The sequence below is a fragment of the Crinia signifera genome, chromosome 2 (assembly GCF_055691185.1).
Source record: "Crinia signifera chromosome 2, ASM5569118v1, whole genome shotgun sequence".
Lineage (NCBI taxonomy): Eukaryota > Metazoa > Chordata > Amphibia > Anura > Myobatrachidae > Crinia > Crinia signifera.
This window is the reverse complement of record NC_139218.1, coordinates 88,842,629-88,986,807: the sequence shown is the minus strand read 5'-3', so window position 1 is coordinate 88,986,807 and position 144,179 is coordinate 88,842,629. Positions and strand designations below refer to the sequence as shown.

General features: G+C 42.0%; 2 protein-coding genes across 3 annotated transcripts; both read right to left on the bottom strand.

Moving 5' to 3' along the window:
- Positions 1-7,190: 7,190 nt before the first annotated feature.
- LOC146059897 (acetylserotonin O-methyltransferase-like) lies at positions 7,191-61,627 on the bottom strand. Of its 2 annotated transcripts, XM_083172540.1 has the most exons (8): positions 61,531-61,627; positions 53,487-53,661; positions 30,123-30,252; positions 28,670-28,738; positions 27,683-27,801; positions 24,629-24,769; positions 17,113-17,235; positions 7,191-7,676 (listed from the first exon to the last, which is right to left on the bottom strand). In XM_083172540.1, exons 1-8 carry the CDS (start codon positions 61,600-61,602, stop codon positions 7,459-7,461), a joined length of 1,047 nt encoding a protein of 348 aa, XP_083028666.1. In that variant the 5' UTR covers positions 61,603-61,627; the 3' UTR covers positions 7,191-7,458. The 2 variants fall into 2 exon arrangements, with proteins under 2 accessions (XP_083028666.1, XP_083028667.1); XM_083172541.1 differs by lacking the exons at positions 53,487-53,661; positions 61,531-61,627 and adding an exon at positions 32,434-32,669.
- An 8,056-nt stretch (positions 61,628-69,683) lies between these two features.
- Positions 69,684-133,610, bottom strand: LOC146058781 (acetylserotonin O-methyltransferase-like). Its single transcript, XM_083171009.1, has 7 exons — positions 133,439-133,610; positions 124,316-124,445; positions 123,660-123,728; positions 120,352-120,470; positions 114,025-114,165; positions 77,592-77,714; positions 69,684-69,961 (listed from the first exon to the last, which is right to left on the bottom strand). Exons 1-7 carry the CDS (start codon positions 133,608-133,610, stop codon positions 69,744-69,746), a joined length of 972 nt encoding a protein of 323 aa, XP_083027135.1. The 3' UTR covers positions 69,684-69,743.
- Positions 133,611-144,179: the final 10,569 nt, after the last annotated feature.

The following is a 144,179-nucleotide window of genomic DNA, read 5'->3' as shown; positions in this document are numbered from 1 at the left end:
TATGGGAGTAATCTACTCAGCGACCGCAGTGAACTGCTAAAATCATCTGGTCACACCAACTCCTTAGTATCAAGAGCCGGATCCCCACCTTTTGTGAAAGGAGAAAAACCCTCAAGAATCAGTGAGTTATTCCACTAACATGTGCACATGAGTGGGGGACAGTTACTCCTAACAATTGGAGGTTTTTTAAGTAATACTAACCGGTTTTCCACTAATATTATGGACTAACAAGTTGGACACAGCTTAGAATAATCCATTAACAGTCCAAACAGAGCATTGTTTTATGTGTGTTCGTCTTGTCTGTCACAGTGGCCACTAAACCTAAATGGTATTAAATTGATTGTGTTTTATTTTATTTTTTAATAAATTGTACTTGATTTTGCAAAGCGCAGCCCCACTGTCTCTTTTTCCTTCTATTATGAAGCCTGTGGTTTGGTCAACGTGCACACTAGGGCCACATATAGGATGTTTATGAACACAAAAGAATTGGGGGAATCAATTTTTAGTCACATTTTTCTAGTAAAATCTACTGTGTTCCTTAGAAAAATGTATTAAAATTGAAAATCTGCAAAAAAAATGAAATTTTGAAATTTCACCTACACTTTGTTTTAATTCCTGTGAAACACCTAAAGGGTTAACAAACTTCCAAAATGCTGTTTTGAATACTGTGAGGGGTGCAGTTTTTGAAATGGCATCATTTATGGGGGTGTCTCACATACAAGTCCCTCAAAGTCACATCAGAACTGAACTGGTCCCTAAAAAAATCAGTGTTTGAAATTTTCTTGAAAATTTGAGAATTTGCTATTCATATTTTAAGCCTCCTAGTGTCCAAAAAAATTAAAAGGAGGTTGAAATAATGATGGCAACATAAAGTAGACATATGGTCTTTGTTAGTTATTAACTATTTTGAGTGGTATGATTATTTGTCTCACAAGCAGAAAATTTAACATTTTGAAAATTGCTAAATTTAAAAAATTTTTACGACATTTTGGTATTTTTCACAAAAAAACACAGACTGTATCGACTAAAATTTACCACTAACTTGAAGTACAATGTGTCACGAGAAAACAATCTCAAAATCACTGGGATAAGTAAAAGCAAAAAAAAGTTATCCCCACATAAAGTGATACATGTCAGATTTTAAAAAAAGGGCTCTGTCAGGAAGGCAAAAACAGGCTGCACTGGATTTATGCTACAATATCACTGGACTGTACTTATGTAGCAGTGTCACTGGACTTTAATGGCAGTATTACTGGACTGATGCAGCAGCTCCAATGGACTTTAACGTCAGTGCCACTGGACTGGACTTATGTAGCAGTATCAATGGACTGGACTATACAGCACTCTCACTGGACTGGACTATACACACACAGTATCACTGGACTGGAATATACAACACTTAAACTGTACTGGGCTAATATATACAGCAGACAGCACTATCACTAGACAAGACAGCACTACTGGGCAAGACAGCACTATCACTGGACTGGATGGTATGATGGCCGAAGATAGACTGGAGTGAAGATGGTGTCCAGCAGCCCACCCTTTTAAAGGGTCTGGATCTCATGAGCTCTGACAGCAGGATCTCACGAGGTCCGGAAACCAGCAGTCCGAGTCTGGGCAGAAATTCACAAACAGGCTCGGAGTGCGAGTTCGGATTGGGGTTGTCCGGATTCCCCAATCCGAACTCGCACATCCCTAAATTTATGCTAACAATGGAAAACTGGGCATGCTCTCTATTCCGTATTTTGGTCTTTCTCCTGTTTAACCCCTTCCCGACATTTGACGTACATGTACGTCATGGTCGGGAAGTACTTCCCGACATTTGACGTACATGTACGTCATGGCTTCTAACTGTCACTGCGTCTATAGACGCGGTGACAGTTAGGAGATGTCTGCTGTCCCTGACAGCAGACATCCCCCTCGCCGCCCAGGGGGGGCAGGGGTGCCCCCCCCGGTCGGCGATCGCTGTGATTGTCTGTTCAAATCTGAACAGCCATTCACAGCGTTTCCTGTGTTACCGGCGGCTAAGCCGCTCGGTAACACAGGGATCGGTGGTGATCGGTGCTGTTAAGTACAGCACCGATCACCACCGATGAGCAGCACCCCCCTCCCACCCACCCGGCACTCACCCGGCAGCTCCCCCAGCTCCCCCGGCAGCAGCAGCAGTAGGCAGCCTCAGCGCACGCAGCGCTTCCCCCCTCCCACCCCCCCCGCAAGCCGCAGCAGCAGCAGCATGAAATGGGTTAAAAAAAAAAAAAAGTACTGAAATATATATATATATATATATATATGTATGTGTATATATGTATATATATACACATATATATATGTATATATATATATATACACATATATATATGTATATATATATACACACATATATATGTGTATATATATATATATATATATATATATATATATATATATATATATATATATAAAGATATTCCCGACATATGACGTATATATACGTCATGGTCGGGAGGTACTTCCCGACCGAAGACGTATATATACGTCATGGTTTTAAACTGTCACCGCGTCTATAGACGCGGTGACAGTTTGGAGATGTCTGCTGTCCCTGACAGCAGACATCCCCCCTCGCGGCGATCGCTGCGATTGGCTGTTCAAATGTGAACAGCCAATTGCAGCGTTTTCTGTGTTACCGGCGGCTAAGCCGCTCGGTAACACAGTGATCGGTGGTGATCGGTGCTGTTAAGTACAGCACCGATCACCACCGATCGCCAGCCCCCCCCCCTCCCACCCGGCAGCCCCCCTCCCTCCCACCCACCCGGCTGCCGCAGCGCCAGCACCCCTCCCACCCCCCCGCCAGCCGCAGCGCCAGCCCCCCTCCCAAAGCTGATGACCAAAATGGGGTCACTTGTGGGGGGGTTCCACTGTATTGGTGCTTCGGGGGTCTTGCTAATGCGACATAGCACCCACCATTCATTCCACCACCAAATATCACTCCTTCCCTTCTGAGTCCTGCCATGCACCCAACTGGTATTTTTTGGTCACATGTGAGGCATTGCCGTACTCGGGAGAAAATGGGGCACAGATTTTGTGGTGCTTTGTCTCCTTCATTCCTTGTAAAAATGAAAAATTTTGAGCGAGAACTGCATTTTTCTATAAAAAATTACATTTTTTTACACAAAAATGCAGTTCTGGCTCAAAATTTTTCATTTTCACAAGGAATGAAGGAGACAAAGCACCCCAAAATCTGTGCCCCAATTTCTCCCGAGTACGGCAATGCCTCACATGTGACCAAAAAATACCAGTTGGGTGCATGGCAGGACTCAGAAGGGAAGGAGTGATATTTGGATTTTGCAGCACAGATTCTGGTTGAATGACCCCCGAAACACCCATACAGTGGAACCCCCCCACAAGTGACCCCATTTTGCAAACTACACCCTTCAGGGAATTCATCAAGGGGTACAGTGTACATTTCAAACCCCCAGGGGTTTTACCAATTTTGATACAACTGAGCTGTGAAAATGAAAAATTATTTTTTTTTCATTTTCACTGCCCAGTTGTACCACAATTGGTGAAACCCCTGTGGGTTTGAAATGTACACTATACCCCTAGATGAATTCCCTGAGGGGTTTAGTTTGCAAAATGGGGTCACTTGTGGGGGGGTTCCTAACTTTTAGCATCTTATGGTGCCTAGAAACCTACATGGTGCCTAAAAAATAATCTCATAAAAAGGAGGCTCCAAAATCAAGTAGGTGCTCCTTCTATTATGAAGCCTGTGGTTTGGTCACCGTGCACACTAGGGCCACATATAGGATATTTATGAAAACCAAAGAATTGGGGGAATCAATTTTTATTCACATTTCTCTAGTAAAATCTGCTGTGTTCCTTAGAAAAATGTATTAAAATTGAAAATCTGCAAAAAAAATGAAATTTTGAAATTTCACCTACACTTTGTTTTAATTCCTGTGAAACACCTAAAGGGTTAACAAACTTCCAAAATGCTGTTTTGAATACTGTGAGGGGTGCAGTTTTTGAAATGGCATCATTTATGGGGGTGTCTCACATACAAGTCCCTCAAAGTCACATCAGAACTGAACTGGTCCCTAAAAAAATCAGTGTTTGAAATTTTCTTGAAAATTTGAGAATTTGCTATTCATATTGTAAGCCTCCTAGTGTCCAAAAAAATGAAAATGAGGTTGAAATAATGATGGCAACATAAAGTATACATATGGTCTATGTTAGTTATTAACTATTTTGAGTGGTAAGATTATTTGTCTCACAAGCAGAAAATTTAACATTTTGCAAATCGCAAAATTTTCCATTTTTTTACGACATTTTGGTATTTTTCACAAAAAAACACAGACTGTATCGACCAAAATTTACCACTAACTTGAACTACAATGTGTCACGAGAAAACAATCTCAAAATCACTGGGATAAGTAAAAGCAAAAAAAAGTTATACCCACTTAAGTGATACATGTCAGATTTGAAAAAAAGGGCTCTGTCAGGAACGCAAAAACTGGCTCTGTCAGGAAGGGGTTAATACTGCTGCCCATAGTAGTGCAATATTTGTGAGAGCTTTATCATGTCTCAAATTATATCAGCAAATAATGTGAAAATGCTCCACTGAACCACCCTTAGGCTATGGCCATATGTTTGTTATCTTACTAGTATTTTGTTCCAGTAGTCACATCTGAGCATGAAATATTGACAGAATCCTGGAACCTGACACTATAAAATGCTAATTGTTCTCTGTGGCTGTAAGTGGATTGTTGGAACTGTATGTTTTTATTAAACCCTGTCTATGTGAACAACGTAGCCTAGGAAATCATTTGAAATGTGGATTGAAATGTCTATAGTTTCTAAATAGACAGTCAATAGGTTGACACCAAAATGTCAACAAGCAAAAGGTCGACACACAAATGCAAAATGCACTAGGTCAATATGGTCAAAAGGTTGACAAGCAAGTTGTTGACATGCAAAAGGTCGACAAGAGTTTTTCGTGGTTTTTGTCAATGTCGATGCCTGTCAACACGGACCCCCTTTTAGCATAGCGCAAACCCTCGCATGGCTACATCCGCTCCCCATGCTTCGGGCCGGGTGCCTCACTCCACTGGTGCTTCCACCTACACACTTTACAGTTCCCAATTGTAGTTCACGTGGATGGTAAAGTACGAAAAAGTCCAATTTGTTTTTTAAACTCATGTTGACTTTTTAATGTGTCGCCGATTGTCATGTTCACAATTTACTTGTATAAACCCTTTTACAATGTTGACTTATTGCAAGTTGACCTTTTGTCAATACCGATCTAGTGAATATCAACCTTTTGTCGGTGTCGAACTATTGCATGTCGACATTTTGGTGTCACCCTATTGACTGTCTACCTAGACACTGTAGACTTTCAACCACTTCCTGAATCTCTTAGTATATTACAATAGCCGATACCTAAATATCGAAGATTTCAATATATTTCCTGAATGGAAGGAACGCATTGAGTATATTAACTCATTTCACCAAGTACATGATCCATGGTCATTTTGTAGGTTATCTAATCAGGTTTTTAGACCAGGCATTAAAATGGGCAAAATGATTGCTGGTAATAAACTGTAGAAAGTGACCTTTTCACTGAAGAAGAAATGTGCATTAACTAATGACATGTTTTATAATAATAATAGGACAAGTCCTATTATGTCATATTATGCAGTGAGTCATAAATCTTTAATGCCATTACTGTCAAATTACTTTGCCATAAAGAAACTTTTCAATTAGCTCGTACACTGACAACGGCATGTGAGATTACTATAATTTGTTAACCAAAATTATTGTAAACCTGACATGAAAGGAATAAGTACACACATAATGATTAAAAGTCATTAAGGCTTTATTGTATCATGTTCCAAATTATTTTTTTAATAGTGATATTCTTTTGATTATTTTATAAGTATTTGTGTTTAGAAGACAACATATGCAAGATATAAATAATGCTTTTTTTGCATAATAATAATAATAATGGGTTCCACAAAGTTAACTTGCGCTAGAAGAAATAGCACATGTAGACAGCATGATTAGCAGCTGCGTATGACAGTACAGTGTACTGTTTGCACCACATTTTAGATAAATCTTACAGGGAAACAAACTAAGAAAACAATCTTTGTAAAATATCTATGTGGGTGTCATTTTTATGAAAGCTATCTGATCCCCTTTCTCTCCTGTCTCAGTTATATGTTTGTGATGACAGAACTTAGGCCTTTATTCTGGTTCACTGGCAAACGTAAATTCCTTCTCAAATGGACAAATCCATGTGCACTGCGGGGAAGGGGGGGGGGGATTGTAACATGTGCAGAGAGATTTGGATGATGCTGTATCCGTATTTTATGTCCAGAGTGAGGATGGCAAAATGTCCCTGCAGGTCGTGCACTTCAGACATTTGAAACAACCTGTCTTCTTCTGGAGCCAACCACTAGCTGTTCAGGATGGGCACATGTTTGGACATAGAAGCATGTCCTTAAGATTTTGTCTGAGATTCCCTGAGCTGGCGCAGGCTGGTGAAGAGGCGTTCCATCTGACAGGGACTCGCAAGTGTCTCACATGCTCACGCGCCGCAGTCACACAGCGGCGTGGAGCTGATTCCCTGCCCATCTCCGCTTCAGGTAAATGTGCAAGGTTGAGGGGGGGGGGGGGGGATGCGGGCAGCTACGGGAGAGTACTGGGGAGCAGCGGGGAAGAAGCTGAGGGCGGCAGCAGGTGCTGTCAGAATGAGGCATGCGAGCAGCTCGTGCACGCGCGCCCCCTTCTGGCGGCTGGCGAACGGCAGCAGATGGCGATTCTATCACCACGAGCAGCTCTAATGAGAGCTGCTCCATCTGTAATGTGAATTTTAACTACAATAGTCTGGCCACCCTGATCTAGATTTCTTTGGTGCTGAAACTTATACTAACAGTTTAAGGAATGTAGTATAAGTTTCAGCACCAAAATAAAAACATGTTAATAATTACATTACAGATATTTGATTTTGTGGACCTTGATCAAAATAATTAGAAATATTCGGACTCCATTAAAAATGACTTGCCTACCCCTGACATAGAACATCCCATGTAAATGTGTCACTTGTATTATAGCATTGATCATAACTGGATCTAATTGCAAATCTGCTAAAGACTACATTTCCGTGTCTGATATATATTGTAGCAAGCATACGAACAAATGAGAGCACAGTATTATAATTCAAGTTTTATTATGTTTCATTTTAGCGCCTGCAACTATTTCTGTGTACAGTATAAAAACTAAAACTCTGGCGACATCTACTGGAGGAATGTTATATATGCCTGGAAATAATATGTTCACACAGTGTCTGCACTGATAGGACAATTCAAGCATGTCTTGGTGGAAAAATTCTACATGAAATAATATTTAAAATGCATGAAGCATTAATACAAGAAAGAACTAATTAGTAAGAAAGTATTATACTTTCTGTAAACAGGAAACCTATGCCAGTTTTCTTCCCAGGATTGCATCATACAGCTTTCCAGTTGATTTCACTTGTATGTCCCTGAAGCCAGAGTCTGTTAGGAGCTTGATATACTCAGATGGGGTCCTTTCTTTGCCTTCCGTCTGGACCAACATGTTTAATGAGTACAGCTGGGAAGTCACAGGGCCACTTCTGTCTTCATTTAAAAGAACTTCAACTAGAAGCACTGCACCTCCTGTACATATCAGGGATGAAACAAACACAGAACATTTCACAATTGAGGATTATTGGAAACAAGTTAACAAAATATATATTTATATTACAAATAATTAGAGACAATTTTAATAAATTATCCTCTGCGTATAAAGTATATACAGGTATTTACTCCCCACCTGCTGCCTTTGTCACTATTGGTCACTCTGGCAACATCTTTGACTTCTGTAAAACTTACCTGCTCTCCAACTACAACTGCATCTTGGTCACCATCTTATTGTCTACCAAATTCTCCCAAGTGTTTTCACATCAATAAAAATCTTAATGCCCTTGACCCCACTATCTTCTCTTGCCAACTCAAACATGCCGCCTTTCTGTCACCAACTGGGCTTGTTCCAGTCAAGCTGTCACTTTGTACTAGAGATGAGTGCTGGGGCCAAAGATTTGGATTTGGATTTGTGTCTGCTCCACGCCAACGTGGATAGTGGGGGTATGAAAAGGTCGGGTTGACGCGTTCCGCCGCCGCTCGCCACACTTCGGGGTGGCGTGGATAGTGGGGGGGTGCCTAACTCCCATTGCATCTCATACAAGTGTATAGTAAAGTAAATGGCATCGCACCATATAAAATTGCATGCAATCGCATGCGTTTTGCATGCAGTGTGATCGCATGCGATGCGATCGCATCGCACCGCCCGCAACCAGTGAATAAATTACATAGGAAAGTCGCATCGCATGCGGTCACACGCAAAAAAACACATGCGAAGCGATGCGATTTTCTTATACAGAATCGCCCACTAAGCAATTTGCTTAGTGGGGGCCGTGCTAATACACAAGTACCTTTTTTAGCTTTCAGCTTGTATAATGGTGCATGAAGGCCGAACAATGACACACTGACCTTCTGACAGTATACTATGGGTGCAGTACACAATGAATAAAGAAGAGGAAAATTGATTTGGATTTTAAAACTTTAATTATTTTTAATGCGCAGCTTGTATAATGCTGTGTGGATGCAGAACAAGCCATCATGGAACTTGTGGTGTATGCTATTGGGGTGCAGTATACACCAAAAAAATAAAGAAAAGCAAAATTTATTTTTATATTGTATTTTTTTATGTATGCTTGTATAACACTGTGTGGAGGCATAACAATCACACACAGAACTTGTCCTGCTTCTGACAGTAATATATGGTGTATTGGATTGCAATGCAGCCCACCACAGTGACCACACACCTTCTCTTGCCAACTCAAACATGCCGCCTTTCTGTCACCAACTGGGCTTGTTCCAGTCAAGCTGTCACTTTGTACTAGAGATGAGTGCTGGGGCCAAAGATTTGGATTTGGATTTGTGTCTGCTCCACGCCAACGTGGATAGTGGGGGTATGAAAAGGTCGGGTGGACGCGTTCCGCCGCCGCTTGCCACACTTCGGGGTGGCGTGGATAGTGGGGGGGTGCCTAACTCCCATTGCATCTCATACAAGTGTATAGTAAAGTAAATGGCATCGCACCATATAAAATTGCATGCAATCGCATGCGTTTTGCATGCGGTGTGATCGCATGCGATGCGATCACATCGCACCGCCCGCGACCAGTGAATAAATTACATAGGAAAGTCGCATCGCATGCGGTCACACGCAAAAAAACACATGCGAAGCGATGCGATTTTCTTACACAGAATCGCCCACTAAGCAATTTGCTTAGTGGGGGCCGTGCTAATACACAAGTACCTTTTTTAGCTTTCAGCTTGTATAATGGTGCATGAAGGCCGAACAATGACACACTGACCTTCTGACAGTATACTATGGGTGCAGTACACAATGAATAAAGAAGAGGAAAATTGATTTGGATTTTAAAACTTTAATTATTTTTAATGCGCAGCTTGTATAATGCTGTGTGGATGCAGAACAAGCCATCACGGAACTTGTGGTGTATGCTATTGGGGTGCAGTATACACCAAAAAAATAAAGAAAAGCAAAATTTATTTTTATATTGTATTTTTTTATGTATGCTTGTATAACACTGTGTGGAGGCATAACAATCACACACAGAACTTGTCCTGCTTCTGACAGTAATATATGGTGTATTGGATTGCAATGCAGCACACCACAGTGACCACACACCACAATGAAAAAAAAATTAACAATGAAAAGCTGACAAAGCCTGCCTATGTACTACTTTACCCCACTACACTGACTGACAGCATGCCTAACACAATTACTACAATATAATTAAGTAATATATATATATATATATATATATATATATATATATATATATATATATATATATATATATACATACTGTATGACCCAGCACACAAACCCCTCTGCATTCTGCACAGCACAAACTCCTCTGCTTTGAGTCTGCACTGCACTGCCACAAACCCCTCTGAACTGCACAAACTCCTCTGCACTGCACAACACCCCTCTGCACTGCACAAACCCCTCTAGTCTGCACTGCACAAACCCCTCTAGTCTGCACTGCACAGCACCCTTCTGCACTGCACAACACCCCTTTGAGTCTGCACAGCACAACACCCCTCCCGCTGCAATGCACACCACCCCTCTGCACTGACTGCACTGCACCCCTCTGCACAACATCCCTAGTCTGCACACTAATGATGAGTCTGACAAGTTCAACACCCCTCCTGCACAATGCCCAGACCCGCCAAAAGCAGAGCTGTGTGCAGCTGGAAGCATTAATGTTAAAGGGCGGTGAATTCTTGGGATCCCAAGCTTTTATTGACTCTTCATCTCGGAAGAATCTGACGCCAGATTCCCGTGTTCAGCCACGCTCGGTTTTCTGAACAAAACCGGAAACTCGCGATTGTGGCTCACGGACGTCGAGCCGGGCTGTGTTTGGAGCGGTTTGGATTCCGGTGAATCCGTACCGCTCATCTCTACTTTGTACTACCACACTTTGTCTCACCCTTGCATATCACCTTGGTCAGCCCCCAATATTCTAAATACCAACCCTTGCACTCCTCACATTTTCAGAAAATGTTCATCAACTGCCGAAAGTGAGTGGAGGTAATTTCACTCTTTTACTGCATTTCTTCACTTAAATGAATCATCTCTTCTATTGATTCTCTCCTCCCTCAAGCCAGTTTTTCTTTCTGTCTCTCATCTGATCCCAATCCTCTGCCACATCTCCAACTCCCTCCTTATCCCTTCACCTCAACTCAGCCACCAGACCCTTCCTGTCGTTAGCCCCAATTCCCTGCTTTTATGCTAGATACTGTATGCTTCTTTATCCTTGCAAGGCAGAATTATAAGCTCTTCCTTACTCACTTCAACTTGCCCCCTCTATCTAGTTCCACACTACCCCTTTACTCTTTATAAACTAATACTTGCATAAACTTTACCCACCTTTTCAACCTAGTCCTCTCTAATGTAATCTTCCACGTCTCCTTCTAATGTGTACTCCAGATACCCATTCTCCCAAAAAATAATTTATTGAGCCTAACTAGTTCCATCGTACAAAACCTCTCCTTCTTTTACCCCCAAATGATTTATCTACACCCCTTGACATCATATCACTTTCAAATCTGATATCGCTTTCACTGCAATATTACATCAGGCTTTCTCTTCTTTCAATCCACAGAAACTGCCATTAGCAAAAAACCCAATTACTTTTCTCTGACAAAGGCAAGTACCATCTCTCTGTTTACATTATTTTTTATCTCTTTACAGCCTTTGAAACCCTTACACCATTTACTTCTCCACACTCATTTGGTCTGTGTAACAAAGTACTCTGTTTACAGTATATCTCTAGCCAATACTTCTCTATCTTAACCTCCAAATTCTTGTAGGGATACTGTATCTCAAGGCTCTGTTCTTTATTCTATGTTTACTCTATACCTCCTCACTTACAGATGTGTCCACATACATCTCGGTTTTATTGTGCCAGGTATGGCACAGTTTGGCACACCTTGGACTCCGAAAAAGTCACGCTTAGTGATTTTTCAAAAAATTTGCTTCTCTAATCTATTACTTTATACAAATTCTACTGCTGCAACAATTGTAGTTATCTTATAAGCTTTTTCAGTTTGCATTTAAATCATTATGATTTGGTTTGCACCTACTTCTTATTAATGATGATGATATCCAACTCTACACTTCACTTGACTTCTCCCAATTTCTTCTCTCTCTAACTTTAAACTTTCTATTCTTTATCTCTTCTTGAATACCTGAATGCCTGTTCAAGCTTAGTTTGACCACAACAGAACAAAATGATAGCATTTGCTTGCTCCCTCTACCCTCAATCATTTGCAGAATTTATCAGGATGTACAATATTGCATAGGACATTTCAAATTTGGGCTTGAATATCTGGTGAGAGTTGCATTTTAAGAAATGTCCTAGTTTTAATCTCTTTTTTCTTGAATGTGGGTGAGATTTCCAGGTGGTTTTCCTAACCACTAGTAACAGTATAAGGGGGAAATTTACTAAAGGAAATTTGTAAAAAATAGGTGTATTTGTATCCAGAAATACACTTATTTTTGACATTTACTATCCCGAAAATACGGCAATTCGTATTCGTATTGATAGCACATCAATACGAATACGAATTGCCGTATTTTCGGGATAGTAAATGTCAAAAATAAGTGTATTTCTGGATACAAATACACCTATTTTTTTACAAATTTCCTTTAGTAAATTTCCCCCTATGCCTCCTATTGAAACTCTGAGTCTTCTGGGAAGGATGCCAAATAAAGCCAATTCAGGGTTTAGAGCCACATAATAAAGAAAATGTTCTTGAGAGTAGTTGAGTTCTTGTAACCAGAATCTGCAGATTAATTGGCATGACTATAGGCAGTGGAATAAGTTGTCTTGTGGCTGCCCACATTTAAAACATGAGTGGGATGTTGAAAGCCCAATTGTATATTGTATACTGCCTACTGAATACATGTTGAATGTGAGTAGGTGACAAGATCTAGTATGAGGTTTTATTACGTCTTCAATCTGCGGTTCGAAATTTGTAAAGTCCATGTTCGGGAACCCCCTTCAGAAACTGAGTAGTCTTAAATAAGTCATACAGTATGTAATGTTAGGCCATGGAGGTCACTCTCTTTCTGGTTGGTGTTTGTGGTGGAAAAGTGTTTAGAGCGTTTGACCAATCAGCTTGAGAGAAAAGGCAAATAGTGGTGCTAATGTAGTGTTGGGCCAAAAGAAAAGCATTTGCCTCCTGGAACGTGAGAGGCCATTTTTATGAGTTTTTCACCAGTGTTAACTATGTCTCCTACTCTCCAAACATTAAATGGATGCTTTGCTTGTCCCTCCAGGAAGTGAAGGCTAGATATAAGGAAAATAAATAGGGATTCATGTGCATTTAAATTATATTTGTGGTGCAAAGTATGCCATCATTTTCTAGTAGGTCATAGCAGCAGGTTCTCTCTCACTGCAAAAGAAATGGGGGAACACCCTAGGGGTGTCACTCTGCACTCACAGTCACTAAAGGGTATGGTAAGGAGTATATTGAAACTCAGACTCTGGAGATTGATTGCAAATAGAAAAACTTTAAGTGATCGGATCACCATGATAGGAAAACAACATCCATGGTAATAGGGTATGTGTCTCTACTACCCAAACAAATTGCAATAGATCTAGTCCAGTTAACTGTGAAATCTGAGGCCTCCCCAAACATATGTATTGGTGAATTATGTAAGTGAGTGATTCAGAGGGTTGGAAATATACAGGAGAATGTCATCTGCAAAAGCAGTGCATTTTATTTCCTTTGAGCCAATTGTGATTCCCTGAAAGTGCGTGTCATTTTGAAATATTTGCAACAGGTGATCGATGTCAATATTGAATAAAAGTGGTTAAAGTGGGCATCCCTTGTGAGTGCCGCAGGACATAGTCAAAGGCTTGCCAGAATAACCATTAAGCGTAGTTAAGGCCTCCAATTTAATAAAATCAATAAAATCAATCAATGAAAATTCTAAAAGTTCTGAAGTGAAAGAATTGAGAATAAATGTGGGCAAAGAACAGTGTCAAAGGCGTTGATTGTATCTAAGCTAAGTAAAATGTTATGAGTGTGAGTGTCTTGGGAGGAAATAACCACAGCAGCAAATGTTCTTAGTCCTTTGACAGAATGACAATTAGGCACAATGGCAAGCAGGTGGGTTGTGAGGATCTGGGGAAGAATACAAGTGAGTGTATCTGCCATAATTTCGGCTAGCAGTGTGTTGAGTAAGGTTAAGGGACGATAAGGTTCAGGTAACTGTTTGGGCTGCGGGAGTAAAGTGATGTAGGCCAATTTGAAGTATGGAAAAGGAGAATGATCCTGATATTGGGTGTTTAATCGCTGTAACAAAACAACATATCAGTATTTTAATAATTATCATTTACCCTTTGTTGGTGTAAACAACTGCTTGACTGATCTCCATTATGCTGAAATGTATTATTTATTTATTTATTATTTAATAACAGTTTCTTATATAGCGCAGCATATTCCCTTGCGCTTTACAATAGGAGACAGTGGTACAACAAACCGGGTATTTACAGACAGTCATAAGGTAGGAGGGCCCTGCTCGTAAGCTTACAATCTATAGGGAAATAGGCATTGATACACAAGGATAGATATTCTTTATTGCATAAGGTCCACCAGAATGCAAATTTACTTGGTGGGCTGTATGATACGGTGACCCAGCAGTTTGTCCAGAGGTCAGGAGGATGGAAAGTATGAAAAAGAAAGAGAGGGGATATGTGTGGCCTGTACAGTGGGGCTGTGAATAGGAAATGTATATGAAGGTTATGGGTGAAATGTAATATGGTGAGAGAATCAGAAAGTGAGAGATTTGGTAAGAAATCTCCAGGTTTTTTTTATTTTTTTTTATTTGCTGCTTTAAAAAACTGTAGATTTCTTACAAAATCTCTCACTTTTTGATTCTTTCCCCCCATTACCTTTCACCCAATGTGTTTGGTTCTGAAATCTGATAAGCTTGCCTGAACAGTTAAGTTTTTTGGAACGCTTGAATGTTTGGAGACTGGGGGCGAGATGTATCAAAAGGAAAATGCTGTAAAACCCCGTTTTTTTCCGCATTTTCCAATGTATCAAAAATGATACCGCATTGAAGGGTATCCTTTTGGGTGGCGATACCCTATAGAAGCCTATGGGCTTCTTTTCGCCGCCCGCCGCCTCCGACGCAAACCCGCCGCCTCGCCGACCCCCCCTCTGGCTTACCTTCCTGAAGGGTCCTGCTGGACCCTGGAAGGTAAACCCCTCCTCCCCCTAGTGAAGCAGCCGGACATCCTTCCGGCTGCAGGGGGGGAGGAGGAGGCGGCGGGGACAGCCTGCTAAGCTGTCCCCGGCGTGAGGGGACAGCCAGGTGGCAGGGAGGTGACGGAGTACAGGTATCGCGGGGGGGCTCCGTCTCCGCACCGCGATGCCAGCCGCATATGTTAGTACATATGCACTGGCATCGCGTCGGGGGGACGCGAAGGGCGGCAATGCATTTTAATACATCCCGCCCTGGATGAGAGTCTTATTTTGAGTGGAAGAGCATTCCACAGAGTGTGTGTAGCCCGAAGAAATTCCTGCAATTGGGAATGGGAGCGAGTGCTGCGTGTGGATGAGAGACATAGATCTTGTGAGGAGTGAAGAGGTAGGGTTGGGAGATTGAGAATAAGAGAAGAGTTGTAAGTTAGTGTAGTTTGGGTTATGGCCTTGTAAAAGTATTTTGTATTAAATATGGTAGAATACAGATAACCAAGGTAGTGAATGACAGAGTAGCTTTTCAGATGAGTCGCTAGGAAGATTAGTCTTGCAGAAATGATCCCCAAACAGAAAAAGCTTTTCGTTCATACACCATCATTAAGGTTATGTATGCAGAATTCTTATTATCTATTTAATATATCTTAATAGTACTGTATCTGGAAAAATATCCCCAAATTCTATTGGATAACCAACCCCCTAACCCCAAAATGTATATGGAAGCAGTTGCTTCACATAGACCCAACACCATTGTTGAAGTGCATACTGTAACTAGGTAACATACTGTAACTAGGTAAGTGCCAAGAACCCTAAATGCCGTGCACTCTCTGCTGCAGACAGAGTGTATGGTTGATCAGGCACTTCTCCCTCCTCTTGTCTCTCTGTAGCTTTTCCGTTATGTATATGCAGTCATTTTGAATTTACTTGTAATTTTGCATAGTTATGACCTCTATTCTGTAATCTAATTACTATGTCTATTTTGTTTTTAGCATTGCTCCCTTCACCCCACTGAACTTCTTGTAAGTACATGATAATTATTATAATCAATAATTAAAAATAATAAAAAATGTAAAAAATGTAAAAGTTAAAGCTGTGATTATCCCCAGTTCTCTGTGCTGTAAGTCCCTCAATACAAAATTAACTGCTTTTGAAGAAATTATTAACAATATATAATTTCCCATACATTTTAAATGCCTCAGACAAAGGTAGATACTAACAGATAGTAAATGGTTCATGCTGCTAGGGGTTCTTGCTAAATGTATATCACAAGAGACACCACAAAATGAACATTTTTATGTTTTAAAAATTTTCTAAGAATATTTTTTTTATTTTCTTTACTGTACTCTAGCAATGTAGATTCAGCACAGATAGTTATCTGATACCATTAAAAACTATACAATAATAAAAAAAAATATTATTATTATTATTATAATTATTATTATCTTCATCATCATCAATTTTTAAAAGGAAAAAAATTATATATATATATATATATAGTACACAATATCTCTAGAATTTGCGCTAGGTGAAGTCGGTCGCTTTATAACACTTGATCTCCTACTAGAGAGATCCACAACCAATAGCACAACCAATAGTGTTATGTAGCGCCCTATACAATTGATATAGATATTTCTAGTCTTTCCTTTATGATACAATTACCATCGACATTTTTCAATATAAAACATTTATTAAAACATTTAAAACAAAATGCAAATGCAAGTTTTTTGAGACAAATTTTCAATACAAACGTATTCTTTAAATTTACAGATCGTGATGGTTTTCAAAGGTTACCCCAAAGGGTAACCTTTGAAAACCATCACGATCTGTAAATTTAAAGAATACGTTTGTATTGAAAATTTGTCTCAAAAAACTTGCATTTGCATTTTGTTTTAAATGTTTTAATAAATGTTTTATATTGAAAAATGTCGATGGTAATTGTATCATAAAGGAAAGACTAGAAATATCTATATCAATTGTATAGGGCGATATATATATATATATATATATATATATAAATAACTTTGTTCCTAGTATTTAAATGGCTACAAAATTGACACCAATATTTCGATGGGCGAGTATTAAGTGATCAAATACTGTAAGCCACAATGTTGCAAAAACAATAGGCCGAATACCAATTCAACACCTGAAATGATTATATCCATAGTTTTAATTAAAAAAATTATTTGGAAGTTAAACTGGAAACATTTGCCATTGCCTCAGCTCATAGAAACAGATAATAAGAACTCACCAGGTCTACAGGATTGGTAAACCTTATTCAGCAGCTGGTGGCACTTATCTTCTGTCCAGTCGTGTATAATCCTGGCTATAATAAATAGGTCTGCTTCAGGAATTGGATCAATAAAGAAATCTCCTTTTGTAAAAAAAAGATTGCATATAATTATCATTTCAAAGAAACTAAAAAACTGAAATAATGTAATAGAATGTGAGGCAATATTATCTAATAGCTACACTTCACAAACTGCAAAATAACAATTCCTACTTCAATACCTTGTAGAATATGACGGACATGAAATTGGTCCCAGTTTCAGGTTTTAAAATATTACTTGATAAGTCTTAAGAGGTTTTCTCAACCACTGGGTTTGGAGGAGATTTTAACCATACCCTATTCCTTCAGACCAGTGGCAGCTCTTGTCCTTTTGGAGGAGTGGGGCTTCCGCTATGCGCCCCCCCCTCCTTCTGCCGCCACTGGGCTCCCCGCACTTTCCGGTCCCGGCTGCCAGTCCCCTGTACGAAGCCAGCGCATGCGCAGTAACTTCACACATACTGCACATGCGCTGTCCCAAGCCTCCATGGGCTGCCTTTGCGCAGTATGGTCCGCAGTACTGCGCATGCACAGAACCTGTTTTGGGGGCTGATGCGCATTTGCGCAGAGAGAGGCATCCCGGAGGGAGGGAACACCTCCCAATGGGACTGCCTTGAGTGACTGGCAGGTCGGACTTCCAATAGGTAGTCACTGCCAGTGACATTGAAGCCAGAGCAGTCTCACAGACTGCATCTGACTTCACTTTAGGCAGTGACAGTGGCGGATTTTACCTGGGGGGGCTGCAGCCCTGCATCCCATAGGTAAAAACCGCCACTGCTTCAGACACATATGCTAGTGTATAGGCATCCTCTGGGCCTTTCCCTAGTCATCTTTGTGACATACAGTAACAGCTGCATCATCTACAGTATACTTGTGAACAGTGGTGACTGCTGCTTGTATGCTGCCACACAAATCACACATTGAATAGGGGAAAGGGGGCTGTTAACACATATAAACATACCATTAATGTTGTATGTCATATGTGTCACGGGTGCCTTGGGGCTAGTTACACAGGAGTCTGGGGGCTGAATTATACAGGAAGATGAACTAAAGCTGAGTGCTGTGTCCCGTGTACAGCCATGGTATATACACAGCTGTTAGCACATGTTACATGCAATATTAAAGGCAGTGGTGTAACTAGAACTTTCTTGAAAGGGTTCCCGATTTGCCTCCACATTAAAAAAAGTGTGTGATGCTACAGGGCAGCGCCTGTGTGTGTGAGGGCTATGGGGCAGTGTGTGTGTGTGTGTGTGTGATGCTATGGGGCAGCATCTGTGTGTGTGTGTGTGAAGCTACTGTATGGCAAACTTGCCTACCCTCCCGGAATGGCCGGGAGGGTCCCGCAAATTGGGTCCCCCTCCCGGCCCCCCTGGAAGGTAGGCAAGTCTCCCGTATTGTGGCCACAGCCCCTGCTCCCCCCTTCCCCGCGGTATAAATTTTGCGGGTCTGCGGGGAGGGGGTGGAGCTAAATGATGCGGATCATGTCATTTTGTGTCATTTAGCCCCTCCCCCCATCCACGGACCCGCAAATTAATGTGGCTGCCGGTCGTGGGGGTGGGGCTTAGTGACATCAGCCTCGCCCCACCCCCAAAACGGAGCCTCACCCCCCTTTCACTCCTCTCCGGGCTTCTCCCGGAGAGGAGTTTTCAAAAGTAGGCAGATATGAGCTATGAGGCAGTGTTTGTGTGTGTGTGATGCTACGGGGCAGCGTCCGTGTGTGTGTGGTTACAGGGCAGTGTGTGTGTGTCTGTGTGTGTGTGTGTGTGTGTGTGTGTGTGATGTTACTGGGCAGCACCTGTGTGTGTGAAGCTATGTGGCAGTGTGTGTATGAGGCTATGAAGCAGCCTGTGTGTGTGTCTGTGGGTGAGTGATGCTAAGGGGCAGTGTCTGTGTGCGTGAGGTTACAAGGCAACATGCATGTGAGCAGGGCTGCCAACAAAATTGTGGGGCCTGGGACTGACAAAATATGCAGGGCCCCACTCCCCTTGCTGAACCGCTGGCATGCCTGATCAGACTTCCCATGTCCGCAGCACTGGCCATACTACTCTACCTCTACAGGTACTGGGTACTGGGGAGAAGTGTAATAATGACAAATTATACTTAATAGACTCCAATACTGGACCCTCTTTCTGTCTGGGCATGGGACTGGAGTCCCCGCAGTCCCCCTCTGATGGCTGCCTTGTGTGTGAGGCTAAAAGGCAGCATGAGTGTGAGGCTACAGGATGTGTCTGTGTGTGTGAGGCTACAGGGCAGCATGTTTGTATGTGTGTCTGTGTGTGTGTGAGAGGATATGAGGCAGCATGTGTGGTGTGTGAGAGGATATGAGGCAGCATGTCTGGTGTGTTTGTGTGTGTGTGTGTGTGTATTTATAATTTCAAATACATCTGATGTGATTAACACTGACAGTGTTTCTAATATGGCTTGTCAAACCACTAATGAGCATCGTAAATTCTCTGGTTTCCATAGTCTCTTTAATCCCCAACTGCCTTTAATTCTTCATATGCCAAGGGATATTCTATTGGTTCTTTTATATAGGATTACCTTGCAAGGTTTTAATACTCTCCATATATCACAATCTGCTGCTAGGGATAATCATACACAAAGATTAGTCCTGCAGCTATTAGGATGGAATTCAGAAACTGGAATGAAGGAGGCAGATAAGGAGGAATAGTCCATGGGATATAGTATGATTGACTAAAGCAGCATATCATGAATGCCTGAAAATGCACCCTACACGAATTATATATATAAAACTGTCACCTACTAGATAAACGGTTAAGTGCAAAAACTTATAGTTTTCAAAACATTATAACACCATCAATTTCTGTATTTTACCAGTTCCTAAAGATGCTAAAACACGTTTCACAGCCTGTGTTGGAGTTTCATATAAAAAGTTGTGTGCATGATCTATATAGCATGTTTCCGTTATGTATAATGCAAATCCAATTCATCTCAAATTGTGTGGGATATTAGAAATATCCTTGGAAATGCCAAACAGCATTGTATGTCAGAAGCCAATGTGAATTGTGTGTGTGTGTGTGTGTGTGTGTGTGTGTGTGTGTGTGTGTGGGCGTATCCAATTAACCGTGATGCATTTTCAGTTGGGAAAAATGGCCTGGTATTGCGATTAATCACCAGTGGTCATATTCATGGTATCCGGTTAAAGGTAATTTCTATTAATCTAGAATAAACCCACGATTGCACAAAAACACATGGGGTGAAATTTAATAGGATAAGAGATTCAGAAAGTCCGAGATTTGGTAAGAATTATCCAGCTTTTTAAAGGGGCAAATCTACACTTCAAAATCAAACTGGTTTTGCAGTGTAAATGATTGCCACTTTAAAAAACTTGACATTTCTTACCAAATCCCTTACTTTCTGAATCTCTCATCCTATTAAATTCCCCCCATGGGATCAGGCCAGGGCTTACAGTGTTCCTGGAGAGGTGGGGGAACTAATTTCCCTTTGCCACCAAATTACCCCAACCCCCCTCCCGCCAATAATCAGAAACAGCGCCAGTGTTAGGGTTTTTGGCACTCCCCCTGCAAACTAGAATGTGTTAGAATAGGTTGAAATGTTCCAACTCACCATTACAAGTGGTGGAACTCAATTCCACCCTCTCCCCCCTCACACACACTTTAACCATTTGATCATGCATAATTCCCAATCAATGCGACTATAAATTATGTAGAAAATTATAATAATGAATTTACAAAACACTAAAACACAGATTATTCTATCATTCTAAAATGAAATAGCAAATTGTTCATCTGTTTAACTGGAAGCAATGCTGGATTTGTGTGGTACATACAATTAATATACAGGTTGAGAATGCCTTATCCAAAATGCTCAGGACCAGAAGTATTTTGGATAATGGATTATTCCGTATTTTGGAATATTTTTATATTTCAATGAGATACCTTATTTAGTTATTTGTGCATGAAACAAGGTTTCAAAACATGAAACAAAATGGGCGGATTCACCCCTGTTCGTTTGGATGCGAGTTTGGCTCTTTCCCGGATGTTTGGGGTCTGCGCAAGCTCCGAATATGTCCAAGCACAAACCCTGGGAACTAACACCTTTTGCGAGTATCACACTCATTAAGGCATTCTTCTGTAAGGAGAGGGCTGAAAAAGGGAAGGGGACAGCAGCTGGGGAATGGCCAGCGTTTTATGGGAAAAAACAATGGGCATTCCTCTGCTAATGCAGACGTGGTGATGCCCGCTTGGAGCTGACGGTTGACACCACATGTCGTCAGTGCCTGTCCTTAATTCGCACTACAGCGACCATCTGAAAAGTAATTATTAACCTACTTTTCAGAGCGAAGACTACCATACACATCCCCTTGCATGTTACCAGGGATTCACGCAGCGGGAGGGGGGGGGGGGGGATTTGTCCAGGCAGCGTTCAACGTTTATCTGTTCACTAGTTTTCATATGCAGCCTCTGAATCAGGCCCTAAGTTTGTGTCTTATCTCAGGCACTATATTTGAATGCTAACAGCAATTATGTGCATTTTCTTGCACATATTTATTACCAGTTACATATTACTGTATGTCCCCAGTAGTGGCAGTTACAGATGTCTCCAGTAGTGGCAGTTACACATACCCCAGTAGTGGCAGTTACACATACCCCAGTAGTGGCAGTTACACATACCCCAGTAGTGGCAGTTACACATACCCCAGTAGTGGCACTTACACATACCCCAGTAGTGGCAGTTACACATACCCCAGTAGTGGCAGTTACAGATGTCTCCAGTAGTGGCATTTACAGATGTCCCAAAGTAGTGGTAGTTACAAATGTCCCCAGTAGTGGCAGTTACAGATGTCCCCAGTAGTGGCAGTTACAGATGTCCCCAGTAGTGGCAGTTACAGATGTCTCCAGTAGTGGCATTTACAGATGTCCCAAAGTAGTGGTAGTTACAAATGTCCCCAGTAGTGGCAGTTACAGATGTCCCCAGTAGTGGCAGTTACAGATGTCCCCAGTAGTGGCAGATGCAGATGTCTCCAGTAGTGGCAGATGCAGATGTCCCCAGTAGTGGCAGTTGCAAATGTCCCCAGTAGTGGCAATTACAGATGTCCACAGTAGTGGCAGTTACATATTATGTCCCCAGTGGTGGCAGTTACAGATGTCCCCAGTAGTGGCAGTTACAGATGTCCCCAGCAGTGGCAGTTGCAGATGTCCCCAGTAGTGGCAGTTAGAAATGTCCCGAGTAGTGGCAGTTGCAGATGTCCCCTGTAGTGGCAGTTACAGATGTCCCCAGTAGTGGCAGTTACAGATGTCCCCAGTAGTGGCAGTTGCAGATGTCCCCCGTAGTGGCAGTTACAGATGTCCCAAAGTAGTGGCAGTTACAGATATCCCCAGTAGCGGCAGTTACAGATATCCCCAGTAGTGGCAGTTACAGATATCCCCAGTAGTGGCAGTTACATATTATGTCCCCAGTAGTTGCAGTTACAGATGTCCCCAGTAGTGGCAGTTACATATTATGTCCCCAGTAGTGGCAGTTGCAGATGTCCCCAGTAGTGGCAGTTATAGATGTCCCCCCGTAGTGGCAGTTACAGATGTCCCAAAATAGTGGCAGTTACAGATATCCCCAGTAGTGGCAGTTACAGATGTCCCCAGTAGTGGCAGTTACAGATATCCCCAGTAGTGGCAGTTACATATGTAACCAGTAGTGCCAGTTACAGATATCCTCAGTAGTGGCAGTTACATATTATGTCCCCAGTGGTGGCAGTTACAGATATCCCCAGTAGTGGCAGTTACATATGTAACCAGTGGTGGCAGTTACATATGTCCTCAGTAGTGGCAGTTACATATTATGTCCCCAGTGGTGGCAGTTACAGATATCCCCAGTAGTGGCAGTTACAGATATCCCCAGTAGTGGCAGTTACAGATATCCCCAGTAGTGGCAGTTACATATTAAGTCCCCAGTAGTTGCAGTTACAGATGTCCCCAGTAGTGGCAGTTACATATTATGTCCCCAGTAGTGGCAGTTACAGATGTCCCAAAATAGTGGCAGTTACAGATATCCCCAATAGTGGCAGTTACAGATTTCCCCAGTAGTGGCAGTTACAGATATCCCCAGTAGTGGCAGTTACAGATATCCCCAGTAGTGGCAGTTACATATGTAACCAGTAGTGCCAGTTACAGATGTCCTCAGTAGTGGCAGTTACATATTATGTCCCCAGTGGTGGCAGTTACAGATATCCCCAGTAGTGGCAGTTACATATGTAACCAGTGGTGGCAGTTACAGATGTCCTCAGTAGTGGTAGTTATATATTATGTCCCCAGTGGTGGCAGTTACAGATGTCCCAAAGTAGTGGCAGTTACAGATATCCCCAGTAGCGGCAGTTACAGATATCCCCAGTAGTGGCAGTTACAGATATCCCCAGTAGTGGCAGTTACATATTATGTCCCCAGTAGTTGCAGTTACAGATGTCCCCAGTAGTGGCAGTTACATATTATGTCCCCAGTAGTGGCAGTTGCAGATGTCCCCAGTAGTGGCAGTTATAGATGTCCCCCCGTAGTGGCAGTTACAGATGTCCCAAAATAGTGGCAGTTACAGATATCCCCAGTAGTGGCAGTTACAGATGTCCCCAGTAGTGGCAGTTACAGATATCCCCAGTAGTGGCAGTTACATATGTAACCAGTAGTGCCAGTTACAGATATCCTCAGTAGTGGCAGTTACATATTATGTCCCCAGTGGTGGCAGTTACAGATATCCCCAGTAGTGGCAGTTACATATGTAACCAGTGGTGGCAGTTACATATGTCCTCAGTAGTGGCAGTTACATATTATGTCCCCAGTGGTGGCAGTTACAGATATCCCCAGTAGTGGCAGTTACAGATATCCCCAGTAGTGGCAGTTACAGATATCCCCAGTAGTGGCAGTTACATATTAAGTCCCCAGTAGTTGCAGTTACAGATGTCCCCAGTAGTGGCAGTTACATATTATGTCCCCAGTAGTGGCAGTTACAGATGTCCCAAAATAGTGGCAGTTACAGATATCCCCAATAGTGGCAGTTACAGATTTCCCCAGTAGTGGCAGTTACAGATATCCCCAGTAGTGGCAGTTACAGATATCCCCAGTAGTGGCAGTTACATATGTAACCAGTAGTGCCAGTTACAGATGTCCTCAGTAGTGGCAGTTACATATTATGTCCCCAGTGGTGGCAGTTACAGATATCCCCAGTAGTGGCAGTTACATATGTAACCAGTGGTGGCAGTTACAGATGTCCTCAGTAGTGGTAGTTATATATTATGTCCCCAGTGGTGGCAGTTACAGATATCCCCAGTAGTGGCAGTTACAGGTTTTCCCAGTATGGCTTTTAGAAAAAAAAATACAGTATGGTTTTCAGAATAATTTGGATAATGTATATCTGGATAAGGGATGCTTAACCTGTAATACCTCATTCATCATTAACATAATAATTGGTACAGTACCTTCAATAAAAGATATATGTTGATCCTTATCTGTCATGAAAAATTTCTTTGTCGTTTGTATCACCTGTTGCAGGTCCATAACAGTGACAGCAGATCCAGGATATGTAGATGCAAATTGTTTTGCGAGAGCTCCAGAACATCCTAGAACACAGAATTATTTTGTACAGTAAAATGCAAGTACCCAAATATAGTACCACAGTAGTTTCACATAGAAGGTAGGGTATATTCCTGCATTTGAACAATATCAAATACAATCTACCATAATTGTATGTACAGTATACTGCTATTTCAGCACAATAGGTGCTCAACAAAAAAATAAATATATGTATGGTACAATGGGGGAAATTTACTAAGATGGGAGTTCTATTTAAAATTGGATGTTGCTATGGGCAACCAATCAGATACTATTTCGTGTCTTGTAGAAGGTGCCCTTCGGATGTCAGCTGCCCACCTGTTTCCAGCACAGGGCGCCTGCAGACCACAGAGGTGTCTTAAGCAGCCCATACACGCTGCTATGCGTGCTGTCCCGATGTGTGCTTTGAGGTGTGCGCTCCCGCGGCACCTCATCGCACAGTACAAAAAGTATGTGCTTACAAAGCAGCGTGTATGGGCAGCTATAGATCTGCGAGCACTAAAGAAATAATTTTTGGTGCTGATTGTCGCCGACCATTGAATGATTTCTCCCCCCAAGGCTGAGAATGCTAAACATTAATTTGCAGCCATGTGGGGGATCGTGGCGTGCAGGGCGGGGGGCGGCCATGCGGGCAGCAGGCAGAGTCTAGTGGACTCACAAGGCTGGGAAATTCGACCTCCATTGTTGTCATCATCACATAGATTTATCCATACTAGAATAGGTTAGGTGAATGTAATGAGCATTAGACTGTATGGAGCATTGTCATTTTTTCTGTATTGAACATTAGCAGATCACACCCCCTTTAGCAGTTATTTCAGATTAATATCCTATATTCCACTTCACTCAAGATTTTATATTTAACAAATTTTTTTTTTAAACAAAATGTATTCTGCTAAATGTAAATGCATTTTTGTTATGTATGATTTCAAATTCTGCTCATAAGGCACTACATTTTTCCGGAATATGTTTATTATGGATAGGGCCGAAACTAGGTGTTTCGTCGCCCGGGGCAGCAGTCATTTGTTCGCCCCCCCCCCAAAACACCAAATTACTGCCTTGGGGACAGGCAGTGGAGGTCCAGGAACTGGAGCAGGTTAACTCCGGCTCCTAGCGCTGTCGGGTGTTGGGTAGGAAGCAGATTTTGAAAAGACTTGCCGGACGCTGGTTGGCTGAATTCAGCCAATCAGCGTCCGGCAAGTCTTTTCAAAATCATCAGCGCTTCCCGCCGCCAGGCAAATAGCGAGTGGCTGTGTATGTGAAAGCCGCCAGGCAAATAGCGAGCGGCTGTGTATGTGAAAGCTGCCGCTACACCAGTCCCTGGACCCCCGCTACCAACATACCTGTGTGCAGCCAGCGGGGGTAGGCAGCGTCCAGGGGTCCAGGGACTGGTGTAGCGGCAGCTTTCACTCACTCCGTCTCCTAGCGCTATCTGCCTGGCGGCGGGAAGCGCTGATGACTTTGAAAAGACTTGCCGGACGCTGATTGGCTGAATTCAGCCAATCAGCGTCCAGCAAGTCTTTTCAAAACATGCTTCCCACCCACCGCCCGGCAGCGCTAGGAGCCGGAGTTAACCCACCAGTCCCCGGACCCCCGCTGCCCATCCCCGGGACCACGCTGCCGGGACCTCACACTGGCGCCCCCCCCCTCCAGCGCCCGGTGCGCGTGACCCCCTAGCCCCCCCCCCTAGTTACGGCCCTGTTATGGAGAGATCTGGAGTCTAGTTTGGGTGTGAGGCTTGCATGTAGTAATGTGTCATAATTAATTTCTCCTAATAGAGTACTAGGGACCTCTGAGATCAGCTGGTTGATACTGGAACAGTAAAGGAACTGATGGGTGCATTCGCAGACAGATATTAGTAAACAGTGAGAATGTAGAACTGACACTACTTGAAAGATAAGTTTCTAGGGAACTGGATTGAAACAAGCAAGGCTGTAAATTTACCAGACTGGGAGCAGCTATAGCTTCGGTGTGCATGACTGGGGTTGAAACTGGCTATGGCTTCAGAAATGCAGAGCTGGGACCAGCTCTAGGTTTGTAGAATACAGGCTGGGATCAGCTATGGCTTCCGAGATGCCAAAATGGAACTAGCTATGACAATTCCAAGCTTCAGGGTTGGATTTGGCTATAGCTTTTAGATATGCCGGGCTGGTACCACCTATTAATAGACGGTGGGCTGGGAGTGGCTATAGCTTTAGAGGTGCTGGGCTGGGACCACCATAGCTGCAGAGATACCATGCTGGGAACAGCTATAGCTCCAGTGTACAGCATCTGGGCTGAAACCAGAATAGCTTATACAGTATATACAGAAGTCATGCTGGAACCAGAATAGCTTCTATGTGCAGAATCTGTGTGGAACCAGGATAGCGCCTATGTGCACAGTCCGTGTTCAAAAACCAGAGTAGATTCTGTGTGCAGAATCTGCTAGAGAGGCTGATGCAGTTAAAGGCAGACATATATGGAGAACCTGGAATCGAGAGCCACAGGATGCCTGATGACTCGGGTACCATCTGAATCCCAGAAGACCCCATTTATCCCCTTGCAGGATACTCATTGAAGGACAAGATCAGCTGCTCACAGACCGATTGGCCAATCCATGCTTAGCTGGTGGCATCCAGCAGAGTAGAAAAATTCACATGGGGACGCCATGAAGGCGGCTGCACATCAGTTCTGGTGGGATGACCATGAACTGTCACTTAACTATGGAGGAGATTGTGAGCAGTAGCCATGACATCTGAGAGGGACCCCAACAGCCATGACCAGCGTCATGGCAGTCACCACTGCTGGATCCTGATAGAAGTTTTAAGGTGCTCACAAATAAACAAAGATGATGATTTTTTTAAAACAACTTTGTTCAAGGATTTCAATGTTAAATAATATTTATCAAATATGATGTCAAAATACTATTGTCATTTTTGTATTACCTCCAAGGTCATAGACTGTGTGAAACATAGAGAGGTCAAAAGCTTCAATCACATATTTCCCACATACATTCCATATGGAGTCCATAAAACTAATAAAAGACACCATCTCCTCTTCTGACCTAAAATATAATCAAATCATTTATTTAAACACTAAAGCTGTTTTGTAAATACAACTGTGATACACAATATTAATGTCACTCATATTCAATTTAGTGGCCCATTATAGCTGCATGTTCATCTAGACAAGAAAATAGAACTCAGAACTCAGTTGACACACTACAATGGGTCAGAAAAATAGACATTTGAATCTGTCAGTGACATACAGATGTTGACATTTTAGAAATTCAAATTTGTACATTATTATGACTTTTTATTAAAATATTTTTTGCTAAAACTTCATATTGTAGATACAGGTTGAGTATCCCTTATCCATTAACCGTTATTCAAATTATTCCAAAACCGTTGTTTCCAGATTGTATTTTGAGGAAATCTGTAACTGGCACTTCTGGGGACAGGAGATGTAACTGGCACTAAATATGTGCAAGAAAATGTTTGCTTGGCATACAAATTCAGTGCCTGATATAGGATACTAACTTTGTTTCATGTTTTGAAACCTTGATTCATGCACATATAAAATATATTTGTGTGTATTTCATGTGTTTATGCAACATAAATGCAAGATACTGTACCTCATTGAAATATACAAGTATTCAGAAATACAAAATAATCCATTATCCAAATACTTCTGGTCCTGAGCATTTTGGATAAGGGATACTCAACCTGTGTTTACATTTTTATAATGCTATTCTGCTAATCTTACTGTACATTACAATACAATGTTCTTAGTCTTGTAGTGTTTTAGCACCTCGAAATATTTCAAAACAAATACATACAATAGCATTAATATGACAGTTTATACTGTATCTAAAATGACTTTGTGAATCAGAAGCAGAGATGGTTGAAGTAATATAATATGGAAAAAGTTACCTGTAAATGGCTGTAAAAATATCTTTTGATGATACCCCAAACGCTCTTTCATATTGGCTTTTTCCTTCTCTGAAAAATATTATTATTATTATTTATGGTTGGAAAAACATTCATCCAAAAGTTATGTTTTCTCTTCAAAATGTAAGTCATTTCATTGTCTTGTGTCATCAAGTCCTAAAAATGTATTATCAAAAGAAAATGTTATGTCATCCCAAATGTAAATGAAGCTAATGTTAAAGTAAAACTTTTTCAAAATCAAATTCTTAATTATAATTTTACAATTTCAAATTTAAAATGTAGAATTAAATATCAGTTTGTACTGCCAGGATGTTAGAGGGTGAAATATCAAAATTGCAAGAAGGGTTAGACTATGGGGGAGGACAGGGTTAGGTACTAGAATGATTGATAACGTTAGGATTAGAGTAATCTCTACCCCTAACCTTAGGGTTAGGGGTAGAGGAGAAATACTGTACTTACAGAAATAACTGAGAATCAGAGGTCTGATCCAGGAGTGACAATCACATAACTGCCATGACCTAGAAGACTCCGATGAAACTGACAATGCCAATATTGACATTATGGCCATGTTGACATTCTCATGTTGAAATGATTAATTCCACCATTCTGACTGTCAACATATCATACCACACCTTATCCAGCTCACACTGACTTTCTATTTAAGCTGCTTTTTAAAAAAACAATATTAAATTAAAATGGAATTGCCCCAGCACACACAAAATTTCTAAACCAGTGGTTCCCACACTTATTCCTTAAGGATAAGGACCCCCCAACAGCTCATGTTTTGTAGATCATCCAGCAGATACACAGGTGTACTCATCTCTCAAGGGCGTAACTACAGGGGTGCAGCTGCTATGGGGCCCAGACGTGAAGGGGGCCCATTTTTGCTGTTTAAATAATATGTTTTACATACATTTATCACCAGGGGCGGATTGGGTTGGAAAACCAGCCTGGGAAATTATTGGAAGCAGCCCTAATAGGGGGTGGAGTCTTCTGAGAGGCGGGGTCTGCTGAGAGTCGGGGTCTGTTGACAGGGAAGGATACTCTCTTCTCAGAGCTTTCTCAAAAGAGCACTACCAGAAGATGAGCGGCTTTGAGGCTGGCTTTGCATAGCGCTGCACTGAGTGGCTCTCCCACAGCGATGATAGCAATCATCCCTGTCCAGACATGCAGGGCATAATCACCTTTAGGGTCCTTTCTGAATCAGGCCTATTGCCTTCACATTTCAAAAAAATTAATAAAAAGCATACAGTAAACCCTGAGTCTACAGTACACTTTTATCCGAGCCACCCAAGTGACCCAAGGGACCCACTGAGTTATACATTTTCATTGCAGGTTCTCAGTATACATACATTCACAACAAATCTATGTAAATTAGCACAGTTGAACATTAATAAAAACATAAAATGGAAAATTTTATTTTTACAGACTGTACCTTATAGCTTGGGGTAAGAATTGCCAGCACGTATAGATGGTGTTTGAATGGTACATCATTATGTGATACAGTGACTTTGGACTTGACTTGACCAGATATGTGTTGGAAAGATCTGTGTTGGAAAAATAAGCTTAAAAAGCCAAAAACAGAAGAAATGAAAACCAGGTTTAAGTGCAGGATACAAAGTCACCAAACTCTATTTACATCTGTATTCCCAACTAAGTACCCAGTGTTGAATATTGTAGACTACCATTTTGATCAGGAATATTGAAATTAGGGATGAGCAGGTTTGGATCTCTGAGATCCGACCCCCCCCCCCCTTGACCCTCATGATCCGAGGCAGGATCTAGGCCCAGCTTGGGTTTTTCCACCAGACTCCGATCCCTGAATGAGGCGAAAGGCCATCATCACGTTGTCGGATTCTCACGGGTTTTGGATCTAAATCCCTACTGATTGGCACCATGTTTACTCCAGCATAGGAGAGTGTGCAGGTCAGACCTCTCTCCATGGGTGGTGGCATTGGGTGGGTCTGCTGTCATATTCCAGGGTGCCCTGTCTGCTCTGTTCTATTAGTCCAAGGGTGCCCGGTCTGCCATACACCTGGGTGCTGCCTGTCTGCCCTATTAGTCCCTTGCTACCGAGTCCAGTAGTGCTGCCTTGTACATTGGTATATTAGTCCAGTAGTGCTGCCCTGTGCAGCCATATATAAGTACGGTGGTGCTGTCCTGTGCAGCCATATATGAGTACAGTAGTGCTGCCCTATGCAGCCATATATAAGTACAGTAGTGCTGCCCTGTGCAGCCATATATAAGTACAGTAGTGCTGCCCTATGCAGCCATATATAAGTACAGTAGTGCTGCCCTATGCAGCCATGTAAAAGTACAGTAATGCTGTCCTGTGCTACTGGACATAATTCCAGTAGCACTGCCCTATGCAGCCATATATAAGAGCAGTAGTGCTGTCATGTGCTGCCTTATAAGTATATACCACACCTCTTTTCTTTGCTTGTTGGAGCATTTTCTGGCACAGTTTTCAAACTGCCATCCTTTCTGCTTACTCGTGTTAAGATTTAAAACTTAACTTGTAATTTAAATATGATAAGAGCTAAGTATAACTATTCCTTGTTCAACATACAGTAACATAAGACAACAATGTAATTATTGTGTGTTTTTACGGGAATATACAATATTATGTGGAAAGTGCTATGTAATATTTGTGCGGTATATACTATTACTTTTAGTAAATATTTATGTATTTATGTAGCAGTAACCATGGTAAAAAGTACAACATTTTGGGAAAGGACTTTTCAAGGCAAAAACTATGATGTAATTCTACAACGAGGAACTCAATTTAACAATGACATCTAAAATATAACTTTTATTGCATAACCTAAAAGAAAAAATGATAAAATGTGAAAATTAAATCTACATATATTTCTGAGGCTACATAACCACATTTAAATCACAAAATGATGCCATGGGGGATACAACCTAGGGTGTACTCCCTACTGTGATCTATTTTTAGGATTTAAGATTAGAATGGGTTGAAGCTTTAAAGAAATGCTCCCAGAGTCTAATGCTAATTTTGATAAAACAAGACAACTTAGTTATAGAAAAATGCTCTAAATAGATTGAGATACTGAAGGGAAAGCTTAAAGAATAAAAACTAGAATTAAGTTTTCAAAACATTTTCAGAGAGATACAGTATAAGAATAAGCAGATTACAAAGTGATAGCGGAATGCAAGACATTAAAGTTGACAAGATATATGAGAGACTATGCGACAGGCCAAGTGTTGAGATGGAACTGCAAATCTAGAAGGGTGCCAGATGACTCACCAGCAGTCGGAATTCTGATGGTTTTTCTCTCCTACATCGGAATCCCAACTGTCAGGAGCCGGCAGTCAGAATCTTGACTTATATGAATAGAATAGCTAGCAAGCGTAGCTTGAATATGCATGCACCCCTGTTGGGCTCCTGGAAGTCAGGATTCCGATGTCGGTAAGTTATACCATACCCATTTAGAAATTCCCCAAAAAGCTACTACAAACATAAGAGATTATAGTTCATCTGACCTACAATCATCAAGTACTGTATGTAGGATCATTTAGATAATGCATCCCATGAATTAGGGAAGGTACACACTCTTCCTTCATACTTGCAAGACACGCCACATGTACAGAGGCAACTCAGTGATACTACAGTGAGCAAAAAGACAGGAGGTGGCGATAAAGGCCACAAATTATTTCCTAAGATTGGAGTGTATTATGAAGCTTGAAGAACTTATAGTACAACTTTTGAATTTTATACTTACCTACAATTATTTTGTATTCAAGTCTGCAGAACTGTGATGGGTGCAGCTTGTGCCACAAAGTATGTGAATACATACCGTATTCAGGCTGGCGAGAGATAGAAATTGCCTTTAGTAAAGCCATTGAGGTCTATATATATGATAAATATCTGTGTGGCTTTGCTACTTGTTTGTAGACAATGTCTTTGGTAGTCTCACTAAATATATCAGTTAAGTCCATTGAACTCAATGACTTAAATTGTAAACTAAAATTTACAATCAGTAATCAAAAGTTTGAATTTCTTAAACTTAAAATTGTCCTTGATGAACATCAGTACATTTTGACATCTTTATATAGGAAGCACACTGCTACAAATAGTATGTTTCCTCATACACAAGTACTGAAAGGTATCCCCAAAGTGGAGTTTTTAGGACTAAGGTGAAAACATTCAAACAAAGCAGAGTATGATATCCAGTGATACTGTAAATATGAAGCCAGCACAAAAGATCCATAAGAATTGAGTTATCCTAGTATAATGGAACTTAAGCCCCATACACACTACCTGATCCCCAACAACACCGATATTGGCGGTGGGGGCAGCATCGACAATTGCATACTGTACATACTTGCTGATGCTGGGGATGTTAGGGAGCGATGGTGGGGTGAGCCATGGTCATGCTGTAGCTGTTAAATTATCTCATTGCACTTTTATCAAATTTATTGCTACATAAAAATGGCCATTTATAATTTGTTATATATTTTACATGTTCAGATTATACAGATTGTCTACATGCACGTGCAGCATGACTGTCGTTAATGAGTACTACCTTGTTCAAACATGTTCAGAAGAGAGAGGGGGTAGTTATTGATGCATTGGAGCACCCATTGTTAACAATATCGCTCAGGAAGTACATTCTGGGTGATATTGTTGACAATATTGCCTAGTGTGTATGGGGCTAAAATCAAGAAGCAAACTAAATGTGATTTGCAGAAAGTAGAAAGCAATAAAGAATTTCATTCAGGACAATTGGCATGCCCTATTAGTGGCTAAAGATCTTGGACCTCTCATTGGATGTAACGTAGAGATGAGTTGAAGGAGGTCAGCAAATCTGAGGGTAGGTTAGTCCATAGCCATTTTTCAACATATCACAAAAAAATACCAACAGTGAAAGGTACAAACAAATGCAGCTCATGTAAAGCCTGCCATTATATGGTAAACAAGATACAAATTGAGAATTTAATTAATTGGCTTTACATGATTAAGAATGTCTTTAATTGTAATACAAATGGAGTGATTTATGTATCGACTATCCTTTCTAAAAATATGGACTATCCTTTCTAAAAACAGTATTGTATTTGGGATTGACCATGAGACCTCTTAGAAACAGGTTTTATTCAAAATAAAAATATAAATATTATTTTATAACTATATTTTTAACATAATTATCCATAATATATATAATTAGATGTTTTGTAAATGTGGGGTAATAGGTCACTTAATAGAAACTTGTATACTGTATTAAGGTGATTTAATTTATTGTGGGGATATATAGTTTTGATGCAATAGAGAATTGTTACTATCATTATATGTTTGTTAAAATTGTTGTTTAAAATGGTTTTTCCTATTCAATTATTACTGTTTATTTTGGATTAAGTTTAGTGGGATGATCATTTGAGAAAGCCGCTGAGTCGGCGAAACGCGTCAGGTGTTTTTCACCCCCACTTTGGACTGTTCCAGACCAGCCTTGGACCTAATCGGATTGACCTAACCGTGGACATTACAACATCCTAAAAGGACCCCAACACCATCTCTGGGAGTGCCAGCTCTGGGTGTCTCCCCTACTCTGGACGGTGACTCGGCCCCAAAACCAACTTGGGCCTTGAGTCCCAGGGAGAGAAACTACACACCCCAGCTTGTCTACAGGTGGATGGTAATCCCTACACAATTGTTTTTGCATCTGCACTTTATATGGACCCAGGCCTAATAGGAATGGACAATTCCCCCCCCCCTTCCCCCCCATACCTTTCTCAATACCAGCATAATTTGGTCACTTTTTGAATAAAATGTATTATTGCTTTTAATTGTACAATCAGTCCAATCCTTTATTAATCATTTTTTATGGTATACCCCCCCCCCCCTTTTCCCTCCCCCTATATCCCTGTGTTAGAGCATATGAGGTTATTAAGAATGCGGTGCCCGGCGATACAGGGCAGCGGATGTTAGAACATCCCACCCTTAACCCCTTCCCGACATTTGACGTACATTTACGTCATGGCCGGGATGTACTTCCCGACACATGGCATAAATGTACGTCATGCCATTTAACTGTCACCGCGTCTATAGACGCGGTGACAGTTTAAACATGTCTGCTGTCCCTGACATGTCCCTGCATGCCCAGGGGGGGTGGCGATGCCTCCCCCCCGTCGGCGATCGCTGTGATTGGCTGTTCAAATGTGAACAGCCAATTACAGCGTTTTCTGTGTACCGGCGAATAACGTTCGCCGGTGACACAGGGATCGGTGGTGATTGGTGCTGTAAAGTACAGCACCAATCACCACGAGGTGTAAGGGTGACACTGGTGTCACCCCACCTCACCCCACCCGCCCCCAAAGGCCGTGATTGGTTCGCCGGACCGACGGACCAATCACAGCCATGGAGGGTGATTTAAACTAACGGTGACTGCACTGCAGACACCATTCCGGTCTGGAATTGCGTGCAGTGCGGTCACCGTACCTATCTGCCGTGATATACTGACCTGATCCTTGCAAAATACTTACCTGATCACCTGATCACCTGATCACTGCTTGTAGCGTGCTGGATGCTTCCTGGATCTGACTTCTTGTGACTTCCTGCTGCTGCTGCAGAGTTATAGATAGAGAGATAGAGAGAGATAGAGAGAGATAGAGAGAGATAGTGACAGAGTGTGCTATATTTTGTGTCTGCTACCCCCCCTTTTTGGGGGTGCAGGGTTTTTTTTTATATATATATAACTGTCAGTGCTGCTGCTGCAGTGTCATAGAGTGATAGATAGTGATAGATAGTGAGAGATAGAGAGATAGAGAGAGATAGTGATAGAGAGTGCTATATTTTGTGTCTGCTACCCCCCCCTTTTTGGGGGTGCAGGTTTTTTTTATATATATATAACTGTCAGTGCTGCTGCTGCAGTGTCATAGAGTGATAGATAGTGAGAGATAGAGAGATAGAGAGAGATAGTGACAGAGAGTGATAGAGAGTGCTATATTTTGTGTCTGCTACCCCCCCTTTTTGGGGGTGCAGGTTTTTTTTTTTATATATATAACTGTCAGTGCTGCTGCAGTATCATAGAGTGATAGATAGTGATAGAGAGTGAGAGATAGAGAGATAGCGAGAGATAGTGACAGAGAGTGATAGAGAGTGCTATATTTTGTGTCTGCTACCCCCCCTTTTGTGCTGATCAGTATATCTGTGCTGATCAGCAACTTTTTGGGGGTGCAGGGTTTTTTTTTTATATATACCTGTCAGTTGCTGCCAGTTGCACTGTCAGTTGCACCAAAGGTTGTGCACCTGCTGCCCCTCACTGGTAATCAGTGTCGCATCACTGATCACCTTTTTTTTTTTTTTTTGAGGGTGCTGTGGGGTCTTTTTTTAATTTTTTTTTTTACACACACTGTGATTTTGTGGGTGTCCTGTGGCGACTGTGCGCTGATCAGTGACGTACATCACTGATCAGCTTTTTCGGCACAGGGTTGATCTATTTTTTTTTTTTTTGATCAAATTCCTGTTGCCTTTGAGCGCTGTTCAGTGACGGACGTTACTGACCAACATCTGTGCTCAATTTTTGGCGCAGGACCTTTTTTTTTTTTCTGCACTACATACACACTACACACTACATACCCCCCGTGTTGAAATAAAGTTTGTACCCCCCCTACACTATACACGTGTTGAAACATTTCACTACCAGAAACACAAAAATAAAAATGGCATCCCAAATGTCATCCCAAATGTCATCCCAGTCATCCAGAAGAATGTATTCAGCGGAGGAGGCATATGCCATGCTTGCCTCTGACTCTGACACAGCCAGTGAGGCAAGCGGGGAATTTGAAGGATTCATCTTAAGCTCCTCTTCCTCCTCTAGTGATGAGGGACCCCCTCAAAGACGCCCCCGTAGAGCAGCTGAGACCCCCCCCCCCCAATAATTGATCTCGTATGGACCCCACCACCAGACAATTTTGAGCCCCAGGTTCCTGAGTTTTTGGCCATCCCAGGAATCCAATTTGATTCCACAGGTCTCAGAGAAATTGACTTTTTCAAATTATTTTTCTCTGATGATTTTATAAATTTAATGGTGGACCAAACTAATTTATATGCCCAGCAGTTTATTGCTCAAAACCCCACGTCATCATTTGCTAGGTGGACCCCTGTATATGCAGTAGAGATGATGACGTTTTGGGGTCTGGTGTTTCATATGGGCATAGTAAAAAAGCCAGAAATTAGGCAATATTGGAGTACAGATGTTCTGTACAGCACCCCACTTTACCGTATGGCCATGACCCGGACTCGTTTTGAGTTAATCCTTAAATTTTTGCATTACAACGATAATGCACAGTGCCCACCCAGAGATGATCCCACCTTTGACCGGCTATTCAAAGTCAGGCCGGTCATTGATCATTTCAGTGCCAAATTTCCAGAGATGTACATCCCAGATAAATTCATTTGCATAGACGAGTCCCTTATACATTTTAAAGGAAGGGTTAAATTCCGCCAGTACCTTCCCAGTAAGAGGGCAAGGTATGGCATAAAAATGTATAAGCTGTGTGAAAGCACCTCAGGGTACACTCACAGGTTTAGGGTATATGAAGGGAAGGATTCAAGAATTGAACCGCCAGAATGCCCCCCCTCCCTCGTAGGTGTTAGTGGAAAAATTGTCTGGGATTTAGTGCACCCCTTCCTGGATAAAGGTTATCACCTCTATGTGGATAACTTTTACACTAGCATCCCCCTGTTTAAGGCCCTTGGTTCAAGAGGTACAGCAGCTTGCGGTACTGTGCGCAAGAACCAAAGAGGCCTCCCAAAAACGCACATTGCCCAAGTACTGAGAAGGGGTGAAAGCAGGGCACAATCCACCGAAAATATGTTGTTGGTCAAATATAAGGACAAGAGGGATGTCCTTATGCTGACAACAATTCACGGAGACAGTACCACCTCCGTCCCTGTACGAGGTACCAGTACCCACACCTCCAAACCTAATTGTATCCTGGATTACAATAAGTACATGGGCGGAGTGGATCTTTCAGATCAGGTACTGAAGCCGTACAGTGCCCTGCGGAAAACAAAAATCTGGTACAAGAAGCTGGCCGTGTATATCATCCAGATGGCACTGTATAACGCTTACGTGCTATTCCGTTCTACCAGCCAGAGGGGGACATTTATACACTTTCAAGAGGAAGTCATAAAGAGCCTAATATTTGGGAACCAGCAGGCAGAGGGCCCCAGTACTTCTAGTACTGGCCCCCGTATTGTACCAGGGCAGCATTTTCCTGATGAAATCCCCTCCACTGGAAAAAGGGCAGGACACAAAAAAGGTGCAAAGTTTGCTATAAAAAGGGAATAAGAAAGCAAACTATTTTCCAGTGTGACACTTGCCCCGACAAACCCGGCCTATGTATAAAGGAGTGTTTTAAAATATACCACACATCTATGGATTATTAGGTTCATCATTTCACCGTGCTTCGGGGGTCTTGCTAATGCCACATAGCACCCACCATTCATTCCACCAGAATCTGAGCCGCAAAATCCAAAAATCACTCCTTCCCTTCTGAGTCCTGCCATGCACCCAACTGGTATTTTTTGGTCACATGTGAGGCATTGCCGTACTCGGGAGAAATTGGGGCACAGATTTTGGGGTGCTTTGTCTCCTTCATTCCTTGTGAAAATGAAAAATTTTGAGCCAGAACTGCATTTTTGTGTAAAAAAATGTAATTTTTCATTTGCACAGCCCAGTTGTATCAAAATTGGTGAAACCCCTGGGGGTTTGAAATGTACACTATACCCCTAGATGAATTCCCTGAGGGGTTTAGTTTGCAAAATGGGGTCACTTGTGGGGGGGTTCCACTGTATTGGTGCTTTGGGGGTCTTGCTAATGCCACATAGCACCCACCAACATTCCACCAGAATCTGTGCTGCAAAATCCAAATATCACTCCTTCCCTTCTGAGTCCTGCCGTTTTTTGCACACATGAGGCATTGCCGTACTCGGGAGAAATTGGGGCACAGATTTTGGGGTGCTTTGTCTCCTTCATTCCTTGTGAAAATGAAAAATTTTGAGCCAGAACTGCATTTTTGTGTAAAAAAATGTAATTTTTCATTTGCACAGCCCAGTTGTATCAAAATTGGTGAAACCCCTGGGGGTTTGAAATGTACACTATACCCCTAGATGAATTCCCTGAGGGGTGTAGTTTGCAAAATGGGGTCACTTGTGGGGGGCTTCCACTGTATTGGTGCTTTGGGGGTCTTGCTAATGCGACATAGCACCCACCAAAATTCCAACAGAATCTGAGCTGCAAAATACAAAAATCACTCCTTCCCTTCTGAGTCCTGCCATGCACCCAAATGGTATTTTTTGGTCACATGTGAGGCATTGCCGTACTCGGGAGAAATTGGGGCACAGATTTTGTGGTGCTTTGTCTCCTTCATTCCTTGTAAAAATGAAAAATTTTGAGCCAGAACTGCATTTTTGTGTAAAAAATTTAATTTTTCATTTTCACTGCCCAGTTGTACCACAATTGGTGAAACCCCGGGGGGTTTGAAATGTACATTATACCCCTAGATGAATTCCCTGAGGGGTGTAGTTTGCAAAATGGGGTCACTTGTGGGGGGCTTCCACTGTATTGGTGCTTTGGGGGTCTTGCTAATGCGACATAGCACCCACCAAAATTCCACCAGAATCTGAGCTGCAAAATACAAAAATCACTCCTTCCCTTCTGAGTCCTGCCATGCACCCAAATGGTATTTTTTGGTCACATGTGAGGCATTGCCGTACTCGGGAGAAATTGGGGCACAGATTTTGGGGTGCTTTGTCTCCTTCATTCCTTGTGAAAATGAAAAATTTTGAGCCAGAACTGCATTTTTGTGTAAAAAATTTAATTTTTCATTTTCACTGCCCAGTTGTACCACAATTGGTGAAACCCCTGGGGGTTTGAAATGTACATTATACCCCTAGATGAATTCCCTGAGGGGTGTAGTTTGCAAAATGGGGTCACTTGAGGGGGGGGTTCCTAACTTTTAGCATCTTATGGTGCCTAGAAACCTACATGGTGCCTAAAAAATAATCTCATAAAAAGGAGGCTCCAAAATCAAGTAGGTGCTCCTTCTATTATGAAGCCTGTGGTTTGGTCAACGTGCACACTAGGGCCACATATAGGATATTTATGAAAACAAAAGAATTGGGGGAATCAATTTTTAGTCACATTTCTCTAGTAAAATCTACTGTGTTCCTTAGAAAAATTTATTAAAATTGCAAATCTGCAAAGAAAATGAAATTTTGAAATTTCACCTACACTTTGTTTTAATTCCTGTGAAACACCTAAAGGGTTAACAAACTTCCAAAATGCTGTTTTGAATACTGTGATGGGTGCAGTTTTTGAAATGGCATCATTTATGGGGGTGTCTCACATACAAGTCCCTCAAAGTCACATCAGAACTGAACTGGTCCCTAAAAAAATCAGTGTTTGAAATTTTCTTGAAAATTTGAGAATTTGCTATTCATATTGTAAGCCTCCTAGTGTCCAAAAAAATTAAAAGGAAGTTGAAATAATGATGGAAACATAAAGTAGACATATGGTCTATGTTAGTTATTAACTATTTTGAGTGGTATGATTATTTGTGTCACAAGCAGAAAATTTAACATTTTGAAAATTGCTAAATTTTCCATTTTTTTACGACATTTTGGTATTTTTCACAAAAAAAACACAGACTGTATCGACCCAAATTTACCACTAATTTGAAGTACAATGTGTCACGAGAAAACAATCTCAAAATCACTGGGATAAGTAAAAGCAAAAAAAAGTTATCCCCACTTAAGTGATACATGTCAGATTTGAAAAAAAGGACTCTGTCAGGAAGGCAAAAACTGGCTGTGTCAGGAAGGGGTTAATCCTCTTTTGTGCCTACAGTGAAATTATTTCTTTAAAAGGATCAGCTGCTGATACATACATTCTTCTATATGAATGTTTGTGTTTCCCAACACACCAGCAATCAGAATTAATATCTAATTTTTTTTTTTAAATAACATTCTACTTGAAGAAATGGCCCAATATCATTCGGTCATTGGGCCCCGGAACCAAAAATCAGATTTATTCAGTTTAGCAGGGCAAGTTTTTGGCTTATTTAATAATATGTTTGGTGGTATAATCTGTGATACAATGAATCAAGTGTAGTGGCAGTTACTATAGTGGTAGGTGGCAGTGGTATGCACTGAAGGTTAGTCCAATGGCAGATGACTTAACGAGGTGAATGTTTGACTGTGTATTGCAGGACAGGCCAACCTGTGGCTCTCCAGATGTTGTGAAACTACAAATCCCAGCATGCCTTGCCACATTTTTAACACTCCCTTATAGCAAAACTGTGGCAAGGCATGATGGGATTTGTAGTTTGACAACATCTGGAGAGCCACAGGTTGGCCAGACCTGGTGTATTGGAAGCTTGGTTACATGGGAATGCATTATTCATTTGAGCAGTATATAGTTACGGTAATTACCCAACATATAGTTTATATTATAGTTGAAGTATTTGATAATAACATATAATAATCTACTTATGTACACACAAACAAGACTTTTACCAGTAATAATCATTAACTGTGTATTGTGCTTACATACATAATTACTGTATGGTGTTACATTTGTCTTACAAATATATTATGATATGAAAAACAACGAACAATGGGTTAGTGATAAGCACTAAACGTTTTAGCCCACTGCGCAGATGTTGCATATGAGGAATGGATAATCTGCTAAATGTTTGTCTACCCAGGGACATAAAAGTAGTTTGAAGTAATTTTATTTAAATTAATTATCAGAAGAGCAAAAGGTAAACAGTAACATGTTTTGTTTTTTTACAGCTACCTATACATATTCCTAACATTTGGGGACCTACATTACGATCTACATTACGCATACAGCACGAGGTCACTGGGTAGTAATGTCTAGGTCAATGTCTAGGTCAATGTCTACAGTCGCTAGGTCAACCACTAATGGTTGGCAGTGACTAGGTCGACATACTCAAGGTCGACATTGACAAAAGGTCAACACAAGTCTATGGTTGACATGAGTTTTCACTTAAAAAATTTTTTTTTCATACTTTACTATCTAATTGGGAATATAATAGGAATGCGGTGACCATGTCGGTATGTGTGGACATAGACACCAAAAAAAACTTTGGCCATGGCCTCATAGTGACGCAAAATGGGGGCATGTCATCCCCACATAGCCATGTCCACTTTTTGGTTAGGCAACACACCCTTGTTCGGAGCACCAAACTTCACAATGAACAGGAGTCCCGCTGCGCATCATTTTAAATTTGCTAGATATGATTACAGTAAGTCACTAGCACTAAAGCCTCCCATCCAAGGGGAAAAGTCGCATACAATTCCCTTGACCTGCCCGCCAACATCCTGGGCAGCATGATTGCATATACAGGTTGAGTATCCAGTATCCGAGTATCCGTTATCCGAATTATTCCGAAATACGGACATTCCAGAAAGTGAAAAAAAATATATTTTTTTGTTAAAAACTCACTGGGGACATTTGTAACAGCATCACTGGGGACATGATATGTAACTGGCACTATATATGTGCAAGACAATGATTGCTTGGCATTCAAATTCAGTGCTGAGATAGTACACACATTTTGTTTCACGTTTTGAAACCTTGTTTTTTGAACAATTAAAATATATTTGTGTGTATTTTATGTGGTAATAAAATATATATGTGTGTATATTATGTGTTTATACAGCATAAATGCAAGATACTTCAAAATACATAATTGAAATATTAAAATATTCCAAAATACGGAATAATCCGTTATCCAAAATCCTCCTGGTCCCGAGCATTTTGGATAAGGGATACTCAACCTGTAATACATCGTATGCAGTCCTTTTGCATACTACAGGTATGTATCAAATGCAAACCCAGCAAGGCGACAGGATCCGATAAATCTATAATGCAGGCATTGCGATCTTTGGCTCTGTTGTGGTGCGCATCGGATTAGTTTCGGATGTTAAACACATGTGATTTGAAAGTTTTAATCAGATTTATGTGAATGATCCATTAAAATCGGATGGAAAGTGCCCAAATCGCTCAAATGTATAGGCACCTTAACATTATGAATACAGAATTGTAGCAGAAGTATTAAAAAGTAACAACAGGTCAAGCAAAATAATATCTAGATGACACATTTCAGAAGATCATACACTTTCAGAAAAGTCCTATTCTAAATGTGGTGGAGGTGAAAATAGGTACCAGGAAACAATGGTCTAATATTTACTAAAATTGCATACTTTGGGTGACATTTATTAATGATCGTTGTTGGGTTTTTGGCGATTTATATCGCAAAAACTGCCTTTTTTTCCCCAAATCGACTACTTAATGGGTGGCGATTCGCGGCATAAATCGCACTTTTTGCCGCTAATTCGCACTTTCTGAAGTGGCTATTTACAACATCGCATCCAGATGTTTTCCCATTGAAAAAGATACAAATCGCTAATTTAATGTCTGCCGCATTTGGAAATCGACAGCAAAATGCGATTTTTCCCCAAAACCAAAACAGACCAAGTCCAGGGTGGCGGTTTGCAAAAAATTGCCAGCGTTTGAGCGTAGAAACGGTTAAATATCTCACAGGTGACCCACATACCACTTACTAACTCCCCTACATATACTCCCACATGATTATGGACACCTGTGAGGCTGTTTGAGATGGACATTTTGCACAATGGACTGGAGGTGCTAGTTTGTGAGCTGGGGCGTTTGGAGGAGCTGCGCAGGAGGGATGCTGCTGCTGCCCACCAGATCCAGGTACCCCGACCACTCCGTGCTTCTCGTCGGTACTGTGCTAGGGTGTACCTGGACTCCCTCTCTGATCAACATGTGGTCGACATGTTTAGGTTGAACCGACAGAACCTGTTGAACTTATATGAGCAGGTGAGAGATGATTTGGACCCTTGTGGGGGGGGCAACTATGCAGTGTCTGGGCTGCAGAAATTAATGTGCGCCCTCCACTTGTTTGCCACAGGCTCCACTCAGTCTGTGAGCTCATGGGCCTTGGGGGTGTCACAAGCCACTTTCTCTAAACATTTTTCTCAAGTGTTAAATGCATTGAAGAAGCTGTGGCGCACATATATCACATTCCCACGTTGTGAGTCCGAGTGGCAGGACCTGAAGGTGGCATTCTATCGGCTCTCAGCATTTCCAAATGTGCTGGGAGCCATAGACTGCACCCACATTGGGATTCGGGCCCCGCACGTGAGGGAGCATGTCTATGTCAATCGCAGGGGCAGACATTCCCTCAATGTGCAGGTGGTCTGCGATGCCAACCTCAGAATTCTCAGTGTGGTTGCAGGCTACCCCGGGAACTGCCATGATGCCTATATCCTGCGCCACTCAGCTCTCTGGGACCGTTTCCACAACAACACCATGCCAGAGGGCTGGCTACTTGGTAAGTTACTTACCACTCTTTACATGCTGTTTGCTTACCTTTGTCTTTACCTTTAACATTCATGTGTGTAACCTTCTAATCGAGAGTCATTTCTGTTGTAATTCTTTAGACCAGGCCAAACAATGTAGTATAGGCTGCTACTATTATGTACCAATTACCCACATGATATGTGACCACACAAATCCCTTTACATGTTAGGTGACTCAGGATATGGGTGTCATTCGTGGCTCATGACACCTCTGCGGAACCCACAAAGCCCTGCACAGCACCGCTACAATGCTGCACATATTGCTACCCGCAATGTAGTGGAACGCACCTTTGGGGTGCTGAAAAGCCGATTTCGGTGTTTGGACAGGTCAGCAGGTACACTGCTATACCACCCTGCCAAAGTGGTTTTGGTTGTCCAGGCTTGCTGCATGCTGCATAACATAGCTTTGGGTCAACCAAATTATGTTGATTTGGCCCCTGCAGCAGTCGTGCAGGAAGCTCAAACTACTGATGTTGGAGTGCGAGGTACACGGAGGGGGGATGTGGTTTGTACACGGATCATCCTGCAGCATTTCAGAGGTAATTTGTGTGTGTACAATGAATAGTAATGGGGAACCTGTAACACACATACATTGGTAACATGACATTTTTCCCTGTCCATGTTAAATGCCCAGAAGCAGACCAACACTAATGGCCAACACCTGAAAGCTACCCCACCACAGCATACTTTATGGCTGGCAACATGATAACACCTATAACAATGTCAAGTAAGTACTGTAGTTTTCAGTGTGTGCAAATGTTGGCAACTACTATTTAACATAGGCTTCATGGATGGAGGTGACATGGATCATTGATCTCAGGTGCTTGAAATGGTGCAAAAAAAGTGGTGCCTACATACAGTATGCATTCCCAATGCTTAACCCCTTCAAATGTGACTATTTCCTTAAAATACCATTACTAATAAGCACACCCAACCCAAAGTCCCATGGCTGGTAAAAAGTCACTAGTTGACAATACATAATAGAACAGTGTGGGTAATCATTTGGAAAAAATGACAACAAGTTTGCTGGATGCAAATAATTTTTACTTGCAGAAACATTTGGCCATAGGCCATAGCATATAAAACATTTGCAGGAAGAATCACTGCAACAGTGAATGCAAAAAAGAATAAACATGATACACATGTAAATGCAAAGAAGATTATTCATGTTTAAATACTGCCCCGGGAATTAGCACCCTTACCAGTAGTGGCACCACCACCCCTAGTACGGACACTACGCCGTGGGGGAGTAGTGGGGGACCCACTCATGGGAGTGGAGGATACACTACTGCTTTGGGTAGATGTGGTTTGGTGCTAACCTAACAAACTATTTGCACTGAGGCTGATTTGCGTTTGTAGGGACATCAACGCAGTTGTTTGCCCATTAATTGCTTGGGTCTGTTCAACCATGTTGGTATTTAGACCTCTAAAACTAGTAGTTTGACCCTGAATGGCTTGGCCAATTTCTGCTAAGCGTGTGTCTAATGTAGAGACAAGACAAATTTGTGTCCCTACATTAGCCCGCACACTTTGCGAAATTCTTCTCATTTGCAGAGCTATGTTCCGCACATACCCCTTCACCGTTTCTAGTTGGGTGGTCTGCACCTCCATAAAAGCAAGTTGTTTCCCCTTAAAAATATGGATGGATTGCGCCAACTCCTCCGCACTAGTGGGGGTGTTGGTGGGTGCAATGCTTGTGGGCTGCTGCCTATGTGACTGCGTATGGGGGGCTTCATTGACTGGGTGTGTTTGGTTTTGTGCAGGCTCCAACGATGTCATCGTCTCCAGTATGATTTCACTCATGTCGTCCATATTTTGCATGGGATCCGTTGGTTCAGGCATTGGTTGTGAAGGACCTACACATGAGAAAAGAGTGGTAAGTATGCTATGCAGATTGGTGTATGGTGGGTCATATTACCTTATTTGGAATGGTTAGGTATTGCTCATGCATTATGCATTGGCACAGGCTACTGTGGTGGGGACAGGCATGTGTGAATTGTGCAAAGTGTGTGTGTAACACTATGATATCTCACCTGCAGACTGGACAGTGTCACCAATCGGATGTGGCTGATGTTGGTCAACAGCAGGCTGGGACTCCAGAGCTGGAGCTGTTTGAAAGAAGAAGAAATTTTCTATTAATATCATTTGCACCTAACTGGCATTTTTCGCATTATGCAGATAAAAACTTTTCCTCATTCAAACTTTTGGACCCTGATATGATTACATAAGGAATTTGAAGACTTTCAACTGAAGTGGTTATTTGAGTATTATGGCTGTGAACAATATTTTGAATCCACTTGCAAATAACAGGAAAGACCAGCAGATTAGACCTGTAAAAGTGACTGTAAAGTGCTTTGCCAACTACCCAGAGGATTGATAAGGATTAACAATCAAGTACACTGCAGGCCTACAGTGTTTAGGACAGCACACATTAATAGGATCTGTGGAACTACATAACCCAGCAACATGCAGAGTCCATTATTTAGCAATGCAGATTTTGCCGGGATATGTAGTTCCACACACAGCAATCTTTTGGACACATAAAGCATAGCAGCATAATAGCATGCGCACATGACATAGCAAAATGTTACATTGACATGTGTGGACACTTACCAGATGGCGGTGGAGTGGGGTCCTGTCTGTGTCGGCAATGTGGATGCCGGGAAGCACCTCCAGTGGGATGATTCGGCGTAGCAACCTCTCATATGCCTTAAAGCGGACCTCCTGCCTAGGGCCACCTCCTGTGCGACAGGCCTCCTTCTTCTCCAGGGCAAGCTTTGCTTTGAGGAGGCGCTTGATGTCATTGTAACGCTTTTTGACGTTGCGCACACTCCTCTTGTGTGTGCTAACTGCATTTACCGCGGAGGTGATACTGTCCCACATCCCCTTCTTCCTTGCCACACTTGTGCGATGATGGTGAGGACCAAGTAGGCGGTCATACAGGGGCAGGAGTGCACGCACCAGGGCCATATTCTCCTCATATGAGAACCTGACTTTCCTCCCACTAGCTGTACGAGCTGCATCATCCTCCTCCACATTTCCAGCCTCACCCTCTTTCTCCTCCTCCTCCTCGTGTCCTGGTTCTTCACCCAGCACCTCCAATTCAGCTTCCTCTGCCTCCTGCACAGGCCAGTCCACCTCCGAGAAATCCCCCTCTTGCAGCTCCTCCTCTGTGTGCCTGGCACTCTGTTCCTCCTGTGAGGACACCTGGCTTGTGCCTGCTTCCTCCTCATCCTCCATAGCCATCTGCTCAGCTTCCACCATGTGGCCTCTCCCTGGCGCAGCTCTTGCTGGGAGCATGCTGGCTCTCCCTGTCCTGCCTCTGCCATTGCTGGCTCTCACTCCCTTACCTCTCCCAGTGGTTGGGGTGTTTGGGCCCAAGCTGGCTGTCCCTCTGCCTCCTCTGCACCTAACAAATCCTCCTTCTCTCCTCTCCATCTCAAACTCCTTACTCCCTTTCAAAGGGTAAAATGGTGTCTGCGCCCCTTTATATAGGGGGTGTGATGCGTATTGCAAGGGACTAAGGTGGGCCAATAGGTTAGCATGTTGTATGGGCTGTTCAGGTGTATTTGTGTAAATCGCACTCCGGTTGGCCGCAAATACGCACATGACCGAACCCGGAAATTGCACTTTTATGGCGTATTACATCGACTCAATTCGCACCTTATCGCCGTCTATCGCCATGTATCGCACTTTTCAGGTGGCTTTGCGCCAGCCATTCAATACGCGATTTCTGGGGAAAAATGCGATAAAAAAAAATGGCGATACACGGCGATTTCAGTTTAAATCGCATTTTGTCAAAAACGGTAAACACAATAAATCTCGCCCTTTATGTCAGTGATGTCAATCTAAAGCAGTGGCGGCTCTTACCAGTATAGCGGAGGTGCTGCCACAATGCACCCCCCTCTGCTGCCGTCCTCTTCCACCACCGTGCTCCCCGGATGTGCGCGCTCCTGAGTCCCCTGCACGGGGCCAGCCCATGCGCAGTAACTTCATACAAACTACGCATGCGCTGGCCCAAGCCTCCGGTGGCTGCCTTTTCAACAGTCCCCGGAGGCTTTATCGGGTCCCCGGGTTCTGGCGCATGCGCAGTATAGTCCGCGGTTCTGCGCATGTGCAGAACCCGTTTTGGGGGCTGCTGCGCATTTGTGCAGAGAGAGGCATCCCGGAGGGAGGGAACACCTCCTGGTGAGATTCCTTGAGTGACTGGCAGGTCGGACTTCCAATAGGAAGTCACTGCCAGTCACAGTGAAGCCAGTGCAGTCTCACAGACAGGCAGAGAGAGTGGCGGATTTTACCTGGGGGGCTGCAGCCCTGTAGCCCATAGGTAAAAACCGCCACTGATCTAAAGGTAAAATAACAATTTTTCTCCTTTAGGCCCTTATTCTAGTTCACTCTTAGAGGCAAATTCCTTCTCAGATGGACAAACCATGTGCACTGCAGGGGGGCAGATGTAACAGGCGCAGATAGAATTAGATTTGGGGGTTATTTTGTTTCGGTGCAGGGATACTAACTGACTGCTTTATTTCTACACTGCAATATAGATGTCACTTTGATGAAAAACCCCACCCAAATCTAACTCTCTCTGCAGATGTTACATCTGCCCCGATCTGCAGTGCACATGGTTTTGTCCATGTGAGAAGGAATTTGCCTCTAAGAGTGAACTAGAATAAGGCCCTTAGTGTACATCCTCAGCTCTCAATCTCAAAGGTCAGCTAGTGTATGTATACAGAGCTGTTAATATGTACGCCATTGGATAGTTTAATAGTAAAATGGAAAATGAACCCTACTGCCTCTCACAGAAATCAGTGGTTGTATATTGTGCACATAGCTAACAATGGCATTTTTCTACTTTTCTTTTTAAACACCAACATTTTTCACAATAATAATATAATGAACAGTTCTGTTCTTGTATAGGTACAGCAGGAAGCTGCAACTGTGCATCACAGAGATGAGGGAATGGGAAAGGATTATTACAGTATTAAGGAAATTGCCTGCATAGACTGTAGCTTCAAAGAACAGAAACCTTTATGCTTCATTATGTGTTTTTTGCTGGTGATGAAGTTTCTGTGTTTACATGGCATTGTGCACATTTCTTTGATGCATTTGGAAATAAAATATAAAGATTATTATTGAACAAGGAGAGATGCACACTACAGTACATTGCCTGATTCTGAGTCGGATGCAGGTACATCGTTTTGCTGGTCCCACCACTGTGACTTTATGCTATTGCTGCTGCAAAGTCCTCATCTAGGGCCTGATTCAGACCTGAGTTCTGCTGGGCGACCTTGCAAAGCCTGTGATCAGATAGTCGCGGCCCAGTCTACAAATGACTTGCGAAATTATACAAGATTTGCGACATACGCTGCTTACTCATTATGGAATGATTTTCCCAGTCTGTGCAAGTGTGAGTAAGTCTGATCCTTAGACAACTCTGTGACAGAAACAGGCTGATCAAGGCCGGCGGTGACGTCAGGTCATGCCAGCGTTTCTCCGGACCTAAAAAATGGGGTTTTACCACCCCCAAATGGTGGCTACCTGTGAGTGGTGTCGCTATGGGGGTGTGTAGAATGCGGCCATCTCCCGGGTGTTACCCCTCAGTAGGGTGGAATCAAACAGGGTTTCTCCCACACCCGCACCCCCGCATCTGTGCCACGGTCCGCACACATCCCTGCCGGAAAATCACAACATAGGAGGAGAGGCACTGGTGTAGTCAACCTAATTATATATTAATATAGCAATATTTTCCTATATTTCTTATTCTTTTCAATAGGACATGGCGGCCATTTTTAACAAGTTTTTGTCTCTAACTCTGAAAGGGGCCATTTTTTGATATACAGATTAAGTAAAAGTAGAAAAACAACCAGTTCCAAATATAGATTTTATTAAACATAGGCATGTGCACAGGGTGTGAATTGTTGTGGCCAGACAGAGCCTAATGTCTGGCACTCCCGTCACCAGGGCCAGCATTCTTCTTGCTGCTGTCCTGTTGCTGCTGGCCCTGCACCTGTCACAGTGTCTAAAGGGCAGCAGCGAAAGAGGGAGCAGAGCTACCAGAGGCAGAGAGGATGGAGCTTACTGCACAGAAGGAAATCCACAGAAGCAGAGGTGGTGAGTAATAACAAGGGCATTATGTATACAGCACTATTGGTGGAATTATGTATATGGCACTACGGGTGGGCACTATGTATCTGACACTATGGCCCCCATAGTGCATTATGTATATGGCACTATGGGGGGCATTATGTATATGGCACTATGGGGGCATTATGTATATGTCACTATAGGGGGCATTATGTATATGGCACTATGGGGGCATTATATATATATATATATATATGGCACTCTGGGGGGCATTTTGTGTGCGGGTTGTACCAAGCACGGTAACCCTGCCTCCCATTGCGCTGATACTAATTGCATATGTACTAACATATGCGATCAGTAACGTAAAGAGAAGCTATTCATAAGAGCTGCTATCTGCAATGTGCTGCGGTGACTGGTGACGAGAGGCCCCATTGGGGAGGGGGTGACTACATCTGGTGACACCAACCCTAGTGACGCCTTCTACTTCCTGTCTGTCAAGTTGCAAGGGGATTGCAAACAGAGTAATCATTGATTTTTGTCAGAAGCGCTACAAACAGAGATGTATAGAAACATAGAATTTGACGGCAGATAAGAATCACTTGGCCCATCTAGTCTGCCGCTTTTTAAACATGTTACCTCAAACCATATTTGATCCTTATTTCATTGTAAGGATATCAATATGCCTATCCCAAGCATGTTTAAATTGTTCTACTGTATTTGCCTCTACCACCTCTGATGGGAGGCTATTCCACTTATCTACTACTCTTTCTGTGAAGTAATTCTTCCTGAAATTTCCCATGAATCTACCTCCCTCTGGTTTCAGTGCATGTCCTCTTGTTCTGTTGCTCCTCATCCTGTGAAGAATGTCTCCCACCTGCACCTGTTTAAAACCCTTGATATATTTGAAAGTTTCTATCATGTCCCCCTTTCCCTTCTCTGCTCTAAGGTATACATATTATGATCTTTTAGTCTTTCCTGGTACATTTTGTGATGTAGGCCATGTACCATTTTAGTCGCCCTTCTTTGTTCAGTCTCTAGATGACCTACACAGTGGCATTATTACTTCTTTCTTTCTACTGCTGATACCTCTCCCTATAGAAACAAGCATCTTACTTGCCTTCTTCATTGCTTTGTTACATTGCCTGCCTGACTCTAAGTCACCTGAAATAATGACACCTAGATCCCTCTCTTTCTCAGTAGTTTCAGTTATAGTGCCATTTACTGTATACTATATTTAGTCTTTGGATTTTTGAGACCCAAGTGCATGATTTTCCATTTTTTTGGCATTAAATTGTAGTTGCCATGCTCTTGACCATTCCTCTAATCTACATCAATCATTTGTTTTACCCCTTCAGATGTGTCTACCCTGTTGCATACCTTTGTGTCATCTGCAAAAAGGCACATTTTACCCTCAATTCCATTTGCATCCATCACCTATAAAGATATTAAAAAGCACTGGTCCAAGTACAGATCCCTGGGGTACTCCACTGGTAACCTTTCCCTCCTTTGACTGTACTCCATTTACTACAACTCTCTGTTTTCTGTCCTGAAACCAAGATCTTATCCATTCAACCATTTTAGAATCCAATCCCAGACTTTCAAATTTAACAGTCTGCGATGTGGGACAGTGTCAAAAGCCTTACTAAAGTCTAGATAAACTACATCTACAGCCCCACCTTGATCTATTACTTTAGTCACCCAGTCAACAAAGTCAATAAGATTTGTATTACATGATCTTCCCCCAGTAAACTGCTGTTTTGGATCCTGTAAATTGCTGGTTTTAAGATATTCTACAACTCTTTGTTTTAAAAGTGTTTCCATCAGTTTCCCTACTAGTGATGTAAGGCTCACTGGTCGATAGTTGCTTACCTCTTTCTTGCTTCCACTTTTGTGCAGTGGGACTACATTTGCTGTTTTCCAGGCCGTTTGGATTTTTTTCAGTAGCTAGTGATTGGTTGAATAATTCTGTTAATAGTTTTACCAGCTCCTCTTTAAGCTCTTTTAGTATCCTTGGATATATCCCAACTGGCCGATTTCCTGCGATTTCCTGCCGATTTGCATGCTATCGCGTCTGCTCACCATGCTGACTTGGATAGTGGGGGTGTGCAAGGATGGAATAGCATGCAAATCTGCAGAAAATCATGGAAAATCATCTGAAAATCGGCCGCTAAATCGCATCCGATTTTTGCATGCGATTTTAGGCCGATTTTCAGCTGATTTCGCGGGCGCCGTGATAATACACAAGTACCAGACTTTCTCCTCTGTAAATGTACTTGTTTCTCCCTCACTTTTCTGACTATACTTGCAACTTAACTGTGGCCCATTTTCATCTCTTTTAGCAGTGAATACTGAGCAGAAATAATTATTATGATCTACTATTACATTGACCCCCAAGTAGACTTTCACTCTCTATCTTTAGCCTTATTACTCCACTTTTTGTTTTTCTCCTTTCACTTATATACCTAAAAATGTTTTCCCCCCTTTACCCACTGACTGGGCCATTTCTCCTCAGCCTGTGCTTTTGCACATCTGATTACCTTCTTAGCCTACTTCTGTCTAACAACATCCACCACCTTTGTCCTCATTCTTCTGTGTCGGCTTAAATTTCTTAAAGGTCAACTATATTGTATTTAGAAACTAATGCAATCACAGCGGACTTTAAAATAAAACTTATCTTATGGAATGTACATTTTGGACCAGAACAGGTTCGGAAACCCATTTTCTGATGATGTCATATTTAATAAGAGGTTCAGGAACTGAGTTTCTGCTGGTTCCTGCTGAAAAACAGTACTGGCTACAATGGAGCAGTTGCAGCTTTCTTCAATTTCAAGTTCTGATCTGCTTTATACAGACACACAATATACAAGAATCAAATATCAACTTAATCATCAAAGTCTCCTTGTGCATCTCAGTTGCAAAAAAATTGCCCATTGTTAACAGAACTGCACAGGAACTTGGTGTTAACACCAGGCTGCATGGCATATGACTGCTATGCTCTTACTGATGCCTGTCCTTGTGTTTCCCTCCTATATCCCTATAGATTGTACGCTTGCAGCAGGGCCCTCTAACCTCCAAGTCTGTCTGTTGTTACCCAGTTTGTTTTATCACTATCTACTATTGTAAAGCTCAACGGAATCTGCTGCACTATATAAGAAACTGTAAATAAATAAATATTGAGGCTAGATTTATGAGAACACATCTCCACCTGCTCTTTTTTCCTTTAGTCACACCTCAGAATCAGACCCTGAGATCCTGTCATTCCGAATAGTCTGTTACCTTCATCGTTTATCATTTCAACTTTGAGGAGCTTCAGTCCAACACAGGCAGTAAGCAACCGATCTGTTCCATCTAGGCTGGTACACAAGCGAGAAGCAATGGTTGCTGTTGTCAGTGGCTCCCCTGGTTCATTTAGCAGGTCAAACACTCCCAGCTCGCATGCTGTAAACATGGTCTGCAAGAGTAAAACTCATAATAAAACTAATACATTTACTTTATGGATACTTAATATAAAAAAAAACTTTTTTACAGTATGTAAAAATGTTCCATTTGAGTTTATATATGGCTTCCTAAAAATCAATCCAATTATGCATGATATGAGCTGCCACGAGGCACATCTCTGCAGCCGATACTGGTTGTTGCCAGCCAACCAGGATACCAGGTCATGCCAGGTGCACTTCCTGATGGTCACGGCAGTTGCCCTGCAATTGGGACAAGTTCAGATAGCTGCAATGGATGTTGGTCCCAGTTGTTGCTTAGCAGCTGGGATGCCTAGTTTAAACAAAAAACAAAGTGTAGAAAAGTCCCAAGGCGCTATAAGTCCTTGCTGCCGTAGACCCAAATGGAGGACCACTCGGTAATCCTCGCTGATAGACACTAGAGAAACAAAGGAAGGTCTTGCTGGCGCTGAACTCGTGTGTCCCACGAAAAAGGTGATTCTCGTGAAATGTGGAAATGAAAATATATGAAAAAACGTGTTAGAATTTCCAAAAATGTGTAGAATACAAAAGGTGTTTATTTGATAAACACTTGAAAAAAACCCGGGAGGGAATTCGTACCCCAACTCACAGGAAAAGGATGTGATAAAGGTGTGTAAAGGTATCTTTTTAAAGGTTCACCCGTGCAGATAATCTGAAGATAAAATACCAAAGATAAGGTAGGTCCAAATTAGGCGTACCGTACTCACTGTATAAACAGGAGCTAGACGCCTATAAAGGTTTCTTTATGTATGGACACCAGATACATATGGAATGTTCAATAATGAAGGTGCCTACCGTACTCACTGAGCATGTAGGTGAGATACACATATAGCGTTTTCTTTAGGGGAGGCCTGGTCCTTCAAATTTTCATTAACCTCATCCCAGAGGTGTATGTGGAAAAAAAAGGGGAGGAGGAGGACCGGTCTCAGTATAACAATTTATTGTATCGGTACAAATGCAATGTGGCCAATTGGCCAATAGCCACATACAAATGATCCAATAAAAACAGTAAAAACAAAGTAAAAGTAACTCACTTCTCTGCCAACATGTTTCGGCGGTCGCAGCCGCCTTTTTCAAGGTAGAGAGTGAGTGACCTGGCAGTGGTTATATAGCAGTCTGGAGGAAGCACTTCCGGGTTACAGTAATTGCAATATAAAAGTGCAAAAATGGTATGATAAAGGACATAAATATGATCCTTTACTGGCGCTTAAATAGCAATGACAAATTCAAAGATGCACTCGTTGGCGTATAGTGGAATAACAGCCTGTGGTGCCCAATGTGCCGCGTGGAACGCATGATCGCGGCGTCATTTCCGCGATATGAAACGCATGACCCGGAGGTGTCATCAACGGCACGTCCTCAATGCGGCGGGTCATAGGTTTAAGGCGCCGTACGTGTCTGCCGTGTTATGGAACGCATAGCCGGAAGGAGTATGCGCTTCCGGACTAATGTCATTTACGATGTCCGTGCTATGAAGCGCACAGCCATTAAGACTAAATGGCAAATAGGCTTCCGGGTTGTGGAACGCACAGACGGCAGCATAATATGAAAATATGGAACGCTTTACTGTTATATAAACAGCACGCTCATATCGATAATCAAATGCCACAAAGTTGATAAACTGAGTGGGGCAACTATAAATACATCAAAGGATAAAGATATGTATCAAAAAATTGGTATAAAAAATTGTGCTTCCTCCATTTGCAAAATACAGTAAATAAACAATTTCATCACAATATAAAAATAATATATAAAAACAGTATTGTTTATGTTAAAATTATTTTAAAAAACAGCAGCATGATGAAAAATTTATAAAAGGATTTTAAGATTATATACATATAAAAATAAAAGTATATATATACAAAAATTCACAGAAACCACTTTAATTCAAAATCATGGTTTAGGCCATCTGGGTGTAAGGTAGAGAGATTAAAAATCCATCGCATTTCCGTTTGGGCGAGGCGAACATCCCTATTATTATAACGCCAATTGGTCTTGACTGTTTCTAGACCCCAAAAACCTGTAATAAATTTAGTGGAGCTGTTATGTACTTCAAAAAAATGTAGTGAAAAGGGATGTTCCTTATAGCCTCTTTTGATGTTTCTAACATGCTCGGCAAGGCGAACTTTAAGGTTCCTTTTGGTCTTACCGATATAGAGTTTATCACATGCACATCTGATGGCGTAAACAACATAATTTGAATTACACGTAATAAATTGTTTAGGTTTAATAATTGAATGTTTCAAATCAATCTCTACAAATTTTCTAGTTGTTGATGGACACGATTTGCACATGGCACAATCACCACAACGATGAAACCCATTGTTACGGGTAGAAATGGTGTTCTGTTCCATAAATGCACTCTTCACCAGTTTGTCTTTAAGGCTTGCAGCCCGTCTATAGATAAATTTAGGTTTTTTTGGTAAAATATCTACTAGGACCGGATCTTCCAAAAGAAGCTTCCAGTTCCTTTTAAAAACCTGTTCAATGGATCTATGGTAGGCACTGTACTGTGTGCTAAAAGCTACAGTGTAATTTGGTGGTTGGGGGGAGTCAATAATGGGTTTTTCCTTTAGTAATTCTTCTCTTGAAAGGGACCTCGTTTCTTCTAAAGCGTTTTCCAATAGTGTGCCATCATACCCTTTATTTAAGAATTTATTCTTCATTTTTTTGGCACTCACTTCAAAGTTATTGGAGTTCGAACAGTTGCGTTTCAAACGCACAAACTGTCCTTTCGGGACATTTGATACCCATCTATTCAAATGATTACTGGATGGACAGATATATGAGTTTGAATCTGAGGGTTTATAGTACACTGTGGTTTCAAGTTGGTTATTTTCCACATAGATCCTCAGATCCAAAAAATTCACCTCTAACTTGCTGATATTGAAAGTTAAGTGAATGTTGAGGCCATTCGTATTGAGATACTCACAGAATTTATTGAGTTCTGTCTCCTGCCCCCTCCATATAAACAGCACATCGTCAATGTAGCGCCACCATTGGACCAGATTTGCACCCCAGCTGTGCCCCTGCCAGACCATAAGATTTTCCCATCCGGCCATAAAAATGTTCGCATAGCTGGGGGCAAATCTGGTCCCCATGGCTGTACCAACCTCCTGGATAAAGAAGCTACCATTAAAGTTAAAATAATTATTAAGTAAAATAAATTCTATACCCTGTATTAGTAAATTTTGTAAATCAGGGATAATTTACAAAATTTACTAATACAGGGTATAGAATTTATTTTACTTAATAATTATTTTAACTTTAATGGTAGCTTCTTTATCCAGGAGGTTGGTACAGCCATGGGGACCAGATTTGCCCCCAGCTATGCGAACATTTTTATGGCCGGATGGGAAAATCTTATGGTCTGGCAGGGGCACAGCTGGGGTGCAAATCTGGTCCAATGGTGGCGCTACATTGACGATGTGCTGTTTATATGGAGGGGGCAGGAGACAGAACTCAATAAATTCTGTGAGTATCTCAATACGAATGGCCTCAACATTCACTTAACTTTCAATATCAGCAAGTTAGAGGTGAATTTTTTGGATCTGAGGATCTATGTGGAAAATAACCAACTTGAAACCACAGTGTACTATAAACCCTCAGATTCAAACTCATATATCTGTCCATCCAGTAATCATTTGAATAGATGGGTATCAAATGTCCCGAAAGGACAGTTTGTGCGTTTGAAACGCAACTGTTCGAACTCCAATAACTTTGAAGTGAGTGCCAAAAAAATGAAGAATAAATTCTTAAATAAAGGGTATGATGGCACACTATTGGAAAACGCTTTAGAAGAAACGAGGTCCCTTTCAAGAGAAGAATTACTAAAGGAAAAACCCATTATTGACTCCCCCCAACCACCAAATTACACTGTAGCTTTTAGCACACAGTACAGTGCCTACCATAGATCCATTGAACAGGTTTTTAAAAGGAACTGGAAGCTTCTTTTGGAAGATCCGGTCCTAGTAGATATTTTACCAAAAAAACCTAAATTTATCTATAGACGGGCTGCAAGCCTTAAAGACAAACTGGTGAAGAGTGCATTTATGGAACAGAACACCATTTCTACCCGTAACAATGGGTTTCATCGTTGTGGTGATTGTGCCATGTGCAAATCGTGTCCATCAACAACTAGAAAATTTGTAGAGATTGATTTGAAACATTCAATTATTAAACCTAAACAATTTATTACGTGTAATTCAAATTATGTTGTTTACGCCATCAGATGTGCATGTGATAAACTCTATATCGGTAAGACCAAAAGGAACCTTAAAGTTCGCCTTGCCGAGCATGTTAGAAACATCAAAAGAGGCTATAAGGAACATCCCTTTTCACTACATTTTTTTGAAGTACATAACAGCTCCACTAAATTTATTACAGGTTTTTGGGGTCTAGAAACAGTCAAGACCAATTGGCGTTATAATAATAGGGATGTTCGCCTCGCCCAAACGGAAATGCGATGGATTTTTAATCTCTCTACCTTACACCCAGATGGCCTAAACCATGATTTTGAATTAAAGTGGTTTCTGTGAATTTTTGTATATATATACTTTTATTTTTATATGTATATAATCTTAAAATCCTTTTATAAATTTTTCATCATGCTGCTGTTTTTTAAAATAATTTTAACATAAACAATACTGTTTTTATATATTATTTTTATATTGTGATGAAATTGTTTATTTACTGTATTTTGCAAATGGAGGAAGCACAATTTTTTATACCAATTTTTTGATACATATCTTTATCCTTTGATGTATTTATAGTTGCCCCACTCAGTTTATCAACTTTGTGGCATTTGATTATCGATATGAGCGTGCTGTTTATATAACAGTAAAGCGTTCCATATTTTCATATTATGCTGCCGTCTGTGCGTTCCACAACCCGGAAGCCTATTTGCCATTTAGTCTTAATGGCTGTGCGCTTCATAGCACGGACATCGTAAATGACATTAGTCCGGAAGCGCATACTCCTTCCGGCTATGCGTTCCATAACACGGCAGACACGTACGGCGCCTTAAACCTATGACCCGCCGCATTGAGGACGTGCCGTTGATGACACCTCCGGGTCATGCGTTTCATATCGCGGAAATGACGCCGCGATCATGCGTTCCACGCGGCACATTGGGCACCACAGGCTGTTATTCCACTATACGCCAACGAGTGCATCTTTGAATTTGTCATTGCTATTTAAGCGCCAGTAAAGGATCATATTTATGTCCTTTATCATACCATTTTTGCACTTTTATATTGCAATTACTGTAACCCGGAAGTGCTTCCTCCAGACTGCTATATAACCACTGCCAGGTCACTCACTCTCTACCTTGAAAAAGGCGGCTGCGACCGCCGAAACATGTTGGCAGAGAAGTGAGTTACTTTTACTTTGTTTTTACTGTTTTTATTGGATCATTTGTATGTGGCTATTGGCCAATTGGCCACATTGCATTTGTACCGATACAATAAATTGTTATACTGAGACCGGTCCTCCTCCTCCCCTTTTTTTTCCACATACACCTCTGGGATGAGGTTAATGAAAATTTGAAGGACCAGGCCTCCCCTAAAGAAAACGCTATATGTGTATCTCACCTACATGCTCAGTGAGTACGGTAGGCACCTTCATTATTGAACATTCCATATGTATCTGGTGTCCATACATAAAGAAACCTTTATAGGCGTCTAGCTCCTGTTTATACAGTGAGTACGGTACGCCTAATTTGGACCTACCTTATCTTTGGTATTTTATCTTCAGATTATCTGCACGGGTGAACCTTTAAAAAGATACCTTTACACACCTTTATCACATCCTTTTCCTGTGAGTTGGGGTACGAATTCCCTCCCGGGTTTTTTTCAAGTGTTTATCAAATAAACACCTTTTGTATTCTACACATTTTTGGAAATTCTAACACGTTTTTTCATATATTTTCATTTCCACATTTCACGAGAATCACCTTTTTCGTGGGACACACGAGTTCAGCGCCAGCAAGACCTTCCTTTGTTTCTCTGGGATGCCTAGTTTGTCAGCTGCATCAAATTTTTACGAAATGGGCTGGTTTGCCTGGCGTCAGCCATATTTAGTAGGATTTTATGCTGCAATAGCAGCTCTGGCGCGGCACTTTGAAAAGGCAAGAAAACATGGGTGTAGTGTGGGCCCCTTGGACCCAGGATCCCACATACACCGCATACATTACACACATTGTAGAAAGGCCCATGGGTACAGTAAAAAAATAGGAAATGGTCAAAATTAATTCCAATTTGACAACAAAGGCAGAGGTACAGCTGACTAGATACTGGAGGCAAGCATCAGCAATTTTATATGATGGTTACTCTAGCTACTTAATCAATATCTATGCACTATACAGTATATCCTTTATCCCCCTGATATAAACACAGTCCAGGAGCATTGCTTCTTTTATTGTGCTAACAAAATACATCTTGTAGTGTGAGTTCAGTAAGGGAATAGACCTGTTAGTACAGTAGCTATTAGATTCAAAGCCACAAAGGATCAGCAAAATGTAATTATTTATCATTGCTTGTACAGTACCGTAGTAAGATGTGTCAAGGCCCATACACACTGGGCGACTATGAGCTGAAAGTCGTTCAAAACAGCAAGTTTGAGCATCTTTCAGTTTAAAGCCGCCCAGTGTGTATGGCCTGGCGATGAGTGGCGAGCGCTGCTGCGCACTTCCGCAACATCGCCGGGTAAGCCATTCATCTGCTGGTTATACCAGCAGATGAGCAGCTTTCAGGACGGCTTTGCATAGTGCTCCGCTATGCAACGCCGTCCTCACCCCCTTCGTCGGCACCGGCAGTGTGTATGCACTGAGCAGCTTTCCCCGCAGTGATGATTGTCATCATCGCTGGGCATAGTCGCCCAGTGTGTATGGACCTTAGTAGTAAGCTCTGAGAGGGATTAATAGACATTAATAGATACTAATATCAGTATGCTGCAGCATAATCTCAGTATGCATATTACATAAGAAACAGTAGAGGCAGATATTAATTACCAGGTAGAGAAATATGAGGTCACTATTACTAGAATCTACAGTAGTCCAGAGACTTTTTTCTAGAATTAACTTAACAGAAAACCAATCAAAGCAGTTAGGTTCCGCATCATACGTGAATGAACTGCGACAGTTGGCATGAGATAATACACTAGACCATACATTTTATGATTACAGAAGTTTGCATTTGTTAATAGAATTTTTCACATCATATATATACATATATATATATATATATATATATATATATATATATATATATATATATATATATATATATATATTTTTAACCTTCCTTTATATATAAATAGAACAAGATGGAATAAATTACATACATTTGAAGTCAAAGGAAAGAAATGCAATCACTGCGTTGCAATCCCAGTCATGACTTGTATAATTTGATTGTAATGTCATTTTTATGTAAATAGTGGGTACTTATGTATTATCTGGGCTCCCATGTTAAATGCACCCCATTTTTTCATACCCCTACTATCCAATTACGCATGGAGTTGATTTTATATAGTGTGGCGAGCGCAGCGAGCCACTGTGCCCGAAGCGTGGCGAGCGCAGCGAGCCCCGCGAGGGTACGCGGTGTTATAAGAAAAACGGGAGCCCAGATATTACATAAGTACCAAATAGTGTACTAATCATAATAAAATATAAATTCACACAGTCCACATGTAAAGAATGTATTGCCAGAATTTGATTATGCAGTTAGGTGAATTTAACTTTGATGTAATTGGAAAATAGAAACATATACAAGAATTACAAAAATTATTGCGGAAATGACATAGACAATTATCCACAAATATCTGCAGAGATAGCATTCCACTCTTACCTTTGAAACTAAAAAGCCATGTTTATAATCTATGAGTTGCTGTGGATAGTCAAGATCCTCCGTGGAGCTCATGTTGGTGTTTGAATAATATGCAATGGCTAACTGAAGCTTTGTAAGCCTTTTTCTAAGACGATATGTGTATTTTTAGAGGGCTTAAAGGCTCAGGCACCCACTACGTAATCTGATCTATCTTAGATTGTAGAAAAAGATTTTAAAAAAGTATATAATAACTAATGGGCAAACATCTGGTAAAGCAATTTATTAATTTATCTATATCCAGTATGTAAGCTTGCCACTTCTAACAGAGCTACATAATATTTCCCTTTAAAATCATCATAGCAAATGGCAAAAGCTACTAATGTTTTTGTTCTCAAACTTTTTACATTTTTTAAACTTACAAAAGCCACTGCTTCATAAATATTGCTTTGGGTTAAAAACACCTTAAAATAAAACAATAAAAGTATCTACAGTGCATCCTTTAGAAAAATAATAATCCTCCAAGATTTCTTAAATGAATTATAGAATCCAGTAATTCAATCCAAGCAGATATGGAGGTAATGATTTAGTGAATGAATTTTCAAAAATGGACCAATTATGTACATTTTTCAGTGAGTTTCAAGTTTTAATATGAAAATAATAATAATAATAATAATAATAATACTATTTTGATCTAACTAATGTGTAGTACAGGAGAAATGGATTATATTGATATAAATAAACACCTAAGTATGTAAACTCTGTATACTACATAGTACACCTCACAAGGAGGTATCCAATTATATGCAAAGAAACATCGAAAGCAAAATATTTTTTGCGATTTTTCCTGATGTTTTTCTGATATTTTTGGTCACCTAAAAAAAATATTCCTTAAAACACACAAATTCAGTGAAACCTATGTGTTTTTGTAGACCGAAGCTCCATTTTCACTTGAAAAAGGGGCTGCTTTCTGGATTTGGTTCAGCCTGCACGAGGCAGATGAAATAAAATCCTCAATAAGCCACGTTTCCCATCGGCTTAACAGGGCTAATTGGATAGCCTACAGTGAAACAATTAATTACACATGACCCAAAGAGAGATAAACTCAAGAATCATGTAAGTTTATATAGGCTAATATGAAAGCAACCACTTTCAGCCACCACAGATAAATTTCACACACGATACGCTGAACAATCTGTTGTTTTCACTCAGCTTCAGTCCCAGTGTCTTCAATTTGTAATAAAGCCATTTATTTACAGAGCAATTTGTATTTATTAAAGAAATGCTATAACGTAGGGCTAATACTAATACTGTTTCAGCTTCTACCAAATATCTCAACATGTACTTAGCCAAAGAAGTGGATAGATATAATACAGGTGTGACAATGCCCCTGTAATGGTGTGGTGTAAGATGGCACCTGGATTTAATGACGGCAGCAGCTTCTGGATTCTTCACGTCAGTGATATCTGTTTCACCTGCTGTTGTTTGCATAAACATTATATACTAAGAGAATGCTTGATTGCCCACACAGTAAGATATCTGCTACCAATATATATGTATATATAAATATATATAGAAGATATCGATCAGGCGGCACTCTCGGAGTTTGATGAATATCAAATGAGGTTTATTTCTCCAACATGTTTCGGGCTATTGCCCGTCCTCAGGGAACAACCAAATACACTCTGTGGTACAATATATATAGTGCAGTGCAAAACGAAAAAGTGACACCCCCTTCCGGTAAATTCCCGCCTCTTGGCACTTACCAGCAGCTTTCCAGCCTGTATCTCCCTTTCTGCCATTGATACGCCGTGCTGCGCTGCGGGGAATCGTTCTGGGGCACACCATCACTTCCGGCTCAGTCGGTTCAGCCCTCTGACGCACTTCCCCCGTCCTGCACTGCGCTCCAGGCTTCCGGGTTCCAAGCCTCGTTTTAGGTGCCGCTGCCAAGTGACAGCTGCGTGATTCTGTGAATATACATATATTGAATAAATTAATATCTGGGTAACACACAGTATTATATCGGATCTCTTGGGTATATAGTAGAAACTAAATGAAATATTTGACACCTTTAATATACTCATGATCATGACAACAAGATGATCTGTATTCTGTACTTTTTCATATTTTTGTAATAATTTTTCACGTTTTTTTTATGTATGTACGTCTTTAAGTAGTTTCACATTCTTAAATGGTCAGGTAGACCTGGCCTCTTATATGGCTCACGCTGAGCCTCTTAAAGTTTTTAGAACACTTTGTTGGTAATATTTTTATGATGTTTTAAGCTGATTTTTTGTATTGTTATGTATATTCACAGAATCACGCAGCTGTCACTTGGCAGCGGCACCAAAAACGAGGCTTGGAACCCGGAAGCCTGGAGCGCAGTGCAGGACGGGGGAAGTGCGTCAAAGGGCTGAACCGACTGAGCCGGAAGTGATGGTGTGCCCCAGAACGATTCCCCACAGCGCAGCACGGCATATCAATGGCGGAAAGGGAGATACAGGCTGGGAAGCCACTGGTAAGTGCCAAGAGGCGGGAATTTACCGGAAGGGGGTGTCACTTTTTCGTTTTGCACTGCACTATATATATTGTACCACAGAGTGTATTTGGTTGTTCCCTGAGGACGGGCAATAGCCCGAAACATGTTGGAGAAATAAACCTCATTTGATATTCACCAAACTCCGAGAGTGCCGCCTGATCGATATCTTCTACATACCGGGTCCTACGGGTCCAGAGAGGAAGGCACCGGGTAATTACTACAGGTTATACTCCGTGGAGTGCCGGGCGACATTGCAAATATATATATATATATATATATATATATATCAGCCTTGGTGTCATAAACTTTTCACACAACAGCAGATGTTTCTTTAATACTGCTACCTTTTTCACCTGCTGTTGTTTGCAGGGGATTGGATACTAAGAGATTGCTTGATTGCCCACACAGTAAGATATCTGCTACATATATATATATATATATATATATATATATATATATATATATATATATATCAGCCTTGGTCTCTTTTATTTTCTTCTCTTTTTTCCTCCTTTATTTAATTTCTCTCTTCTTCTTCTTCCTTTTTAAAATGTTTTTCTTTCTTTTACTACATACCACCAAACCCACTCCCCCCCATTTCTTTAGAATATACTGGACACTTAATACACCGCTCATCGCCCATCAATGCTACAAGCATATGGGAGAAAGCAGCGTGTATAGTAGTCCTAAGTAAATTTCCTTTGCACCGACAAGCCGGTGGGGACCCGGGGGAAGCCGTCGGAAGGGGACCCGCGTGCATCTCATGCGCGAGCGTCCCCTTTCGCAGATACAGATGGCGGGGGATGGCGGCTGGCGTCACCATCGCCATCCCCTGCAAAGAAGAGACCCGCTCCATCTGTATATACTTGTGTGTTCCGTGGATTAGCTATAAGCTCCTCTTTGATCAGACTGAGCCTCACTTATTGTGTGTAAGCTTTATTCATACAGGTTTATTTTACAATAATTTGCTATCCTAATCTAATGGTGCCCAAACACTAGGGCGATATTGCATACAATCCTTTGATTTCGACCACATCTGTGTTATAAATTGGAGGATTGTATGCATATCGAATTGATCACCTGATGAAATGCGCAGGCCCGCCGATCGAATGTTGCATGAATAGATATTATGTGCTGCACTTAATATTTATCAAATTGCATGAGTAATCGCATGTGGTTTTTAATCACATTTGATCGCTTGCAATGCTACCGGCAGCGGACGGCAGGATCGCTGGTGGTGGGGTCGGGGAGGTGGTGGCAGGAGCAATTGTGGTAGGCTGTGGTGTAGCACTGTGCAGGACGGCTGGCGGGTGGCAGCGGTCAGAGGGCTGCCCAGTGTTTTAAATAGTTTTTCAAATTCTGCCGCTGCCCCCCCATCGTCCACCACCCCTCCAGTGCTACACCAACGCTTGCCGCAAGCCATCTACCAGCACCCGATGTGTCATCTATATTATTGTGGAATTACGCAACAAAACAATTTATCTGTACACCTACTGTATAATACCTTACGATTGCTTCCTTATAATGCTGGCCCCTTGTAAGTAGTGATAAAGACTAGACTATAATTTCTGTGGAATCATATAGTTCATTTGTATTATTTAAGTATTTGAACTCTTTAATACCTTGTTACTGTTATTCTAGCATATGGGCCCTCATTCTGGTATACTTGGATGGGCTGAATTCGGCCCCTTTCCAATGTTTGGGGCTCTGTGCATGTGCATGGTATATTATGCGCATGTGCAGATCCCCTTTGCAAACAGATTTGGCGACTTGCATAGTCGGTAAAGCGCTTGCAAGGATCGGGTGGACAGAAGTGGGTACTGGAGTCGGCCATGGGAATGCCAAGCGTTTTATGGGCGTCCCCATGAAAACACTGGCCGTTCCCATGGGTATGCGGGTGGGCCAATGCCTGTCAGGGACAGATGGCTGACATCACAGGACATCAGCCGTCGGCCCCGTCTTCGTCCCGGCGACCACAAATGAAAGTCAGTTTCCAATTACTTTTATCTGTGTGTGTTTTCGTTACACATCCCCTCGCATGCTAAAGAGGGGCGAGGGCGGATGCTTGGTCGGGCGGCGTCTCCGGTGCTTAATGCCCACAGCTTACCGAACCAACCAGAATCATCCCCACAATACAACCACAATCTCATATCGGTTGTTACCCGGTCAAAGCCAACTAGAATAACTATTTCAGTATTTTCTTATTTGTCAAATATACTGGTGTAGTGTAAATATCCAGCTACATTTTCTTATAACACTCCCATACTGCTGATTATGTGACCCTAAAATTTTACTTTAGGGGTGTTTATTTTGCTGTTATTATTGTAGCCCATATGTAACATAACTGGTCAAGTTTACTATTACTTGGTCAATTTTTAAATTTATTTAAAAAAATATACATTCAAATCAACTACCTTAGGAGTGGCATATTTGCCCACGGGGTGTTTACAGATATTTGGCTAAGGCCTCCACATCCAATTTCTCAGATAAATCTTTCTCTGCCATTATGGTCAAATCCAAATATTTGTCAGGTAAACCTAACCATCCCCTTCTGTCTCAGGAGTCATTAGATGGCCAGGAATCTCCGTCACCCTCGGTTTCAGATATTATACCTGTTTCTTCTTTACCCATACTTGAGGCCATTTCTAAGGTGCTTATGCCATAATTTGCTAAAAGACTACAAAGCACTGAAATGAAAATAGATGCAGCCCTAGCCAGAATTGATGCACATGCTGCCTCCTTATCCACATTAAAATCAAGAGTTAGCTATGCAGAAGATAGGGTCAAGCCCATTCACGATAAACACATCCTCTCATTTTTTTGCTTTTCAGTCTCTTTTGGAATATTGTAAATGCAGAAATAACCTTACAGTAGATTCATAGCCATTAGATATTGCAGACACATTGGGCACCCCCCCGACCGACAGGACAAAAACAACATGTCTCGTCATGTCATAGCCAAATTCTTGGATTACAGAGCTAAAGAGTAAATATTGGCCACTTATTATAAGTCAACCTCTCTAGTTGTCCAATCCCAATAAATTATGATTTTACAAGACATTTCTGTGCTGGTTGCCTGAAAACGCAAAGCCTGCTCTGCAGTTTGTAAATATATACACTCCCATAATCACAGATTTGCACTTCTTTACTTAGCAAATCTTAGAGCGTTTGAGGATGGCTGTCCATTATTTTTGAGGAACCTAATTAAGCTAAACATCATCTTTTAACTTCTTCCTCACCACCTAAGTCACCTCAGCCCCCGTGAAATGTGGCTTTATACTGTTGGAATACAGGTTCCAACCTTGTGGTAACATTCACTTTCCGATTATTCACTCCTGAGTTAAATTGAATTACAAAGGCTCCATTAGCTCCTGGTACGGCTCAGGAAGCACTCTGCATAACTTGTCAACGTTAACTGGCTGATGCTCATCCATAAGAACACTCCCCCTCTCTCCCTTAGTGGTTTAAATTTCGCAGAAGATCATCCTTAAACCAAACTAGATGTCTCAAGAAAATAGTTTGTCCATGCCCATAGCGAACTCTGCCTACTCCTGTAGCCCAATTCAGTTGTGTCTTGCCTCGTGGAACATTGGGGGTTTAAACTCACCTATTAAACATAGGGATACTTACCCATCTCATGAAACTATGACCAGATGTAATATTTTTACAAGAGACCCATTGACTTACTGAGGATGCTGCTACTGTTCATGTACCATGGGTTGACTCATGTATGGCAGCCACAATTCGTACTAAGTCCAGGGGTGTCGCCATTCTATTTCAACTGGGTTTACAATTCACTATTTTAATTCAGATAGTCGATAGACAAGGTAGATTTTTTTCTGCTTGTGTAGTTTCCCAGCGGCAGTTACGTAGTCCGCATAGTCAGAATCAGCGTAGTGTTCCCGTGGCCAGCGTAGTTAGCGTAGTCAGCACAGTGAATGTCCCTGTCAGTATCAGCGTCGTGTTCCCACAGCCAGCATAGTCAGCCTAGTCAGTATGTCTATGGAGCTAACGTAATTAGCGTACATAGGGGGAGGGTCCCTAAACTGCACACCCTGGACAAATGAGGTGCTAATTGCTGAGACCTGTAGTAATTAGCGTAGTCAGTCAGCTTTACGCAGTTAGCGTGTAGTCAGCATAGTCAGTTCCTGAAACACCCCCCACTATCCATGTCAGCCCGAAACGTGGCGAGCCCTGCGAGGGGACTCGTAAAATGAGCCGAAGCATGGTGAGGGGATGCGGAATACATGTCAAGTAATACGTGTCCACTTGTGGGGCTCGCTGCGCTTGCCACGCTTCAGGCTCATTTTACGCGTCTCTTTGCTGGGCTCGCTGGGCTTGCCGCGCTTCGGGCTCGTTTTTACAGATAAAAAATAAACTCCATGCCGACGTGGATAGTGAGGGTATGAACAGGTTAGGAGGAGGCATACCACATCCCTCGCGGGACTCACTGCGCTCGCCATGCTTCGGGCTGGCGTGGATAGTGGGGGTTTGAATTGGAGGCATTTGCCACTATGTAACATGGAGCACTGGGTAATGCGTCCTTTATTGTGCATGAGATGCACTTGCGCACCGCACCCCCCCTTTGTGCACAAGACACACGCACACACGACCGAACCCCTAACCCTGTCCATCTCCCTGAAACGGACACAGGCAGAGTTGCCGTACCCTGCCGCAATATTTACTGAGATGCGCAAGCGTATGAGATGCTCATGCATCTCAGGCAGATGGAGCGCCTCTTCCCCGGCGCCCGCATGATTGCCTCTCTGCCAGCATCTACCAGCACAGGGGATCTGGTGGTTACCGGCGCTGTTTCAGAGGCGCTCACTAGGATTGCCAGGGACTCCGCGGACAGAGCTGCATGTCGCGGGTACAGTACGGTGACTCCGCTGCCTGGTGGGGACACTACACTGACTACGCAGGGCTGCCGCGGGGACACTACACTGACTGCGCTAGGCTACCGTTGGGCTATGCTGACAGCGTAGCGTAAGGTGCTGCCGTGAAACTACACAAGTACCAATTTTTTATAATAATGCAGATTCCCCAATCGTCTTTACTTATCTGACTAGATTGTTGCAAAAAAGACAGAATTACCCCTTGATCTTGAGAGGGAACCTTAATACAGTACTGAATCCTCAAACCGACAAAGCTCCCTCACCCCCAGACCATTCTCTCTCCTATGTGGAGGTCGCTTTCATCTTTATTAACAACAATACATTTATCAGAATCCAGACTTTTAGGAAGGGAGGGCGTCCTTATCTTTTATACTATGGTGTGTGTTGGGGGTTCACAGTATAAGACATATAATTGATTTTATTTCAAGATGATAATCTTACACACATAAACATACAGTATATACCTAAAATGCATTTACATATTTGATTTATTTGACAATGTGAACTTACAGTACTGTTTTATAATACTATATATGTGAACTTTATTAGAGACAAATTGTCAATGAAAATACATTTTCTTACATCTTGCATGGAATCTTTCTTGATCAGAACTATCCAAAAGGTATATTTTGTGGGTTTACCCTTGCAAATAAGTTATTAAAACTTATATAATTAGTTAGTAATTATGATAAGTAAAAAAGAATAGTATATTTGCTTTAAGAATTTTAATATACAGTACTGGGGAAAAAAAATAAACAGGCTGTTATGGAAACAAACTAGAATCATATCAATAAACAAACAAAATTATATTAATTTTCTTCCCAGGATTGCATCATATATCTTTCCAGTTACTTTCACTTGAATGTTACTGAAGCCACAGTCAGTGAGGATCTTGGTGAATTCAGACGGGGTCCTTTCTTTGCCTTCTGTCTGGAGCAACATTATTAGTGAGTATAGCAGGGAAGTCACAGGGCCACTTCTGTCTTCATTTAATAGAACCTCAGCCAGCAGAACACCACCTCCTTTACATAGCAGAGAGAAAACAGGCAAAATGCAGTTTACAAGTGACAATTATTGGAAACATAAGTTCAAATACATTTATTAGGTTTTGGATTTACTGGAATTTACTTGGATCTCAAAAGTAGCATCTTATAGGCTATCACGTGTTTTGGATTGCCAGTAAGATAATATTGAACTTACACTAAACTGAGGGGTAGATTTATTAAGCTTGGTGAAGTGATAAAGTGTCTGGTTTTTATCACCAGCCAATCAGCTCCTACCTGTCCAAACCTGTAACTTCACAGTTAGGAGCAGATTGGACGGTGATAAAAAACAGACATTGTATCATTTCAACCCCATAGTAGCAAATTTATTAAGGAATTTACAGGATATTAAAAAGAACTGCTTAAAATGTGCTACATTGCAGTTACATATCATTTCAGTTTAGCTACTGGACTCTCTAATATAAAGTGTTATTGTTGTTACCATCTCTGTTATAGTGTGTACACACGGTCCGATTTCCTTTCCGATCGGAATCGGGTGCAGATCACAAGGGTGATCCCGATTCGATCCTGATGCGCGTTCACGTATCGGAAGCCAGAAAGTCTTGGCTGCCTTGTTTATATAGTGCAGATCTGCACTATATAGTCAAGATTTAATGCAAATCGGATGTGCCTTAAGATCCTATCCACGATCCTATCTGATCAGATCGTGGATAGGATCTTAAGGCACATCTGACCGTGTGTACACACCATTACTCCTTAGTAGAATTAACTGCCTCAAAACATAGGAAACAACTGTACTTGCTCATTTTCTAGACTCAAGCATAATATGTCTGTTGTTACCCAGTTTGTTTTATCTCTGTTTACAATTGTAAAGCGCAACAGAATCTGCTGCGCTATATAAGAAACTGTAAATAAATAAATAAATATTAAATAACACCAGACACAACTCTCAAGTTGGTAATAAAAACAAATGTTAAATGATTGTTACTGTTGGCAGTAGTTGACTATTTTGTGCCTCGTACCTTGTACCTTGCACTGTTTTCATGTCACCAGCCATGCTGCACCATTAGTAGCTGCGCAGAATGCCATGGTTCAACAATTACTATATTATTGGTGCAAGAAAAAGCATTTACCATATTTGGCTACCCTCGGTAGGCTACAGAAAATTGTGTGGCCCTCCCTCCCCCCCTGGAAAGGTTGGCAAGTCCCCCACATTCCCCCTGACTCCACGCCCACCCACCCCCACACCTTGGCTGCCTGCTCACAGAACGCAAGTCAGCGGATTGAGGGGGCCCGACAAACTGAGTCATGCTGAGCCACACCCTTGACTAGAAAGTGCCTGTTTCACAGCACTGTATAGCAGAAGCAGAGCCCTGATGACTTGAGTGTCTGGACACATACCTCGAATCGCCCATATGCACACGATACAGTAAGCATGGCATTTGCCATAAATTAAACACATATGTTACCTTTCCAGTTTACAACAATAATTGTTCTTTTTCTAGCATATGTATCAGGTGTTTTCCCATCTCTTAGGTTGTAATTTTTTAAGCTGGGCAATTGTTACTATTTATTTATTATTTTCATTGTATATTATTTAGTTTTTGCATTTTATTATATTTTATTTATTAGGTGGCACAAAGAATCTAAAGAACACTATATAATAATACCAAATGCAGCCTAAAAAAATGTTATCACAATAACAATGGTACAACAACTTTCAGATAATTATGAATCATCAGCTCTTCCTCCTGTTGTCACAAAGAGCCTTTTATCATGTTAAAAAATAATAATATAAATAAAGAAGGAAACAGAGGACTCATAATCCACAATTGGTTACATGAAAGCAAGAAAACACAGTAATCCTACATAATAAAAGGCTAATGCTGCTCCTCACCTCTGTATGCACATATGCTGAAACTAAACTGGAATTGGTAATGCAGTTCATGACATGACTGCACTTGTTATTGAACACTGGTGCTGTTTAAGGTAGAGCAACACAGAAGCTCAAGAACCTTCTCCGATTTGGAACTGGTTTGCACTGGTCATGTGGTAGTATCTGTGCACTGTAGTTTATACCTAGGACACATAGTTTATACCTAGGACCGGCCCGCCTATTATGCAGAGTATGCAGCTGAGTAAAGCGCCATAGTAATCAGGGAGCTGACAGTGTCTTCTTCATTGCTGTCAGTGCCCTGACTAGTATGGCACCTTACTGTGCACTGCCGCTCACATTAATGGGGACAGCTGCCAGTCAGGAGAAAGTTATGGCACGCCTGACTGTATTCAGAGCTGGTCTGCGGCTATTTCAAATCTCGCACCGGCTCGCTGGCCAATTGTAGATCATGGTTTGACAGCCAATCAGGAGCTACCACTGCGACTCCTGATTGGCTGCCGGACTGCAAGCTATGATTGCCCGGCAAGCCGGCACGCGATTGATCTGAGATAGCAGTGGACCTGTTCTAAATACAGCTAACTGCCCAACGCTTCCGCCTGGCTGTCTCCACTCTCTGCCTGGCTGTCCCAGCTCACAAGAATTGAACTCCACCTTGACAATCAGCATTTCAATCCCCATTGGCAATGAGCATTTCTCTCCCCTGTGGCAACGAGCTTTTAACTCCCCCTTGGCAATGAGCATTAACTACTCTGTAACAATGAGCATTTAACTCCCCTGTCGCAACAAGCATGTAATAAAGCTTGGCAATGACCATTTCAACCCCCCATGGCAACGAACATGTAATCCCCTGTGGCATCAAGCATGTACTCCCCTGTGGAATTGAGTATTAAACCCTCTTGGCATTGAGCATGAATCCCCCTTGGCATTGAGGATGAATCTCCCATGGAAACCAGAATGAATCCCCCTTGGCATCAATCATTAAGCTCCTGGCAGCAACAGGTAACCCCTGGCATTGAGCAAGAAACCTCTAGCAATGAGCATGTAGGTAAGCAGCACTTATGTTGTATAATATGTAATAGGCATCACGGTGTGTGGCATAATGTGTACTGGGCATTACGGTGTGCATAATTCTGTCTCAGTGTGTCTAAGGTGCTATGGCTGGCACAGCGTCCCTAAGTGGCTCTAGCTGGAGTAGTGTGTCTAAGTTGTACTACTGTGTGGTGTGTTTTGAATTGGTACTATTATGTGGCCACGCCAGAAATTTTTTAAGCCTTCAGCACAAGCTGTCCCTATTTTTAAGTATCAATTGATACTCCACCCAGATATTAGCTCCATCCACAATATCCACATTGAGGGGTGCTGAAATCTATGTTTGCTTACCAAGAAAATTAGGCTAGGTCCAGACCTGTTTATACCCTGATCTGCGATTGACTAGTCAGTGGTCAGCTGACTAGAAGTGTCTTGTCATCACCCAGGACCTGGCGCTGGTGTGAAATACAGCCTAGTCATGCCGGGGGACCATTTGGAATTGGGTTGATGATGAGTTGGCTGGTTTGTGACAGTAACTCAGGAAATGGGCTAGGACTGATATTGCTTAGCTCTGGAATTAATAAAATGTAAGACTAGAATGGAACCAAGGTTTAGGGATTGGAAAGTCTGTGACACTGAATGCTTGACTGAATCGAGGCTTGGAGACTGTAATGGAACCGGTGGACAAGGAAACCATACTGTAACCATTGGATAATTGGAACAGACTGGAACCAGTTATACAGAGAACTGGACTGGGAGGGCACTGAGCACCAGACTGGAAGCACCGGCATTTAGGACCAGACTGGAACTAATGATACTGAGAGCCCCACTGGAACCAGTGCTGCTGAGAACCATACTGGAAATGATGACAATGAGAAATGGACTGGAACCAGTGGACACTGAAGTAGCGTTAGAACACTGTGGAGCACAGGCTTGAGCTCAATGCTTTTGGAGTGACATTGCAATCAATCTTCTTATAGGAGAGGTTGCTGGTTCAGGAGTGGCTGCTAGAGACAGGTGTCATGGAAACTGTATAACATTGGAGGTGCAGCAGTCACATGATGAACATGGCCAGTTTCCAGAGCTGGCAGCAGCTGCATTCTGGAGGAAGCCAGAGCTACCATCCAGCAAACTGCAGCTGGTGGTGGTAGACACTGAGAGAGGAAGGGGACCCCCAAGGGGTCTCCACAGCATCGGAGAGGTGAGTAACAGAATCTGGACAGGAAGAAGCACTGAACTCTGACATCAGTGGGAGATATATTGTGTACAGTACACCAATTTTTTCTGTAAGTTTAAGAAGGTGGACTTTATGAGTTTGGTCTGTAAATGTATTTGTATAATGTGTAATATTGTAATTTGTATGGTACGATGGGTATTTGCACAGTGACAAGTTTAGCTGTTATTGTTTCTCACATTCTCAAGTAGTCAGAACATTTGTTCAAAATTACTTACAGTACATCACATTAGTCTAAGTCATAATCTATATAATAAATTGAAGAGTCTGTGTGCGTGTGTGTGTGTCCGTTGCATTGCGGGCACACCGTGGCACTCAGAGCTGCCAAATTTGGCAACAAGGTACCTCTGGACCTGGTGGTGTGCACCTCGAAGCCGTTTTGGGGAAATTTCACTTCGAAATTTAAAAAACACCAAGTTTTAATTTGCCTTCATTGATGATCTGGGGGAAAAGATTGACGATCTGGGAAACCGTAGTCGAAGGAACAACTCCACACATGATATCATTGCTGTCATTGAGTATGAATGACACATTCTAACATTATGGTGAAGGGTTTAAACAATTATTAGGAATAACTGAGGATATACATAGACCACACATCACACACACATGTAAATATTGTACACGCACACACACACAGTACACCACATATGCACACAACACACATATATATAGGTAGCGCACCTCACACACTTACACATTAGACAGATACACACAACAAAACACACACATAACACACCACATGCAGTACAACAAAAAACCCATATACACTACAACACACACCCAAAAACAGTACAACAAACACACAGAACACACACACTTAAACATTGTGCAGATACAGAAACACACAGAACACACACACTTAAGCATTGTCAGGATACGCACAGCACACTACACGCACATATATATGTAGCGCACCTGACATTCAGCAGATACACATAACACAACACACACACATAACACACCACTCATGGTACAACACACACCCACATTCACTACAACACGCACCCAAAAACAGTACAATACAAAGAACACACACAAACATTGCACAGATACACACAGCACACTACACACACACACACACATTTATACGTAACACACCTTACGCACTTACACATTGGGCAGATACACACAACACACACATAACATACCTCTAACAGCACAACACACACCCACATTCACCACACACACACACCCAAAAAACAGTACAACACACAAAACACATACTTAAACACTGCACAGATACACAAATGCACAACACACACATACACATACTGTATATACATAGCACACCTCACACACTTACGCATTGGACAGATACATACAACACAACACACACAACCACATACACTACAACACACACACAAAAACAGTAACACACACAAACACATAAAAAAATAATTTGCCATTTATTTAACAGTCTGTACCGGCTAATAAAAACTGTACCTAATGTACCAGCTTTTCTTTTTTTTTCCCATATCCATCTCTGCGCACCCCGGCCAGTTGTACTGAGAAATCTTTGTCCTGACCAATGCACCCATTGATCAATACAAAATGGGTACACTGCACTCACCCTGTTAGTCAGTTGGATGTTAGGCACTGCTCTGCCTTAAGGGTTTCCCAGACTCTTTTGGTTTATAGATAATGTTTGGTCGATGGGCATGAGCGCTGCATGTATTTGTTTGAAGTTATGAGTGTAAGAAGTTGAAGAATAAGACTGAGATAATGATTTGTCACGTTATAGTGTACAATTTACTCAATAAATCGTGAAATAAATATGTGTACATAGAAGTACAATCAAGAAATGAAAGTAGAATTAAAAAATAAATTCTGATTCAAACTGATAATTGTTTGGATGGGGTGGGTTGCGAAACAAATCTATAGGTGGAGGGGGTATGGATATTGTGGGCATAATTAGTGTTTTATACACCCACAGGGGGTCCCCAGTTGATGAGAAATTTTCACTTCAGTGTCACCATAGGGGTATTTCCAATTGGGGTTCAGGTGGTCTTTTAGGGGTCCGTTTACAATCCCGTTGGTCTCTTCTCCTGGAGCCTACGGTCTCCCTCAGTGATTGACTATCATTAAGGGAGACCATAGGCTCAAGGAGGAGAGACCTACGGGATTGTAAAGGGTCCCTAAAAGACCACCTGGACCCCAATTGGGAATCCCGCTATGGTGACACTGTGACCGTGACACTGTACTGAAAATCCCATCAATTGAGGACCCCCTGTAGGTGTACCAAACACCAATTATGCCCACAATATCCATACCCCCCCACCTATAGATTTGTTTCGAAACCCACCCCCATCCAAACAATTATCAGTTTGAATCAGAACTTATTTTATAATCCTACTGTCATTTTTTTATTGTACTTCTATGTACACGTATATATTTTTTCACAATTTATCGAGTAAATTGTACACTTTAACATGGCAAATCTTTATCTCAGTCTTATTCTTCAACTTATTACACTCCAAACCTTATAAATGCACCCATTTATGATTGCGATGGCTGGATCGGTGTATTGGCCCGGTGGGTGTAGGGAAGAATTTGGCCCATTGCACCCGTTCCCAGTGGTGCATTGCAGTGGTGCGGTTAGCGTGCATCGCGTCATGATGTCATGTGGCCAGGCCCGCGGACCTGCTCCCACACTCAGTGGCTGCCCCACTGTTTGGTAGAGATGCCCGGTGCATGTGCTTTACAGATCTCCAGACCTCAGAGATTGTTGCAGGCAGGATCGGTGAGGGTAGCGGCACTGGCAGGGAGCGGTGAATTTTTAATTAATTATGGCACGGTAAGTAATGCCCACCCCGGTCTCCACGCACTCAGCGCCTGTAATTACACACCCTAGAAACTGTACCATTGAAAGTATAGAAATGGAGGTGTGGCCACGTACCTTTCAGATTTTGTACCAATTTCTGACCCTCAGATGTTGGAAGGTATGTCATAGGTGCTAAATCTCAGGAGTGGATGTAGAATTCATCAACACATACAAGTTATCAACTCAGGAGCGTTGTGTTACAAACAACAACACCAAACCTGATTTCATTGCCATTATTGAGTATCAATGCAAACACATTCTAACAATATGGTGGAATCTATAACAAATTACAATCTTAGGTCTTTGGCACAGCATACTGTAAGATGACATTTTTCAGCAATTTTGGAAATAAAAAAAACATAAGGTTTTCCCGGGCAACGCCGGGCGGGTCAGCTAGTTTCCATAATAAAATCACAAAGTACTTTTACCTTTGGGAATCAAGTACATTGTTCCTGGCACAGTTAAAGTACTGTATAACAAAATCATCCTATATATAGTAGGTCTAATACAAATACAAATTCTAGATTCAGTGTATCCATAATTGTAATGGCAAAAAAATGGAAACTGAAATAATACATGCTATCTTAAACTGGAATAAGTTTTTATTGCAACAATTCACATACACATTTAGAAAATATAGTTTTTCTAGAGAACATGTACTCACCAGGCCTACAGGATTGATAAACTTTCCTCAGCAGTTGATGACACTTATCATTGGTCCAGTCATGTAGAATACTGGATAAAATATATAGGTCTGCTTCAGGAATTGGGTCAGTGAAAAAGTCTCCTTTAAAAAGTAAAAGAGCAATGAAATTATTTTTTGCAGAAAAAGCAGAAATATCTTAACAATAATATCCGCATTAAACAATAACTAGTCTAAACAAGTTTCATACTACGGTACTTGTTTCTAGAACGGCGCCCACGATTTTGATCTTAGGCATCACAAGTAAAAAAATCACGTCGGTCGCATCGCATGCAGCCAAAAAATCGCATGCGATGCGACCGACGCGATTACCGCCATTTTACATAGGGAACAATGCTAAATGGCAAAATTGACCTGATTTCACATAGGGAACAATGTTAAATGGCCCACAGACCCCAAATACCCACCCTGAAGTGTGAAATGGCCCCCCCAATTGTTAACGTCACCCCACGATCAACGTCAACCCGAAGCGTGGCGAGCGCAGCGAGGCCACGAGGGGCGGCGGTAAGCGTCCTCCGACCTTTTCATACCCCCACTATCCACGTCGGCGTGGAGTCGAGAATAGCAAGTGTGGCGAGCGCAGCGAGCCACGGAGCCCTAAGCGTGGCGAGCGTAGTGAGCACCGCGAGGGGACGCGGAACACGCTCCCGAAGCGTGGCGAGCCCCGCGAGGGGACACGGATTACTTAACATGTATTCCGCGTCCCCACGCGGGGCTCGCTGCACTCGCCACGCTTCGGGCTCATATTCCGCGTCCGCTCGCCACGCTTCGGGCTCGGTGGCTCGCTGCGCTCGCCACACTTTCTATTCTCAACTACACGCCGACGTGGATAGTGGGGGTATGAAAAGGTCAGAGGACGCGTACCGCCGCCCCTCGCGGGCTTGCTGCGCTCGCCACGCTTCGGGTTGACGTTGATCGTGGGGTGGTGTTAACAATTGGGGGGGCCATTTCACACTTCAGGGTGGCTATTTGGGGTCTGTGGACCATTTAACATTGTTCCCTATGTTAAATCGGGTCAATTGGGCCATTTAACATTGTTCCCTATGTAAAATCTGTAATCGTGTCGGTCGCATCGCATGCGATTTTTTGGCCGCATGCGATGCGACCGACGCGATTTACATTTTACCATGCATTTCTATGTAAAATCGCGGCCATCGTATCGGTCGCATCGCATGCCATTATAATGGCATGCGATGTACATGCGATGCCCGCGATGGGCGCCGTTCTAGGAAACAAGTACCCATACTACTAATCAGTTCATACTTTAACAATCAATAATAATCAAACTATTCTGAGTTCAAAAAGCTAGCTATTAAATAGACACATCCTGCAACCAAATGAGAAACAAGCTGGATGATCTAGAAAAACAGGTCTCTTCGAAATAATCTTCATTTAATTAGTCTTGTTTAAATTGTTCAAGGGACTTGCCTTACTATTGCTTCTGAAAATACTTACTTTGGTGCTATGTGTAGTGGATGAGCTAATATATTTCAAACCAAGTAAGCATACAGACTTAATCTGTTAAGAGATGGCCTGGATTCAAAACCCGAGGTTTATAATTTTAAATGCTTTAATGTCCACCTCAATATTTTACTACAGTACATTATAGTCCATGCACATCAATCCTAGAGAATGTAATGATTTTAGACTTTTCATTTACCAGGTCTAAAGTGGCCAGGGCTCATTGTGACATGGCCAATATCTACAACAAGCTGGCGCAATACAACCATAAGTTTTATTAGCATGGTAAAGAGTTCAGAAACTTCACATCAGAGGTGAAACTAGGATTTCCATGACCCATACCCATGGAAAAAATCTGATTAATTTCTAATATGCCTTGCATTATTGCATTATTGTATTAAGTCATCTGCATGTTAAGGCCATTAAAGCTTTGGAGTGGATGGACATACTGTAAAATGGGGAGAAAATTATAAAATAAATTGTAGGTTTGATTTGTGATATACTAAAATGTAAAATTGTGCATGTTTTATATTTCGCTGGAGTCAGATCTTGGGTGTTTTTGAATCCATATAAGTTCCTTTGTTGTGATTGTGTTCCCTTTCACAGTGGAGAGGGCTCGAACAGAGCTGGAGCAGTGTAAACTCAATCAGGGCAGTGTGCCTTTATCATGGACAATCCCAAGTACAATTAAATCATGCACTACTTTCCCTTTTATTATGGACTGTATGTTGGGAGAAAAGTCTATCGAAAGGCCATTTGAATTTCTTGTATTGTCCGATTCCTGAGTTCTGTGATTATCTGCATAGATCAGTTTGCAATTGCATTACAATTTCATCATTTTATACTTTATCAAACCTTATGGTAGGATGCTTGTTTTTTTTTTCTTCCGAAATTATTTAATGAATCAAAATTTATTAAGTTGAAATCAATCAAACTTAAACATTCAAATGTAAATGTTAATACATCAGAATTAATAAATCACATATCATCTGTTAGTGTTTACCAATTAGAATTAAGCAATCAAATCACTAATTTGGTTACTTGTTTTATAATTGGTTCCATCAATTTTTTAATGGGACCAATTATAAAAAAAATAATTGATTAATCGAATAACCAATCAATGCTTTACTTTCCTTCCATCACATACTCCATCTTAATTTCACTGTACTGCCCTTGGACCTCTAATCTTGATTTTGATTAATGAAAAATTAGTATGGCGTCATATAGGGGGAAATTTACTAAAATGTGTATTCTACTTCACATGTGATGTTGCTATGGGCAACCAATCAGATCCTGTCTACTATCTTCTAGAGGGTGCTAAATAAATAAGAAGTAGATTCTGATTGGTTGCCCATAGAAACATCACATGTGAAGTAGAATACACATTTTAGTAAATTTACCCCATAGTTTATTAATCTGAAATCCTGATACAAAAAAAAGATGGAAAGAAAAGACTTGGGACCACTCTGTTTTTTTTGCAAAACTTACCTTTTCATTAATTCTAATAAAAATAAATTAGAACACCCTCAAAATGAAAGAGTGTGCTTTTCTTAAACAGTCCATGTTTAAGAACTGCTCCTTAACCCCTTCACGACATTTGACGTATATATACGTCATGGCCGGGAAGTACTTCCCGACACATGACGTATACATACGTCATGACTTTAAACTGTCACTGCGTCTCGAGACGCAGTGACAGAGGGACGATGTCTGCTGTCCCTGACAGCAGACATGTCCCTGCATGCCCAGGGGGGGCTGCGATGTCGCCCCCCCGTCGGCGATCGCTGTGATTGGCTGTTCAGTGTGAACAGCCATTCATAGCGGTTTCCTGTGTTACCAGCGAATCAGACGCTTGGTAACACAGGTGTCAATCACCGCCGGGCGTCAGGGGGCATGAGGGGGTCATCGGTGACGATGACACCTCACCGCACCCTCACCCCACCTGCCCCCAAGGCTGTGATTGGTCCGTGGGACCCACGGACCAATCACAGCCAAGGCGCGACATTTAAACTAACGGTGACTGCGCTGCAGACGCCATTCCGGTCTGGAGTAGCGTGCAGAGCGGTCACCGTGCCTATCTGCCGTGATACTGACCTGATCCTTGCTAATACTTACCTGATCCTTGCAAATACCTTACCTGATCACTTGATCACTGCTTGTAGCGTGCTGGACGCTTCCTGGATCTGACTTCCTGCTGCTGCTGCAGTGTGATAGAGAGATAGAGAGATAGAGAGAGAGAGAGAGATAGAGAGAGATAGAGAGATAGTGACAGAGAGAGCTATATTTTGTGTCTGCTACCCCCCCTTTTTGGGGGTGCAGGGGTTTTTTATATATAAATAACTGTCGCTGCTGCTGCAGTGTCATAGTGATAGATAGTGAGAGATAGTGATAGATAGTGAGAGATAGAGAGATTTGTGTCTGCTACCCCCCCTTTTTGGGGGTGCAGGTTTTTTTTTTATATATATAACTGTCAGTGCTGCTGCTGCAGTGTCATAGTGATAGATAGTGATAGATAGTGAGAGATAGAGAGATAGAGAGAGATAGTGACAGAGAGTGATAGAGAGTGTATATTTTGTGTCTGCTACCCCCCCTTTTTGGGGGTGCAGGTTTTTTTTTATACATATAACTGTCAGTGCTGCTGCTGCAGTGTGATAGATAGTGATAGATAGTGATAGATAGTGAGAGATAGAGAGAGATAGTGACAGAGAGTGATAGAGAGTGTATATTTTGTGTCTGCTACCCCCGCCTTTTGTGCTGATCACTATATCTGAGGTGATCAGCAACTTTTTGGGGGCGCAGAGGTTTTTTTTTTTTATATATACCTGTCAGTTGCTGCCAGTTGCACCAAAGGTTGTGCACCTGCTGCCCCTCACTGGTAATCAGTGTCGCATCACTGATCACCTTTTTTTTTTTTTGTGGGTGCTGTGTGGTCTTTTTTTAATTTTTTTTTTACACACACTGTGATTTTGTGGGTGTCCTGTGGCCACTGTGCGCTGATCAGTGACGTACATCACTGATCAGCTTTTTCGGCACAGGGTTGATCTATTTTTTTTTTTTTTGATCAAATTCCTGTTGCCTTTGAGCGCTGTTCAGTGACAGACGTTACTGACCAACATCTGTGCTCAATTTTTGGCGCAGGACCTTTTTTTTTGTTTTTTTAACCCCTTCAAATTTTTTTTTTTTTAACCCCTTCAATTTTTTTTTTTTTTAACCCCTTCAATTTTTTTTTTTTTGTATAAAGTATTTTTTTTGTTCTGCACTACATACACACAACACACTACATACCCCCCGGGTTGAAATAAAGTTTGTACCCCCCCCTACACTATACACGTGTTGAAACATTTCACTACCAGTAACACAAAAATAAAAATGTCATCCCAAATGTCATCCCAAATGTCATCCCAGTCATCCAGAAGAATGTATTCAGTGGAGGAGGCATATGCCATGCTTGCTTCTGATTCTGACACAGCCAGTGAGGCAAGCGGGGAATTTGAAGGATTCGTCTTAAGCTCCTCTTCCTCCTCTGGTGATGAGGGACCCCCTCAAAGACGCCCGCGTAGAGCAGCTGAGACCCCCCCCCCAATAATTGATCTCGTATGGACCCCACCACCAGACAATTTTGAGCCCCAGGTTCCTGAGTTTTTGGCCATGCCAGGAATCCAATTTGATTCCACAGGTCTCAGAGAAATTGACTTTTTCAAATTATTTTTCTCTGATGATTTTATAAATTTAATGGTGGACCAAACTAATTTATATGCCCAGCAGTTTATTGCTCAAAACCCCACGTCATCATTTGCTAGGTGGACCCCTGTAGATGCAGTAGAGATGATGACGTTTTGGGGTCTGGTGTTTCATATGGGCATAGTAAAAAAGCCACAAATTAGGCAATATTGGAGTACAGATGTTCTGTACAGCACCCCATTTTACCGTATGGCCATGACTCGGACTCGTTTTGAGGCAATCCATAAATTTATACATTACACCGATAATGCACAGTGCCCACCCAGAGATGATCCCACCTTTGACAGGCTATTCAAAGTCAGGCCGGTCATTGATCATTTCAGTGCCAAATTTGCAGAGCTATACATCCCTGATAAATGTATTAGCATCGACGAGTCCCTTATACATTTTAAAGGAAGGGTTAAATTCCGCCAGTACCTTCCCAGTAAGAGGGCAAGGTATGGCATAAAAATGTATAAGCTGTGTGAAAGCACCACAGGGTACACCCACAAGTTTAGGGTATATGAAGGGAAGGATTCAAGAATTGAACCGCCAGAATGCCCCCCCTCCCTCGTAGGTGTTAGTGGAAAAATTGTCTGGGATTTAATGCACCCCTTCCTGGATAAGGGTTATCACCTCTATGTGGATAACTTTTACACCAGCATCCCACTGTTTAAGGCCCTTGGTTCAAGAGGTACAGCAGCTTGCGGTACTGTGCGTAAGAACCAAAGAGGCCTCCCAAAAACGCACATTGCCCAAGTAATGAGAAGGGGTGAAAGCAGGGGAATATGCACCGAAAATATGTTGTTGGTCAAATATAAGGACAAGAGGGATGTCCTTATACTGACAACAATTCATGGAGACAGTACCACCTCCATCCCTGTACGAGGTACCAGTACCCACACCTCAAAACCAAATTGTATCCTAGATTACAATAAGTACATGGGCGGAGTGGATCTTTCAGATCAGGTACTGAAGCCGTACAGTGCCCTGCGGAAAACAAATATCTGGTACAAGAAGCTGGCCGTGTATATCATCCAGATGGCACTGTATAACGCTTACGTGCTATTCCGTTCTACCGGCCAGAGGGGGACATTTATGCACTTTCAAGAGGAAGTCATAAAGGGCCTAATATTTGGGAACCAGCAGGCAGAGGGCCCCAGTACTTCTAGTACTGGCCCCCGTATTGTACCAGGGCAGCATTTTCCCAACGAAATCCCCTCCACTGCAAGAAAGGGCAGGACACAAAAAAGGTGCAAAGTTTGCTATAAAAAGGGAATAAGAAAGGAAACTATTTTCCACTGTGAAACTTGCCCCGACAAACCCGGCCTATGTATAAAGGAGTGTTTCAAAATATACCACACATCTATGGATTATTAGGTTCATCATTTCACCGTGCTTCGGGGGTCTTGCTAATGCCACATAGCACCCACCATTCATTCCACCAGAATCTGAGCTGCAAAATCCAAAAATCACTCCTTCCCTTCTGAGTCCTGCCATGCACCCAACTGGTATTTTTTGGTCACATGTGAGGCATTGCCGTACTCTGGAGAAATGGGGGCACAGATTTTGGGGTGCTTTGTCTCCTTCATTCCTTGTGAAAATGAAAAATTTTGAGCCAGAAGTACATTTTTGTGTAAAAAAATGTAATTTTTCATTTTCACAGCCCAGTTGTACCAAAATTGGTGAAACCCCTGGGGGTTTGAAATGTACACTATACCCCTAGATGAATTCCCTGAGGGGTGTAGTTGCAAAATGGGGTCACTTGTGGGGGGGTTCCACTGTATTGGTAATGCAACATAGCACCCACCATTCATTCCACCAAAATCTGTGCTCCAAAATCCAAAAATCACTCCTTCCCTTCTGAGTCCTGCCATGCACCCAACTGGTATTTTTTGGTCACACATGAGGCATTGCCGTACTCTGGAGAAATGGGGGCACAGATTTTGGGGTGCTTTGTCTCCTTCATTCCTTGTGAAAATGAAAAATTTTGAGCCAGAAGTACATTTTTTTGTAAAAAAATGTATTTTTTCATTTTCACAGCCCAGTTGTACCAAAATTGGTGAAACCCCTGGGGGTTTGAAATGTACACTATACCCCTAGATGAATTCCCTGAGGAGTGTAGTTTGCAAAATGGGGTCACTTGTGGGGGGGTTCCACTGTATTGGTAATGCAACATAGCACCCACCATTCATTCCACCAAAATCTGTGCTCCAAAATCCAAAAATCACTCCTTCCCTTCTGAGTCCTGCCATGCACCCAACTGGTATTTTTTGGTCACATGTGAGGCATTGCCGTACTCTGGAGAAATGGTGGCACAGATTTTGGGGTGCTTTGTCTCCTTCATTCCTTGTGAAAATGAAAAATTTTGAGCCAGAAGTACATTTTTGTGTAAAAAAATGTAATTTTTCATTTTCACAGCCCAGTTGTACCAAAATTGGTGAAACCCCTGGGGGTTTGAAATGTACACTATACCCCTAGATGAATTCCCTGAGGGGTGTACTTTGCAAAATGGGGTGACTTGTGGGGGGGTTCCACTGTATTGGTGCAACATAGCACCCAACATTTATTCCACCAAAATCTGTGCTGCAAAATCCAAAAATCACTCCTTCCCTTCTGAGTCCTGCCATGCGCCCAACTGGTATTTTTTGGTCACATGTGAGGCATTGCCGTACTCGGGAGAAATTGGGGCACAGACTTTGGGGTGCTTTGTCTCCTTCATTCCTTGTGAAAATGAAAAATTTTGAGCCAGAACTGCATTTTTGTGTAAAAAAATGTAATTTTTCATTTTCACTGCCCAGTTGTATCAAAATTGGTGAAACCCCTGGGGGTTTGAAATGTACACTATACCCCTAGATGAATTCCCTGAGGGGTGTACTTTGCAAAATGGGGTGACTTGTGGGGGGGTTCCACTGTATTGGTGCTTTGGGAGTCTTGCTAATGCAACATGGCACCCACCATTCATTCCACCAAAATCTGTGCTGCCAAATCCAAAAATCACTCCTTCCCTTCTGAGTCCTGCCATGCGCCCAACTGGTATTTTTTGGTCACATGTGATGCATTGCCGTACTCGGGAGAAATTGGGGCACAGATTTTGGGGTGCTTTGTCTCCTTCATTCCTTGTGAAAATAAAAAAATTTTGAGCCAGAACTGCATTTTTGTGTAAAAAAATGTAATTTTTCATTTTCACTGCCCAGTTGTATCAAAATTGGTGAAACCCCTGGGGGTTTGAAATGTACACTATACCCCTAGATGAATTCCCTGAGGGGTGTACTTTGCAAAATGGGGTGACTTGTGGGGGGGTTCCACTGTATTGGTGCTTTGGGAGTCTTGCTAATGCAACATGGCACCCACCATTCATTCCACCAAAATCTGTGCTGCCAAATCCAAAAATCACTCCTTCCCTTCTGAGTCCTGCCATGCACCCAACTGGTATTTTTTGGTCACATGTGAGGCATTGCCGTACTCGGGAGAAATTGGGGCACAGATTTTGGGGTGCTTTGTCTCCTTCATTCCTTGTGAAAATGAAAAATTTTGAGCCAGAACTGCATTTTTGTGTAAAAAAATGTAATTTTTCATTTTCACAGCCCAGTTGTACCAAAATTGGTGAAACCCCTGGGGGTTTGAAATGTACACTATACCCCTAGATGAATTCCCTGAGGGTGTACTTTGCAAAATGGAGTGACTTGTGGGGGGGTTCCACTGTATTGGTGCAACATAGCACCCACCATTTATTCCACCAAAATCTGTGCTGCAAAATCCAAAAATCACTCCTTCCCTTCTGAGTCCTGCCATGCGCCCAACTGGTATTTTTTGGTCACATGTGAGGCATTGCCGTACTCGGGAGAAATTGGGGCACAGATTTTGGGGTGCTTTGTCTCCTTCATTCCTTGTGAAAATGAAAAATGTTGAGCCAGAACTGCATGTTTGTGTAAAAAAATGTAATTTTCCATTTTCACATCCCAGTTGTACCAAAATTGGTGAAACCCCTGGGGGTTTGAAATGTACACTATACCCCTAGATGAATTCCCTGAGGGGTGTACTTTGCAAAATGGGGTGACTTGTGGGGGGGTTCCACTGTATTGGTGCTTTGGGAGTCTTGCTAATGCAACATGGCACCCACCATTCATTCCACCAAAATCTGTGCTGCCAAATCCAAAAATCACTCCTTCCCTTCTGAGTCCTGCCATGCGCCCAACTGGTATTTTTTGGTCACATGTGAGGCATTGCCGTACTCGGGAGAAATTGGGGCACAGATTTTGGGGTGCTTTGTCTCCTTCATTCCTTGTGAAAATGAAAAATTTTGAGCCAGAACTGCATTTTTGTGTAAAAAAATGTAATTTTTCATTTTCACTGCCCAGTTGTATCAAAATTGGTGAAACCCCTGGGGGTTTGAAATGTACACTATACCCCTAGATGAATTCCCTGAGGGGTGTACTTTGCAAAATGGGGTGACTTGTGGGGGGGTTCCACTGTATTGGTGCTTTGGGAGTCTTGCTAATGCAACATGGCACCCACCATTCATTCCACCAAAATCTGTGCTGCCAAATCCAAAAATCACTCCTTCCCTTCTGAGTCCTGCCATGCGCCCAACTGGTATTTTTTGGTCACATGTGAGGCATTGCCGTACTCGGGAGAAATTGGGGCACAGATTTTGGGGTGCTTTGTCTCCTTCATTCCTTGTGAAAATGAAAAATTTTGAGCCAGAACTGCATTTTTGTGTAAAAAAATGTAATTTTTCATTTTCACTGCCCAGTTGTATCAAAATTGGTGAAACCCCTGGGGGTTTGAAATGTACACTATACCCCTAGATGAATTCCGTGAGGGGTGTACTTTGCAAAATGGGGTGACTTGTGGGGGGGTTCCACTGTATTGGTGCTTTGGGAGTCTTTCTAATGCAACATGGCACCCACCATTCATTCCACCAAAATCTGTGCTGCCAAATCCAAAAATCACTCCTTCCCTTCTGAGTCCTGCCATGCGCCCAACTGGTATTTTTTGGTCACATGTGAGGCATTGCCGTACTCGGGAGAAATTGGGGCACAGATTTTGGGGTGCTTTGTCTCCTTCATTCCTTGTGAAAATGAAAAATTTTGAGCCAGAACTGCATTTTTGTGTAAAAAAATGTAATTTTTCATTTTCACTGCCCAGTTGTACCAAAATTGGTGAAACCCCTGGGGGTTTGAAATGTACACTATACCCCTAGATGAATTCCCTGAGGGGTGTACTTTGCAAAATGGGGTGACTTGTGGGGGGGTTCCACTGTATTGGTGCAACATAGCACCCACCATTTATTCCACCAAAATCTGTGCTGCAAAATCCAAAAATCACTCCTTCCCTTCTGAGTCCTGCCATGCGCCCAACTGGTATTTTTTGGTCACATGTGAGGCATTGCCGTACTCGGGAGAAATTGGGGCACAGATTTTGGGGTGCTTTGTCTCCTTCATTCCTTGTGAAAATGAAAAATTTTGAGCCAGAACTGCATGTTTGTGGAAAAAAATGTAATTTTCCATTTTCACATCCCAGTTGTACCAAAATTGGTGAAACCCCTGGGGGTTTGAAATGTACACTATACCCCTAGATGAATTCCCTGAGGGGTGTAGATTGCAAAATGGGGTGACTTGTGGGGGAGGTTCCTAACTTTTAGCACTTATGGTGCCTAGAAACCTACATGGTGCCTAAAAAAAAATCTCATAAAAAGGAGGCTCCAAAATCAAGTAGGTGCTCCTTCTATTATGAAGCCTGTGGTTTGGTCAACGTGCACACAAGGGCCACATATAGGATATTTTTGAAAACAAAAGAATTGGGGGAATCAATTTTTAGTCAAATTTCTCTAGTAAAATCTACTGTATTCGTTAGAAAAATGTATTAAAATTGAAACTCTGCAAAAAAAAAGAAATTTTGAAATTTCACCTACACTTTTTTTTAATTCCTGTGAAACACCTAAAGGGTTAACAAACTTCCAAAATGCTGTTTTGAATACTGTGAGGGGTGCAGTTTTTGAAATGGCATCATTTATGGGGGTGTCTCACATACAAGTCCCTCAAAGTCACATCAGAACTGAACTGGTCCCTAAAAAAATCAGTGTTTGAAATTTTCTTGAAAATTTGAGAATTTGCTAGTCATATCTGAAGCCTCCTAGTGTCCAAAAAAATTAAAAGGAAGTTGAAATAATGATTGCAACATAAAGTAGACATATGGTCTTTGTTAGTTATTAACTATTTTGAGTGGTATGATTATTTGTCTCACAAGCAGAAAATGTGACATTTTGCATATTGCTAAATTTTCCATTTTTTCACGATATTTTGGTATTTTTCACAAAAAAACACAGACTGTATCGACCAAAATTTACCACTAACTTGAAGTACAATGTGTCACGAGAAAACAATCTCAAAATCACTGGGATAAGTAAAAGCAAAAAAAAGTTATCCCCACTTAAGTGAGACATGTCAGATTTGAAAAAAAGGGCTCTGTCATGAAGGCACAAACTGGCTCTGTCATGAAGGGGTTAATAATTAAGACATGGCTAAAATAAATATTATATTTATAGTCCTAGGGGTCAATTTACTAATGTGTAGGTTTATATAAGTGGAGATGTTGCCCATAGCAACCAACCAGATTATAGCTATTATTTTCCAAAGTGCTAGATAAATTATAAATATAATCAGATTGTTACTATTGGCTACATCTCCACTTCTAAAAATCTGCACTTTAGTAAATAAAATGGAAATTGAAGCAATGCTGAAACTTGCAAAACCTAGTAAGACCCCTGGTCCAAATACAATATGGTTTATAATAGACACAGAAATGAAATTGCAGGCTGCACTAGAAACCAGGGGTGAAATATAATAGGGTGGGGGAATCAGAAAGTGAGAGATTTGGTAAGAAATCTCCAGTTTTTTTTAAAACTGCAATCATTTACACTGCAAAATCAAACTGTTTTTTTTTCCAGTGGAAATGATTGCCGCTTTAAAAAAACTGGAGATTTCTTCCCAAATCTCTCACTTTCTGATTTTCTCACCCTATTACATTTCACCCCAGGAAAACAGAGAATATTATGGATCCAGTAGAATGGTAAAGGGTTACACCAAAATTCTATGAGCTCCAAGGCCTTTGCAAAATGAAAAAGGCCTTGGCAAAATGTTGTTTAGAGTGTAATTGGGCCACAGAAATTCTGTACTGTACTGTACTGTATATTGATTAACTGTACCCTAAACCTAACAGAAATAAAGTATCCTGGCAGTAACCAAGGAAACATATTTGGGTACAGTTAATTTTTTTAGATGTTTACAAAACAAAAGTATAAAGGCATGGTCTTGCTGTAGAATGGACCAACCACATCATATATAAGCTTCTGCTGCATCTGAAGCTTTCTCCAGCTTCTGCTGCTCCATCCTACACTCAGATCCCCTCTGCTAGCTCCTCACTGATCTGAGGCCATTTCTTCTGAGAGGGACAGCTTTCTATAAGGAGCAGAACACTATGTTTTGTTTGCCAGTACATTGCTAGGTGTTTGAATAACACACCATATACTGTAGCAGTTGTTATGCTTATCTGTATGGCTACTCATTTATTAATGTTTTTTTTTTTCAATATAATTATTTGTTTGCCTTTCTTCTCCTTTTATTCCTCTTGTTGTTTCCCTTTCCATCCCAAATACCTATCATTATGCTTGCCTAATGGCCTTTGCTATTTTTAATGTTGGCCAGTGGTCATGCTGAAACGACTTTATTTAGACAGTCTCTCTTAATGTCAAAGGGTTAAATATTAAAATAAAATGCTCCCAACTACAATCAATTGGCTTTTCTCACTAGAATTCTAGATGCATTGGAGTCTTTTGGTAGATATGTTCCTATTGTTAGAGGTGATTTCAATTGGATCAGCAAACCAGGGATTGATATTTTGTATGCACCTGCTACATGCTCCACAAGGCTGTACTGTCAGGTAAGACATATACTACTGTACTGTATGTCTAACAGCTTGTCAACACTTGTATGCTCCACCATCCATTAAATAGGGGTTATACATTCTACTTTTGTCCTTGTGACATTTATACTAGAATAGATTATTTCTTTTCTACCACATACGTTTCTATATTTACTTCAACACACTGCGATCGGTCTTACCACTTGGTCCCATCATGCTCCCATCACCCTGACTTTGTTGACCTCTTGCCCCATACAAAACAATATGCTTGGTGTTTTAACCCCTTACCGCCGCAGCCTGTTTTTGCCTTCCTGACAGAGCCCTTTTTTTCAAATCTGACATGTATCACTTAAGTGGGGATAACTTTTTTTTGCTTTTACTTATCCCAGTGATTTTGAGATTGTTTTCTCGTGACACATTGTACTTCAATTTAGTGGTAAATTTTGGTCGATACAGTCTGTGTTTTTTTGTGAAAAATACCAAAATGTCGTAAAAAAATTGAAAATTTTGCAATTTGCAAAATGTTAAATTTTCTGCTTGTGAGACAAATAATCATACCACTCAAAATAGTTAATAACTAACATAGACCATATGTATACTTTATGTTTCCATCATTATTTCAACCTCCTTTTAATTTTTTTGGACACTAGGAGGCTTAAAATATGAATAGCAAATTCTCAAATTTTCAAGAAAATTTCAAACACTGATTTTTTTAGGGACCAGTTCAGTTCTGATGTGACTTTGAGGGACTTGTATGTGAGACACCCCCATAAATGATGCCATTTCAAAAACTGCACCCCTCACAGTATTCAAAACAGCATTTTGGAAGTTTGTTAACCCTTTAGGTGTTTCACAGGAATTAAAACAAAGAGTAGGTGAAATTTCAAAATTTCATTTTTTTTGCAGATTTTCAAATTTAATACATTTTTCTAAGGAACACAGTAGATTTTACTAGAGAAATGTGACTAAAAATTGATTCCCCCAATTCTTTTGTTTTCATAAATATCCTATATGTGGCCCTAGTGTGCACGTTGACCAAACCACAGGCTTCATAATAGAAGGAGCACCTACTTGATTTTGGAGCCTCCTTTTTATGAGATTATTTTTTAGGCACCATGTAGGTTTCTAGGCACCATAAGATGCTAAAAGTTAGGAACCCCCCCACAAGTGACCCCATTTTGCAAACTACACCCCTCAGGGAATTCATCTAGGGGTATAGTGTACATTTCAAACCCCCAGGGGTTTCACCAATTTTGGTACAACTGGGCTGTGAAAATGAAAAATTACATTTTTTACACAAAAATGCAGTTCTGGCTCAAAATTTTTCATTTTCACAAGGAATGAAGGAGACAAAGCACCCCAAAATCTGTGCCCCAATTTCTCCCGAGTACGGCAATGCCTCATATGTGACCAAAAAATACCATTTGGGTGCATGGCAGGACTCAGAAGGGAAGGAGTGATATTTGGATTTTGCAGCACAGATTCTGGTGGAATGAATGGTGGGTGCTATGTCGCATTAACAAGACCCCCGAAGCACCAATACAGTGGAACCCCCCAACAAGTGACCCCATTTTGCAAACTACACCCCTCAGGGAATTCATCTAGGGGTATAGTGTACATTTCAAACCCCCAGGGGGTTCACCAATTTTGGTACAACTGGGCTGTGAAAATGAAAAATTAAATTTTTTAACACAAAAATGCAGTTCTGGCTCAAAATTTTTCATTGTCACAAGGAATGAAGGAGACAAAGCACCCCAAAATCTGTGCCCCAATTTCTCCCGAGTACGGCAATGCCTCATATGTGACCAAAAAATACCATTTGGGTGCATGGCAGGACTCAGAAGGGAAGGAGTGATATTTGGATTTTGCCGCACAGATTCTGGTGGAATGAATGGTGGGTGCTATGTCGCATTAGCAAGACCCCCGAAGCACCAATACAGTGAAACCCCCCCACAAGTGACCCCATTTTGCAAACTACACCCCTCAGGGAATTCATCTAGGGGTATAGTGTACATTTCAAACCCCCAGGGGGTTCACCAATTTTGGTACAACTGGGCTGTGAAAATGAAAAATTACATTTTTTAACACAAAAATGCAGTTCTGGCTCAAAATTTTTCATTGTCACAAGGAATGAAGGAGACAAAGCACCCCAAAATTTGTGCCCCAATTTCTCCCGAGTACGGCAATGCCTCATATGTGACCAAAAAATACCATTTGGGTGCATGGCAGGACTCAGAAGGGAAGGAGTGATATTTGGATTTTGCCGCACAGATTCTGGTGGAATGAATGGTGGGTGCTATGTCGCATTAGCAAGACCCCCGAAGCACCAATACAGTGGAACCCCCCCACAAGTGACCCCATTTTGCAAACTACACCCCTCAGGGAATTCATCTAGGGGTATAGTGTACATTTCAAACCCCCAGGGGTTTCACCAATTGTGGTACAACTGGGCTGTGAAAATGAAAAATTACATTTTTTAACACAAAAATGCAGTTCTGGCTCAAAATTTTTCATTGTCACAAGGAATGAAGGAGACAAAGCACCCCAAAATCTGTGCCCCAATTTCTCCCGAGTACGGCAATGCCTCATATGTGACCAAAAAATACCATTTGGGTGCATGGCAGGACTCAGAAGGGAAGGAGTGATATTTGGATTTTGCCGCACAGATTCTGGTGGAATGAATGGTGGGTGCTATGTCGCATTAGCAAGACCCCCGAAGCACCAATACAGTGGAACCCCCCCACAAGTGACCCCATTTTGCAAACTACACCCCTCAGGGAATTCATCTAGGGGTATAGTGTACATTTCAAACCCCCAGGGGTTTCACCAATTGTGGTACAACTGGGCTGTGAAAATGAAAAATTACATTTTTTACACAAAAATGCAGTTCTGGCTCAAAATTTTTCATTTTCACAAGGAATGAAGGAGACAAAGCACCCCAAAATCTGTGCCCCAATTTCTCCTGAGTACGGCAATGCCTCATATAGGACCAAAAAATACCATTTGGGTGCATGGCAGGACTCAGAAGGGAAGGAGTGATATTTGGATTTTGCCGCACAGATTCTGGTGGAATGAATGGTGGGTGCTATGTGGCATTAGCAAGACCCCCGAAGCACGGTGAAATGATGAACCTAATAATCCATAGATGTGTGGTATATTTTAAAGCGCTCCTTCATACATAGGCCGGGTTTGTCAGGGCAAGTTTCACAGTGGAAAATAGTTTGCTTTCGTATTCCCTTTTTATAGCAAACTTTGCACCTTTTTTGTGTCCTGCCCTTTTTTCCAGAGGAGGGGATTTCGTTAGGAAAATGCTGCCCTGATACAATACGGGGGCCAGTACTAGAAGTACTGGGGCCCTCTGCCTGCTGGTTCCCAAATATTAGGCCCTTTATGACTTCCTCTTGAAAGTGCATAAATGTCCCCGTCTGGCTGGTAGAACGGAATAGCACGTAAGCGTTATACAGTGCCATCTGGATGATATACACGGCCAGCTTCTTATACCATATTTTTGTTTTCCGCAGGGCACTGTACGGCTTCAGTACCTGATCTGAAAGATCCACTCCGCCCATGTACTTATTGTAATCTAGGATACAAATAGGTTTTGAGGTGTGGGTACTGGTACCTCGTACAGGGACGGAGGTGGTACTGTCTCCGTGAATTGTTGTCAGTATAAGGACATCCCTCTTGTCTTTATATTTGACCAACAACATATTTTCGATGCATATTCCCCTGCTTTCACCCTTTCTCAGTAATTGGGCAACGTGCGTTTTTGGGGGGCCTCTTTGGTTCTTGCGCACAGTACCGCAAGCTGCTGTACCTCTTGAACCAAGGGCCTTAAACAGGGGGATGCTGGTGTAAAAGTTATCCACATAGAGGTGATAACCCTTATCCAGGAAGGGGTGCCCTAAATCCCAGACAATCTTTCCACTAACACCTACGAGGGAGGGGGGGCATTCTAGCGGTTCAATTATTGTGTCCTTCCCTTCATATACCCTAAACCTGTGGGTGTACCCTGAGGTACTTTCGCACAGCTTATACATTTTTATGCCATACCTTGCCCTCTTATTGGGAAGGTACTGGCGGAATTTAACCCTTCCTTTAAAATGTATAAGTGACTCGTCTACACAAATGAATTTTTGGGGGATGTACATCTCTGCAAATTTGGCGCTGAAATGATCAATGACCGGCCTGACTTTGAATAGCCGGTCAAAGGTGGGATCATCTCTGGGTGGCACTGTGCATTATCGTTGTAATGCAAAAATGTAAGGATCGTCTCAAAACGAGTCCGGGTCATGGCCATACGATGAAGTGGGGTGCTGTACAGAACATCTGTACTCCAATATTGCCTAATTTCTGGCTTTTTAACTATGCACATATGTAACACCAGACCCCAAAACGTCATCATCTCTACTGCATCTACAGGGGTCCACCTAGCAAATGATGACGTGGGGTTTTGGGCAATAAACTGCTGGGCATATAGGTATGGAGCAGAAAGAAAGAATGCCTTTTGCTGGTGCACCAAGAAATTAAAGTTAGACTCTTAATACATAACGTTTATTTCATTTTATTAAAAATACAATTTAGCGAAATAAAACCACACATACGAGAAATGACAACATTTAATAAAAAAGGGGAGATGTTTCCCTTAACTCAGTGTGACCCCACTTGTCCTCTACCCAGTATGTAAATGTATTTAAGCGCAATAAGTACCCACAAGAGAATAAATGCTCTTGGTGAAGCAGAGAGCCTGTGATTTGTGGTGAAATGTCTTTATGCTTGGATACATGTAAGTGTTTATTCATTCATATACACTGTATCCTCATAGAGATTTGATGTTTCAATTGCTATACGTCAGATCGATATTAATCACAGGAGCCGGCTCTTGAGGCTGAAGCTTAGTATACACATGCAGACTGGACAGTTCCGTCTGGTGCAGATAACCGCCTCAGAGACTGCTCTGTCTCCTGAGCGCCGGTGATTTCGTGGCAGAGGTGTGCAGGCGTGCACTCACCTTGTTTCACTGGCTCAGGTGACGCTGAGTCTGGCGCCAGACTCGCGTCTTGGTCACGGAGGTAGCCGGTGACCTGGGTTTGCGCAGCGGTACAAGTAAATTTCAAAACATTGTAAGTGGGGAGGGGAAGAGGGGATTTAGAAACACACTGAGTGTGTTTTGAACGGTCAGCGTACGCTTCGCTTGGAACGCTTCCTCAGGACCACCCGCTGTGCGTCCGGAAGCTCCTTTTATTCCACCCTTCTCATACATATTCATGAGGTGAACGGGGGTGTGTGTTCCTAACCTCCTGATCATTGGTCTAGTAGTATAAGCCTACTGTTTCATTGGTCAGTTAGTGGCAGGCATTTAATTGATAGCACCAAAATTGCATGATATGGCTTTCTATACGCGCTAAAAGTATGATAATGTTTATAGGAGTAGAATATGTGGTCTAGTAAGAGTGATCACATGTCACTCGTTTCCATTGTTGACATCTCGTTTGCAAATTCTTTTATCTGTTCAAAACGGGATGGTATTTCCCTGATAAGCACCTCATCGTGAAATCTAGACGTCACAGTAGAGGCTACTTGTGGTACTGATGTGTGCTGAAAAATGTGCGATCGGGATGTTATCTCATGTGGATAATGATAATCTGGGGTGTGTATTTCAACATCTCTTTCATTGGTCAATTTGTCATATTAGTTTCCCTGGTCCGATGTAGTCGATGCAAGTATATGACATCAAGGTTATACATGGCATTTTTCTTTCCCACATATTAATTGGTGATGTGAGGATACCAAAGGGTGGTGAGTTTAAGTGGAGTCATGTGTTTCCTCTTCGTTTTTAGTGTGTTTGTCAGACTGTCGACATGCGATTCGTCGACTGTGTCAACTGCGTGAGTTGAGAAAATTATCCTTTTGTATAAAGAGGAAAACATGTTCCTAAAGGGCACCCTATCACAGGGACTGGGTGTCCCAATGTGGTCCATATTATTGACATATATCTATATGGAGAAATAGTAAGCGGAGAATTGGCGTGTATTAATGCCATATCCCTGTAAGTCGTCCATGGGATAGGTTGGGTCTAAGGGACGTCTGAGTGTACCCATATGCAGATCTGTCTGCTGGGATAGTGAGGGTTAAGGGAGAATCAGTGATTGTACAAAAACTAGGTATAATCACCTAGTGACATAGCGGGCAGAACTGTGTGTTTAGACATCTCTATGTGCTGTTGTAGTGCTAGGGGGGTACTGCCTTAACCTCCTTTCTTAAGCCGCAAGATCAGTGTCCCACAGGGGGATTTAAGTGTGCCCATCCGTGAAAAACAGTGAGTAAAAAGAAAACCAAGTCGACATCTGTGTAGACAGTAGTGCAAAAACTGAAACGCATGATGGGAGTGTGTGACCTATTTATACCTAAAGGGTTAAAGGTGATCCTACATAGCAAAAAGTAGAAATTCGGCGGATCCTGCATCTGTGATCGTGATTTGTCACAATAATGGGAGTGACTCCAGTGATGCACGTGAAGAAGATGTCGTGGGGGTGAGATAGAACAGGGAGCATGATATTGTTAATAATGGTTGGTGTTGGTCTGGGATTCCCACCATCAATCATCTACAAAAAGGGGAGAGAGATATGCCAATATCTATATATATGGATTAATATGATTGTGCCGAGGATCCAATAGTTCACCACATTGTATCATTTTTCTACATCTTCCTAGGGGGGTCAGTGTTGTATCCTATCGCTATACATCAGAAACCACCATCTCCTATAAATGGATTTCTATGTCCATAATTATTTATTGGACGATTATCATATACCTTATTGTGCTATCTTATGCAGTTTGCCACAATCCATTACATCAGTCTAGTTTATTCCTTGATAGTCGCCCATCTGGTTCCAAATATGGGACGTATCTTCCATCCTGTGTCTGAGACTATTATTTGGACAGTAACATTTTTGTATATGGACCATGTCAGTTGTTCACTTATGGGGAGGCTGTTGACATGTTCTCCTCATGGGCATCATACTGGTTTGTTCATTCAAATATTTGTGACCCTATTTGTGGTAATTCACAGGAAGACTGTATAGACGTTCTCCTCATTAAGGCCCAATGGGGATAGAGTTTGCATCAAGAAAATCAGTCTGGTTTCTTGTTTAAGAAGCTCTTTGTCGATGTCACCTCGGCGGGCACCCATCACTACCTGCATCATGCCGTAGGCTAGAAGGCCTTTGGCATTTCCATGGTGGTATCTGAGGAAATGTTTGGCCACTGGTGTGAGTGTCTTGCCAGCCTGTTGGTCTCTTTTGGCATATTTTATGCTCGCCAAGTGTTCCGACAGTTGGACTTTCAGTGGTCTTTTCGTTTTCCCAATATAATGTTTCCCACAGGGGCACTCGAGATTATAAATACTGGCTTTCTTAGTCTCAATTCCTATTGCGACCATGTGGTTCCCACCGAATTTCCTATGACCACATCCGTTTTTAACAATAAAGTTTTCAATATAAGAGACAAACACATGAAGCAGAATTCATCTTGAAAAAGTGCGCTTTGCGCATGAAACGCGTTGATCCCTGCTGCCCGTGGAGAAGAGGAGACCCGGCCATCTGCACCCCGCCACCCTGCTCAAGTCCGGCAAAGAATTCCATCCAAGCACGCCGCGACACGCTGACGCGCTGCAGCAACGGAGCGCACATAGACGCGGCTCATACCATCACCGCCGCCAGCTCCATACTCGCTGCAGCCTGAACGCATGAGTTTGGTAGAGGTAGGGCAAGAGACAGGGCTCCCCACGGACTTCCTATACTAAACACTCCTGCAAAGGAGCGTAAGCATTTTTTCATTAACCTTTTTTTCTTTTCAAGTGCCGTTGCATTCTTTTACCTTCTTCTTCTTATTCTCTTCTCCCTCTTCCTGTGTCTTCTCTTTACTCTTTTAAACACTATTCTTACTTCTTTTTAATACTCTCATTCCAACTAGCGCTCATTTTTTTCCACTTAAATTGCAAACTTCTATTGAGCAGCTTTTTCCCAATAGCGCAAGTGATTCTTTACCCATATTATTATCGCTCTATACTCACTGCCGCTTTTGAAACATGAACAACTACAAATCAATTCATTTAAATTATCAACAACAAAGACAAAACATCGATACTATTTTTTCTAGAACAGTAATTCCATCGGTACCCGTTAATAACGACGATGGATTCCAGACACAATTTCTCAACTTAGAGAAATTGTACAAACAAGAGGCGAGACAGTGGTGGGAGGTTACAACCTTGAATAAATATCTAGAAAATGGCCTCATCCCAAGAGGTCTAAGAATTTCAAAAAGTGTTACTTTTGATCCCACCACGACCACTTTTCATAAAAATTGGAATGAAATCCTAGATAGGTGTGCTACAGATTTAATAAGACTCATTATAAAAGACAGATCTGAAAGCCTCGTGAAAATCAACGAAGATATCTCAATCTATGAAAAGCGCTTTGAAACACTGTCAACGATGGAAGATTTCAAGACACTCATCGCAATGACAAATGACAAAGCTAACAAGGTGGAACAGGACATTATTCAAACGAAACAGAGGAAATTTCAAAGAGATTTAAAAGAACTCCCCTTGTATCCAAAAGAAGAAAAAAGACAATCATTTATTAAAACCAACATAAATCCAACAAATCGCCACAACCAACAGAGAGACACATACAAAAAACCACAACAGAACTTAAAACAGCACCACCAACAAGGACCTCCATATAGAAACACTAACCAAAGAAAAGAACCTCTAATTAAGAATATCCCAAACAATGGACAGAGAACTTATCCACTATACAATAAGAGAAATTTCACGTATGCAGAAACTTTAGCAAAGACATCTTTCGAACAAGGAACACAGGCTGCAATCCTTGAACAAAATAAAGACTTCACCTCACTCCTAAAGAAGATCTCATCCAGACCAGCTGAGACACAAGTGGTGAGAAGAAAGATTCCAACTAAACGCTCACATTTAGTAGAATCTGAAGAAGAGAGTGAAGACGAATTTATTGGTCTTCATTTTTTGGAGTTAGATCAGAACAAGAGGGAACCACCCGACTACACTCCCAAGAACAAAAAACAAAAAAACCATACCGGGCACGACGTAGAGGCTGCAGAGGTGGAAAAAAGAAAAATCCAACCATAGGGGAATCAACGGATACCACCATTTTCAATCTAAGTGACCGTACACTCACAGATGATGAACTAGCAGTACTCAAAAAAGGCCTCAAATTTGCGCCAGATTCATCGGCTAACAAATTTAACTTGTATGTAGATACACACAAGTTTATTAGAAAATTGAATATAAAGAAATTCTTTTCGAAAAAAACACATTCACAATCAACAGCAGAACCAACAAATCAGTCCAAATTCAAACCAGTTTCAACTTTTAATCCCGCATTCTGCAAAAGTGCACACATAGAAACTTTTCAAAAAGCAGTAGAAAAAGCAATTCTCAATATCCCTGACAAGCAAAAAAGAAAAATTAACCTCTCTCAAAAAGAAAGACACGCCTTAAAATCCTTGAAAGAAGATCAAACTATTATTATTAAACCCGCAGACAAAGGCGGAGGGGTGGTGATTCTTGAGAAAACAAAATATGAAGAAGAGCTGAACAGACTACTTTCAGATGTTTTAACCTACAAGACTCTTCCAACCGATCCAACCACTATTTTTCAGAATAAACTGACCTCTATGTTAGATGAGGCCCTACTTTTAGGACTCATCAACAAAAACGAATATGATTTCATTCTTGTTAAATATCCAAAAATTCCAACCTTCTACTGCCTTCCCAAAATTCATAAAAACCTCACCAACCCCCCTGGACGCCCCATAGTCTCTGGACTCAATTCTATTTCATCCAACTTTTCAGTTTATATCGATTCTTTTTTACAACCTTTAGTTTCAGTTCAGCGAAGTTTTCTTAAAGACACAATCCATATATTACAAATACTTGAGACCTTAGAATGGAAAAGCAATTACATCCTGGGGACAAGTGACGTAACGTCCCTTTATACATCAATAAGACATCAAGAAGGATGTGATCACACCAACCATTTCTTAACAAAATCCACATTACCAAACCGACAAGTAGTTTTCATTATGGAAGGCATCGAATTCATTTTACACCACAATTATTTCTGGAACGGAGGCGAATACTACATCCAAGTTTGCGGAACCGCAATGGGGACCTCTTTCGCACCATCTTACGCGAATTTATTCGTCGCTAAATGGGAGGAGGACACCATTTGGTCGAACAATCAATATTTAGACAAAATAATTCTATGGAAGCGTTATATCGACGACATCTTCTTTGTTTGGGGGGGGTCAGAAGATGAACTAGAAGGCTTTAAACAACATCTAAATAACAACCGCCTCAACCTTCAATTCACCACCACAACAAGTAAGAAGAGTGTCACCTTCCTAGACCTCACAATTTCTGTTGAAGATAACCGGCTCATCACAGAAACTTATACAAAACCCGTCGACGGCAACAATATTCTCCCTGTTCAAAGCAACCACCATGCAACTTGGGTTAAGAATATTCCGATTGGACAATATAAAAGAATTCGTCGCAACTGCACAGACACAGCAACTTTTCTCAAACAAGGTGAAATAATGACCAACAACTTCATCCAGAAAGGTTACAAAGAAGAAACACTGAAAACCCAACTAGAAACAGTTTCCAAATTAGATCGTAAAACTATACTACAATACAAAACTAAAAACAAAGAAATTGACCAACATAAACTTTCTTTCATCACCCAATATAACAGTAACCACAAAGCCTTTGAAGAGGTATTACAGAAAAATTGGCACATTCTACAATTAGACGAAGATTTGAAACCGCATCTTCAAGATAGGCCACGCATTATCTATAAAAAAGCCCGGAACCTCAAACAGGAACTTGTCACCAGTACCATCAGCCCAATTACTAATGAAGAGAAAAGAAAAACTAAGGGCTTCCATTTCTGTCTAAAATGTAGAGCGTGTAAAAATGAAGGAAGAACATCAACCAAACCAGTCACCAGTTTTCTTTCATACAGCACCAAAAAAGAATACAAAATTAAAGAATTCATTTCTTGCGAGTCAGAGGGAGTCATTTATCTCCTCCAGTGTCCCTGTGGTTTCCAGTATGTCGGCCAGACAAAACGCCAGCTGAAAGTCAGGACCTCGGAACATATTTACAACATTAACAGAGGCTTATCTGCACATAGCCTCTCAAATCATTTTTTAAATTGTCATGCAAGAAATCCGAAAGGTCTACAATTCCTCGGAATCCAAAAAGTCCAATCTAGCTGGAGAGATGGTGACCACATTAGACGCCTGAAACAGATAGAGGCGAAATGGATCTTTGAACTACAAAGCCTTCATCCAAAAGGCATGAATATTGACTTTGAATTAAACGCATTTTTATAAATCAAACTTCTTCTTTTCACATTCATCCTTGTTCTCATTTTTCTGAACCTTTTCTTCTTTATCTCCTTTTCTGGCTAGGCACCTGCATTTTTAAATTGTTCCTGAATTAATGATTCATTAATTAATTTTTAATTATTAATTATTAATTTTTAATATTTTTTCCATAATTGATAATAATTCATTTTTTATCAAAGCATTATTTTTAATAATTATAGCCATCGAAAGAAATACCGGCTTTCTTCGTCTCAAATCCTATTGCGACCATGTGGTTCCCACCGAATTTCCTATGACCACATCCGTTTTTAACAATAAAGTTTTCAATATAAGAGACAAACACATGAAGCAGAATTCATCTTGAAAAAGTGCGCTTTGCGCATGAAACACGTTGATCCCTGCTGCCCGTGGAGAAGAGGAGACCCGGCCATCTGCACCCCGCCACCCTGCTCAAGTCCGGCAAAGAATTCCATCCAAGCACGCCGCGACACGCTGACGCGCTGCAGCAACGGAGCGCACATAGACGCGGCTCATACCATCACCGCTGCCAGCTCCATACTCGCTGCAGCCTGAACGCATGAGTTTGGTAGAGGTAGGGCAAGAGACAGGGCTCCCCACGGACTTCCTATACTAAACACTCCTGCAAAGGAGCGTAAGCATTTTTTCATTAACCTTTTTTTCTTTTCAGGTGCCGTTGCATTCTTTTACCTTCTTCTTCTTATTCTCTTCTCCCTCTTCCTGTGTCTTCTCTTTACTCTTTTAAACACTATTCTTACTTCTTTTTAATACTCTCATTCCAACTAGCGCTCATTTTTTTCCACTTAATTTGTCTTGCCAGCCTGTTGGTCTCTTTTGGCATATTTTATGCTCGCCAAGTGTTCCGACAGTCGGACTTTCAGTGGTCTTTTCGTTTTCCCAATATAATGTTTCCCACAGGGGCACTCGAGATTATAAATTACCCCTGGGGTGTCACACGTGATATACTGGTCAATTTTCCACTGTTTTCCGTATCTATCGGTGTACATCTTGTGGGGGGCAATGTAAGTGCACACCCTACAGGTTCCACATTTGAAAGTGCCCTTTCTGTTGATTTTAACTCTGGTGGGTTTTTCAAAGTGGCTATGTACAAGATGGTCCCTGAGATTTTGGCTTCTTCTCCAGCTGATTTCAATCCGATCGCCCAGTATTCCTTCAAGATCTTTATCAGTTTTGAGTATCCCCAAATGTTTATTGAGTACCCCTTGGACCTGACGCCATTCCTGGCAGTATGTCCCAATAAATCTGACTTTCTCATTGGAGTCTGTCATTTTATGTTTCTTGGGGACTAGAAGTTGATCTCGTTTAAGTTTGTGTACTTCTCCTCTGGCTCTGCGGATGGATCTTTTACTATATCCTCGATTGATGAGTCTGAGGTCTAGTTCATCTGCTCTGCTCTCATATGTGGCATCGTCTGAGCAATTGCGCCTTGTCCTTAGGTATTCCCCCTTGGGTAAACCTTTCCGGACTGGTGGATAGTGGGCACTCTCATTGTGGAGCAGTGAATTAGTCGCTGTATTTTTCCGGAAAATGTCCGTAATCAGTGATCCCTCAGTGCCAACGCTGATGCGTAGGTCAAGGTATTCCACCTCTCTCTGGCTGACATTGCAGGTAAGTTTAAGGTTTAAATTGTTGGTATTTAGAACTCTTTCCCAACATGGCTGCGCCATCTACGTCATTCAGTTTGAGCCAAGAACTCAATGACAGGCAAAACAATTTTAAAAAATGTTTAGAGACCATGATGGACAAAGACATAACTAGCATGGACACGACACAGGAAGACTGGGTCAATGAGCTATATAAACTCAAAATGTTGTTAACAAAACAAATGAAAGTGTTTTGGAATAAAGCTACTTTTGAGAGCTATACCAAACAACAAATAACGCCCAGAGGATTGAGACCCCGAGTCTTTCCCTCATTCGAATTAGCAGAGGAATCTCTGAAAAGAGAGTGGGAGAAAGCACTTACAACATACTCTCTCAGTTTGATTAATATCCTGGCCAAGCATGATGAAATAATGCTTAACAAATACGCACATGAGATCTCGGTGATAGGTGACAAACTCAAAAACTTTGAGAAATTAGAGAAATTCCAAAAGTCCTATCATAAAATTAAAACTGAACTGGACAACATAGAAAAGGAAGTCATAAGCCGTAAAAAGAATAAATTACAGAGAGATCTGAATGACTTCCAGACCAACAGAGTCTATAAATGGAATTTCCCTCAAAATAGAAAGCCTGCAGATAACACCAGGGGCTACACCACCTCGGAGATTGATTCATCCGAGAGTGATCACTCTGACTTCTCTCAAACCACTAGACGCCATTTTTTAGGGGTCAGTCCCAGGACTATCAGAGACAACCTGGGACGAGACACAAGAGAACCAGGAGGGGAAAGAAGAGGAAAGAGGGGCCCCAGAGAATGGCGAGAGGATCGCAGGGAAACCAGACGATACCGCAGATAGCCCCTTCCGACACACTTAGGATTGTTAATCTAACTAACCACACTCTCTCTGAAGCTCAAATTGCAGTTCTAAATAAAGGACTTAGTTTTTCTCCCACCAGACCCATGAACAGATTTGAATGTGAAAAGGACCTACATTTATATATACGGAAACTTCTTCTCAAAAAATTCTACAAAAAAAGAAGTGATATCCTGGGATTACAGGATAATGAGGGTGCCCTACCTACTGACACTGACCCCCTATTTGATGAACGTGATAGGGAAATGCTACAATTGCTAGAAGAATTATCAGAGGAAAGCGATGTGGCATTTCTAACCGACCCTGTTTCAAATGAACCCCACAAGACCATGCCTAAACTCAAAAAGAAATCCACTTTTCTTCCTGATATTTCAATATGCCCACAGGTCAAGGTTTATCTAGAAATGGTCAGCAAAGATCTGGACCAGATAGAGATAAACAAACCCTTTTCTAACTATGGGGATAACATCACTGTGGAGGAAAGGAAAGCTCTCCAAGAGATTAAAAAATGGGAAGACACGATTGTGAAACCCTCTGACAAAGGGGGGAACATCGTACTATGGGGGATCGACTCGTACAGGAGAGAGCTCAAACGCCAACTTGATGACACATCCTGTTACAAGGCACTGATTTTTAACCCCACTGATGACTACCTAGATCTATACCGCAATATTTTGGAAGAAGCAAAAAGAAATGGTGTCATCACAAAATCCCAATTTGAATTTCTGGAAGTCAAGGCAGTAAGAATTCCCACACTATACTTACTGCCTAAGATCCACAAAAGTGAAGTCAATCCACCTGGTCGACCCATAGTGTCGGGAATAGGGGGTCTTACTGAGAGGGCGAGTCAATTTGTCGACTGTTATCTGAGAGACTATGTATTCACTCTACCCTCATTTGTGAGGGATACAATGGATGTTTTGAACAAACTCCAGGGCATTACCCTGAACCCTGACTCCTGGCTCATCACCTGCGATGTAGAAAGCCTGTATACCAGCATAATACATCAGCATGGTATACAGGCTGCAGAATATTTCCTGAGCATGGAACGAGATGCACCATTAAACACCTTCATAATTAAACTTCTGCGCTTTGTGCTGACCCGTAACTATTTCATATGCGAAGACCGCTTCTACCTCCAGGTGCGGGGGACTGCGATGGGGAGCACTTGTGCCCCCACGTATGCCAACCTGTACCTGGGATGGTGGGAGCGGGAGCACGTATTTACTGAAAGAAATGACAGGTTCACAGAACATGTACTCATGTGGCTCAGGTACATTGATGACTTGCTCATCCTATGGGAAGGGGACATAAATTTGTTTATGGAATTCCTGGAAGTTCTAAATACCAACAATTTAAACCTTAAACTTACCTGCAATGTCAGCCAGAGAGAGGTGGAATACCTTGACCTACGCATCAGCGTTGGCACTGAGGGATCACTGATTACGGACATTTTCCAGAAAAATACAGCGACTAATTCACTGCTCCACAATGAGAGTGCCCACTATCCACCAGTCCGGAAAGGTTTACCCAAGGGGGAATACCTAAGGACAAGGCGCAATTGCTCAGACGATGCCACATATGAGAGCAGAGCAGATGAACTAGACCTCAGACTCATCAATCGAGGATATAGTAAAAGATCCATCCGCAGAGCCAGAGGAGAAGTACACAAACTTAAACGAGATCAACTTCTAGTCCCCAAGAAACATAAAATGACAGACTCCAATGAGAAAGTCAGATTTATTGGGACATACTGCCAGGAATGGCGTCAGGTCCCAGGGGTACTCAATAAACATTTGGGGATACTCAAAACTGATAAAGATCTTGAAGGAATACTGGGCGATCGGATTGAAATCAGCTGGAGAAGAAGCCAAAATCTCAGGGACCATCTTGTCCATAGCCACTTTGAAAAACCCACCAGAGTTAAAATCAACAGAAAGGGCACTTTCAAATGTGGAACCTGTAGGGTGTGCACTTACATTGCCCCCCACAAGATGTACACCGATAGATACGGAAAACAGTGGAAAATTGACCAGTATATCACGTGTGACACCCCAGGGGTAATTTATAATCTCGAGTGCCCCTGTGGGAAACATTATATTGGGAAAACGAAAAGACCACTGAAAGTCCGACTGTCGGAACACTTGGCGAGCATAAAATATGCCAAAAGAGACCAACAGGCTGGCAAGACACTCACACCAGTGGCCAAACATTTCCTCAGATACCACCATGGAAATGCCAAAGGCCTTCTAGCCTACGGCATGATGCAGGTAGTGATGGGTGCCCGCCGAGGTGACATCGACAAAGAGCTTCTTAAACAAGAAACCAGACTGATTTTCTTGATGCAAACTCTATCCCCATTGGGCCTTAATGAGGAGAACGTCTATACAGTCTTCCTGTGAATTACCACAAATAGGGTCACAAATATTTGAATGAACAAACCAGTATGATGCCCATGAGGAGAACATGTCAACAGCCTCCCCATAAGTGAACAACTGACATGGTCCATATACAAAAATGTTACTGTCCAAATAATAGTCTCAGACACAGGATGGAAGATACGTCCCATATTTGGAACCAGATGGGCGACTATCAAGGAATAAACTAGACTGATGTAATGGATTGTGGCAAACTGCATAAGATAGCACAATAAGGTATATGATAATCGTCCAATAAATAATTATGGACATAGAAATCCATTTATAGGAGATGGTGGTTTCTGATGTATAGCGATAGGATACAACACTGACCCCCCTAGGAAGATGTAGAAAAATGATACAATGTGGTGAACTATTGGATCCTCGGCACAATCATATTAATCCATATATATAGATATTGGCATATCTCTCTCCCCTTTTTGTAGATGATTGATGGTGGGAATCCCAGACCAACACCAACCATTATTAACAATATCATGCTCCCTGTTCTATCTCACCCCCACGACATCTTCTTCACGTGCATCACTGGAGTCACTCCCATTATTGTGACAAATCACGATCACAGATGCAGGATCCGCCGAATTTCTACTTTTTGCTATGTAGGATCACCTTTAACCCTTTAGGTATAAATAGGTCACACACTCCCATCATGCGTTTCAGTTTTTGCACTACTGTCTACACAGATGTCGACTTGGTTTTCTTTTTACTCACTGTTTTTCACGGATGGGCACACTTAAATCCCCCTGTGGGACACTGATCTTGCGGCTTAAGAAAGGAGGTTAAGGCAGTACCCCCCTAGCACTACAACAGCACATAGAGATGTCTAAACACACAGTTCTGCCCGCTATGTCACTAGGTGATTATACCTAGTTTTTGTACAATCACTGATTCTCCCTTAACCCTCACTATCCCAGCAGACAGATCTGCATATGGGTACACTCAGACGTCCCTTAGACCCAACCTATCCCATGGACGACTTACAGGGATATGGCATTAATACACGCCAATTCTCCGCTTACTATTTCTCCATATAGATACATGTCAATAATATGGACCACATTGGGACACCCAGTCCCTGTGATAGGGTGCCCTTTAGGAACATGTTTTCCTCTTTATACAAAAGGATAATTTTCTCAACTCACGCAGTTGACACAGTCGACGAATCGCATGTCGACAGTCTGACAAACACACTAAAAACGAAGAGGAAACACATGACTCCACTTAAACTCACCACCCTTTGGTATCCTCACATCACCAATTAATATGTGGGAAAGAAAAATGCCATGTATAACCTTGATGTCATATACTTGCATCGACTACATCGGACCAGGGAAACTAATATGACAAATTGACCAATGAAAGAGATGTTGAAATACACACCCCAGATTATCATTATCCACATGAGATAACATCCCGATCGCACATTTTTCAGCACACATCAGTACCACAAGTAGCCTCTACTGTGACGTCTAGATTTCACGATGAGGTGCTTATCAGGGAAATACCATCCCGTTTTGAACAGATAAAAGAATTTGCAAACGAGATGTCAACAATGGAAACGAGTGACATGTGATCACTCTTACTAGACCACATATTCTACTCCTATAAACATTATCATACTTTTAGCGCGTATAGAAAGCCATATCATGCAATTTTGGTGCTATCAATTAAATGCCTGCCACTAACTGACCAATGAAACAGTAGGCTTATACTACTAGACCAATGATCAGGAGGTTAGGAACACACACCCCCGTTCACCTCATGAATATGTATGAGAAGGGTGGAATAAAAGGAGCTTCCGGACGCACAGCGGGTGGTCCTGAGGAAGCGTTCCAAGCGAAGCGTACGCTGACCGTTCAAAACACACTCAGTGTGTTTCTAAATCCCCTCTTCCCCTCCCCACTTACAATGTTTTGAAATTTACTTGTACCGCTGCACAAACCCAGGTCACCGGCTACCTCCGTGACCAAGACGCGAGTCTGGCGCCAGACTCAGCGTCACCTGAGCCAGTGAAACGAGGCGAGTGCACGCCTGCACACCTCTGCCACGAAATCAGCGGCGCTCAGGAGACAGAGCAGTCTCTGAGGCGGTTATCTGCACCAGACGGAACTGTCCAGTCTGCATGTGTATACTAAGCTTCAGCCTCAAGAGCCAGCTCCTGTGATTAATATCGATCTGACGTATAGCAATTGAAATATCAAATCTCTATGAGGATACAGTGTATATGAATGAATAAACACTTACATGTATCCAAGCATAAAGACATTTCACCACAAATCACAGGCTCTCTGCTTCACCAAGAGCATTTATTCTCTTGTGGGTACTTATTGCGCTTAAATACATTTACATACTGGGTAGAGGACAAGTGGGGTCACACTGAGTTAAGGGAAACATCTCCCCTTTTTTATTAAATGTTGTCATTTCTCGTATGTGTGGTTTTATTTCGCTAAATTGTATTTTTAATAAAATGAAATAAACGTTATGTATTAAGAGTCTAACTTTAATTTCTTGGTGCACCAGCAAAAGGCATTCTTTCTTTCTGCTCCATACCTGTAATCCCAATGCCTGTGGTAGCACACCCTCACCTGTAGATATAAAACTATTATACATGAGAAATGAGGAGGGTCCGGTAACACATTAACCAATTCCTACTATTCTGTGCGATTGACATATCCTTCCCCCCTATTTGTGCTGGGCATATAAATTACTTTGGTCCACCATTAAATTTATAAAATCATCAGAGAAAAAGACTTTGAAAAAGTCAATTTCTTTGAGGCCTGTACTATCAAATTGGATTCCTGGGTTGGCCAAAAGCTCAGGAACCTGGGGCTCAAAATTGTCTGGTGGTGGGGTCCATACGAGATCAATCATTGGGGGGGGGTCTCAGCTGCTCTACGGGGGCATCTTTGAGGGGGACCCTCATCACTAGAGGAGGAAGAGGAGCTTAAGACAAATGCCAATTCATCGCTTACTTCACTGGCTGTGTCAGTGTCAGAGGCAAGAAGGGCATATGCCTCCTCCGCTGAAAACAGTCTTTGCGATGATTGGGACATTTTTATTATTTTTAAGTGTAGTGTTTCAACACGTGTATAGTGTAGGGGGGGGTACAAACTTTATTTCAACACAGGGGGTATGTAGTGTGTATGTAGTGCTTTAACATGTGTAAGTTAAAAGAAGAAAAAAAACTCCTGCGCCAAAAATTGAGCACAGATGTCACCCTTACACCCGGTGGTGATTGGTGCTGTACTTAACAGCACCAATCACCAACGATCCCTGTGTCACCGGCGAACGTTATTCGCCGGTACACAGAAAACGCTGTAATTGGCTGTTCACATTGAACAGCCAATCACAGCGATCGCCAATGGCGGGGGGCATCGCTGCCCCCCCTGGGCAATGAGGGAAGATGTCTGCTGTCAGGGACAGCAGACATCGTCCCTCTGTCACCGCGTCTATAGACGCGGTGACAGTTACAAGTCATGACGTACATTTATGCCATGTGTCGGGAAGTACATCCCGACCATGACGTAAATGTACGTCAAATGTCGGGAAGGGGTTAATAGACAAATCCTTGCTGGGCACATCTGGAGGAATTGATTTCTGAATATTTTGCTTATGATAAAACACCTGAGGTCTTAAGGGTCATGGAGTATGTAGAGGGTAATTGATTTAATTGGATATAAAGTTGAAGAAGAATTTCTCCAAAGGTCATAAATTTGACTACAGTTTGTGCCACAAGTGAGGTAACAAACCAGGAAAGAATTTTGTTATGGCCCTTCTTGTGCAAACAGCCACTCTATCTATTCAGAGGGTTAGGGATTCTACTGTCACCAACCGCACACCAACTCAAGATATTTTAGCTGCTTTTCATTACTACTGTACTAAATTGTATAACTTATGTGGCCCCCAAACCACTAAGTAAATAGCTTTTCTCAGGATCTAGTGGATCAATACCTCCATGAGTCTAGAAGCCTGAGCAACCCTGCTGCAGCCCTGCCTGAACCCTGGGAAGAAGGTCTGGGTCCTCCCTGCATTCTGGCTATTAACATGACCAGTTCCCACATGGCTGGGATCATGTACTGTACGTCATTTCCAGGACAGGAACTGCTTCCATGGTGACCAGTAACTTCAGCAGTCTCTTGTGGTTTTCTGAAAGAATGAGTGTCTTCAAGAGGTTCATCTGGGAATCCCCTAGGTCCATAGGGGTACACAGGTACACAGGTACAGTATCTCTGGATGATGATTCTATTAGTATAATCATTAGAGAATATACGTGTATACGTTGACCAATCATATTATTAAATATAATTGTTATATATATTGTTACTCATTTTTTTTGTGCTCAAATTCTTCCATGCCATTATTAATTAAGAAGCGCAGTAAGGTTAATTAATTGATATTCTAATGTGGATCAGTGATCCTTTTAATATGCATTCAATAGCATATTAATTTACTGCCACTGGATATATTGATTTACCACTGAAATGGTTAAATACCCAAGTATAGTGCCGGATTTATTTTTAGTGGTTAGGATTACAACAATTGGCTTTTTATGCAAAGGTTCCTGCCACACTTGAGCTTGGGTACTTCTTGTCTTTAGACTGGCATTAGCTATTTTCTTATTGCTTTGTAAATGTTGTCAGTTGTTCAATCATTGCAATTCAATATATGGTGCTCTCACATTAGTGCAGGTCAGCCCAAATTTAAGCAAAAATATTAGCTGACATTTCTGACAGATGTTGGAGCTGAATTCTGTGGAAGGCTCCGCAGTGCGCATTTGGTGGGAATGCCTAATCTTGCACCATGTCTGGGAGCAGATTATTTCCTTAGCTGCATCATTCCTATATTGCACAATCCCATTTGACCCTTTCTTTTGGCTTTTAAATTTGTTTCCTGCCCATCTGGCAACATATAAAAAATACTTGCTCAAATTTCTTAATAGAACTGTGAAGACAGTAATTCTGCTCCATTGTAAGAATGGTTTACAAGCATAGATTTATATGAAGATTATAATGTTGAGCAGTTTTAAATTTTGTCCAACTTGGTGCTCATTGCTGGAGTTTAAATCATCTTCGGCTTATGAAAATGCAGTTCTTTTAACTCATTGTATACTGGACTTGGTACTTAATCACCCTTTTTTGTCTTGTTTTGTCTAGGGTTAATGCTTTTTTTTCTTCCATTTGTAAAGTCCATGATACAATATGTTTTCTGCAGAAATTCACTATTCTGTTCTGCCTTTTGTCTATATCTGCTTTAGTTTGATCTATTATTGGACTTTTGGGAGTGATTAAATTGTTTTGTGGGTGCCCCAGCAGAATGGGCACCCATCGGAGCTATTGAATTGTTTCCCCCGTTCACCTTGCATGCCCGTGTGGGTGCCCATTAATACCAGGTGTAACTGCACAAAGATGCAAAAAACCCATCTAAAGTCCATGTTAAGGCTTTAAGCCGATTTCAGCTTGCTTCTCACTAGGCTGCAAGTTGAAATGTGTCACCCTGGCTGCATGTGCAACCAAACACAGCAACAACTGAATTGTTCTGTTGGGTGCCATCTGTTGGCAGTTGGGGCTAACAACAACTGGAATTCCCCTCTTGGTGTCTTTTCATGGTTATATACAGTCTTTTTTGAAAATCAATAAACACATATTGCACACACACACACACAAAAAAAAGGTACAATTGTACAAAATTGGAGAGTTATGTACCTAGAGAAGTGAATCCTGCGGGATTCACTGCAAAGAAAACAAATTACATATGCCAATCCCTAAAGGCCTTAGGATCCCCATAATACTTAATTAGTGCAGGAATTCAAAGCGGAGATGACGCTTGACCAGTGAGCTGTTTTGCAGCAAATTCAACAATATTAAAGATATGGAAAAAAATGATCTGATCCTGTGTGGCCTCTTGCTTTTCCAAAAAGCAAACATAGAATTAGAGATGATGGATGAAAGTATGATCAAGAGATTCAGTTGTTCATTCCAAGCACTAGAATGGGGGAAATTTTGCCAGTGCTTACCAAACTAGGAACCCTAACTGTCTATGTTTTCAGAATATTCATTCTGAAGCACAAGTGAATTAATAAGTAACTCATTCTTTCTGATAAAATAATATGTTGTTAAAAAACGGATATCCATAGCATTTGGAAAGTTAGGAGCAGGGCTTGATTAATGGTTCCAGGTGCCCTTGGCTAATAAAAAGCAGCTTCCCTTGTAATGCTGCTAAACACACATGTTGAATGTTCAGGGACTAGCCATTCATACTGCCCATGTGCATGTAATGAAGGTTATACAGCTGACATGCTTGCAATGTTGTGATGGAGGCTTTTATTTCAGGCTGCCCAGCTGGCACTGTAGCACAATGTACATAAACTAATGGTTCCATCAGTAAGTTACATTGGCATAGCCATCTGGCAGTCATGTTAAGAACTTTAACCTCCATAGTACATCAAGATGGATGATAGCTAACAAGCATGGAATAAATGTGTGCCATCTGCACGGTGCCCAGACCGTCCTCCCCTAGTCCTGGCATCCTAGGCTGCAGCCTAATCAGCCTATTAGATAATCAGGCACTGGCTAGGGTTATATTTACTGAAGTGGGGGTTTACAGAAGTGGAGATACCGTTTTCAAAGTTTTGATACCAAGACAGGGCATACGACAAAATGGTCTGTCTTCATAGTGAAAAACAAATGCTGCAATCAGTGGGTAATGACTAATTTGTAATGACACAAAATTGTAATTTAGCTCAGCAACCCCCTTATATTTTCTTATGGAAGTAGACAGAATTTGAAGGACTCTTCAGGGGTTGCAGGGCACTACTGGGTAAAAGGTGTCTATATAAATTTCCAGGAGAGTAGGCAAGTATGATTCTATATCAATGACATACTATGTACAGTACCTTCAAGAAGAGATATATGTTGATCCCTATCTGTAATGAAATATTTCTTAGCTTTTTGTATCACTTTTGGAAGGTCCATAACAGTGACAACAGATCCAGGATATGTAGATACAAACTGTTTGGCAATAGATCCCGAGCATCCTAGAACACAGAAAGATTTTTCCGTAAAATGTAGTAATAGTACAAAACAAGTCAATGAGGTACATTTTTCTATTGTTAACCCCCCCAAAAAAACACCCCCCCCCAAAAAAAAAAACTTTTTAACATTTAAGAATTTTAGACAATGTAGGGAGAACATGACATTTAAAAAAAAAAAATCAAATATGCAGAAAAAACAGAGCATATTCCCAACATGTGCTGTTATACAAAATAATAATAATAATAATTAATATTATTATTATTATTATTATTACAGTATTATTATTATTATAATAATACTATATTTATAAGGCACCACAATTGTTTTTCTGTACATACTATATTGCACATATTAGAACAATACAGGGTACACAGACTAAACAACTGAAAAACTAAAATAGAGATGAGTTTAAGAGAGAGCTGTAATTTAAGTGCGATAGAAGAGGGCATTGAGAATAGGAGAGAACAGGCCTCTGCTCCAAGGAGCTTACACTCTAGAGCAGGGATGGGGAACCTTCGTCCCTCCAGCTGTTGTTGAACTATACATCCCAGCATGCCTTGCTACAGTTTTGCTATTTGGCCATATTAAAACGGTTGCAGGGCATGCTGGGATGTGTAGTTCAACAACAGCTGGTGGGTCGAAGGTTCCCCATCCCTGCTCTAGAGGGAGAGGCAGGCAAGGAGGCAGGAAGTGAGCATGGTAGGAAAGGCCAAGACACAAGGTGGCAGGTACAGGGAGTAGCCTCTATACTAATTAGGAATGTGCACTGGCCACTTTTTGCGTTTTGCGTTTTGACTAACTTCCGGTTTTGGGTTCTAATAGGTTTTGCCAAAACATCCCCTCAACGTTTTGGGTTTTGGGTACTTATGAGTTATCCGGGCGCCCGATTTTTTGATTGTATGCCTTAAGTTAAGGCATACAATCAGATGCGATGCGATGCGATATCGCATCGCATGCGACCATCGGATGCGATGACCCGATTTTTCCATAGGAATCAATGTTAAAATGGACAGAGTCCATTTTAACATGGAATTCAATGGGAAAAAGGGGTCCTTTTCATACCCCTACTATCCAAGTGGGCATGGAGTTGGATATAAACCTGTGGCGAGCGTAGCGAGCCACCGAGCCCGAAGCGTGGCGAGCGAAGCGAGCCCCGCGAGGGGACGGTATTCTATGTCCCCTCGCGGGGCTCGCTACGCTCGCCACGCTTTGGGCTCGGTGGCTCGCTACGCTCGCCACAGGTTTATATCCAACTCCATGCCCACTTGGATAGTAGGGGTATGAAAAGGACCCCTTTTTCCCATTGAATTCCATGTTAAAATGGACTCTGTCCATTTTAACATTGATTCCTATGGAAAAATCGGGTCATCGCATCGCATCGCATCGCATCCGATGGTCGCATGCGATGCGATGCGATGTGCCCGATCCGACCCGATTTAGAAATCGGGCGCCCGGATAACTCATAAGTACCGGGTTTTGAGTTTTGGATTCTGATTTTTTTTTTTTAAAGCATAAAAACTGCTAAAATTGTAGATTTTTTTTTTTTTTTTTGCTCCTATGCTATTATTAACCTCAATAACATTCATTTCCACTAATTTCCAGTGTATTCTGAACACCTCACACCTCACAATATTGTTTTTAGGTCAAAAGGTTGCACCGAGGTAGCTGGATAACTATGCTAAGCCACACAAGTGTGCGGCATAAACACGTGGCTCATCTAGGAGTGGCACTGTAGCGGCAGACAGGATGGGAGTTTGAAAAACTAGGCACCAAAAAGCATCAGTTTAACACCCAATAAGCCCCCTATATGGCTTGATTGTACAATACTTGTAGCCAAGGAGCAGTGGTGATTCGTGCAGCACTGAGATCTGCTACGCACTAGCAACAGAACGTCAGCGTCTGTTCTAACCAGTTTAACACCCAATAAGCCCCCTATCTGGTTTGATCGTGTTTACCACCCGCCGAGGAGCAGTGGGCGATTCGTGCAGCACTGAGTTGTTCTGCGAGTGTGTATCTGTTTTTGTTAGTTTAATACCCAATTATACCCCTATCTGGCTTGATCGTGTTTACCATCAGCCGAGGAGCAGTGGGCGATTTGTGCAGCACTGAGATCTGCTACGAGGTTCCAACAGAACTGCATCAACTTTCTGTTTTGCAGCAAGCTAGGCAAGACTTTCAACCTGACTTACAAGCAAACTTAATACCCAATAAGAACCCTATCTGGCTTTATCGTGTTTACCATCAGCAGAGGAGCAGTGGGTGATTCATGCAGCTATGCAATAGCTGCACTCCGGAGCCGCAAAGGAATGGAACCTACTGACCAGACAAAACCAGGCGACGACCAGCCGAGGAGCATTGGGCGATTCGTGCAGCACTGAGTTGTTCTGTGAGTGTGTATCTGTATTTGTCAGTTTAATATCCGATAAGACCCCTATCTGGCTTGATCTGGCTTGATCGTGTTTACCACCAGCCGAGGAGTAGTGGACAATTCGTGGAGCAATGCAATAGAGGCACTGCAGAGCTACTAAAAACGCTTTTGGAGGGGGGACAACTCAGGTAAAATAGAGCCGGTTTGTACAGGGGCTTCATAACTGCCTTTTTTTCCTGCCAGTACAGGTCTGACATGTCTACTTGGATGCTGTCACCAAAGTAATCCTCCACCACCACCCGAAGCTCGCCACCGCACCCGAAGCTTGGCGAGCGCAGCGAGCCCCGCGAGGGGACGCGTATTACTTTACATGTATTTCGCGTCCCCTCGCGGGGCTCGCCACGCTTCAGGCTCGGTGGCTCGCTGCGCTCGCCACACTATATAAAAGCAACTCCATGCCGACGTGGATAGTGGGGGTATGAAAAGGTCGTAGGAATGTGTAACGCCGCCCCTCGCGGGCTCGCTGCGCTCACCACGCTACGGGTTCACGTTCATAGTGGGGGTGGCGTGGGGGTGCATTTAACATTGTAGGGTGCTTCAATTTTAAATCGCATACCATTGTATATGCGATAGAATGTCATACAATGCCATACAATTCAATGGTATACAATTTGCCATCGCATCGCATGCCTTATGGTCTGCGATGCGATGGGCGCGGTGCTAGTACACAAGTACCCTTATGTAACCTAAAAAAGCTCCGCACACAGACTATCCCTACTCTTACAAGTTCAACTCACAAATGGCGTCGGATGCTCGCAATTTATATAGAGGTCCGGATCTCGCGAGAGATTGGCGCCGGGCAATGACGTTTTGCGTGGGAGCCCGGATCCAAGTCGGACGGGAACAGCCAAACTCAGATCCCCAGCATTCTTGAGGGCACTGATCTGGGCAATCCGAGCCTGCACATCTCTAGTACTAATGGGGCCCATGCACAGTGCAATTAGTATATGCGTTTTGAACTGTTGTGAGTTCAAAACAAATCGCATGTAGTTCAAATCGCACCATGTTTCTGTGGGGCTTGCGATGCGATGCACTTTATTGCACAGTACAAAAAAAATGTGCAGGCAATACTTTTTGTACTACATTGTATCGCATCACTGTTGTAGCACATGGTATACAATATGAACTAATTACATAAAGGACAGTAGTTTAGTCCAAATTGTATGCAGTTCAAATGGCATACAATGGAAATCTCATAGCATTGCATAGCACTGATGTTAAAATCACATTGTTTGGCACTGAAGTTCAAATTGTACAGCACTCATTGTATAGTTCAAATCGCACCTATAACACTTTGCACCTTGTGTGGGAACCTTAAGTTACTGTATGTGCAAGGGTATGCTTTGAGGAACAGAGTCAGTTTTCAAAGCTTTGCAAGGTCGGGGAGATTCTAATAAAATGAGGGAGCTCATTCCAGTGAAGGGGGGCAGTGCAGGCAAAATCTTGGATATGTGCATCCAGTGCCTGATTAACCAAAAGGATGATTAAGGCACCAAATGGGTACAGTTATCAGGTAGTTTAGGGACCTCCTGTATCAGAGAAGCCTTGCTGAGGCCCAGAGGCTTACCATATTTTTTGCAAAACATATGTATCATCTCTGGATTACCTGATATTATGTTGGTTTTTCAAATCTTATTATTAATGCCCTTTGGTGTGCTGGGGGTTAACATACCCTCCCTTTCAGCACCTGAAAAACATTGGTTATTTGACTGAGCAGCACTCACACTGTTTTTGATAGTATTGTCAACAATGAAAGATGATGAGTTTGATTTTGTCCATGTTGAGCTTCAGAAAGTGCTCAGACATCCAGGGGGAGATGGCAGACTGGTAGCTGAAACCCAGAGAAAGGACAGAGGGAGAGAGGACAGGAGAGAAGAGCAACAGTTGAATGTTGTTGGCATACTGTAGCAGTGGTATTGAAGGCCAGAGGAGCTTATAAGTGCACACAGGGAAGAAGAGAGAGTACCTAGGAGAGAATCTGGGGGACCCTGACAGTAAGGCAAGGTAGAAGGATGAGTTGTATGAAGAGAAACTAAACTAGAAATCCCCACAGAGTTAGTTTTCCTCCAGAAATGTTCAGCTGTGCATGTTTTACAGAAAATGGGTCAGTTTGGAGTGCCAGAGTTGGGGTTCAAAACAGCGGAGGGGGACAGAGGAAATGGAGGCAATAGATGAGGGTGGAATTATAGAAGGTGGCCACCTGGTTGGGGCAGGCCATGATGGATAGAGGGGTACTTGTGTACCCCTCTATCCATCCATCTATCCGTAGGGCATCTCATCGCATCGCATGCCATATAGCGGCATACAATGCATGCGATGCATTGCATTTTTTAATTGTACAAGCACCCTGATGGGTGCTTACAATGTGAAATGGCCCCCCCATTGTTAACGCCACCCCCAGTATCAATGCCAACCCAGCGGTATGCGTCCTCCGACCTTTTCATACCCCCACTATCCACGCCGGTGTGGAGTTGATTTTATATAGTGTGGCGAGTGCAGCGCGCCACCGAGCCCGAAACGTGGCTAGTGCAGCGAGCCCCGCGAGGGGACGCGTATTACTTTACATGTATTTCGTGTCCGCTCGCCACGCTTTGGGCTCGGTGGCTCACTGCACCTGCCACACTATCTAAAATCAACTCCACGCTGACGTGGATAGTGTGGGTATGAAAAGGTCTTAGGACATGTACTGCCGCCCCTTGCGGGCTCGCTGCGCTCGCCACACTTCGGGTTTGCGTTGATACTGGGGGTGGCGTGGCCAATGGGGGGGCATTTAACATTGTAAGGGTGCTTGTACAATTAAAAATTGTATACGATCGCATCGCATGCCATTTAATGGCATACGATGCGATGCGATATTTTATTGTACAATGTCACCAAGGATGATGGAGGGGAGCAAAGCAGGCATCAAATTTGTTGATAAATGCCCTGGGGGGACCCTGGCCAGGGTTCACCAGTTAGGGATAATGCCACGGGCACTTATTTAAAAGTGTCCCCCAGCTGAGGCATTACCTTACCAATTGGTGGAGCCCAGTGCTGGTTTTAAAAATATGGGGGACATCAACTTCTTTTTCCCCCCTTATTTTCGGAACCAGGACTGGTCCAAGAGCCCAGTGCTGGTTCTTCAAATACGGGAAACACCTACATGATTTTTTTTATGGAACCAGGACCAACTCAAAGAACCCGGGGCTATTTAGGTCTGTAGGGAATGAGTGATCCATGCGGTGCTTTAGGGTCGCCCATGTTTGGCTGGCAGTAAACGCAGCAGCCAAATATGAATATCTTCACTATCATAAAATACGAATCCTGAGAACTTGGCAGCTTTGTAAATTTGCCAAATGCGTGGGTCAAAAACTTCCCAGATCCTGTTCGTAACCAGTCGAATTGAAGATCAGCAAAAACATTAGTATAAATATATTAAAGATATTAGTAAATTTCCCTATCTCTATCTCCACACATGTATTGAAGACTGACTTTTGAAGCTTTCTGTTGCTTGGGCTGCTTGACAAATGCTGCTTTCACATAGGCATTTCATTTGGATAAGTGTACGCACACATCCATGTACAGTATAAGTGCTTATATTTGGCTGTATCTGTATGTGTAATGTTTATGTTGTATGATTTGTACTGTACCTCTGACCGTCTAGCAAAGCAGAGATTTGTGGCACCTTACCAATAACCAATGAGGATGTTCCTAATCAACTGTTTTTTAGTGATGATTTATAGCCACCAAATAAAAAGTATTGTAAATTTTTTTTATTTACCTCCAAGGTCACAGACTGTGTGGAACATGGAGAGATCAAAAGCTTGTAGCACGTACTTCCCACAGATATTCGATAGGGAATCCATAAAACTCATAAATGTCACCAACTCGTCTTCTGACCTAAATTATATAATAAAGTCACCGATACACAAATTATAGCTGTTCAATATGTAAAACTATGGGCATGATTAAGTGTAGTACACAAATCTGCTCAGCAGACAGATGTATGATGGTCCAGATGTACTAAGCCTTGAAAATTGATAAAGTGGAGAATGATAAAGGGTCACTAACCTGGTGATTTCTGGATTTGATGAAGGCAGTTCCAGATTAAGGTCTAAATTGGCCTCGGGCTGAAAATGATCAAGGGCCTGTTATGCGCAATAATAGGGGTTGTGGCCAGCACCTAATAATGTGGGGGGCATGACCAGTGTTCTGGTTAGGTGGTCTGCTCATGGGTGTGTCTCTATTTGTATAAATACTTTCAACTAATATATATATATATATATATATATATATATATAAGCGTCGTGTGGGCTCCGGCACTCCCGCTGCCCGCCCCCCGTGGGGGTATCGTGCTCCCGTGCCCTCCTGTGGACCGCAGTCCTAACGTACAACCCAGAACAAATGAGGCGGCACTTGGAGACTTCTTAACGAGTGAAAGCAGTGTATTCAATTACAGCGTGCATCTACGTTTCGGGGAACACACACACTGATGACGGGGAGTGTGTTCCCCGAAACGTAGATGCACGCTGTAATTGAATACACTGCTTTCACTCGTTAAGAAGTCTCCAAGTGCCGCCTCATTTGTTCTGGGTTATATATATATATATATATATAAATATATATTAGGGTTACCACCTTTTTGTTGAGAGATTCCCGGAGAGTGGCCCGCCCCTTGACACACCCCCAGCCCACCCACTGACCCGCTCCCAGCCAGCCCTTTGACCCGCCTTATGTTGATTTTTTTAACCTTTGCTTCAATTTCAATTTTGCATACTATAATGCCAGTTACATGTTACATCACACACAGTAATGCCCATTACATGTTATGCCAAACACCATGATGCCCATTACATGTTACGCCATACACCGCAATGCCCATTACACGTTATGCCAGGACTCAAAAAGTTTTTTTGTAAAGGAGGGACAATATGGACAGTGCGCGCCGATTACATGTCACACACCCATTACATAGTATACAAAATGCCATAGTATACCACATGCCATAATGCCCATTACATGTTATGCCACACACCGTGATGCCCATTACACATTATGCTTATTACTTGTTATGCCAGGACTCAAAATTTTTCTAAAATAGGGACAAAAAGGACACCGTAAAGCCGATTACACATCACACACCCATTACAAAGTATACCACATGCCATAATGCCCATTACATGTTATGCCCATTACACATTATACCAAACACCGTATTGCCCATGACATGTTATACCAAACACCATAATGCTCATTACACATTATACCAAACACCGTAATGCCCATTACACATTATATTAAACACCATAATGCCCATTACACGTTATACCAAACACCGTAATGCCCATTACATATTATGCTTTTTTGTAAAATAGGGACAATAAGGCAGGGGAGGGGGGATTGGGTTAGGCAGTAGGTATAGGCTACAGAGAGGAAGTGTTAGGCAGTGGTGTACAGTATAAGGGTTAGTAATTAGCAGGGAAGGTTAGGGTAAGCTGCTGGGGTGCATTATGATGGGGAAGCTGGATAGTTAGTTATCTACAACAATTATAAGGAGAGTGCACTAGAACAGAATACCCCCCCCCGTAACACAATATCCCTTTAGCAATAGCAATTACCCCCCCCCCCCCCCCCATAAGGCATAACATCGACTCCCCCTACCAGATGGAGCAGACAGGATGATTGATAAACTGGAGAGGAACTGGAACCGGAAAATTAGCAGACAGCCTGGATCAGATGACTGTAGAATCAAACATGTGAATGTACTTAAAATAAAGAAATACCAGATGGACTGGAAACAATGGCATTTCTGGAAGGAAGCTCAGTACACTTGCACCCAGTCAAATTGTGAAAATAGTGCTCTTGTGTCTGAGCATGCTGAGAAGAATACTTTTGATCCCTTAGTCATAATCTGATTGGCCAGATCAGAATTGCTGTACTGGGTCTGGCCGAACTATAATCACCTGATAGAAAAAAATTTAGCGGCACCCATGGTCCACGAACAACAGGACTTGCTATGGCTACCAGATGCCAGGTAGCAGAGACCCGCCGGACAACTGGGAACCCAGTTGTGAATAAGTGCCAGATAGAGATCATGGATAAGCGTTGAGATTGCTGAGCCGTGACATAAAGTACCAGCCAACCAGCTCCTAACTGTAATTTTACAAACACTGCCTGTAACATGGTAGTTAGGAACTTTATCACTCTCCACTTTATCCTATTCAAGGATTAGGGGTCAATCCTATTAGCTGCAATGAATTAGCGGGTGTGAATCCTTGCCGCAGCTTGCAGTACTTTAAGAAGGATGAAAATTGCACAAAAGGGCTTGTTGCCCCATAGGGCAGTGAGCAATTTTGTGTAAATTTGGCCTGTAACCAGCCCAAAAAGGGTGTGAAATTGGGTGCCACTATAAAGCTTTAGCAAAGGCCCCTTACACTTGCATATAATTGGATCGAACCTTAAGTACTGTACGCCATGAAGTTTACCAACTGTGCAAACAACTTTTGAAGGCTATGGAGACATTTGCAACTCACAATGAAAATTCACTTGTGGTACAGAGGGAGAAATTGGGCGGCATTGAAGTATATGTGTGCCTTAGGTATGTTATCAGAAATGTGGGCTATTCAGATTTGAATATTTACAGATTTATCTGATATCAGCAGAGGTCTGGCTAGTACAAGTCGTAATAAAAATTGGCTCCCATGCTGATGGCAGCTCATCCGCTTTGAATTTCAGATGATCTCTTGCACTAAGTATTTTCTGATAGTGATGGCAGCTAGATGTGGGCAACTGTGAATACAGGTGGAGACTTTATTTTATGTTGTCAGACCCCATTGGATATTCCAGTGGTATAACTGATATTTTGAAAATATTTTTATAAGATATTTGCAAACAACCACAATGTGAATATTAACATTTTGAAAATGCTATAACTGCATACAGTTTGTACATAACAGAATCATGTTGTCAACATCTTGTAGTGTTTATGCATCAAGGAATATTTAAACGCAGATACAATAACTACATTTTAAATAGCATACTACTTTGCCAATGTATAGATGGTGGATGTAATGTTATTGGACATGTTACCTGTAAATTGCATCAAATAGGTCTTTTGTAGTTAACCCAAATGCTCTTTCATACTGGTTTTTCCCTTCTCTAAAACACAATAAGTAGAGACAGGATTATATGCAACAACAAAAAAGCTTGAAATATGCATGCAAATATGCATGAAAAATACTTAAAATATGCATGAAAAGTGTTAAAATATGCTACATTAAATAATAATAAAAAGTAATTTTTAACTTATTTATTTAAAAATCAGCATACAACTACATCCTGCTATCTAGCCACCACCCACTTGCTTGCACCTCTTGTAATCTGTCTGTCTCCCCTTCCTACTAGATTGTAAGCTCCTCCGAACAGGGCCCTCTTACCTCCTGTTGTCAAAGCCATCTTCTCTTCACATTTCACTCACAGCTCTCCTACACTCAAACACTCAGTGACCATCTTCGTCTGCATACTCATCTCCATCATTGGCCTCAAGCCTCTAGTTGTATGTTGATTGAGTCCTCACTACTTATATTTAATCTGTAATATGTATTGAACTGTGGCGTTCTTTACTTGTACTCTATTTTTGTTATTTATTTAATGTAATACTGTTTTGTCTCCCTGTACTGTTCCTTTGTACGGCTCTGCGAAACTCTTGTGGAGCCTTATAAATAAAATTATAATAATAATAGTACCTTACAGCTTGAGGTAGGAATTGCCATATCGAATAGACGGTGCTAGAGTAAAACATCATGATTGGGAGCATGGTCTTTGGACTTGACTTGACCAGATATGTGTTGGAAAGATCAGTGTTGGAGTAATAAGCTTAAAAAGCACAAAACAAAGACCAGATGTAAGTGCAGGTCAGGAAGCCTCCTATAAATCATACAATTACGGTGACTATAACATCCCGGTCATGTCTATGGGCAAAGGGCTTAGACTACTGTGAGACAAAACGTTGCTTTCTCAGCATAGAAGCATAGTTTTCTAATCAAAAGTAATATCCAGAAGAATCCAGAATTTTAGGGTTTTACCTGGTAAAGTGGGCAGACGGAGATCCATGTCATGTTTAATGACGTGAAACATGTTATCACGTACTGTACTATTGAAATTGGAGCAGTTTAAAGTCTGTTAAAGATTCTTAAATCAAACATTAACTTAAGAGAAAGAGCTTGAGTGCAAATAACCTAACCTAAACTAAAGGGTTAATAATATACAATGGGAATGGCCAAATTTTCTAAAAATCATGACTTATCCTCCTTTTACACTGCCAACCATATACTGGGTTATTTAACAAGAAAACTCAGTAATCCAGGATATTGGGTCTAATTCAGTTCTGATTGCTGGACAAATCTAACTCTCTCTGCACATGTTACATCTGCCCCACCTGGGCATTTTGAGAACATTTTGGTCTGCGATTAGGTCTGAATTAGGCCCGATGGGCAGTATGAAAGCACCTAGTTGAAATAAAATGGCATTTAAAGCTTGGGAAGCGATAAGGGTTGGTCATACGTTTAACCCAGGTTGAAGTGCAGTGTGAACATGCAAGCTGTGGTGATGCCAACTGGGACCTGTTCACAGCAATGGAACAGCCTGTGCATGTCTGAGATGACACAATCGAGTTGGCAATAAGCCAGGTCAGGCCACAAGTATGAAAGGGGTCTCAGCTGAGTCGCACCCTGGTTGGACCTGTGTACAATCCGGCATTGTGATGTGAAAGGGGTATAATTGGTCTAAAATTATTTTATTGCTATAGACTAAGTACAGTAATCTTCTCTGCTTTCAAGGAGGTAGTGATCACACTGATGGTGCCCTACCCCCTGAGGTATATATATATATATATATATATATATATATATATTACAATTATATTTAACCCCTTCCTGACAGAGCCAGTTTTTGCGTTCCTGACAGAGCCCTTTTTTTCAAATCTGACATGTCTCACTTAAGTGGGGATAACTTTTTTTTGCTTTTACTTATCCCACTGATTTTGAGATTGTTTTTTCGTGACACATTGTACTTCAAATTAGTGGTAAATTTGGGTCGATACAGTCTGTGTTTTTTTGTGAAAAATACCAAAATGTCGTGAAAAAATAGAAAATTTTGCAATTTGCAAAATGTTAAATTTTCTGCTTGTGAGACAAATAATCATACCACTCAAAATAGTTAATAACTAACATAGACCATATGTCTACTTTATGTTTCCATCATTATTTCAACTTCCTTTTAATTTTTTTGGACACTAGGAGGCTTACAATATGAATAGCAAATTCTCAAATTTTCAAGAAAATTTCAAACACTGATTTTTTTAGGGACCAGTTCAGTTCTGATGTGACTTTGAGGGACTTGTATGTGAGACACCCCCATATATGATACCATTTCAAAAACTGCACCCCTCACAGTATTCAAAACAGCATTTTGGAAGTTTGTTAACCCTTTAGGTGTTTCACAGGAATTAAAACAAAGTGTAGGTGAAATTTCAAAATTTCATTTTTTTTGCAGATTTGCAATTTTAATACATTTTTCTAAGGAACACAGTACATTTTACTAGAGAAATGTGACTAAAAATTGATTCCCCCAATTGTTTTGTTTTCATAAATATCCTATATGTGGCCCTAGTGTGCACGTTGACCAAACCACAGGCTTCATAATAGAAGGAGCACCTACTTGATTTTGGAGCCTCCTTTTTATGAGATTATTTTTTAGGCACCATGTAGGTTTCTAGGCACCATAAGATTCTAAAATTTCGGAACCCCCCCACAAGTGACCCCATTTTGCAAACTACACCCCTCAGGGAATTCATCTAGGGGTATAGTGTACATTTCAAACCCCCAGGGGTTTCACCAATTTTGATACAACTGGGCAGTGAAAATGAAAAATTACATTTTTTACACAAAAATGCAGTTTTGGCTCAAAATTTTTCATTTTCAGAAGGTATGAAGGAGAAAAAGCACCCCAAAATCTGTGCCCCAATTTCTCCCGAGTACGGCAATGCCTCACATGTGACCAAAAAATACCATTTGGGTGCATGGCAGGACTCAGAAGGGAAGGAGTGATTTTTGGATTTTGCAGCTCAGATTCTGGTGGAATTTTGGTGGGTGCTATGTCGCATTAGCAAGACCCCCCAAGCACCAATACAGTGGAACCCCCCCACAAGTCACCCCATTTTGCAAAGTACACCCCTCAGGGAATTCATCTAGGGGTATAGTGTACATTTCAAACCCCCAGGGGTTTCACCAATTTTGATACAAGTGGGCAGTGAAAATGAAAAATTAAATTTTTTTACACAAAAATGCAGTTCTGGCTCAAAATTTTTCATTTTCAGAAGGTATGAAGGAGAAAAATCACCCCAAAATCTGTGCCCCAATTTCTCCCGAGTACGGCAATGCCTCACATGTGACCAAAAAATACCAGTTGGGTGCATGGCAGGACTCAGAAGGGAAGGAGTGATTTTTGGATTTTGCAGCTCAGATTCTGGTGGAATTTTGGTGGGTGCTATGTCGCATTAGCAAGACCCCCCAAGCACCAATACAGTGGAACCCCCCCACAAGTGACCCCATTTTGCAAACTACACCCCTCAGGGAATTCATCTAGGGGTATAGTGTACATTTCAAACCCCCAGGGGTTTCACCAATTTTGATACAAGTGGGCAGTGAAAATGAAAAATTACATTTTTTTACACAAAAATGCAGTTCTGGCTCAAAATTTTTCATTTTCAAAAGGTATGAAGGAGAAAAAGCACCCCAAAATCTGTGCCCCAATTTCTCCCGAGTACGGCAATGCCTCACATGTGACCAAAAAATACCAGTTGGGTGCATGGCAGGACTCAGAAGGGAAGGAGTGATTTTTGGATTTTGCAGCACAGATTTTGGTGGAATGAATGGTGGGTGCTATGTTGCACCAATACAGTGGAACCCCCCACAAGTCACCCCATTTTGCAAAGTACACCCCTCAGGGAATTCATCTAGGGGTATAGTGTACATTTCAAACCCCCAGGGGTTTCACCAATTTTGATACAATTGGGCAGTGAAAATGAAAAATTACATTTTTTTACACAAAAATGCAGTTCTGGCTTGTTAAAAATTTTTCATTTTCAGAAGGTATGAAGGAGAAAAAGCACCCCAAAATATGTGCCCCAATTTCTCCCGAGTACGGCAATGCCTCACATGTGACCAAAAAATACCAGTTGGGTGCATGGCAGGACTCAGAAGGGAAGGAGTGATTTTTGGATTTTGCAGCTCAGATTCTGGTGGAATTTTGGTGGGTGCTATGTCGCATTAGCAAGACCCCCCAAGCACCAATACAGTGGAACCCCCCCACAAGTCACCCCATTTTGCAAAGTACACCCCTCAGGGAATTCATCTAGGGGTATAGTGTACATTTCAAACCCCCAGGGGTTTCACCAATTTTGATACAAGTGGGCAGTGAAAATGAAAAATTACATTTTTTACACAAAAATGCAGTTCTGGCTCAAAATTTTTAATTTTCAGAAGGTATGAAGGAGCAAAAGCACCCCAAAATCTGTGCCCCAATTTCTCCCGAGTACGGCAATGCCTCACATGTGACCAAAAAATACCAGTTGGGTGCATGGCAGGACTCAGAAGGGAAGGAGTGATTTTTGGATTTTGCAGCTCAGATTCTGGTGGAATTTTGGTGGGTGCTATGTCGCATTAGCAAGACCCCCCAAGCACCAATACAGTGGAACCCCCCCACAAGTGACCCCATTTTGCAAACTACACCCCTCAGGGAATTCATCTAGGGGTATAGTGTACATTTCAAACCCCCAGGGGTTTCACCAATTTTGATACAAATGGGCAGTGAAAATGAAAAATTACATTTTTTACACAAAAATGCAGTTCTGGCTCAAAATTTTTCATTTTCAGAAGGTATGAAGGAGAAAAAGCACCCCAAAATCTGTGCCCCAATTTCTCCCGAGTACGGCAATGCCTCATGTGTGACCAAAAAGTGGCAGGACTCAGAAGGGAAGGAGTGATATTTGGATTTTGCAGCACAAATTCTGGTGGAATGATGGTGGGTGCTATGTCGCATTAGCAAGACCCCCAAAGCACCAATACAGTGGAACCCCCCCACAAGTGACCCCATTTTGCAAACTACACCCCTCAGGGAATTCATCTAGGGGTATAGTGTACATTTCAAACCCCCAGGGGTTTCACCAATTTTGATACAAGTGGGCAGTGAAAATGAAAAATTACATTTTTTTACACAAAAATGCAGTTCTGGCTCAAAATTTTTCATTTTCAAAAGGTATGAAGGAGAAAAAGCACCCCAAAATCTGTGCCCCAATTTCTCCCGAGTACGGCAATGCCTCACATGTGACCAAAAAATACCAGTTGGGTGCATGGCAGGACTCAGAAGGGAAGGAGTGATTTTTGGATTTTGCGGCTCAGATTCTGGTGGAATGAATGGTGGGTGCTATGTGGCATTAGCAAGACCCCCGAAGCACGGTGAAATTATGAACCTAATAATCCATAGATGTGTGGTATATTTTAAAACACTCCTTTATACATAGGCCGGGTTTGTCGGGGCAAGTGTCACACTGGAAAATAGTTTGCTTTCTTATTCCCTTTTTATAGCCAACTTTGCTTCTTTTTTGTGTCCTGCCCTTTTTTCCAGTGGAGGGGATTTCATCAGGAAAATGCTGCCCTGGTACAATACGGGGGCCAGTACTAGAAGTACTGGGGCCCTCTGCCTGCTGGTTCCCAAATATTAGGCCCTTTATGACTTCCTCTTGAAAGTGCATAAATGTCCCCCTCTGGCCGGTAGAACGGAATAGCACGTAAGCGTTATACAGTGCCATCTGGATGATATACACGGCCAGCTTCTTGTACCAGATTTTTGTTTTCCGCAGGGCACTGTACGGCTTCAGTACCTGATCTGAAAGATCCACTCCGCCCATGTACCTATTGTAATCCAGGATACAATTAGGTTTTGAGGTGTGGGTACTGGTACCTCGTACAGGGACGGAGGTGGTACTGTCTCCGTGAATTGTTGTCAGTATAAGGACATCCCTCTTGTCCTTATATTTGACCAACAACATATTTTCGGTGCATATTCCCCTGCTTTCACCCCTTCTCAGTACTTGGGCAATGTGCGTTTTTGGGAGGCCTCTTTGGTTCTTGCGCACAGTACCGCAAGCTGCTGTACCTCTTGAACCAAGGGCCTTAAACAGGGGGATGCTAGTGTAAAAGTTATCCACATAGAGGTGATAACCTTTATCCAGGAAGGGGTGCACTAAATCCCAGACAATTTTTCCACTAACACCTACGAGGGAGGGGGGGCATTCTGGCGGTTCAATTCTTGAATCCTTCCCTTCATATACCCTAAACCTGTGGGTGTACCCTGAGGTGCTTTCACACAGCTTATACATTTTTATGCCATACCTTGCCCTCTTACTGGGAAGGTACTGGCGGAATTTAACCCTTCCTTTAAAATGTATAAGGGACTCGTCTATGCAAATGAATTTATCTGGGATGTACATGTCTTCAAATTTGGCACTGAAATGATCAATGACCGGCCTGACTTTGAATAGCCGGTCAAAGGTGGGATCATCTCTGGGTGGGCACTGTGCATTATCGTTGTAATGCAAAAATTTAAGGATCGTCTCAAATCGAGCCCGGGGCATGGCCATACGGTAAAATGGGGTGCTGTACAGAACATCTGTACTCCAATATTGCCTAATTTCTGGCTTTTTTACTATGCCCATATGAAACACCAGACCCCAAAACGTCATCATCTCTACTGCATCTACAGGGGTCCACCTAGCAAATGATGACGTGGGGTTTTGAGCAATAAACTGCTGGGCATATAAATTAGTTTGGTCCACCATTAAATTTATAAAATCATCAGAGAAAAATAATTTGAAAAAGTCAATTTCTCTGAGACCTGTGGAATCAAATTGGATTCCTGGCATGGCCAAAAACTCAGGAACCTGGGGCTCAAAATTGTCTGGTGGTGGGGTCCATACGAGATCAATTATTGGGGGGGGGGTCTCAGCTGCTTTACGGGGACGTCTTTGAGGGGGTCCCTCATCACCAGAGGAGGAAGAGGAGCTTAAGGCGAATCCTTCAAATTCCCCGCTTGCATCACTGGCTGAGTCAGAGTCAGAAGCAAGCATGGCATATGCCTCCTCTGCTGAATACATTCTTCTGGATGACTGGGATGACATTTGGGATGACATTTGGGATGCCATTTTTATTTTTGTGTTACTGGTAGTGAAATGTTTCAACACGTGTATAGTGTAGGGGGGGGTACAAACTTTATTTCAACCTGGGGGGAATGTAGTGTGTAATGTGTATGTAGTGCAGAAAAAAAAAATACTTTATACCCAAAAAAAAAATTGAAGGGGTTAAAAAAAAAAAAAATTGAAGGGGTTAAAAAAAAAAAAGGTCCTGCGCCAAAAATTGAGCACAGATGTTGGTCAGTAACGTCTGTCACTGAACAGCGCTCAAAGGCAACAGGAATTTGATCAAAAAAAAAAAAAAATAGATCAACCCTGTGCCGAAAAAGCTGATCAGTGATGTACGTCACTGATCAGCGCACAGTGGCCACAGGACACCCACAAAATCACAGTGTGTGTAAAAATTTTTTTTAAAAAAGACCCCACAAAAAAAAAAAAAGGTGATCAGTGATGCGACACTGATTACCAGTGAGGGGCAGCAGGTGCACAACCTTTGGTGCAACTGGCAGCAACTGACAGGTATATATATAAAAAAAAAAAAACCTCTGCACCCCCAAAAAGTTGCTGATCACCTCAGATATAGTGATCAGCACAAAAGGCGGGGGCAGCAGACACAAAATTTAGCACTCTCTATCACTCTCTGTCACTATCTCTCACTATCTCTCACTATCTCTCACTATCTCTCACTATCTCTCACTATCTCTCACTATCTATCACTCTAGGACACTAAAAAACCTGCACCCCCAAAAAGGGGGGGTAGCAGACACAAAATATACACTCTCTATCACTCTCTGTCACTATCTCTCTCTATCTCTCACTATCTATCACTATCTATCACTCTATGACACTGCTGCAGCAGCACTGACAGTTATATATATATATATATATATATAAAAAAAAAACCTGCAGCCCCAAAAAGGGGGGGTAGCAGACACAAATCTCTCTATCTCTCTATCTCTCTATCTCTCACTATCTATCACTATCTATCACTATGACACTGCAGCAGCAGCACTATATATATATAAAAAACCCCTGCACCCCCAAAAAGGGGGGGTAGCAGACACAAAATATAGCTCACTCTGTCACTATCTCTCTATCTCTCTCTATCTCTCTCTATCTCTCTCTCTATCTCTCTATCACACTGCAGCAGCAGCAGGAAGTCCCAAGAAGTCAGATCCAGGAAGCGTCCAGCACGCTACAAGCAGTGATCAGGTAATCAGGTAAGGTATTTGCAAGGATCAGGTAAGTATTAGCAAGGATCAGGTCAGTATCACGGCAGATAGGCACGGTGACCGCTCTGTACGCTACTCCAGACCGGAATGGCGTCTGCAGCGCAGTCACCGTTAGTTTAAATGTCGCGCCTTGGCTGTGATTGGTCCGTGGGTCCCACGGACCAATCACAGCCTTGGGGGCAGGTGGGGTGAGGGTGGGGTGAGGTGTCATCGTCACCGATGACCCCCTCATGCCCCCTGACGCCCGGCGGTGATTGACACCTGTGTTACCGAGCGTCTGATTCGCTGGTAACACAGGAAAACGCTGTGAATGGCTGTTCACACTGAACAGCCAATCACAGCGATCGCCGACGGGGGGGCGACATCGCAGCCCCCCCCTGGGCATGCAGGGACATGTCTGCTGTCAGGGACAGCAGACATCGTCCCTCTGTCACTGCGTCTCGAGACGCAGTGACAGTTTAAAGTCATGACGTACATTTATGCCATGTGTCGGGAAGTACATCCCGGCCATGACGTAAATGTACGTCAAATGTCGGGAAGGGGTTAAGGAGCATTACAGTGTGTGGAATATAGTGTAAGGTGCAATACAGTGTGTGGCATATATTGTAAGTGGCATTACAGTGGCATATAGTGTAAGGTGCATTACGGTGTGGTGTAATGTATGAGGCATGGGGGGCACTAGAAACTTTTTTGGCAGGGGGAGCTAAATTTATAGTTACATCACTTATCATGCTTCCACTTGAATGTTAAGAACCATTACAGTAGCATAGGCTCATTGAGCCTCTGATTAGCTTTGTGACCATTGTAAACCTTATAGTTCAGTGGTTCCCAACCTTTTTTCTCTCCCGTACCCCTTGATTAAGCTTTTCATTTATAAGTACCCCCTCCTCTCAATTTGAACTATCCACAGTACTTACTGTACAAGTGGAGTGGAAGTGAGCGGTATGTGTGTCCTTATGCATGTCCTTATATTAAGGAGTAGCTGAGGAGTAGTGTGTGGTCAGGAAATGAGTCCCTTTGTGTCTGGCCGCTGGCTGTGTATTGTCTCCGGGGTTCCTACTAACACCTGTAAGATTAATGCCACTGCTTTATCCACCTGTGGCAGCACAGGTAGCTCCCAGTGGATTGCTGATCGGGCAACAACATGAGAAGACGCTAATGATGATGCAGCCCGAACCGGAAGTGATGTAAGTGATTAGTCTCCATGGCAATGGGAGACTTATCCTGGAGACTTCTTCCACCATTACCAATATTATTTTCAAGTACCCCCAACTGGTCTGCAGAGTACCCCCAGGGGTACTAGTACCCCAGGTTGGGAACCACTGTTATAGTTGATCCCTTGGTTGCAGAGTTCAAAAGATAAAGTCTCATTCTGAAAACAATGTTACCTTCATCGTTTTTCATTTCAGCTTCCAGGAGTTTCAGTCCAACACAAGCAGCGAGCAGCCGGTCTGTTCCATCTACACTGGTACATAAGCAAGCAGCGATGGTTGCTGTTGTTAGAGGCTCCCCTCTTTCATGTAGCAAGTCAAAAACTCCCAGCTCACATGCTGTAAACATGGCCTAAATACATGGAAATTATAGAACAATATTAATAAGCATGAGTTTTTAGGTTTTTGGCAGTTGCAAAATGGAGATAATAATGTGTTGTACCACATAACTTGCTATCATTTCCCACCATGTGTGCATATGCATATTAATTATAAGAATGGTGATGTTATGGAGCAAAGAAAGACTAACTAAGCACAAGTAATGAAAGTTGTCCATATTTTAAGTGTGGCATTTCACAGCTGACACATTTCTGTGAATCTGTGAAAAAAAGGGGGGAGAAAACGATTGCGCTTATAGCGGCTTAGGTAATAGGTGATAGAGAAAAGGAAAGTTACACCAACCCTCCAAGCAAAGACACAGATTCAAGGATAAAACCCCTACACCTATGTGAAAGCGCTAATAAAATGGATTTTACTCTCCTGATCTGAGTTTCTTCTCCCCCCCCCCCCCCCCCCCAGTAGTTTCTTCCTTTTGGGAGACTAGTACATAGGAAAGAAAAACACAGAGGTGCCAAGATCCTCATGTAGTACTGTTATAATGCACAAGTATTTTTATAGCAGACACTGTAAAATCAACAAGTGTGAAATTGGAGTGGAAATAAGTTCTGGGATTCCCCCTTACAAACTACTCACAATTGTAAAATGAGTGTAGGCGTATCAATGGTTATCTCTAGATTATCTTTTGTCCAAAACATCAGATGACACATTCACTGGATATATTGGGGGAAATTTACTAATATGAAAAACCTAGTTTTTCGTATTAGTATTTTCCCTACGACTGCATACGACTGTTTAAGTCGTATGCAAAGTCGTGTTCCGGAGGGGGATTTACAAAGCACTCATATACAACTGCTTTGTAACCCTCCGATGTCGTATTCATTCGTATTAGCTGGCCATATATACGGCCGCTAATACGAATTTTTCTAGCAGTCTGCACGGATCAGTCAGATCCGTGCAGGCTGCAGTGTGTAAAAAAAATTAGAAAAAAAAATAAACATTAAAAAAAAAACTGCGTGGGTCCTCCCCACAGCCATAACCAGCACCAGGCTGAAAGAGCCGGGGCCGGTAATTAAAAATCAGGGAACCCGACAAATAGGGGTTCCCCGATTTTTAACAACCAGCCCCAGGCTCCAGGTCCGGGGCTGGTTCCCAAAATACGGGGGACAAAATGACTAGGGGTCCCCCGTTTTTTAAGAACCAGCCCCAGGCCAAACCAGCCAGCAGGGTAATGCCACAGCCGGGGGGAGACTTTTTATACAAGTCCCCCCGGCCAAAGCATTCAGCCCTCTGGCCAGTCAGCCTGGCCAGGGGCCCTGGGGGAGTGGGGTCCCCCCCCTCCAGGACTTACCTGACCAGGCTGAAGCCTGGTGCTGTCCCCGATGCCCCTGGGCGGTGGTCATCGGGCTGATTCTGGTGTAAAAAATAGAAGAATAAACTATTGTTTTAAACTGTAGAACTATGAGTCCCAGCAAGCCTCCCCTGCAAGCTGGGACTTGGTGAACCACAAGTCCCAGCCTGCGGGGCATTAAATGGCCCGCTGGGTCTTGTAGTTCCACAGTAAAAAAAATAGTTAAATAAAACACACTGACACACACTTAAAATAAAACTTTAATACATACAAAGCCCATACATACTGATACTTACCTATCTTCTTCCCGTAGGTAGCCCTGGTTCTGATGTCCTGGTCCTGTGTCGGCGTTCTGCTCCATGTCGACGGCGTCCGGAGTCCGACGAAATCCATGGAGGAAGCTGTGGAAGGAAACCATACTCACCTGTCCCAGGGCGACGTAGTCCAGGTAAGGGTCTTTGCAAAAAAAACAAACCGACACGCGAAACCAGACCGGACAGATGAGCCGCACGGTGTTTGTGTACATCGTGCGGCTCCGCCTCCCGAATGCTGCTATTGGCCGCCTTGCGGCCTAGCGGCTCCTGATTGGCCGCTAGGCCGCAAGGCGGCCAATAGCAGCATTCGGGAGGCGGAGCCGCACGATGTACACAAACACCGTGCGGCTCATCTGTCCGGTCTGGTTTCGAGTGTCGGTTTGTTTTTTTGCAGACCCTTACCTGGACTACGTCGCCATGGGACAGGTGAGTATGGTTTCCTTCCACAGCTTCCTCCATGGATTTCGTCGGACTCCGGACGCCATCGCCGACAGCGACGTCGACATGGAGCAGAACGCCGACACAGGACCAGGACATCATGACCAGGGCTACCTACGGGAAGAAGATAGGTAAGTATCAGTATGTATGGGCTTTGTATGTATTAAAGTTTTATTTTAAGTGTGTGTCAGTGTGTTTTATTTTACTATTTTTAATACTGTGGAACTACAAGACCCAGCGGGCCCTTTAATGCCCCGCAGGCTGGGACTTGTGGTTCTCCAAGTCCCAGCTTGCGGGGGAGGCTTGCTGGGACTCATTGTGCCCCAGTATTAGACAATAGATTATTCTATTTTTTACACCACTATCAGCTCGATGCCCACCGCCCAGGGGCATCGAGGACAGCACCAGGCTTCACCCTGGTCAGGTAAGTCCTGGAGGGGGGGGACCCCTTCATTGGGGGGGTCCCCACTCCCCCAGGGCCCCTGGCCAGTCGACTGGTCGGTAGGGTTAATGTTTTGGCCGCGGGACCTTATATAATAAGTGTCCCCCGGTTGTGGCATTACCCTGCTGGCTGGTTTGGCCTGGGGCTGGTTCTTAAAATACGGGGGACCCCTAGTAATTTTGTCCCCCGTATTTTGGGAACCAGCCCCGGACCTGGAGCCTGGGGCTGGTTGTTAAAAATCGGGGAACCCCTATTTGTCGGGTTCCCTGATTTTTAATTACCGTCCCCGGCTCCTTCAGCCTGGTGCTGGTTACAGCTGTGGGGGGACACCACGCTGGTCTTTTTTTTATATATTTTTTTTTTATATTTTTTTACACTAAAGCCTGCAAGGATCTGACTGATCCGTGCAGGCTTAAAGCAAATACGACAGGGAAAGTAAGGTGTATTTTCCTGTCGTATTTGCGTGGGTGTTTTACACCACTTAGCAGCCGTATTATCAATACGGCTGCTTAGTAAATCAGGAACCACCATTCTTTTGAATGGTGATTTCTGTCGTATTCTATCGATGGTGTAGACATTCTTATTTGTAAATACAAATACGAATGTTCCATCTTTAGGAATACGAATTGTTGTATTTTCGGGATTGTAAATCCCGAAAATACAAATGTGTAAAAAATAGGTTTATTTCTGCCTACGAATACACCTATTTTTTACAAATCCATTTTGGTAAATTTCCCCCTTTGTTTCTGTGCAGGGAAAATACTCACTGCTTTATTTCTACACTGCAATATAGATCTCACTTTGAAGTAAAACCCCACCCAAATCTAACTCTCTCTGCACAAGTAACATCTACCCCACCTGCAGTGCACATGGTTTTGTCCATCTAAGAAGGAAATTGCCAGAAGGAGTGAACCAACATAACCCCCATAGAGAGAGTTGAGCGCACGGAGCTCCGCTGCTCAGACGCATCTGGAGGTGTGATATTGCAAGAGTACCTCCAGCCTGCATCTTGCGGTGATGATGCAGCACTGTGGAAGTGAGCCGTAGAGCCTGCGGCACACGCAATCAGATCTGAATAATGGCCATTATGTGTAACTGCTACTACAGGGGTAATTATGTGTAAGTGGCAGTACTGGGGGCATTGTGTATAAGTAACAGTAAAATCCCATATGTGGGCAGTGGGCACAAAATGTATAGATACCACCAGAGGCGGCTGCAGACCCTGGACTGCAGCGCCAACCAAAGAGTGAAGGGGGGGGTCACAGTTTACATATATATACATGCATGTTATCATGCATGTATAAATGTGCTGGATGAATCCCCTGGGTATTGCCAGCACTGCCCAGGAATCAGCATAAGCTACAGTTTGAAGCCCATCCCCTTGACCAATAGTCCATGGGGTGGGCTTAACACTGCACTGGTTTATGCTGATTCAAAGGTGCTGCAAGGCACACAATGCAAACAATGATGGCGATCCCCAGGGGATCAATACTGCACATATACTGTATTACATGCATGATAACATGCATGAAAATATGTGCTCTGTGATCCCACACCTGCGATCCATGGTCGCCAATGACACTTCACTTATAGCATTAACTGGAAGTGCTGGGAATGCTAGCACCGTTGTGGAATACCCCTTGTAATGAGCATGAAACCCATGGCATGAAACCCCTGACAACAAGCATGGAATCCCTGACAACAAGCATGGCATCCCTGACAATGAGCAGGTATTTTAGAAGCAATTATAAGCCTTACTATAGAGCAAAATTTGTAAGCGAAATTATTGTGTGAGGGACATGAAATGGTGTCAGGGGCAAACATACTGTATGTAACATAATGGGATTATCCTGGTGGATTCGCAAGGCTGCAAATTAACAGTGGCAACCAAACCCCGCCTTGTGAATGGTTGGCAGCAGGTCAAATGAATGGATGTTACACAGTAATATCCATTCGCAGGCCAGGGGGATCTATCCACATCTTTCGATGGTCGCTCTGAGCATATGCGTAGACGCTGGGAATGGAAATGGGCAGGCAGCTGACATCCGGTGATGTCACCCATCTGCCCCCCCGCACCCACATCATGGCCTCATTAGCATGAGAGATATTACAACAATCATTTTGGACTATTTATGTATATCTACATATATATATATATTTTATAGATATAAGATCATGATGACAGACACAATACAATGTGATATTTTAGTACCCAGCTAGACACAATAGGAAAAGCATTACATACTATACTTGTCTACGAGCCATAGCCACAGGGATATCATTGGTTGAGTTTCTACCAGTTGTGTTGGTGGAGAAGACAAAAGACATTGTACTACAACATACATTACATTTGTTTGTTCCACATGTAGTCACACAGATACTACGCACAGACAGAACATGTGTCCCTTGCTAGAGTCTCCAAGTAGGAGATAGCACTTTTGACTCTTACAAACCTAATCATACACACGCTGAAGCAAGGTATAGTTTTGGAAGCACGCCAATCTATATAGCACTAGTTAGGCCTCACCTAAAGTTCAGGGTGCAATTCTGAGTTCCACATTATAAGAAGGACAGTGTAGAACTGGAAATGGTCCAGCAAAGGGCAACTAAGTTAATTAAGAGGTGATTTGAATCCTCCGAATCCTTCCGAAGGAAGGTATACTTGACAGTGAGGACAATTAAGGTTTAAAAATCTTTCTGCAAGAGGTAATACTGGCAGACACTATTAATGGGCAGAACGGATGGTGTAATGGTTAGCATTAATTCCTCACAGCACTGAGGTCATGGGTTCGATTCCCACTATGGCCCTAACTGTGCAGAGTTTGTACATTCTCCCCGTACTTTCATGGGTTTACTCCGGGTACTCCGGTTTCCTCCTACAACCCAAAAATATACTGGTAGGTGAATTGGCTCCAAACAAAATTAACCCTAGAATGTCTGTGTGTGCGTGTACATATGGTAGGGAATATAGATTGTAAGCTCCACTGGGGCAGGGACTGATGTAAATGTTCAAATATTCTCTGTAAAGCACTGCATAATATGTATGTGCTATATAAGAAACTGTTAATAAATAAATGAATTAATGCATTTAATAAGGGACTGTACAAAATTCTAACAGAGAACAACATTCAGAGTTATGACCATCTTGTTATGGTTTAGTAAAGGAAGCTGTTTATTAAGAAATTACTTTTTAAACTGCTCGATAGCAAAATATCCATTCTTTGTCCAAATTTATTTGACCAGCTACATTGTTCCTTCTTCCCAAGGAAGGGATGATAGAATGTGAAGAAGAGGGCAATGAGTGTGATTACTATAATTGCTCAAATGGTAGATAATAGACACATGATGTTTCACTACACATGATAAAATCATAGAAGCCTAGTCATTGGGTCCACCACACTCGGGAAAAGTTGAACTTGTCACATTGCTGAAAGAAAAGAGTCAACATTATACTGAATGGAGAATTTTGTAGTGGTGCAAGTTTTTGAAGCATGTAGGTTATCTTACAGCTTCAGGATCACCTACTGAACATTCACAAACTGTAGAAAAAACTCATGCAATGCAGTTACCATAGGAGGTTGCAGTTAGTAAATGCCAAGCGCATACTAGTCAAACTGATCCTACAATCTATTGTTCTCAGCTGCAATACAATACGTATTGCAGCTGAGAACAATAGAATAGCCATGGCTAGCCATGGCTAGTTATGGACAAAAGAGCAAAGATGAAACTTGCTCCTACTGTATTTCCAATGATAACAATCAGTTTGTTGACATTATCACCAAGGAGGTAGTCACACTCCCGTGGCATCCGGATACAACAATACAATTGATTTTTTTTTTTCTAATGATACTACATTTTATCTACTGAAACAGTATCAAAAGGAGTACTTACAAAGTTAAACCTTAGGGAGGAACAGTGTAATCAGAGATAGGATAGTATTTGGATTGATTTAAAAGACAAACCAGTAACTCGATAATAGTTACCAGCATTAGCAGAGTGTGCCATGGGTTGCTACCCTTGGGATAAGATAGTATGAATAGCATGATACTGTACCATCTTATTGGTATCTACCAGGGTGCATAAAAAGTGGCTACAGCCAAATGGTAAAGCGGTAATATTTGTTTAAAAAATAATGTAGAGAAAATGGTACCTATTAAGTTAAGACGTGTCACAATTGTAGAGGTTGAAAATTGATATTATTGATTTTATTCAGTTACAGAAAAGGTTAATGTATGTATATGAAAGTGTTGATATGTTAGAGGTATGGCCTACTGCATCTGATACCGAGAAATTTACTACCAGAAAAAAGATTTAGCAAGAATTTGTGTGTAGATTTGGTTTACCACGTGTCATAGAAAATGACCAAGGAAAACATATTATAGGGACAGTTTTTCAAAGAATGTGTGAAATGATGGGAATAGAATAAAAAAATACATATGTCATATTATCCCAAATATGGTTAGAAAAGTGACTTACAAAGGATAAAGAAATGGCATGACCAGAAGCACTACACCAGTGCTTCATAGTATTTGTATCACACCTAGGCCTTTGGATAGCAGCCTAGATACAGTATTAATCCAAAGACTGACTTTAAAATTGCAAAATGATTTGATTGATCAACAAATTGTCCACTTATCTAAGTAGTTACAAGATCTTTGTCGCGTTCAACAGCAGATTGAACCAACTTCTTAATTTGGTCCAGCAGATGCTATGCAGCCTGGAGACCATGTTATGTGGGGAAGTGTCTTGCATTCAGGTTCCCTTAAAGATCGATGGGACGGCCCTTGGCAAGTATTTCTGACAACAGATACAGCAATAAAGGTTGCAAAACAGTGAGAGAACCAACTTAAAAATCCCCTAAAGACTCTAAATTGAGCGCAGATACAAAGGCTGATTTGAATTTAGGAGAATTCAAGATGGAAAGCATTGCTTATAACTGACTTTATACTCACGTGACAATGTTAAAGAAAAGATTACATTTGTTGAGTGCATGGGCATTGCAGTATTTAGAATTATCTACTTTGGAGAGAGTCCTAGTAGAGGTGCATGGTCTAAGTACCCATCCATTAGTTTATCACATGCATTTTAGATTACAACAATTAAGTATTTGAATTTACACTACATATGAATGTTCCACAATGTTCCATAGTTGAATTTACACTACATATGAATGTTCCACAATGTTCCATAGTTGAATTTACACTATATATGAATGTTCCACAATGTTCCATAGTTCAAACTTGTCAATTAAGGATAATGGTTGCCACCATAGTATTAGAGTTTGATGTTCTTTTCTTTATGCCAAAAATGTATTTACCATATTTGTGAGAAATATGTTTAGAAATAGTTACCAATAAATTCTGAAGGTCTTTTGGGAAAAATAAATATTGTACCACAGTTTTTCACAATATCTCATGATGAGTTGAAAAGAGTCTTTTCACAGGTTAATCGATGTTTTAAGAGACATTACTCAAGTTATTAGAAAATATATGCCATTTATCAATTCTTCAGTAAAATATCGTATTGTTACCACCTTGACAAATAACTTTACATATGGAAATTGTGGCTATTTGGACAATCAACAAGAGATTATTGATCTTGCACAATTTGTGGACTATGGGGTAGATTTATTAAGCTCGGTAAAGTGATAAAATGTTATTTTTTTTATCACCGGCCAATCAGCTCCTAACTGTGAAGTTACAGGCTTGGTTTGAAAAATGACAGGTAGGAGCTGATTGTCCAGTGATAAAAAACAGACACTTTATCACTTCACAGAGCTTAATAAATCTAACCCAAAGTTACTTACCTTTATGAAACTTTTAAATATGATAGACATGAACTTAAAGCTAAAAAGCAATGAACTACAGGTCGGGTATCCCGTATCCGGGCATCCCGTATCCGAATTATTCCAAAAACCGTGGTTTTTTGGAATAATTCAATTTTTTTTTTGTTCCCCCCCCCCTAACCCTCTTTTAATACTTACCAAGTCCTCCGGCGTCCATAGCAGGCCTTCAGCATCCTCTCCGGCGTCTCCAGCGGTCCCAGGAGTGCTTTGCGCGAGTGCGCGCGCGCCGGTGACGTCACCGGCGCGCCTGGGAACTTGCGCAAAGCACTCCTAGGACCGCTGGAGATGCCGGAGATGGTGCTGGTGGCCTGCTGTGGACGCCGGAGGACTCCATGGACGCCGAGGGACCATCGGGGACCCACCAGGGGCAGGTAAGTATGGCTAAAAAAAAATATTCCAAAAACCGGAATATTCCCTTATCCGGAATGCTCGTGGTCCCGAGCATTTCGGATAAGGGATACTCAACCTGTATTATAACAATCATTTTGGACTATTTAGTAACCCAATCTGTAGAATATTGTTTCATGTACAACATTATTGTAAATATTTAACTGCCAATGTTACAGACAGGGCCGGTGCTAGGGTGTCCGGCGCCCTCCTGCAAACCATAAATTTTGCGCCCTTTCACATTGCCATTGCAACAAGCTGCAGCCCGATTGTGGGAGTGTATGCAACATGCGATCCTATCTCGGGTGCATGTACATGTATGAATACACCATCTCAGTGCTGTGTCCGCAAAATGTTGCAGGCACTAAAGGTGCCAATACACGCTGCAAGAATCACATTTGTTATGGGCAAGATCGTATCGCACGGCATGCATGCAATGTGTGTGGGATGCCATCCAAAAGCAGTACAAAAAGTATGTGCAGCACATACCTTTTGTACTGTGCGATGCGATGCTCGCGGGAGTGCAAATCGCATTGCCGGCTGCTATTGCAGCGTGTATGGCCACCTTTAGGCACATAACCCAGCCCATTATGTAAAAAGTGTCTAAATTAATATAAAATAAATCTACAATTATTAAAAAATTTGTTATAAACATGTATAATAAAAGACTTACTGTTCTTTTGCTGTTTAACTCTTGTGCAGTCCCTCCTCTTCTATCTGCGTAGGCAGGACGCTGAGGACGCCATTACACCCCTCTCATGACTGAGGGGGAAAGGAGGGGAGAGAAGGAGGAGATAGAGGGGGCGGAGTGTTGAGGACTGGCAGTGGCACTGGCACAGCACACTGAGAAGAGGGAAGGAAGGGGAGGCGCTGCTGCCTGTTCATCATTTGATTGACAGCTGACAGGCGCAGGGAGCCATGGGTAGGGGACATGTCATCCAGGCATTCACAGACAGGGCTACATGCCTCAGCGCAAGTGTCCGTAAGGAAGAGGGGGCAGGTCGCAAGAGGAGGACAGTGTGCGCGCGGTGCAGGGAGCTGCTCAGCTTCTCCATACTGCCGCCTGCTGTCAGACATGCACTGTGGGCGGCATACAGGCTGTGTGCACTTGCGGTGCAGGGAGCAAATCTTTATACTGCCGCCCGCCCGCGGGCGGCCTGCAGGAGGCAGTGACAGTGAGGGCTGAGGCAGCTTTAGCAGAGCAGGGAGGGAGACGGCGCCTTTTCAGCATGGCGCCTCCCTGCTTTGCAGGAGCTGCTGAGTGGGTAGCGCCGGCCCTGGTTACAGATCCCTGAATGAAATCTGTGATATGAGGGAGGGATTTAGAGAATCACATTATGATAAAAATATTGTAAATTATGCATAATGGTCATGTTTAGATCCCAGGCCATGGTTCTCAGGAATGGGGAAATAGTTGTCAAATATAAAGTCTTAAGGGGCAAAGTTTATTCTTGTGATCAAAATACCGTTTCTGATTATCTACACAATTTACAGATGTGAGAAGAGAAGAAGTGGAGAGACCCGCACCATAAGGTGCTTTTGAAGCAATGTATGGTATCGTGGAATAATTGTGCTTATATTCGCTGGAAATTTTTATAAATATCTTTCCTGGCAATTTAGGGTGCTGATCCCCTGATTCAAAAATGAGCAATAACAATGGAAGAGAAAAAAGGTGAATCAGTTTGACTGGGATGCACTCCTGTTCCACAGTAATAAAATATTATTTTTACCTATAAAAGGTGTATACTTTATTTGTTGACGTATTTGATTATTTTTAGAAGTTTTATTTATTAAACTTTATTAAG

Bases quoted from the DNA above. Each gene is read 5' to 3' on its own strand.
- LOC146058781 (XM_083171009.1), bottom strand. From the start codon at position 133,610: ATGTTTACAGCATGTGAGCTGGGAGTTTTTGACTTGCTACATGAAAGA. The intron at 124,446-133,438 runs GTAACATTGTTT...GTGCTTTTTAAG, and splicing joins TGAAATGAAAAACGATGAAG to CTTATTACTCCAACACTGAT. The intron at 120,471-123,659 runs GTAACATGTCCA...TATATAATTTAG, and splicing joins CTATTTGATGCAATTTACAG to GTCAGAAGACGAGTTGGTGA.
- LOC146059897 (XM_083172540.1), bottom strand. From the start codon at position 61,602: ATGAGCTCCACGGAGGATCTTGACTATCCACAGCAACTCATAGATTAT. The intron at 53,662-61,530 runs GTAAGAGTGGAA...TTACTCTTGCAG, and splicing joins ATGGCTTTTTAGTTTCAAAG to ACCATGTTTACAGCATGCGA. The intron at 17,236-24,628 runs GTACTGTACCAA...TTTTTACAAAAG, and splicing joins ACATATATCTTTTATTGAAG to GAGATTTCTTTATTGATCCA.